The following is a 117,251-nucleotide window of genomic DNA, read 5'->3' on the forward strand; positions in this document are numbered from 1 at the left end:
CTGGTTGGGGTCGGGGGGGCAGGTGGTGGTGGTGGGGGGGGGGCCAGTTGGAGGGGGCAGGTGGCTCTGGTGGGGAGGGGAGGAGGCTGGTTGGGGTCGGGGGGGGCAGGTGGCTCGGGGCGGGTGGTTGTGGGGGCTGGCTGGGGTCGGGGGGGCCGGTTGGGGGGGCAGGGGGCTCCGGTGGGGGTGGGAGGGAGGCGGAGTGGGGGGGCGGGGGGGCCGGCAGGGGGCAGCCGTGGGATCCCGTGGGCGGGGCTCAGGCCCGGCGGCTCCTCCCGCCGCTGGGGGGCGCTGCCTGGCCCCGGTCTCCGCCCCCCCCGGCCCCCCCCCGCCGCGTGCCGCCGGCTCGGCGCTTCCGGGTCCGCTGCGCCGCCCGCAGGTACCGGGACCGGCCCGCGGGGCCGGGGGGGAGTGGGGGGGGCGCGGGGCCGGGGGGGGCACGAGTCGGGTGACCAGACAGCAAAGGGGGGGGGGGGGGTAACAGGAGCCCATATAAGGGAAAGACCCAAAATCGGGACACCTGGTCTCCCTACACACGAGGGACGGGGTGGGGGGAGCCGTGCCGGGGGTGGGAGTCGGGGTGGGGGTGTAACGGGGGGCGGGGGGCAGGGATGGGGGGCACCGGGGGCACCAGGCTGGCTCTGACCTTCTCCCCCCCCCCCCCGTTGGAGGATGCAGATGGTGGGGGGAACAGGGGTGGGGGGAGCTGTGCCGGGGTGGGGAGTCGGGGTGGGGGTGTAACGGGGGGCGGGGGGCAGGGATGGGGGGCACCGGGGGCACCAGGCTGGCTCTGACCTTCTCCCCCCCCCCGTTGGAGGATGCAGATGGTGGGGGGAACAGGGGTGGGGGGAGCTGTGCCGGGGTGGGGAGTCGGGGTGGGGGTGTAACGGGGGGCGGGGGGCAGGGATGGGGGGCACCAGGGGCACCAGGCTGGCTCTGACCTTCTCCCCCCCCCCCCGTTGGAGGATGCAGATGGTGGGGGGAACAGGGGTGGGGGGAGCTGTGCCGGGGTGGGAAGTCGGGGTGGGGGTGTAACAGGGGTGGGGGGCACCGGGAGCACCGTGCTGGCTCTGACCTTCTCCCCCCCCCGTTGCAGGATGCAGAGGTGGCCGGTGCTGCTCTTCCTGGCCTGGGCCTGTTTCCTCTTCTTCTCCGGCATCGGTCTCTTCACCAGCGGCTTCCTGCTCATGAGGATCGAGCTCACCAACCGCAGCTCCTGCTCGGACTTGCTGGCCGCCCCAGCCTGGGCCGGGCAGCAGGTCGCGCCCGGCACCTGCTGGATGCCCCAGCGCGTCCCCAAGGCCGTGCTGCTCATCATAGACGCCCTGACCTTCGAGTTCGCCCACTTCGACCCAGCTAAGGCGAGGCCCCGGCCCTACGAGAACAAGCTGGGCTTCCTGCACCAGCTGGCCGGCTCCCAGCCCCGCCATGCCCGGCTCTACCGCTTCCGAGCCGACCCGCCCACCACCACCATGCAGCGCATCAAGGGCATCACCACCGGCTCCCTGCCCACCTTCATCGACGTGGGCAGCAACTTCGCCTCCTACGCCATCGAGGAGGACAATCTGCTCGGCCAGCTGGTGCAGAACGGTGCGTGGGCCAGGCTCACCCTGGGGTTTGCTGGCCACGTGTGGCGGCAGGGGAGTGGGCCAGCCGGAGGAGGTAGCTGTGTGGGTCTGACCCGCTGGTGGTAGTCTGTAAACCCGAGTCCCTGCCCACTGCACAGAGCGTGGGAGGCTCTTACAGCTCCAGCCAGGGGCCCTTGGCACTGTAGCTTGAGCTGGAGCTCTTCGTGCTCTTAGCTCTCGATGCGCCCGGTCCGAGCGCTGCATGTTGGCCAACATGGTCGCGTAAGCCTGGCGTCTGCCCTGTACTGGGAGCAGAGAGAGGTTGGAAGCTGATCTCAGAGGGATGCAGGTTTGGAGCCAGGGCAGTCAGCCTAGATTCCGAGACAGGTGGAGGTTTGCACCTGGACAAGGTGGTTGGGAGAGCATCCCAGCAGCCGGAGTGTCGTGGTATGCTCCAAAACGGATGGGAAAGAGTTAAAATGGCTGCCCCCACACGACCCCCACAGGGTTGCTCCCATCTTGACCCTCGGGTGGATCTGAGAGGGCGAGGAGGGTCTGAGGTGTTTTCATTCACATCTCCCTGTCGGTATGTGTACCTGGGTGGAGTACAACGGGAGGGAGGAGTCAGTGTCTGGACTGGGGTGGTGGTGTGGTGCAGATGGCTGACCTGCCCATCCCTGTGCCAGGATCATATTAGGTCGCTATAGTGTTTTGCCTGGGCCTTCCCACATGTTGTGTAGAGAGAGAACTGTTGTTTCTACTGTATCTTGATTGTACTTGGTGCTGTAGGTGAAAAGACAGGCCCTTGCCCTGAGGGGCTGGCAGTCTGGATGTGACCTAACCCAGCATGGGATGGTGATACAGGTGTGGGAGAGAAGCGGAGGGGAGGGCCCAGAGAGTCAGGTCTGTGTTCTGTGCACCTTGTGGTAGTATCTCAGTGCCTGGGCCTGCGATGAGCTCACGTTATTGTCACGGAGCCACAGGATTGTTGCTATGGCCCCAGCTTTGGAACGATCTCTAGGAGGAACCATTCAGTGGGCCAGATCTCCTGGAGCTCTCACTCTTCCTGGCAAGCCACGCGGCTTCACTGCCTCCTGAGACTGGACCTCTGGGCCTGCAGCCCCCTGCTCCACTCTGTGAGCTCTGTTCAGTGAGTCCCACTGCTGCAGACTCTGGGAGAGACTTGTCCACTCCTCAGGGATTAAGGCACCTCGCCCAGCACTGACAGAGACCCTCACACAATGCATCCAGGACTCAGGTTTATCAGTCACCTGAACACAGCCTAGGAAGTCCTGAGGGTAGCCCAGAGGAATGTCAGTTAAAGCATTGTCCATTCTGGTCAACCCAGAGCCTAGCCAACCTGCAGAAAGCCCTTGGCTCAAGCTGTGTCTGACCCTCTTGCTGGCCTTCTTGGTCAAACTCCAGATGAGAGCCTCAACTCGGTCCAGCAGCCAGCCATTATCCCCAACCTCGCACCTTCCCAGTTCTTTGTTCTCCAGTTGGGGAAATGCTGCTCAGCCTTCCTAAGGAGAGACGGGGAAGTCCCTATCCCCCTGGGGCGTTGGGTGCTAGATGCCAACGTCCTGGCGACTGGATTTGCCGTTTTCTTCTCAGATCCTCTACAGATAGGAGACTAAGGCCCAGACCACTAGGCAACACCCACACCTGTGTCTCAGCCTCCCATGAGAACAAACAGTCCCCTTCCACCCACTGCGTCACAGTGCCGCGCATAGGGGAAACTGAGGTGTGCACAGGATTCATTGAAACGTTACAAAATATTCCTTCTCCGTCACACCTCTGAGCGGCTTTTCGGCTCTGTCTGTATGGGAGTGAGTGTTCTAGGTGAGAGGACAAGAGAAAAAGGGGGAGAGGTGGTAGGTAAAAGAGACGTACACGATGTATTTCCTTCCAGTGTCCTCTGCATATTCCCACTCATGGGATGCTCCGTCCTATGCAGCCTGAATGGTAAAATTCTACGAGCAATAGCCCTTTGGAGTGTCCAAGCACCTCCCTTCCCACTCTCCCCCGGGAACTCCAGACCTTCTCCGGCAAGGGTTTAAAGGTGGCACTCCACTGCCTCAGTTCCTTCAGCTGCGGCCAGCTGGACAGTTACGATGTTTCTGTGTGATCCCTTCGGATCCCTAGTAGACAGACAGTTTGTGTCAGTTGTTAACGTAAGTACGCAGAGTTACGTAGTTTATTTCGAGCTAGTTAGTTAAAGGATAACATGCCAGACCAGAAGGCTGAGAAGCCTGGATTCAAAAGACGTGTCTCGTGCCCGGCAGTATTCCCAGCATCAGATGCACATGCCTGATGGTTGGGGGAAGGGCATTCTCCCTCGAAATGTCTGACATGCTCAACATTGGGCACGAGGGCAAAGAAAGAGAGAAAACCGGTTCCAGGGAGTTTTATTGCGGGAAGCTCTGACGGTGGTGGCCGATTCTCCGAAACCAGCTCCACCTGTACCTTCAGCCAGTTCAGCAGGGAAGATGCGAGATTCAGCTACTATGTCAGGTGTCGGGCTCGGGATCCAAAAAAGGAGAAAAGTCTGGATCTGTGACAGACGCAGTCCCGTTTCAGAGAGACTCAGTTGCGGTTCTGAGGAAATATTTGCAGCCTTCTTCAGTGTCAGCCTCACTATAAAGAGCCAGTCCGAGAGAGAGAAGGCCTTACAGGGACAGAATCTCGTGGTGGAGCCAGGCTCTGGTTCAGGCTGTCAGTGCAGAGTTAGGAACCATACCTCTGTGGATCTGACCATATCAGATCCAGGGAAGAGAACTCTGGTGGGGGGCTGCTAACTAGCACGGCACCGCAGAGTGTTACTGTTCAAGCCGCAGTTCATCGGGCAGCTCCGTCTGTGGCTCTGTTGGCAGTTGAGCCAGGTATTGCATCTCAGGACACACCAGGTGTGTTGTTCGAACCAGCCAGGCTGACTGCTTCTCCGAGAGTCAGCAAAGAACAGGATCCAGACCACCTGTCCCTTCTCTTGACTGCAAGGGGAATGAGCCTTTAGCTGGGCTAGAAGAAAGCCTGTCATTCAAAGTACAAAGAATGTACTGTTAAATGCTCGAAAAAGTGTTACCGTCTTCAGTGGAAAAGGTTTTTTTATTGAGGATTTCCATGTACAATGTGGATCCTTCACAACCCCAATTCATTATATATTAAGAGCATCATTTGTTTCTTAAGAAGACACCTCCTTTCATTATCTTCAGTTAAGGTTCATCTCTCATCCATGTCCGCATATCATGTACCTGTAGAGGGAAAATCCATTTTTACTAATGATACCATTAAGAAGTTTTTAAAGGCCTTAATAATTTGTACCCTCCAGTACGAACTCCTTTGCCCTTCTGGGATCTGAATGTAATACAAGCACAAATGCAAGCCCTCCTTTTGAGCTCCGGGAAGCTGCTGGTTTTTATCTATCTGTAAAGCCAGTGGTTTCGATAGCAATCACTTCTGCCAGACACGGAAGTGGATTGCATGTGTTGATGGCTGAATTACCAGTCACTGGGTTTCATAAGGATAAAGTCCTTCGCACGCATCTTAAGTTTTCTCCAGGAATCATCTCCAGTTTTCACATGAGTGAATTGATCATGTTGCCAGTTCTGTCCCCCAAACCCCATACTCGTGATGGGGAAGCTAATGCCAGACGTTAGATGCAAGGAGAGTGTTAGCTTTTTATTCAGACAGGACTAAACCATTTCAGCAGTCTTCAAGGCTGTTTATAGCTTATGGACCAAAAAACAAGGGAAAAGCTGTCTCTCTCTAGCTGGCTCAGGTATTTATGCAGCTTGTACACTGAAGGGATTATCCATTCCTCATGGCATCAGAACTCATTCAACTAGATCAAAGGGAGCGTGCCTGGCTGCCTATAGACGTCCCTCTGAGTGAGATTTGCAGAGCAGCACCCTAGCGTTCTGCTCACACTGTCACTAAACCTTCTTTAGATTTGGAATCTAGGTCAGATGCCATGTTTGGCAGGCAGGCCTGCACTCCTTGTTGGACTAGGACTCTGGGCCTCACCCTCCTGGGGCAGGGTGCTGCTTATTGATCTAGCCCGTGGGTGGGAATGGGACGCGGGAAGGAAGAAACGAAGGTTACTCCCCTGTAACCAAGGTTCTTGGAGATGGACTCTGCATGTTCACACAGCTCTCCCTCCTCGCTGTTCCCCACTCCCTTGGGCTTGTGTGGGATGGAACGGAGGTAGGAGTTAAACCCTCGCCCTAGACGGTCCGGCATTCATTGAGGGGGTAGGGGCAAGAGAGGTGCGTGGACACTAGCTACTGCAGGTGGAATTTTACTGTTCAGGCTGCACTGGTCGGCACATCCCATGAGCGTGACTTGGCCGAGTCCACCTGGAAGAACCTCGGTGGCAGGAGAGTAACCGTCCTTGTTCAGTCATGTGAAACGGGGAGGCTGTTCCTGGTGCAGCCGCTGCAGAGAAGACGGCTCTTACACCCGTAGCGGGGAACCTGTGTGAGGATGCAGCGATGCCGCTGCCGTGGGAGGGGGGCTGGGGAGGTCCGTGAGATGATCATGGTCTTGAAGGCATGGTGCTGCAGCTAGAGAATCGCAGCTGTAGCATCTAACGCAAGAGCCTGGCCGTCAGGACTTGACAAGTGTTTGATGCACTTCCATCTCTTTGGCCCACTGGCTCTGTGACCGGTAAGGGAGGCAGTAAGTGCTACTGGGCTTGGTGGATTTCCGATGGGAACGGGGCTGAGATCTCCCTAACTCACTTCATACGGGCCTCTGAACAGCCAGCAGGTGATGCTAACTTTTGATCACTGAGCCCAGGGGGTGGGGGAGTGGCGCTGGCACTTTGTATCCCACTGCAGATCTAGCCAGACTCCTCAAGCAGCGTGGGTAAGGCTGGGACCCCCGTCCTTGATCCCTGTGCTAACTCCCATCCTGCTTTCCCAGGGAGGAGAGTGGTCTTCATGGGGGATGACACCTGGGACGGGCTCTTCCCCCAGAAGTTCTTCCGCTCGTATTTCTTCCCTTCGTTTAACGTGAAGGATCTTCACACGGTGGATGATGGGATCCTGCAGCATCTCTATAAGACTGGTGAGCTACCATTGCCTGGGGGCTGGGACCGCGTCCTCTCTGCAGCGCATTGTGCTGGGAGTCCAGCCGAGGTTGGGTGTTAGAACTGAAGGGTCGCTGTTGCCCAGCAGAGAACTATTCTGTGTCCCAGCTGGGTCAGGAACGCCGTGTCTGCACCTGATCGCAGCCACAGCCCACATAGCTTGCAATGCTGTCCCTGGATTCAGCAGCCCAGCTAGGCTGCTTTTCAGTCCCCAGGCTCTCTAAATGCCCCTCCTCCAATCCGAGGGAGTTAAGCATGCTGGGCCTTGCAATCCATAGCCTAGAACAGCCCGGTCTGCCCTGGGAATGCCACATGGGAGTGGGGACACAGAGCAGGCTGTGAACATTGTACCTGGCATTTAACCTTGAAGGGACCTTATGAAGCTGGTGCCTTCCTGGCTGTCATTGAAACGCCCGGACAGGCACGTGATGTTCAGGAATGGCCTGGGCATGCTGGGAGGCGGTGCTTGCTCGAGAAGGTTTGTGTTACCCCTGGTTTTTGTGTGTGTTTAGCTGGACTTTGTCCAAGGCCCAGTACTGGGGGGAAGGTGCCTTTTACAGTCTGTTCATAGACCTAAAGAAATGATTGTGGAGATGGTTTGTCATTGAGAACACAAGAAATCTGCCTTGCAGGTAGGGGGAAGCCACCTTGTGGGAGAGTTTTTGTCTCTTAAATTAAAATGCATCTCTTCCTATCTACAGATCAGAGATGCAACAGTCTGCAGTGAAGTATGTGTCCGTAGAGTGTACAGGAGGAGACAGCCTAGGGGCTGCTCTTACTGCAGTAACATCCCCAGTGTCTAGGCCTTTTGTGAACACACAGGAGAATGTAATCCCTGCCCTGTAGAGCTAGCAATATAAAAGAAGCAGCAGGCAGAATGACACACATTCAAGATAAAACATCAAAGCACCTATGGCTGAGGGCTGTAAGTTTGGGGAGCTGAGTTGTTCTTGGAACTGCCTTCATCGTGGTGTGCCTTGGTTTCACAGCTGTACAATGGGGTGATAGTACAAACCTCGGTGGGGTTGTGAGGCTCTTCTGCACCACACAAGGATTTGAGGGTGGGGCTCTGCCAAGCGAGCAGTCCAGGTTTGGGTCTTCATACCACATCCTTCCTTCCTTCAGCTTAGAAAAGAGATGACTGTGTGTGGGGGAGGGCATGGGGCGAGGGGTGGAATATGACAGTCGTCTGTAAAATGACTGGTGTGGAGAAAGTGAATCGGGATGTGTTATTTACCCCTTCACATAACACAAGAACCAGGAGTCACCCAATGAAATTAACAGGTTTAGCAGGTTTAAAACAAATATAAGGAATTCCTTCTTCTCACATCGCACAGTCAACTTGTGGAACTCCTTGCCAGGGGATGTTGTGAAGGGCAAAAATACAGCTGGGTTAAAAAAAGAACGAGAGAAGTTCCTGGAGGACAGGTCCATCACTGGCTATGAGCCAAGATGGTCAGGGATGCGACTCCATGTCTTGGGTGTCCCTAAACTTCTGACTGCCAGTTGCTGGGAGTGGATGACACGAATGGATCACTCAAAATTGCCCTGTTCTGTTCATTCCCTCTGCAGCACCTGGCACCAGCCACTGTCAGCAGACAGGATCCAGGGCTAGATGGACCATTGGTCTGACACAGCAGGGCCGTTATGTTCTCATACCTGTGGGTGTTCCCCGTGTTGTGGAAAGGGGAGAGTCAGGCTGATGGAAGGATGGCCCCAGGCTGGAGTTGCTGGCTGTCTGGCTAGCAGAAGGGGACAGCTCATGGTCTAATGTGCCCTCTCCCCTGTTCTGCAGTGGATGGTGGCGAGTGGGACCTGCTGATCGCTCATTTCCTGGGTGTGGATCATTGTGGGCACAAGCATGGACCTGACCATCCAGAAATGGCCAAGAAGCTCACCCAGATGAACGAGATGCTCAGGTGACTAGTGCTCTGGGGTGGGGGCTTGCGAGCTCACTCACCTGTGGCTTTGAGAACACAGCAGTGAAATGGCAGCATTAAAACGAGACTGCCCCGCTGTGGGGCCCTGAGGCTGTGTCCCTCCTACCCGGAGAGAGGGTCACAGTCAGCCACATGCTCTGACGCTGGCAGGGACTGAACCGGGTCGTGGAGAGCAGGGGCTGCCCCCAGACTTTGCCCAGAGAGGCTCTGATGGAGCATTAGGTCCTAACTGAACTTGCAGAAAATATCGCCCTTTGGGGCCCAGCTGAGCCTGTTTCTGCCTCCCTAGAGTGGAGACAGTGACCCCTGATGGTTGTGAGGCTCGAGGACAGTCTGAGGAGCACTTCCGGAGCCTTGGATAGAGTGCGCTAAGATTGTGCAAATGCTTGTGAGTCACGGAACAGCTGGAAGGGCTGGGGGTGAGTCACTAGAGCTCTGCCTGTGTGGGGTGTTCTAGCTGGAGCTGGCATGGCTGCTAGGCAGGGCTCTGAGCCGCGGGGCTGAGCCCACAGCCCCTAGGCAGGGCTCTGAGCCGCGGGGCTGAGCCCACAGCCCCTAGGCAGGGCTCTGAGCCGCAGGGCTGAGCCCACAGCCCCTAGGCAGGGCTCTGAGCCGCGGGGCTGAGCCCACAGCCCCTAGGCAGGGCTCTGAGCCGCGGGGCTGAGCCCACAGCCCCTAGGCAGGGCTCTGAGCCGCGGGGCTGAGCCCACAGCCCCTAGGCAGGGCTCTGAGCCGCGGGGCTGAGCCCACAGCCCCTAGGCAGGGCTCTGAGCCGCGGGGCTGAGCCCACAGCCCCTAGGCAGGGCTCTGAGCCGCGGGGCTGAGCCCACAGCCCCTAGGCAGGGCTCTGAGCCGCGGGGCTGAGCCCACAGCCCCTAGGCAGGGCTCTGAGCCGCGGGGCTGAGCCCACAGCCCCTAGGCAGGCTAAATACTTCCCCAGAGTGTCCAGCCTCCTTCCAGGCATGTTGCAATGAGCCAGAGGTTTGTGACGGAGCCTGGGCTCCACAGAGGATCAGCTTTAAGCCTGTTTCTGTGCGGAATGTCCTCCCAGGACTGAATTGTCACTGCCGTTCACATAGGATCTAGGCAGGAGTCTGCTCTCTCTGGGCTCTGCATAATATTTGCATTTCTAAGGAGCCACATCAGCATAGCATCTGGGCTGCCACCCTCTGTTGTGGGGAAGCAGCCAGTTCCCAGCACAGGAGCAGGCTTGTCATGGTTTTGCAGAGCTGCCTGGTCCTGCTTTGTTGTGCTCAGAACCCTGCCAGTGGTTCACCACCCCGGGGCTGCACCCAAGCATGGGTCAGTGCGGTGGGAGGTGACTGATGAGCCTTGTCTCTGTGGACAGGTCGCTGGTGGATCACCTGGGGAACGACACCCTGCTGCTGGTGGCCGGGGACCACGGAATGACGGAGACTGGGGACCACGGAGGAGACAGTGAGAAGGAGGTGAACGCGGCGCTCTTCGTGTACAGTAAAACGCCTCTCTTTGGAGCCCACCTTCCTGAGGTAATGGAGAACGAGGCCAGCGGGGCCCTGGCTGGGGGCCTGAGTCCTGCTGGGCACATACTTGGGATGGGGCCTGCAGGGGGAGTGAGCCCAGGGGTCCCAGGAGCAGGGAGACGTCCGGCCAGCAGCAAGGAAATATGACACGAATCCTTCCCAGACCCAAAAGCCTGTCTGTCCTGCCCAGCCCAGGGCTTGAGCGGATTCCGGGGGCTTCTCCTCATCTGTCTGGGCCCCCAGACAGGGGCTCTCCCCTCCAGGCGAAGATGAGATGGGTGGGCTGATGGGGCCTTCCAAGATTGTCTCCCCTACACGGATCCCCTCCCGGGTTCTTCGTCCCCTCTCTGCCTGCACCACCCGGCTGAGGGCAGAGAAGCCAAGCACGTCCAAATTAGCCCCCAGCTGTGCTAGGCCTGGGCCCTGCAGGAACAGCTAGGTCCTTCTCCACAGCAGGAATCCTCCCACCTTGGCAGGGTGCTGGGGAATGGTTGGGATGTGGCCACTGGGGTTTCTAGCTTCTTCACCCCCCTTGCCCTCTGGCTCCCAAGCAGGACCACCTTCACTGCCCCCCAACCCAGCGCTGGGGGTATGCATGGCAGGCCTGGTGGGATGTGGATGCAGATGGAGCCCCAAAGATGTGGGGTGGCAGGTGCAAAGTGCATCTGTGCCCTATGGCCCCCAGGTTGGCCTAACCCTGCCCAGAAGATCAGTGCGTGCTCATCTCTAGTCTATTGACCAAATGGGCTCCCTTTCCTTGTTCTCCTCCAGGAGCCGGAAACCATCCCACAGGTGAACCTGGTGCCCACGTTGGCCCTGCTGCTGGGCGTGCCCATTCCCTACAGTAACATCGGGGAGGTGATGGCTGAGCTGTTCTCGGGGGATGGCGGCGCTGCTTCAGCAGCACTCAGTCAGCTCTCAGCGTATCGTGTCAATGCCAGACAGGTAGGGGCAATCGGCACTGACCATACCTGGCTTCTCCCCATTCCACAGAGAGGCCCAGGATCACAGAGGCAGTGCCAGGACTGGTCCCTAGGAGGTCTGGCTCCCAGTCCTCTTGTGACCCCTTAGCCACATCTCTCGCTCTCCTCGAGAAGGTGGCCTTTTATAATCCTCCGCAGCCAGCTGGAGGGAATCTGCCAGCGCTGATCTTCCTTATTTGGGGTTAGAAATTGTTTGCTAATACAGGAGTGTTGCTAGGCCTGACCCAGCCACTCCCTCCCCCATTCCCCTGGTCTCACGGCATGCCCCCCTCCTGTTCACAGTCACATACAATCACCTACTCCCCTCGGGGAAGCATTGCTGTCGTTTCGGCCTGTCCTATTGCCGTGTGACGGAGCAGCACAGTGTCAGCAGCCAGACTCTGGGACCTGCTGGCAGCATCATGTGGAATGACACAAATTATAGAAAACTTCAGCGAGCCTCGGTCCTAAAAGAGCAGACTGAGGAGATCGCTGGTGTTAATTATTAATAGGGCTGTCGATTAATCACAGGTTTAATTGCACTGTGAAACAATAGAATGCCAATTGAAATATATTACATATTTTGGATGTTTTTCTACATTTTCAAATATATTGATTTCAAAGACAACACAGAATACAAAGTGTACACTGCTCGCTTTATATTATTATTTTGATTACAAATATTTGCACTGTAAAAAGACAAAAGAAACAGTATTTTTCAGTTCACCTCATACAAGTACTGTAGTGCAATCTCTTTATCATGAAAGTTGAACTTACAAATGTAGAATTATGTACAAAAACCCCCTGCCTTCAAAAACAAAACAATGTAAGACTTTAGAGTCTACAAGTCCAATCAGTCCTACTTCTTGTTCAGCCAATCGCTAAGAGAAACAAGTTTTGTTTACATTTACGGGCGATAATGCTGCCCTCTTCTTACTTACAATGTCACCTGAAAGTGAGAACAGGTGTTTGCTTGGCACTTCTGTAGCCGGCTTTGCAAGGTATTTGCATGCCAGATCTGCTAAACGTTCGTGTGCCCCTTCATGCTTTGGCCGCCATTCCAGAGGACATGCTTCCCTGCTGATGATGCTTGTTAAAAAAAAAAAAAAAAGTGTTAATTAAATTTGTGACTGAACTTCTTGGGAGAGAATTGTATGCCCCCTGCTCTGTTTTACCCACATTCTGCCATATATTTCGTGTCTTGGCAGTTTTGGATGATGACCCAGCACATGTTCGATTTCAGACCACTTTCCCTGCAGGTTTGACAAAATGCAAAGAAGGTACCAATGTGAAATTTCTAAAGATAGCTACAGCACTTGACCCAAGGCTGAAGAATCTGAAGTGCCTTCCAAAATCTGAGAGGGATGAGATGTGTAATATACTTTCAGAAGTCTTAAAAGAGCAACACTCTGATGCAGAAACTACAGAACCCGAAAATCAACCTTCTGCTGCTGGCACCTGACTCAGATGATGAAAATAAACCTGCGTCGGTCCGCACTGCTTTGGATTGTTATGGAGCAGAAACCGTCATAGGCATAGATTCACATCCTCTGGAAGGGTGGTTGAAGCATGAAGGGACATATGAATCTGGTGTGGATTGCACTCTCAGCAAATTTGCGGATGATACTAAACTGGGAGGAGTGGTAGATACGCTGGAGGGGAGGGATAGGATACAGAAGGACCTAGACCAATTGGAAGATTGGGCCAAAAGGAATCTGATGAGGTTCAATAAGGATAAGTGCAGGGTCCTGCACTTAGGACGGAAGAACCCAATGCACAGCTACAGACTAGGGACCGAATGGCTAGGCAGCAGTTCTGCAGAAAAGGACCTAGGGGTGACAGTGGACGAGAAGCTGGATATGAGTCAGCAGTGTGCCCTTGTTGCCAAGAAGGCCAATGGCATTTTGGGATGTATAAGTAGGGGCATAGCGAGCAGATCGAGGGACGTGATCGTTCCCCTCTATTCGACATTGGTGAGGCCTCATCTGGAGTACTGTGTCCAGTTTTGGGCCCCACACTTCAAGAAGGATGTGGATAAATTGGAGAGAGTCCAGCGAAGGGCAACGAAAATGATTAGGGGACTGGAACACATGAGTTATGAGGAGAGGCTGAGGGAGCTGGGATTGTTTAGCCTGCAGAAGAGAAGAATGAGGGGGGATTTGATAGCTGCTTTCAACTACCTGAAAGGGGGTTCCAAAGAGGATGGCTCTAGACTGTTCTCAGTGGTAGCAGATGACAGAACGAGGAGTAATGGTCTCAAGTTGCAGTGGGGGAGGTTTAGATTGGATATTAGGAAAAACTTTTTCACTAAGAGGGTGGTGAAACACTGGAATGCGTTACCTAGGGAGGTGGTAGAATCTCCTTCCTTAGAGGTTTTTAAGGTCAGGCTTGACAAAGCCCTGGCTGGGATGATTTAACTGGGAATTGGTCCTGCTTTGAGCAGGGGGTTGGACTAGATGACCTTCTGGGGTCCCTTCCAACCCTGATATTCTATGATTCTATGATTCTATGATAATCTTTACTGCATCTGGCACGTAAATATCGTGCGATGCTGGCTACAGCAGTGCCATGCGAGCGCCTGTTCTCACTTTCAGGTGACATTCTAAACACGAAGCAGGCAGTATTATCTCCCATGACTGTAAACAAACTTGTTTGAGTGATTGGCGGAACAAGAAGTAGGACTGATGGGACTTGTAGGCTCTAAAGTTTTACATTGTTTTGTTTTTGAATGCAGGGGTTTTTTGTACATAATTCTACATTTGTAAGTTCAACTTTCATGATAAAGAGACTGCACTACAGTGCTTGTAGGAGGTGAATTGAAAAATACTATCTCTTTTGTTTTTTACAGTGCAAATATTTGTAATATAAAACAAATCTAAATTGAGCACTGTACACTTCGTATTCTGTGTTGTGATTGAAATCAATATATTTGAAAATGTAGAAAACATCCAAAATATTTAAATGGTATTCTAGTATTAACAGCCCGATTAATCGCGATTAATTTTTTTAATTGTTTGACAGCCCTAATTGTTGTTAAAGCTTGGAATAACGGGGGACTTCCAGAAGACTGGAAGAGTGCTCCTGTTGTACCTATATCCAAAAAAGGCAAGAGAGATGACTCAGGGAACAGAGAGCCAGTTAGCCTGACGCCAATCTTATGCCAATAATGGAACAACCGATATCGGATTCAACTGACAGATTTACAGCAGGGATTTTTCAACCTTTTTTCATTTGCAGACCACTAAAAAATTACAAATGGAGGTGCGGACCCCTTTGGAAATCGTAGACATAGTCCCTGAACCCCTGGTTGAGAATCACTGATTTAAAGGATCAGAATATAGTAAACATTAATCAGCACGGTTTTTATGGAAAATCAGTCTTGTGAAACAAACCTGACGTCATTGTTTGATGAGATTACAAGTTTGGTTGATAAGGGTAACTGCACAGGTGTCATAGGCTGAGACTTTTAGAAGGCTTTTGACTTCAACCCCATATGATCTGATTTTTAAAAAAACGCTAGCGTGGAACAATATCAATAAAGCCCACGTTAAATGGAGTAAGAACCAGCTAACTGACAGATCTCAAAAATTAGTTGTCAGTGGGGAATTATCCTTGAATGTTGGGTGTTTCTAGTGCGGTTTCGCAGGGATCAGTTCTAGTGCTTTTCAACGTCTTCGTCAATGATCAGGAAGTAAATATAAAATTCCTGCTGATAAAACTTGTGGGTGACACACAGATTGGCAGAGAGGAAAGTAATGCGGCCAGACCAAGTACACGGAGCGATCTGGAGAACTGGGTGTACAGGGTCCATTCAAACAAAATGCATTTTCCTACAGCTGAATGCAAAGTTATACACTGAAATGAAGAGTGAGAGGTGAGTTCATTACAGTGCGTCAGTACCTGCATGGGGGACAATCCTAGGTACTAAAGGGCTCTGAAATCTAGCAGGGCAAGGCAGAGCGAAAACCAGTGGCTGAAAGGCGAAGCCAGACAAATTCAGATTCAAAATGAGGCACAGATGTTGAGCAGGAAGGCTGATTAATAGTTGGACCACACTGTCAAGTGGAGGGGTGGACTCTCCATCCCTTGGTGTCTTTGAACCAGACTGCAGGCCTGCCTGGAAGATGCTTTAGTCAAACACAAGTCACTGGGTGCACTCCTGGGGTAATGGTGAAATTCTCTGGCCTGTGTTACACGGAGACGGTCCAGTGGTCCCATCTCTCCACAGACTCTCTGAATCTCTGACTGTGGCTTAGGCAGCCCCTGTGTGTGCTGGCCACAGCCGGCGCTGGCCTGGGCAGAAGAGGGCAGGGCTGCTGCGGGTGGATTTCCCTTGGCAGGTGTTTGGGGACGCTCTGGACCAGCCCGTGTCTGAGGGACTGGGGGGGCAGCAGTGAGCGTCTCCATTGTGACCCTGGCCTTTCTCTGCAGGTGGACCGTTTCCTGCACTCCTACTCGCTGGCTGCCCAGGACCTGCCGGCCGAGCGGCTCCGGAACCTGCGGGAGCTTTTCTCTGCCGCACTGGAGGAGCATGACCGGCTGCTGGCCCAAGTGCAGGAGGGGCTGCCTGCATCCCCCGAGCTGGAGGCCAGGCTGGGGCGACTGGTTGGCCGCTTCCAGCGTTACCTGCGGGGGGCCCGGGCCGTGTGCACGGAGTCCTGGGCCCGCTTCCACCCGCTGCGCATGGTGGCTGGCTGCGCGCTCATCGCCGCCTCCTGTCTGCTCTGCTGTGTCGCCTTGGAGCTGGCGGCGGCCCTGGACTTCTCCTACCGAAGCCACCTCCTGTACCCGCTTCTCTGGGGCCTGGCAGTGGCGGCTCTGCTGGGGCTGGGCCACCTGCTCACCAAGGAGGGGCTGGACCTCATTCTGGTGTTGTCGTGGTCGGCTGCCGCCTCCCAGCTGACCTTCTTCTGGCACTGGTGGGGCCGCCGGCCCCGTCGAGCCCATTTGGCTGGTGTCCAGCCACCCGTGGCCAGCGCGGGCCTGTGGCAGAGATTGCGAGCGTGGCAGGGGCTGGTCCTCCCCATGGGCATCCTCTTCATCCGCTGCTGCGCCATGTTCTCGGACAGCTTCGTGGTGGCCGAGGCCCGGGTGGCCCCGTTCCTGCTCGCATCCCTGGCCATCCTGCTGGTGGGGAAGCTGCACTGGCATGGCCGGCTGACCGCTCCGGAAGCCCCCAAGCAACCTCCGGGCTTTGCCTTTTACCAGAAGGAGAGCTGGCAGCTTCTGTGCCTCCTGGCTGTGCTCCTGGCCTGCCTGCGCCTCTCAGGCCTTTTCCACCAGTGCCGCGAGGAGATCCCGCACTGCCAGCCCTCGCCCTTCCTGGCCCCGCTCTCCAGCCTGCAGAGCACTCAGGCCAAGAACCTCTTCTACCTCCTGTGCGTGGCCTCGCTGGCCGGGCTGGTCTACGCTGTGCGGCGCTGGCTGCAGCACTATGGGAACCTGAACAGCTCCAGCCCCCTGGTGCTCTTCGTGCGCTGGGCCTTCCCGCTGGTGGCCGTCTGGATCGCTTGCTACTGGGCCGTCACCTCGGGGGCGGAGGACACGCTGGGCAAGCTGCAGGAGCTGGTGCAGGTGGCACTGGTGGGCTTCCCACGGGCCGTCTACGGCCTGGCATCCCTGGGGCTCCTGCTGGTGCTGTGGACGCCAGTGACGGTGTTCGTGAGGGACAGCCGGGAGCCAGTGGGGCCCATTGTGACCCCTTATCAGGGGGCCCCCAGCTCCCAGGCTGACCTCCAGCACGTCATCCCTCAGATCTACAGGAGGATGCAGCAGTCTCTGAAGAGCCAGCTAGACAGGGGTCGCCGGAGGGCCACGGTGGCAGCCTACGGGCTGGGGAGCGTGTACTCAGCTGCCCTGGTCATAGTTCTTACCCTGGTGGGCTTCCTCCTGCTGCTCCTGCACAGTGAGAGGATGAGCCTCTCCTTCCTGCTCCTCTTCCTGGAGGCCTTTGTGCTGCTGCGGATCCATGTCTGTGTCGTGAGCCTCGCCGGGGACGCCGGTGAGCGGGGGGTGGCTGGGGCGGGTTCTCTCTTGTTTGGGGGGTCCCAGACTCTCCCACGTGCTGGTCCCAGGCCCCACTGCCCATCCTGGAGCCTGGGATGCACCGAGCCCTGTCTCGTGGCTGCGAGAGCCGCCGCAGGCCCAGGCAGCATGGGGGCTGGGCTCCGGGGGACCCCGCTCTGAGGTGCTGGTGACTGGGAGCCTGTGTTGTCAGCAGCTCTGGCTGAGTGGGAGGGAGAGAAGGCCTGAGGCTGGGGGTACAGCCCCTTGTGGTGTGATGGGGTCCCTTCTGTTGGGGGGGGGTTCTGCTCACTCTTCACACCTGGGCTAACTGCCCGGTGGGAGGGAGTTGAAGGGCTGCCTGGGGGGTGAAGGCCACACTGTTCCCCACACCCTTCTGGCGAGAAGATCCCCAGCCTGGTGCTTTGCCCAGGAGGGCACCTACAATCCTTAACCCGGGTGAAGAGGGCCAAGGTTCCCAGTGCTGGAGCCTGATTCATCCCTCCCCTTCTTGGGTGAGGGCAGGGAAAGGGCTAACGCCGGCCTTGTCTGAGCTGTGGGTCAGGCTGTCTCCAGAGGCCTGCCCCGTGATGCGGGTCTCTCTGTCCCTCTCAGAGCCCTTCATTGTCCCCTGGTATGCGGTCACCGCCTGGGTCTTTGCTGCTACCCAGTTCTTCTATTCCACGGGCCACCAGCCCATCTTCCCAGCCATCCACTGGAACGCAGCCTTCGTGGGTTTCCAGCAGGGCCACACCACCCACCTGCTGCCCGCTGTCCTGGTGGGGGCCAACACGTTCGCCTCCCACATCCTCTTTGCAGGTAAGTGAATTTCCTCTTGGGCCCGGCTGCTTTCACAGGCCTCCCGGCTCACTGCTGAGGGAGCCAGCCCCGTGGGAGCAGCCAGGTCCATGTGGTTCTCCAGCAGGTGGTCTGCAGACCCGCTAGTGAGCCACAGCCGAAATGCTCTCATGTGACTGATGAGCAGATTGAAGCTGGCATCCGAGGGGTTAACGGGCCCTGCTGGGCCCTGTGCAGGAGAGCAGTCCCCACCCCCGTAGCTGTGTGTGTCGCCCCCACGGGCTCCGGGACGCCTGGTAACTTCCTGTGCTTTTGTCCTTGAGGTAGTTGGCTGCCCTCTGCTCCTGCTCTGGCCCTTCGTCTGCGAGGCGCCCAACTCCCAGAGGAGGAAGCTGAAGAAGGAACTGCGGGAGGAGCTTCAGGAGGAGGAGGAGCCCATGATGGAGATGAGGCTGCGGGAGTCTCCGGAGAGGTTCTCGGCTGCTCTGCTGCAGCTGGGGCTCAAGTACCTCTTTGTGCTTGGCGTGCAGGTAGGGCACGTGACAGTGTGGACACCGAAGGGTTGTTAACGAGCCCCGCACTGTGGGGTGGGAACGGGACTCTTCCCTGAGCTCGGGGAGCACAGGGCCCCCAATAAGGAGACCTCAGCCGGGGCAGTGAGCGACAGCGGGTGGAGGCGGAATGGCAGCTGCGCTCGCCTGTGTTCGCTGCGGTGCCGCTGGTTCCTGGCCGTGCACGGGTCTCTGCGCTGGGGGCGTGTGAGCGGCTGCACAAACCCACCTGCCCGTCTCAGCCACGCCCCTTGGCTCCTGCTGATCAAAGCATGATTCTGTCCTGAAGTCTGGGGTTGCTGCAGCACCCGGCCCGTACCGTGGAGTCCCTGGGAGGCGGACGCGCGTCACTCGGCAGCCAGCGTGCTGAGCTCTCCTGGAAATCTGGCTGCGGATGCGCTCGGCTTCCAAGTAAAAAACGGGGTTTTTCACCCTGCTAGCATCACAGTCACGGGCTCTTTCCCGCTTCCGCGTGGCCCGTAGCAAAAAGTTCTGCGGGGCAGGGTTCGCCCTTGATACCACCTGTGCAGCCCTGCCACCTGCAGCGTGTTTGCCCAAGTGCCGCTGATGGGAACTGAGTCGGTGCTGATGACACTGACGCACAGGAAGGAAGGGACTCGAGCTCCTGCTCCCAGAGCTGGGCTAGCTCTGCAGGGCTCACCGGAGGGAAAAGCGGTAAAGACATTTCTGTCCCTACAGACGGCAGCTCGGACTCGGATGCACATGGGGTGGATTTGCTGAGTGAGGGGGGGGCCGTACTGACAGGCACTTTGAGGGACTGTTATGTTAATAGACGTTGGGACGCTGAGTCCAGGTTGCCCTCAGTCCTCTCCTGTCTGGTACTTGGGACTCATGCCGATCTCAGCGAGTGAGAGCGCTGCAATAGGTGGGTCCAGTGGGATGAGTTCAGGGTGGATTGTCAGCCAGACCCCCTGGCTGAGCTTGGGCCCATCCAGTCTCACCCTTTCGGAGTAATGAGTCGTAGATGGGGCAAGTTCCCCGAGTCAGCCTGAGTATTTCCTTGTGGCTGCTGGGTTCCTTGGAGCTAATGAGCACAAAATGGGTTTCCCTCTATTCCCCTCGGACCAACTCCCATGGTGCATTGGCCTTCTGCTAGGGTTAAGTGTTGGCTGCATCTTCACTGGAACGTGACACTGGTCTGTGCTACATCTCTGTCCCTTCGGGCTGTGAGTCTGGGGGTGCCCCCTAACAGCTCTGCCAGGTGGGGGGCGGGATTCGGGTGCAGGGTGGTGGTAGCTGCTGCTACTTCTAGCCGTAGACCCATCTCTGTGGGGTCAGCTCTTCGAGCCCGTCTCTGTTCCGGTGTCTTGAAGCCATGTCTCGGTAACTCCGCAGCTAGGGAAATCCTTTTCTGTGATACCCCCAAGGATGTTTTGGGTCTTGCAGTCTTTCTCTTACCCTCCACTCCCAAGTTTAACACCCTGTTTCCTGTATATTCTTCTGATGATCTGCTTTTCGCATGTCCAAACCATCTATGCCTGGACTCTCTCAGCTTTTCTGACGTTGGTCCCACCTTCCCACTTCCCTGACTGAGTTCATTCCGAACGCCGGCCATTCTTGTCGCTCCAAGCAGCCATCTTAATGTTCTCGTTTCCACTGTGGTCAAGATCTGCTCCTGTCTCTGCCTCATTGCCCAGCACTTGGAGCTGTGCAGAAGTGAATTGTACGTAATTATCATCTGGTAACTCTTACTTGTCAGTCTGACCAGCATTCTCCTATCACAGATCACTCCGCTTGCTTCGCTCCTTTAGTCCGCGCCTTTCCTGTTCTGCATATAATTCCCTTGTTGAGTTCACCGTTTTCCTGGATTGTCAAACTAGCGACTTGACCCTCCTCATCTGCTGAAAGCAGGCACCAGGGTGCCATGCTGCATGTTTTGTGTAAGTGCCTTGAGCACCAGCGTGAACAAGGAGGGGCTTAGTGCCGAGCCTGGGTGTGCTCTGACTCTTACTAGACATGGCTCAGTTTCTCTGCCTGGTCTTCTCGCAGTGGTAACAGCACTCGCATACATCCCGGACGAGCCTGATACGTCTTCGGTCTTTCGTTCTCCTCCACCCCCACACGACTTCTCTCGGAACGTGGTCGTAAGCCTTCCCAAGGTCCATGAACACTATGTGCAGGGCTTTCCTCTTTCCTCTGTGCTTTTGCACAAGCGCCCTTAATGCAGAGATAGCATCCGTCGTTAACTAGCCAGGCACAAACCCAAACTCTCTGTCACTGATGGTAGCGTCTTAAAAATGTGTTTTCTAAGCGCCCGCCCTGCAAATTCCCCCTGGATTGGAGGGGTCCAGCTGGGCTCTCTCCATCTCTTGCATCATCCCCAGCTATAAAGATTTTGCAGGCAGGTTCCAGTGGAGTAGCCCAGGGATAATGGAGGACACAGTTTGGCCCTGCATACACCTGGGACCTAGCTAACAGTTCTATTGGTGTGTGAGCTGATGTGGACTCCAGCTCCCTGTTTTGTAGCGTGGCTGGCCCTGCAGAGCTGGCAGGAGTGAACACTTATCCCTGGAGTGAGCAGGTCTGACTGACACCCCCCAGGTGAAGGGGCTGTATGTTGGGAAGGGGCTGCCTGTACCTCGTCCCTTTGCTGATGGTATCTGCCCTGTAAAGGCAAGGTTACATTGATGCTGGTTGAGTGCAGCCTGTGGTGTCCTGGAAAGTTGTAGAGGTCCTTCTGTGAGACTCCTTCCATGCTTGGTTATAGTTCTTCTCTTTGTGTATGGCTTATCATCCTAGCCACCCCCCACAGCCTGGGGGCCTGGTGTCTGCCCCCAGGGGATACTGGTCTGGCTCTCCCATCTCCCGCATTGAAATCCATGCGTTGTAGACACACCGCATGTCCCCAGCGGCTGCAGCCCCTTCAAAGGTGTGTGCACACAGTGTGTGCCCCATAAGCTGGGAGACGAGGGAAGAGAGTCCCTTTTGGGGTGTTAATTAACTTGCTTTCCCATGATGCTTGCTGCACCTGGCCCAGTGACCGGCCTGGCTTAATACCCTTTGCCATGGGCTGGGTGCAGTGTCTAAGGGTGATGTGTGACTCTGCATTCTCCCTGTTCTTCCCCGCAGCTCCTGGCCTGCGTCTGGGCAGCCATGATCCTCAGGCGGCATCTCATGGTCTGGAAGGTGTTTGCCCCAAAGTAAGTCCCAGGAGCTCCCCTCTGTCCTTGGGTCTGCCTCTTGTTCCTGGCAGCTTGACTAATAGCCATAGATTCCAAGGCCAGAAGGGTACACTGTGATCATGTGGCTAGAAGGGGGTGCTGCAGGTCAGGATTTGGGGGCATCGAAGGGCTGTGGAGTTAGCAAAGATCATGCAGCGAGATAAAGGGCGATTAATCACTGGAGCAGATCGGCAGGGCAGTAGGGATCCTCCCTCGCTTGGAGCTTGTAAGTCCAGGCTGAATGTTGTTCTGAAAGACGCACGCTGTTGGGCTGGAGTCAGGACCTGATGGGATACCCTGGCCCGTGCTAGGCAGGAGGCCCAAGATCTGGCTTTGGAATCTGTAACCCCACAGCCCCTCACCGTCAGGAGAGTCAGATTCAAAATAGAAACATAGATTTGCAAGAGCAGTCTATGCCAGTGGCATGGGGCGGGGGGGTGACGCTTGCAGGGGAGGACTGTGGTCCTGGCAGGGACGTTGGCCGCACTGCATGCACTGTGTCTGTCCTGCCTGCAGGTTCCTCTTTGAGGCTCTGGGCTTCATGGTGAGCAGCATCTGCCTCCTGCTGGGGATCTTCCTGGTGATGCGTGTAGACTGCACGGTCAGCGCCTGGTTCGAGCAGCTCCAGCCCAGGTAGCATCTGAGCAGCCGAGATGCAGGGAAGCCAACGCGGAGCATCGTCCCCTGAGGTGATGGCTGCGTCCCTGCCTCGCGAGGCCAGGCGGGACCCGGGAGCTGCCACCATGGACAGTAGCTGGGGATTATCCCCGTCTCCCTGCTGAGCGCTACAGGGCAGGGCCGGCTGGTCTCTGGCCTCACTCACTGTGTCATTGAACTCTGAGCTGAACTTCATTGCCTCCCGCCGGGTGGGTTTGGAGCCCAGGCCAGGCACGCTGGGCAGCAGCGAAGGGTCTGTTGGGGGAGGGGCCGAAAGCACAAAGCCTCAAGTGCCCTCCTGTAGCTGGATGAGGGAGGGGGTCTTACTGCCGTTTCCTTGACATCTCTTCTCACTGGGCAGAACGCACCGCAGGCCACTGCAGGGCTGTGTGCAGCCTTGGTGTTTGCTACCTCACCTGGAGCAGAGACGGGGCCTCATCTATTGAGGAGCTCCTGGGGTGTGTGGGCACCAGGGGAGTGACCTCCCTGTTCTCTGTCTGCCCGTGCATCTGCCTCCTCCCAGGCCCTGGCTCCCAAAGAGGGGAGTCTGGGCAGCGCATGTCCCTGGGCTCGGGCAGCAGCAGCTTCTCAGAAGAGGAACTGTCTGCTGCTGTGTGATGGGGATACCCCCTGCCTCACTGATCCTGGTCTTCCTCAGGGCTACGCATGTGAGTGCCGGACCCTGAAGTGTGTGTGCGTGACTGTGTGAGAAAGTGTATGTGTGTGAGACAGAGAGAGAGACTGGCCAGAGAAGCCTGCACAGCATGGTGCTTTCAGATGGTACCTGGGGCTGGGTTAGCAACAGTCTGTAGAAAGACTGTTTGAAACTGCTGGGGAAGGAGACAGCAAGGAGGGAGGGAGCTGTACCCAGGAATAAAATCCTCTCTGATCCAGGGCTTCAGCCTTTTCTGGTATCCAAACAGAGACCTCAGCTGTAGCAGCCAGGGCATGCCCTTGAATCTGCTGTGGAGCTCTGGCTGCTCCCAACCCCAACCTTGTGATTGAGTGACCCAAGCAGCGTGGCTGGTTCGTGAGCACAGCTGAACGACAGCCAGGTAGTGACAGGGCCTAGTAACAAGGTTCCTTGTTAAAGGAGGAAGGGAGAGCCAAGAACTGCAGGCCTAGCCACTGGCATGTGCTCATCGGTGGCCAGAGACCAGTGCTCCAAAGCTTTTGGGAGCAGATAACACCCCTGCAGGACTGACAGTTTAGCCCCTCAGACACACTGAGGCACCACCTGGGGTGGAGGCTGGGCCACATCTCACAAGCTTGGCAGGGAGGGGCCTGGCCATGTGTCTGGAAGATCTGTAAGAAAACCCCAAGTGCTGCAGGTGATGGTGGTCATGATTCAGAGCATGGTGCTTTTCGCAGTACTGACCTGGGTGCTCCAGCCCCGGGTGATGTCTCAAAGGAGCTGTCCCAACCTCACTGCTCCTATTTATGATCATGAGGTGGTATCCCTTCTCTGCAGGGGTTGGGGGGTTAACCATGGAGCTGGCTAAATTCCAGTGGGGACGGTCCCATTCCGTCTCCCTAAATTCCCCCTGCAGTTAGGGTGTTCTTCACTTCCTGCCCTAAGCCATTGTGGCATTACTTGGTGCTATTAAACCCTGCTGTCCACCCCTGGGTGGGTGAAGTGATCTGTACTGTGTGACTGCAGCTCTCGAGGGCAAAAGGAGCTAAGAAAGGTTTGCAGGGGGTCATTGATTTGGTTGCTTTTCGCTGCCCATCTCTTTCTGGTTTTGAACTAGTTGGGAAGAGCTGTACATGTCTGACTTCAATTCACTGTGCTATGTGGCTAGGGTAGTTCTGGACCCTTCCTAGTCTCCTGCCTCTGGGTCCTTTTAGGGCCTCCAAAGTTATCCTGGCTGGCTGAACTGCTACTGTTAGCCCCAAAGCACCCAGCTGGTCTGAAGGGGGCGTGTCTTGTGGGTGGGTTGGGTTCATCACTGTAATTCTGTGGGCCCTGTGTTTGCCCTCCCTTGGATAGTAGCTGAGCAGGTTGGTTCGCTAAGGTCACCTGTTATATAATGGTTCTCTGCTGTAGCTGCTAGTGCAGACCCTACTGAGTCCTGCTGGCCAGTTGGCAGGGATTGCCCCATGGGCATGTGACGTGCAGGTGCCATTAGAACGCCAGGCAACTCGCATTGCTGAAGCCAGGGAGTGACCCCCACCGTATCACCTGCATTGACATGATGCCCAGCCATGCAGCCTGGTCAGCAGCCGCTAGTCTGAACAGCCTTGCGGTCCAGTACAAATCTCTGTGGTCTTTAAAGCTGTATTCCTGTCCCAAAACATCCCTGTCACGACCCAGGATTCTGGGCTTTGCTTTCCCCTGCTCCCAAACGTCAGCCAACCTGCCTTTCTTCAGGAGCTTTCACGGTACTGCTCAGCACTTCGGTGCGTGTCCCTGGAGAGCTCTGCGCTTAGCAGCTAACAGCCTTCCCCTTCCGCCCAGTCAGCTCCGGATTATCCCCGTTTCGTAGATGAGGAACCTGAGGCACTTGGCTGTGGCGTGGCCATGGTCACACAATGCGTCTGTGGGCGAGCAGGAACGCAGCCCAGGAGTCCTAGCTCCGTGAAAATCACAAAACGCTGCCCCTTCTCACTATTTAACTCCCGCTGTGTCCCCTTCCAGCGCGGGGTGGGTCGGAAACTGATTTTGAATCTTTTATCTTTAAAATGTTTAAATCCCATTGTTCTTGTAGCGACAGGGTCGTCTCGTGAATCTGGGTACAGGCCTGGGAGCTGGGACTCCTGGTTTCTGATCTTCAGTCTGCCACAGATGGTGTGACCTTGGGCAAATCACTCTGCCTCAGTTTCTCCATCAGTGAAGTAGAAATAATCTAATTCCATAGAGACCCTGCACTGCGCTATCAGGGTGCACGTCTTCAGCGGGCTCATGGAATAGTTATATCATGAATGCCAAGGAGCCCCAGGTAGGATTCAGGACCTGTTATCCTGGTCGCTGTACCAAGGGAGACTAGGCTGCTGTCCCGAGGAACTGAGTCCAAGCAGCCAGATGACCCACCGGGGGCTATCGACACGCTTGCTATTTTGTATGTGTCTGTTACTAGTTCTGTAGTAGTTTTTCCAGCTGCCCTTGAACCTCGCCACTTAGCTGCCATTTCGGTTAACGTACCAGAGAGCCCCAGGGTCATGCTGCAGCACCTGTCCGCTGCGGGAAAATGAGTTAGAATCATAGAATATCAGGGTTGGAAGGGACCCCAGAAGGTCATCTAGTCCAACCTCCTGCTCGAAGCAGGACCAGTTCCCAGTTAAATCATCCCAGCCAGGGCTTTGTCAAGCCTGACCTTAAAAACCTCTAAGGAAGGAGATTCTACCACCTCCCTAGGTAACGCATTCCAGTGTTTCACCACCCTCTTAGTGAAAAAGTTTTTCCTAATATCCAATCTAAACCTCCCCCACTGCAACTTGAGACCATTACTCCTCGTTCTGTCATCTGCTACCATTGAGAACAGTCTAGAGCCATCCTCTTTGGAACCCCCCTTCAGGTAGTTGAAAGCAGCTATCAAATCCCCCCTCATTCTTCTCTTCTGCAGGCTAAACAATCCCAGCTCCCTCAGCCTCTCCTCATAAGTCATGTGTTCCAGACCCCTAATCATTTTTGTTGCCCTTCGCTGGACTCTCTCCAATTTATCCACATCCTTCTTGAAGTGTGGGGCCCAAAACTGGACACAGTACTCCAGATGAGGCCTCACCAATGTCGAATAGAGGGGAACGATCACGTCCCTCGATCTGCTCGCTGTGCCCCTACTTATACATCCCAAAATGCCATTGGCCTTCTTGGCAACAAGGGCACACTGCTGACTCATATCCAGCTTCTCGTCCACTGTCACCCCTAGGTCCTTTTCCACAGAACTGCTGCCTAGCCATTCGGTCCCTAGTCTGTAGCTGTGCATTGGGTTCTTCCGTCCTAAGTGCAGGACCCTGCACTTATCCTTATTGAACCTCATCAGATTTCAGATTTCTTTCATCAGATTTCTTTTGGCCCAATCCTCCAATTTGTCTCTGTATCCTATCCCTGCCCTCCAGCGTATCTGCCACTCTTCCCAGTTTAGTATCGTCCGCAAATTTGCTGAGAGTGCAATCCACACCATCCTCCAGATCATTTATGAAGATATTGAACAAAACCGGCCCCAGGACCGACCCTTGGGGTACTCCACTTGATACCGGCTGCCAACTAGACATGGAGCCATTGATCACTACCCGTTGAGCCCGACAATCTAGCCAGCTTTCTACCCACCTTATAGTGCATTCATCCAGCCCATACTTCCTTAACTTGCTGACAAGAATACTGTGGGAGACCGTGTCAAAAGCTTTGCTAAAGTCAAGAAACAATACATCCACTGCTTTCCCTTCATCCACAGAACCAGTAATCTCATCATAAAAGGCGATTAGATTAGTCAGGCATGACCTTCCCTTGGTGAATCCATGTTAATATTTAGTCAAGTGCTTGGAGAGCTTGGAAGCGTGATGTGCTGGTTGTTGCAGTGAATGGAAACTCGTGGTGCTTGTTAATTTAAAACTCTGAACTGCAGCGCTGAGGCTGCTGCTCGCTGGGCCCAGCCAGGGGATGAGGGTCCTAGGGGAGTTAGGGGTGTATTCGGTCTCTGAATTCAAGGGGTGCTACTGAGGAAGAAAATCCTGCCATCTGTTTCCTCTCTCAGCCTGTCAACACAGCACCTAAGCGCTGTTACAATTTCAGCATCCCAGTGAAACCTGGCCGGGGCCTGACACATTCTCCCCACTCCCTTCCAGGCAGGGGTGGGTGGACTCCGTGCAGAGAGGGGAGATTTGCATTGTTCCCGAAGCAGGGCCAGGCTGGAGTCCTCTGATGCCCCCTGAATGGGGATTTCAGTAGGTTATGACATGGGGCCAGGAGGGTCATCCATCATCTGCTCCTCAACCTTGTCCCTCCACCCTGTCTACTGCGGCACTGTGCAGAGACACTACCCATGGGATGCAGGCCTAGTCGATCATGGGCTCTGCAGATCAGGGCCAGTACCTAGAAATGGATCTGTCTGTGCAGGTGTAAAACTCCATTTTGGCCATGCACACCCCACCCAAGTGTTGGACAAGTGCAGTGTGTGCAGAGCTCCTGGCACGGGAGAGCCATAGACACATTTGTGTGTTTAGGTCTAATTTCTAAAGCCTGGGTGGGAAATCTCTATCAAACCTCCCCAAGAGGTGGGAGGTGGTCACAGACAGTGTTCTCAAGGCCTTGGTCCTGTCTGGTTTATTCCATAGCTTCACATGTCAGCTGTCAGCACCAGTCTATGATTAAGCCCGTTTCCTTTTACTCCTATTCATCCTATTTCTGTTTATCCTTCCTTGAAATGTTTTAAACCATTTGCCTCCCTTAGGGATGCCAACACCCTCTCAGTAGGTCCCTGGGCATTGCATTGCCTTTGCCCCCTGGGGAGGTTGTGTGGTCCAGCAGACAGCCCACAGCGCTGGGATTCAGGAGACCTGGTTTGAGTTCCTGGCTCTGCCATTGACTGACCACGTGGCTTTGGGGAAGCTGCTTCACCTTGAAGAAAAGGAGAACTTGTAGTCTCTAAGGTGCCACAAGTACTCCTTTTCTTTTTGCGAATACAGACTAACACGGCTGTTACTCTGAAACCTGCTTCACCTTGCTGTGCCTTAGGGACCCCATCTGGAAAATGGGGGAAACAGAGCCATTTATGTAGAGCACCTTGAGCGCTCAGGAGCAAAGTGCTCTAAAGATGCTGAGCACAACCGGGCATCTCTGTGGATCTGATTGTCACTTTTCTTTCCGCTGGAGCAACTCTGCCTGCAAGGGGGAAGTGGCTGGGGCGTCTCTGCCAGTGAGTAGAGATTTATAACAGAGCCTCGAGGGGGCAAACTGGCAGCAGTCCATCTAAAAGCATCACCTCTAGACAACTCCAGTCATGAGACAGAGTTGGTGAGTGCTCCTAACAGAGGAACGGGAAGTGGGAAGGCTGTGGTCTCTTTTCAGCTCTGGGACTGACTTGCTATGATCTTGGGCAAATTGTTTCACTTCTTGTGTCTCCGTTTGCCTAAACTTGGGATAATACTGAACTACCTGAGCAGGGGTATTGCCAGGCTGAGTTGTCTGTAAACTGCATTGAGATCCTCAGTGAAGGAGCTAGAAGCTACTTAATAAGGGTTCTTGTTTAATTATGTAATGGTGAGGTGGTGGGGACGATTTGCTTTGTGAGTTTGGATGCTGCTTCTCCGAACTAAATCCGAGTTGGGTAAGCCGTGACTGGTTTCTGAGCCCAGCTCGCCCGTTGTCCGCCAGCCTCCTGGCCGGGCGCACGGGCGGTGGAAGACTGGACGCGAGCAGGGGCCCGGAGGAGCTGGTCTGGTTCCGAGCTGCGGCAAGACGGCTGGTTGCAAATAAAGCGTGAGCTGCCCAATGGAGCGGGGCTCTGTCGGTGTGTGGGGCGGGGAGCGGCGCAGCCCCCTGCCAGCGGACGGGGGGCGAGGACGGGGGGCAGCCGGTGCACGGCAGCCGCTTGGCAAACTGGGGTGGGGGGGCAGCGCCGTGTGGCCCCGTTCGTAGCCGGGCACGAGCCCCCTCGGGGCGGCCGGGGCCGCCCTTAGCCCGGGCAGGGGCTCGGCGGGAGCAGGTCATTCGCAGCAAGCGGGGGCTCCAGGTGCGGCCTGGAGCCGGGGGGCCCCGCACGTGTAGCGCTCCAGCCTCCCCCGCCCCCCCCCAACGTGCTGCAAGCGGGGCGGGAACGGGGCTCGGCGCTGCACACACCGCAGCCAGGGGAGAGGCGGAGCCCGGCGCGCGCCCACCCAGCCCGCGTCACGCCCTCGAAGCCCGGGGGCGGGAGGGGGTTGGGCTCCCCTCGGCCACCGTACCTCGCCCCCGCCCGTGACAGCTCGCGCCGGAGCCACGTCAAATCGTCCGCTTCGCCGCTCCCTTAGCAACCGGCGCTTCCGGCCCCCTTCGCCAATCCCCGCTTCCGGCCCCGCGCGCGGGGGCCAATCCGCGGCTCGGGGGCGTGGCCGAGCGGGAGATGGCGCAGAGGCTCCATCCCCGCGGCCGGGCGCGCTCCGGCGAGCGGAGCCGGCCCCGCGGCTCGAAGCGGGCCCGGCGCGAGGCCCCCGCGGGGGCCGGCAGCCTGCGCGCGTGGACGGAGGAGAATGACGGGCTGGCCGGGGGCTGGCGGGTAGGCCCGGGGCGCGGGGGCCGGGGGCGGGCGGCGGGGCTCGGCCGGGGGCGGGCGGCGGGGCTCGGCCGGGGCGGGCGGCGGGGCTCGGCCGGCGGGGCGACCCTGACCGCGGCTTCCCTCCTTGCAGGCCAGCCGCTCCTCGGGCCCCGGGCGCGCGGCGCAGCAGGCGGCGCGGCGCTGCCGACTCGCCTTCGACTCGCTGCTCCGGAAGATCCAAGGTAGGCCCGGCCCCCGCCCCCGCCGCCCCGCCTCCCTCCCGGCCTGCCCCTGGGGGGGGGGGCGCCCCGACCCTGCCCCTGCCCCTGCCCCGCCGCTGAGCCCGGCCCCGGCCCCGCCGCCGCCCCGCGGGGCCCCGCCTCCCTCCCGGCCTGCCCCTGGGGGGGGGGGCGCCCCGACCCTGCCCCTGCCCCGCCGCTGAGCCCGGCCGGCCCCGGCCCCGCCGCCCCGCCTCCCTCCCGGCCTGCCCCTGGGGGGGGGGCGCCCCGACCCTGCCCCTGCCCCGCCGCTGAGCCCGGCCGGCCCCGGCCCCGCCGCCGCCCCGCCTCCCTCCCGGCCTGCCCCTGGGGGGGGGGGGCGCCCCGACCCTGCCCCGCCGCTGAGCCCGGCCCCCGCCCCCGCCGCCCCGCCTCCCTCCCGGCCTGCCCCTGGGGGGGGGGGGCGCCCCGACCCTGCCCCGCCGCTGAGCCCGGCCCCCGCCGCCCCGCGGGGCCCCGCCTTCCTCCCGGCCTGCCCCTGGGGTGGGGGCGCCCCGACCCTGCCCCTGCCCCGCCGCTGAGCCCGGCCGGCCCCGGCCCCGCCGCCGCCGCCCCGCGGGGCCTCGCCTCCCTCCTGGCCTGCCCCTGGGGGGGGGGGCGCCCCGACCCTGCCCCGCCGCTGAGCCCGGCCCCGGCCCCGCCGCCGCCCCGCGGGGCCCCGCCTCCCTCCCGGCCTGCCCCTGGGGGGGGGGCGCCCCGACCCTGCCCCGCCGCTGAGCCCGGCCCCGCCGCCGCCCCGCGGGGCCCCGCCTCCCTCCTGGCCTGCCCCTGGGGTGGGGGCGCCCCGACCCTGCCCCTGCCCCGCCGCTGAGCCCGGCCCCGGCCCCGGCCGGGGGGTGACACTGCCCTGGAGTCCGCGGCCCCGGCGCCTGGCCGCCCCGGCCGAGCGGGGGGCTGGTGGCCGCAGCCCCCCCGCCCAGGGAGCGCCCGCGGCCGGGTTTCCTGCGGAGTGCGTGCCCCTGGGAAGGAGCCAGGGGTCCTGGCGGACAGCAGAGCGGGTCGCTCTCGGCAGTAAGTCCCACGGCTGCCCCAGGGCCAGTGCCCCCCCACAGCGCCGCTGGCGAGGCGGTGTGGGAACGGCCACCCACCCCAGGGAGGCCCCGCCACCAGCGATGCTTTGCTAGAGTACCTGCAAGGGCTCTCATTTTTGTCCTGGAGCACCAAACCCCCCGGATACCTAACCAGCTGGGGAGGCATCGTCAGACAGCCTGACCCTTCCAGTAGCTGGGGGTAACCTGCGCCCTCAGACCTGCCTGATGCTGTCCCCGCTGTGCGATTCTAGGGCTGAGGTGGTGTATGGAGAACCAGAGCAGGAAGTGTCAATTGCTGGTGCAGGGCAGCCTGGTGAGATCTTCCATAGGGACTGCTGTTTGGTACACCCCTCATGCATCCAGCTAGCCTCTTGTTGCATTGGTCTCTAACTGCAGGGCTGCCGGCTGCTCTCCCCAGCCTCTCTCTGGAGCTTACTGTCCTCTACAACTCCCTGCTCTTTGCTGTTAGTGAGTCGGACGGCCTCGTCGAGGGAGAAGCAGAAAGACTCAACCATGGGCTCATTAGGGGTAAGGAAAATGTCCCATGTGTCTGAGAGGCAAGGTCGCTGGGTTGGCTGGAGCAAGGCCAGGGAGGGATGATGGATTGCTCTGGGCCGTCATATGAATAGCCTTGGCAGCTGTTTGAGGCTAGGGGTGAGTGAAGGTGGCAGCTGCAGTGTGCTGGAGTCTGGAGACTTGGGGCTTCAAAGGGGAACAGAAAAGCTTAAAAAACCCGAAGAGCCCGAGAGAGTAGCACAGCGAAAAGAGAAGTGTTACTAATTTACTTACAGTGATTTGGGATTGGGGGAACATAAGAGAAATGGGCTGAAATTCAGGGGAGGGACTCCGATAGCATTCAAGCGTGTTCCCTCTTGGCAGTCGTGAGTGTTTAGCAGGAGTCAGCAAAGCTAATGTGGCGGCTTTGACTCTGGGGGCTGGGTACAACAGATAGTTGATAATGTGAGCACCCTTAATTCCTCAGTGCCTGCATGGGAGAGCCCTTGTTCCTCTCTCTCCGTTTGAGGTTCTCTTCCTCCGACCGTAGCAAGTAGAAAGCTCTTCTGTGCCTCTCCTAGAGCCAATGGAGCTTGCACTGCTCCTGGCAGGGCCTCTCTTTTGCTAAGGCTCTGTCAGGCCGCTGGAACGGGATCAGTCCCCGAGCAGACTGACCCATGGTCCTGTGGCTGTTTTCCTCTTCTAGTGCTGGAGGCTTGCGGGGTGTCTGGGCAGGATCTCAGCACAGAGGAGCTCTGGCAGAAAGTGTTGCAGGATGTGACCACAGAAGAGCTGTGCGCACCTCTGCATCGACTAGGTGCTCTGCAGGGGGCGGTGTGGCTGGCAGCAAACTGCCTGGGGAGCGTCACTGGTCTCTTCCGGCTCCTGAGTGACACCAAGGTAACGCCATATGGCCTCTCTCCAGGTACTTGTACTGCACTTCTCCCCAGAGGATCAGTGCTGGGGCAGGGACCTAGCTGCTGACTGCCTGGCTGGTGTACGGAAGATTTGCTATACTGCACTGTGCCATGGGTCCCTCTCTTCTCGTATCCTGAATCACATAGTGGCCAGTACCTGATGCTTTAGAGGAAAGCTTAAATCCCGCCCCCCATGTAGCATCTGAGCACTAATGTGATGCTGCCCATACTGGAGGGGAAGGATTCCATTCTGCCCCTTGCAGGTATCACTTTGTACCCAGCAGCATGAATCTGGTTACCCATGTCACTCCTGTGAGCTGGCCAGGTGTGTATTCCACCCTGTCTGGGACGGTCTCAGACCTGCATGTGGAGATCAGAACCTGTGCACAACTAGTCCAAGTGCTAGGGGTCTGTGTTCGGACCAAGAGGATCTGAGTTTGATTTTCTGCTGTTACGGTGAGTTCTGAGTGGCTGTAGCATACGCTAGAGCAGTGTCTGTGCAGGCCTAAATGTGTGCCCAGAGGTCTGTGAGAGGGTGCCGAGTTGGTACAAATATTTGTCCTAAAACCATCCAGCATGAAGTGCTGTGTCAACGAAAGACCCGAGCCCATCAAGGCACTCCCCATTCAGCATGAATAATTCTCTCACTGGTACTAGAACTTTCTCCTAATGCCCGAAGCGCACTGAATGGCTCTCATGAGCCCACAGCAGAAGGGAGCTATTTAACACCCAACACAGTGAGATTCCTGGCAGGATCGCCAAACAAACTGGAAGGGAAGTTCATAAGCAGACCTGCAGCTTCTGTAGCGAGTGAGTTGCTGACTTATTCAGAGGTAACTGTCTCCTGCTGATTGGAAAGGCAGTGAGGGCTGTTCTTCCAGCAGAAGGGCTGTGTCAATAGGGGTGAGCTGTGGAGTCTGGGTATCACACACACAGGGCTCGTGGAACAAAGGATCTCTGGGATTCTCTCATGTTTTGAATGGATTGCACATGCATGCTGTTGAGCTAGGGGAAAGCACACTGAACTCATCCGGGGCAGGGAGGCAGGATACCAGACTAATGGGACCATTGGTCTCATCTAGTGCAGCAGGAGGTGGGAAGAAGCTTGCTGCTGCCAGAGCAAGTGAGAATAGCTGCAGGAAAGAGACTAGAGGGAGGCTGCTGTGGGGTGTGGTCCGGGCACATGGAGCTCGCAGTCTAACGGCTCAAGAGGCACGATACAGCCCCCCAGACCTGCTCTTTCTCTGGTCCCAGGGATTGGTGCCTCCAATGCTGAGTAATCCGCTGATGATCTCTGTCCCGTGCCTTTTGCAGGGCCCGCTGCCTTCTGCCCACGGAGGTGAGAATGAGCTCCTTGCACTTCTCAAGGCATGGAGTGTGCCTGTTGAGGGGGACACGTCGCCCCTCGTGGTGCAGAGCACCAAGGACTTGAAAGAGATACTATGGACCTCAGCTGCCTTCCTGCAAGGTATGGTTAGAGGGTGCCTTCTCCAGCCCCAGGAATGCTTCTGCTGGTCCTCCCCTTTCAGTGCCAGCCACCCTCCTGGCCCTACTGCCATCCGAGCCTGCCAGCACTGTGCCATCACCAGCTGGAGTTCCCTCAGCCATTCCCTTCCCTGGGGGTGGGTGCAGGAGCTGAGCGACCAGCCTTGCTCCAGAAGGAAATGTGTTTCCTGCCCTTCATGTTCTTATTTGAGTTAGCGTTGAACAATAAATGCCAATATCTTCTCAGATATGCATGTAAATTCCCTACTTCAGTTCCTGGCTCAGCCCTGCCCTGCAACATCACAAGGGCTCCCTGTGTCCCCTCGTGACTCACTCCCCGGCTCAGCCCTGCCCTGCGGTGTCATGGGGCCCTCCCCCCATCTACCCCTGTGACTCACTCCCTGTCTCAGCTCAGCCCTGCCCTGCAGCATCAAGGGCCGCCCCATATGCCTGCCCCCAGTGCCCCATTCTTCAGCCGTGCCGGGGATGAGAAAGGACCCCCTATCAGGCAGAAGGCTAGCAGGGGGCTCACGGTGAGTTCAGAATGGGTTACAATGCACCTGGGAGCCAGCTTTGCAGCTTCTTGGCTAAGTTTCACTGCAGTCTGATTGGAGCCTTGTCCTGCCCTGGTCAGGCCTCTCGCTTGCTCCCTGTCCTGACAGCCCTTGGAGCTCCCTAGGAGGTGAGTATCACACTGCTCAGAGGTGTCAAGTATCAGGGGGTCGCCGTGTTAGTCTGTATCCACAAAAACAAGGAGTCCGGTGGCACCTTAAAGACCTGAAAGCTTATGCCCAAATAAATCTGTTAGTCTTTTAAGGTGCCACCGGACTCCTCATTGGTACTGCTCAGAGAGTGCCCTTCCCACTGCTGACCCTGGGGGCAGCCAACTGATGGCAGTGCCTCTGTGCGTTAAACAGATAGGGAGAATTACATGTCCCAGCATGCCATGCGCCACTCTAAGCAGCCAGCTTATTTAATGCTGTGGCCTGTCCTCTCCACTGCCGCCGCACGCGCCCCCCCCCCCCCCACCACCCCAGGAGGATGCAGATGACTTTCCCTTTGTGTATTCCAAGTCCTAGCAGAGCAGAGGTAACCCTACTGGGCCCAAGGGCAGAGTTCCACCTGGTACCTGAAAGAGTCGGGAGGGAGGTTTGGGACGGCTAGCAAGGGAGGTAGTCGGTGCTGTCACACGTGGCACTGAATAAAACATGCCAGACTCCCAGCAGAGTCCATTCCCTGTGGAGCTCCTGGCCAGAGGCCCAGGAAACCCAGCACTGCTGGGGGGTTAGCATTATAGCTGGAAAATTCCCAGGTGGCTGTGCCCTCAGGAAGAGAGGAAGGGTGTGGGACAAATGTTAATTGGGAGGCAGTTTCAGGCAGGTGGGGTAGTGCCCAGGCAGGAGGGATGCCTAGCGTATGAGGGGTTGAATGCGTAAATAGATCACAATAAGTGACTGTCCCGAGGTGTGTTTCTGGGCAGTGGTCCAGACGCAAGTGGAGCCTTTGAGTTAGTGACTGAGAAAGGGGCAGGTCTGGAGACCAGAATCGGAATAATCCCACCGAGCTGTAGGCCTCAGCTCTCACCCCAAGCCCCAGCACAGTCCTGGCTGACCCTGCCTGCCTGCTCCCTAGTGGCATCTCGGCTAAGGCTCTGCAGGGGAATATGAATCCTCCTGGGATTGGTACGCCCCTGTCCAGCCTGTCTGGCTCTTGGCACAATGGCAGTGATGTTCCCATATCATGTGCATGGTGCTGCACGGGTCAGGGGAGGTCACAGTCCCATGGCAATGGCAGGGTATGCCACAGACGGGTATAACATGGTGTGAGTCATGGCACTGATTGGGGAGGGTCATTGAAGCAGGAAGGCTACATGGGACCAGATGGGAGGGGTGCAGGGAGTGCTGGTCACGGTGCCGTTCCAGGCCCGTGGGATAGCGTGAACAGCAGAGCCGAGAGCGGGTGAAGAAGATGGAGCGCAGAGAATGTTTTGTGTGTGTGTTTCAGGTTTGCAGGGCCTGGAGGCTGGAAATCTCCCTGCAGCCCTCTCCCTGCTCCAGGCAGCTGCATCCGGGTTCTGCTCCAAGAGGGTCCTGGCCCAGATCTACACCTGCATCGGCTGCTGCACTCAGCAAATGGTAACAAGCTGGCACCTGTCTCCCTGTAGCACGGGGCAGGGAGGGAACAAGGGCCAGTGCCTCCATCGCCCCAAGGAGAGTGACTGACGGGAGATGGACTGACAAGCAGAACAGCTCAAAGTGACCGAGTCTTGGGTGCTTGCATGGCCCTCATCACTGCAGAATCGGGTCCCTGCCCCATGGGTCTCTCATTTTGAAGGACAAACCTGTTCTGATTCTTCCTGCCCTGGGGAGCTGCATGGGGTGGGCTGCTTGTCACTGAGCGGGAAAGTGTGAGCCCATGGCTGAGGCAGTGCAGTCCAAGGAGTTGGAAAGCAGAGGGCGGAGAGTGGCACAGCAGGGCAGGGAGGGAGGCCCACACCACAGGGCAGTGTGGAAGCTTACAAAAACCCTGATCCTGAAAAGTGCTGAGCACCAGTGACGTCTCTGGTGCTGAGCCCAGGGGCAGCAGTGGGGCTGGAGGTGGGGGCAGAGTTGAGGAGATAGGATGTGACTTTGGAGAATCTGGTGCTTACTGCCCCAAATTCATCCTGGAGAGCCATCACTGCTCTTGGTGGGTGCAAGAACTGGGTCCTCACTGTGCCGTCTGGCCTGGCTGACGCCACTGGGACGTGTCCTGATCTGCAGAGGGGTGTGCAGCAAAGGGAGTGGCAGGGGTGGGGGAGGCGGAGGGAGGTGTTGCCTAACCAGGGATGTGTCCTAGATAGCAGGTCTGGCCGAGAAACTAGAGTGCCAGGTGGTTGGGCTTCGGTTTCCAGCCCCAGGAGGTGATTGCTGCCCTGCAGTGGGAAGGGTGCAGGTTAGCCAGCACTGCCTGGCCAGAGACCCTCCCCTAGCTCTCCATGCCCGGCTTGGCTGCTGCTCTGGGCCTCTCTGATTCCGGTCTCCCTGGTCTTTGGGGGCAGGGTGACCTCAGGCAGTGATCAGGTTTCCTGGAATGTTCTTTTCCAGGTGATATTCCAGCCATGTCAGCAGTGACTGATCATGCTGTGTGTGATTCTCTCCCGCCCCCAGGGCAAGCCTCAGACGGCTCTTCAGCACTTGAAGCGGGCGCTGCAGGTGGATTTCCAGTGCCTCTCTGCCCTGTCCCAGGCGGCGCTGGTATACCGCCAGCTGGGGGAGACGGACGCAGAGTTGGAGGCCCTGGCTCTGCTGTACAAGGTTTGTCTGTTCCCAAGGGGAAGCATCACAAGCCAGGTGGCTGCACTGATGTCTCTGGTCCAGCTGTGCCTGGGCAGAGCCTCCAGCACCCCCCACCTCCAACGTGAACTCTACCCCTGCGGCGGGGCAGGGTCAGTCAGGCCACTCACAGCCCAGTAGTGGCTGCTGCAGGCATCATCTCAGGCAAGCTGGGCCTTCAGCACCCCGGTTAGAAATGCAAGAGCCCTGCTGCTTGATGCACCCTGCTCATCAGGTGGACACTGGCCAGTATTGGGTAATCAAGGGTTGGGCTGTTGGACCAGCCGCAGGAGCAAGGTACACCTCACCGAGTGTATTAAATAGGAAGCTGATTGACGGGAGGTGACAGTTCAGTGCCCAGTGAGCACTCCTTTCAGTGGCAGGTGTGCAGTGGTGAGGGGGCACGTGTAGCGCGGGGGTCTCACTGGGCGCTTAGTAGACGATAAAAAATCAGGAGTTGGAAAATTAACTAAGTGCAAATGTGGGACTGAAGACATCTTTCCCGAGTTCCTGACAACACGGGACAGGGCTGACCAGGCCCACCGCCCTTCCGAGGGGAGAAACTGTTCTGTGCTGCTCCGGTAGCACGGATGTTTAATTCTCTCTGCTCTGCGTGGCTCTTAGAGATCCCCCGTCCTCTCCACGCTGCGGCGCTGGCATCTGTTCTCCACCCCAGAGGTGGCTGCAGTTCAGCGGGTGGGAGGTTGAGAGAAGCCCTTTAGGGGACGGTGCAGGAGCAGTGAGCGATATAGACTGGCTGGACTGGGATGTCTGTAGTTGGACTTGACTGCAGCTCCCTGGGAGTGCCAGCAGGGATCTACCATGTGGTCTGTTTCTTCCCCCCCCCCACCCGTGCAGGCTCTGGAGACCCCCGCTCAGGAGGCTGTCTCCATCGATCCTTGCTTTCTAATCCGAACGGAGCTCCTTGTTCACACCCCGGCCCTGGCATCCATGTTCAGCCGCAGCCACCCGTCGGAAGTGAAGTACCTGCTGGCGCAGCGATGCCTCCAGGCTGGCAGGTAAAGCACTCCCCACCCCCTGCTCACCTGGGACCCTCCCTTCTCTGGGCACCCAGGTAAACCCCCGTTCAGCATCACCCATGTGTCTGGGTGGTGATGGAGCAGCAGTTCCCCCCTGCAGGCTCTGCCCTCCGCACGGGGACCAGTACCACTGGCTAGAGTCAAGCAGGAGGCTGCCTGCACAGCTCTGCTGGAACTCATCAGTCCTGGGCCTGCTAGCTGCTGCTCTCCTTGGGGTCTTCCCTGTCCTCCAAGGACCAGGCTGCTCCCTGGCAGCCTGAGGTACCTCCTCATGTCGCTCTCTGTCGCAGGGTGGGTGAGGCAGTGGAGCATTACCTGGATCTTCTGGCTCTGCTGCAGGAGGGGCCGCAGCACCAGGTAAGCCTCTTGGGAAGGAATCCACATGGTGTGTTGGGGTGACTGGGTTCCCGTCCGAGGACTCCCTGGGATTCATCAGGGCAGCTCCCTCCATTCCTCCAGCTAGCGTCTCCTCTACCTGTCCCGGAATCTCTGCAGGGACAGAGCCCCCGCCCCTCTCTGGAGGGCACCCCGAGCCGCAGAGTAAAGGCTAACGGCCTGGCCTGGGGTTCGAGAGGTGGCATGGAATGGATCGTGTGGTGGGGAGCTCACCCACCCAGTACATGGGGGGGCCCCCATGTTTTCAAGCTGGACTCTAAATTTGGGTGTCGTTGCGGGTGCTGAGGGTGATGCTGTTGCTCTCGCTGCTCAGGTGCCCCTGCACGGCAGGTCAGCTCTGCCCAGGATCCCGGAGGTGTTCCTGGAAGCTGCGTCCGCCCTGGAGCAGCTCGGGAGGTACCAGGATGCCATAGCTGTGTGCGAGGAGATCATCAGTCGCACGGATGACCTGATCCCAGAGACGCTGCGGATCGAATTGGACTCCGGTGCTGGAGGGGAGGTGCCAGGGAGGGCCGGCTCCCCTTCACCTGGCATCCCGCCCCAGCAGAAAGAGAGCCTGCGCTGTATCGTGTGGAGGGCGGCTGCATATCTGCACCAGGGCCGGGCTTGGACCAAGCTGGGGGAGAGCAAGGAAGCCATAACACGGTTTACCAGGTGACTCCATCTGCCGGCAGGGCGAGTCCAGGTGGCAACCAAGGGCTCAGCTTGGAGCCTGATGGGGCGGTTGGCTGGCGTGAAGCAGAGTGCAGCTTGAGAGCCCTTCCCATGGGCAGGTAGCCTCCCTGCCTTGGAGGGGAGCCGTGGGGCCATTTGCAGACGGGGCCCGTGTGGCAGGGTGGGGGTGCAGGGGCCCCCCGTCCAGTGGCTCTGGGGCAGCGTAGAGCTCAGCAGTGTTGGCTGTGACACACAGACGTGGGGCTGGGGCCACACGTGGCTTTGACGTGACCTTCCCTTCCGGGAAACGGCACTGAAATGATTTTGACCTTTCCCCTGCAGGTGCCTTAATGTCCTCCTGAGAGTCCAGCTCGTGAGCGCAGGTACAGTACAGCCCAGCCCGCCCGCTGCGGTTCCTGCGTGGGAGGGACCAGCCTGGGGGCTGGCTAGTACCTGTCCGGGGCTCTGAACGTGGAAAGCGCCATGGTAACGCTCAGTAGCAATAGGGGGATTAAACGAGGCTCCATGCCCGGCAGGAAAGTACCTGTCTCCTTGCCCTGAGCCATGATCTGCTCTGGACCGCTGGCAGAGACTGGCTGATGGGACAGGGCTGGGGAAGCTCAGCTCAGCTCTGCCCTTTGCCTGTGTTCTCACACCACTCCCTAATGACCGTTCAACAGCTATGGATTGAGGAGACATGGGGAGAGTCCAGGTTCTAGGGAATGGATTTGGGCTTGGTCTTTAAGTGGCTTTTTCTGGAGAATTAGCAGGGTTATGAGATAATTGTGGCTTGGTCCTAATTTGCCTCCATCCCTGTAGGATTTGTGCAGAGAAGGGATCTTCAGTCAGGCTGATTGAAAACTTTAATGTCCTTTAGGGAGGTCCCCTGCACAGTCTCTTAGACAGGCCTCCCTGTGACCCCAGCCTCTTGCCCGTTAAGATTCACACTGGAAGCCTTTTTGCTGCACAGCGTTCAGCTGGGAGCCAGTGCTGCCCTCCCAGCAGAGCTTTCAAAGGGGTGGGGGAGTTGGAAATATTCACAGGCCAGCGCTGCCAACTTGGGGATATGGGGAGCGGTGCCCAGTGGACACCACAGCCATGTGTGGGGTGTTCTTTCCATGCCAGCCAGCATCCATAGCGGTGAGGAGATGGCAGAGGCCCTGCCCGAGGCAAAGGTGCTCCAGAAGATCAGGTTGCTAGCTCTCCTCGGACGAGGCTCCCAGTTCCAGGAGCTGGGTCGGGACAAAGAAGCTTTGATGAATTTCCAGCACAGTTTGCAAGTTTGCCCAGGTACCAGAGGCTTGTATTGCTGCGGGGCGGGGCTGGGGCTTCCACAGATGGTGATGCGCTCCCACTGGAAATTGGAACTGGTTTGACAATCCCCTGGGTTCCCTCCAAGCTGCAGTGCCATTCAGCAAGGCCGCCTCTAACCCAGCCAGACCAGGACTGGCTGAATACACCAGAGTGCCTTTGGTTTCTATGGCAAACTCTGTCCTGGTGAAAGGTGCTGGCCTGTCAGCCCTAGGGGGAATTTTGGGCCAGTGACCCAGCTGGGAAAGGCTTCCTGCCACATAGCTGTGCCCCTCCTGGCTCTCAGCCTCCTGGATGGTTCAGAAACCCCCACTGGACTCCTTCTAATCTGTTCAGTCCCCGGTGTTGGCTGAGGTCCCTCTGTGTGTTGCAGGTGACCCTGCTGCCACCTCTTACCTGCTGCAAGTTCTGTGGAAGCTGAACCGACGACAGGAAGCTGCTGCTCTCTGGCAGAAGGTCCACGCGGATGCTGCCCCAGCAGATGGACAGCAGGAAGCAGCGGGGAGGTGGGTAAGGTGCTTGGTGGCTGTGGCTGGTGCTAGGCCAAGGCTCTAGCTCCAGAACAGCGGGTTGAAGTAACCAAAGCGCTGTGTGGCACTAAGGCAGCTGGAATAGACTAAGGGCTTGCCCCACTCCTGGTTCTGGGCCTCAGCGCCTGTCTGGGCCACACCTGCACACGAGTCCTCCAGTGCTTGCAGGGCACAGGAGGTGGGGGCAGAGTTGAGCCCACTGCACAGCATCGGGGCAGTCATTTCCCAGCGAGACCCTTTGCAGACAAAGGGATGCTGCAGCCCATCCACCTGCTGTGTTCAGCTCTGACGTCTAGCAATGCTCACACGGGTGGCTCCAGACCATCGATGCCAGGCTGTGCCATTGGCCTCGATTGTTACTGCCCAGCTAACCCTCCCCTGAGAGCCCAGAGGAGCAGCTTGTTAGCCCTGGACTGACACCTGGGAACCGGCTGGCTCTAAGGGAACTTGAGGGCCAGGTCAGGGTGGATTTCCTGCAGCAGAGCATGGAGAGAGCCCCAAAACTTCCTGATTCCACCTCCACTCCGGGCTAATATGGGATCTGCTGCTTTCTTGTCTTTTTGCCCTGTTGGACTTGAAATCAGCAGGCGCATTTCAGGAGGGCGTGTCCATGGGCTGAGAGGAGGGAGTTGGCATGGAGCCCATAGGTAGGAAAAAGAGTCAGTCCCCAGGCGGGAGGGTCCAGCAGAGCATGGGATTCCTTGTAGAACAGGGAGTGGGGCCTGACAGCCAAAACCTTAGTGCCATCCCTGCTGGGGACCCTGAAGCTCAGCTTCGTTTCAAGCCGGATCCCAGTGATTTCAGATCCAGTTCTGCTGCTCGCTGTTCGAAAAGGAGCTTGGTAAATTGTGGTGGGAACAGAGAAAAGCCACAAGAAAGATAAAAGGGTTAGAAATCCTGCCTTATAGCAAGGCTCAGTCTGCTTAGCTTCACAAGGGGAAGGTTAAGGGGTGACTGGATCAGTCTATAAGAACCTACCTGGGGAGCAAATCTGTAATACTGGGTTCCTCAGTCTCGCAGAAAGAAGTCAAACACAGTTTGATCACCGGTCGTTGAAGCTAGACACAATCACACTGAAAAGCTGTCCCTTATTTCTAACTGAGGGGACATACCACTGGAGCAATTTACAAAGGGATGGGGGGGGGATTCCCCATCACTGGCACTTTTTAAATCAAGATCAGATGTTTCTTTTAAAAGCTCTGCTCTAGGAATTATCTGGGGGATGCTCTCTGGCCTGTGTTCTACAGGAGGTCAAGACTAGATCATAGTGGTTTCTTCTGTCCTTGGAATCTATGAACCCTGCAAATAACACCTCCTGTTTCGCTCGTCCATCCTCCGGAATCCCCACAGCCTGTACAGCCTTGTCCTCACTGGGAAAAGGGCTGTTTTTACCATGCGTTAAGATCCTACTGTTGACAGCCCAAGTTGTAATTCTAACCTGTTGCTGGTGGTGAACTCTACACTCCCCGGTATGGTTTATCTCCACCCACTAGCACAAGCTAAAACAATGGCTGCCTTGTCGGCACTAGGATTTTAACATGTTAAAAACACCTTTATTGTAGTGTGGCCATGGCCTGTGTCGCCAGCCCTGGCTAGGAGAGGATGGAGTATGATGAAGCCAGAATTACCCCTTGCCCCAGGGCTGCTGTCGGACCTGAAGCAGCTCCTGCCCTGGGGCTAAGGAGCTTGGACAAAGTGGTGTGGGATGAACCTGGTGCTAGGAATTTTCTCCTGCCCAGCACCTTCTCCGGAGGCAGCTCAGACTGGAATGCTGCTCTGGGTAGGTTCCAGTGCCTCGGGCAGGCTTCAGAAGCCAACTGTTGCTATCTCTGCACGTAGCTCACAGGGGTGTCTGTGATCCCAGCTGTTGTCACTCTCCCGCCAGCTGTCCTTTCTTATGGTACCCAAATAGGCCTTTCTCCCTAACCAGTTCCCTGGTCTCTTTCAGACCCTACCCGTTGTACCTGGTGTCGTGTCTAAAGCCGGTGAACCTCCCACATGATGAGTCTCTTGCGAGAAATCTGCAGGACTATCTGAGGACCAGTGGCCAGGATCCTTAGAGCCATCCCCGTCTCCCTCCCCACAGTCATGCAACGGCTAAAATCTCCTTCCCTGCAGAGGGCAGCAGGATGGCCTTAGGCTCTGGAGGCTTTCCCGGGACTCTGGCTTGCCCTTGGGCAGAAGAACTCTTCCTAGCCAAGGCACTGAAGCACAATGAAGCTATTTTTTGTAATAAAAAGGACATGGGAGCAGGCCAAGCCCCAGTGTGTTCAGCTTACACACTCTTCTAACCCTCTCCTGGACTGTATACATTAAGAGCGAAGCATTGTGTGCTTCAGGGTGCTTGCCCTGGCACTGTCGGGAATGGCAGGAGCCTCCTGCCTCCGTGTCCCCTCGCCATGGAGAGTGGGGCTGCCTGCGTGCTGGATCCATGGGGCCACGCCTACCGTAGGAGAAAAGGTGTGTTTTAAGATGTCACCTGGTGTAGACAGGGCAATCTGTATTTCTAACCCCTGTTCCCTGCTGGCAGTTACTCTCTTGTGTCCTGGCACCAGAGCCGTCACTACACATGGGCGTTCCTGGCACCAAGCTCCCCCACTGCCTTTCTGTCTGAGCCGAAGCAGCTTCCTCCAACTACGCTGCACCCAGGGGCTGTGGGGGGGGGAGCAGTTCCCAGGGTGAAGGCAGCTTAGAAATGTCTCAGCGGAGAGAGGCGGGGGCAGGGTATCCATGTTCTCTTCAGTGAATGTCACAATGGAGGTGGGAGCTTGTGGACCAGGGAGGCCAGGGCTGTGCTGGCTGGATTGTCAGGCCAGGGCAGGAGGGGGTCTGCTCAGATATGGCTCTGCATCGGCCCATGCTGGGCCTGGGCTGTGGGGAGAAGAGAGGTCAGACCTAGCTGCCCTGGGGGGCTCTTTAAGGGGGGTGGGGAAGGGTCTGGCATGGAGGAGAGGATCAGCTCCATGTGTAATCACAAGGCAGATGCTCTGTGTGCTTGGTGGGCTGATCTCCAGTATGGGGCAGGAGCTCTCCATGGCGCCATACGGGGTCTGTGTGGGGAGTTGTGGAGGAGATCTCTGCTTAGTGAGTTGAGAAGGCACAGGGCTGTAGGAGGGTGCCCCTAGCTGCAGGGTCTGAGTCTCCTGAGTCAGGGGGTCTCTGGGAGGGGGTATGCAGCCTGTCCAATCAGGAAAGGAGGAGGGAAGGGGTGGGGGTAGCTCAGTGGTTTGAGCATTGGCCTGCTGAACCCAGGGTTGTGAGTTCAATCCCTTAGGGGGGCATTTGGGATATGGGGCAAAAATTGGGGATTGGTCCTGCTTTGAGCAGGGGGTTGGACTAGATGACCTCCTGAGGTCCCTTCCAACCCTGATATTCTATGATTCTAAGTGCATAGGCTCCTAGCCAATCAAAGTCAAGCGCTGCAGCTTCATGACCACCTGTGGTGTGAGGGGGTGGATGTGTGACCATGGAGTGGGGGCTGGTCTGGCAGGCCCATCTGCTGCAGGATGGGCCTGGGGCACAGTTGTGAGAAGCAATGGGAATGAGCCACTGATTGAGCCTCTAAAGAAGGGAGTGACCCCCTAAGGGAGAGAGCTAGGGGGTGGGGAACTGCCCTGGGGGGAACCCTTCATAGAGTGAGGGAGTTGAGACACCCTCTCCCCACAAGCAGGGGACCCTCTGGGACATTCTCCCCCTCCATGCACATAGGGTGAGACTGACTGGGGAGATTCACTGCCCCCCCAACACACACAGGTCTCTGGGGCTAGTCCCCAATATCTTCCCTGTGCCCCTGGTTTTTCAACGCTTTGTCTTTTCTAATGTATAAGTGAGTAACATTTCTCATGTTTTTAAGGAAAAAGACACAATCTCGAGTAGTTTTAAATGTTCTCCTGCGAACGTTTTGCTTTTCTACCAAAGAAAAATCTAGAGAGGGACAGGGAAGTAATGAATCAATTCATTAATCTGAGGAGAACAAAGCTATAGAAGGCTAAAACTGACACCCTGAATAACTGATAGAACCAGCAACCGTCTGTCTAATCAATGAGAACTGCAGTAGAGTTCAATCAGTTCACCCCTGAAATGGAACTGAAAGGCAGTGGGAGGAAATAGTTTTTCACCAAAGCATAATTAGACTGCAGAACTCTGGGCCTCAGGCAATCAGCAAGGCTCAGACCTTGGTAAGATTCAGGGAGCGATGGTGCAGAGCAGGCAGGCGCTCAGCTCCCAAGGCCTCATCCGATGCTGCAGGGAAAGCTGGGGCTTGGCCTTAGGAAGGGGGCAGCAAACCTGCAGCTTGGCTCGCTGAGCCCCTCGCAGCTTGGCTCGCTGAGCCCCTCGCAGCTTGGCTCGCTGAGCCCCTCGCAGCTTGGCTCGCTGAGCCCCTCGCAGCTTGGCTCGCTGAGCCCCTCGCAGCTTGGCTCGCTGAGCCCCTCGCAGCTTGGCTCGCTGAGCCCCTCGCAGCTTGGCTCGGCTCCCAGTCCCATTTCTCTCCCCCGGGGCTGGGTGGTTCCAGTGCTTGCCACGGAAGGGAAATGAACAGTGGAGGATGCTGGGGAAGTTGTGGGTTCCCCCTGCACAAATGTGGGGATTCTGGGGGGAAGGAGCGGTGTCCCTGTCTGCGTAGGGTTTTTATAGGTTCCAGGGCCAGAAGAGACCCCTGTGGCCATCTGGTCTGACCTCCTGTATAACCCAGGCCTCTCAGACTGCCCTGAATTAATTAATTTGCTGTTTGAACTAGAGCAGATCTTTTAGGAAAACATCCCAGCTTGATTTGAAAATGGCCAGTGATGGAGAATCTGCCACACCCCTGGGTAAACTGCTCCAGGGGTTAATTACTATCACTGTTAACATTTTACACCTTATCCCCTGTTTGAATCTGTTGAAGCAGCACATGTGCACAGGCTGGGCACTCCTGCCTTAGCTGGCCTGTCTGTGGCCTGCACTGCTCTCCCTAGGGCCATGCTCTCTCTCCTCCTCAGGGGCTGGGATCTGCCTGGGGAGCCTTCCTGCTGCAGCAGACCCTCTGCACCTAGGGCAGTGCTAAACAGCTCCTCCAGGCCAGCAGCGAGCCAGCATGACCCTGGGGAGTTGACTGCAGCTGACGTGATGGGGGCTGTGCGTCTCTAGGGCACAGTGTGTGCTGGGCAGGGCTGAAGACCATCTGCTTCTCCACTGTCCACGTGCCAGGTAGCAGCTGTTCTGAGGGTCCAATCTTTGTCCTGCACGTTACGGCCAGTTCCTGCACATGCTGCCAACATGGTAAGGGAGGCTGTTACTACTAATGATCCAGTGCCCATCCTTCCCATACTGATAGGTTACTAGCGGGCTCCGTGACCATCTCTGTCCCCAGCCGGCTGCACGAATAAACTATATTCTCCTGCCGGCCCTTCTGGGCTCTGGAGAGCAGCAGGTGCTGAATTTGACTGGTGCCAACAGAGACCTGCGCGGGGCCTGGCAGACTGTTCCAGAACCGTGGCAGGTAGATGACATAGTACGGCACCCATGCTTTTTGGGCGGCTCATTGCGCTGGTTGCCTGCTTGCATTTTTCGCGGAGACATGGATGGTTTTGTTGCACAGGGTAAGGGTGTAACCTGGCACTTAGCTAGTGCAATAGTAGAGAAGCATTAATCTCCTTTCTGCCATTATATGGGGGTTAGCACAACCTGAGTTTTTAAAGCCCGTGTCATTGATGGCAACGTTGCTGAGGGTGGGGCCCATGGCATGTGTGTTAAACACACCGCTGCTCTGATGTTGTGGGATGCCTGTGCGTATCAGGGCTGGGAGCTGAAGGGAGATACCACTAGGATGTAGCCCCCAGAGGCTCCAATCAGAGTCAGGACCTCCTCAGGCCGGGCCCGGCACAAAGACTGAGGCAGACACGGCCCGAAGAGCTCATGAGTGAAGGAAGGGGACAGTGGGAGGAGAGAATGGGGGCTGTGCCGATGTTAGATGAGATTATGCGTGTGGCTGTGCTGGGTCTAGAGAGTAATAGCCAGATCTGGGGAGGTTCAGATTAGCTTTACATGGGCATGAGGCAGGGCCCAGTGCGGCTGTGGGTGGATTTTGAGAGTCCACACCAGCTGTATGTGGTAGCATCAAGCACTGCCCTGAGCTGACATGCACACCTGGACTTTGCTGCCCTCTCCTGACCACATGGTGGAATGTCAGTGCAGCATCTTTGGCCCAGGGCAGAGACTGCGGCGGGCGACTTGGGTGCTTGTTTATATCCAATTAGCTGAGAGCCTCCTGCCCTACAATCCGGGTTCCAGGTGGTCCTGCGCCCCACAAGAGCCGAGCCAACAGCTCCTGTGCCTGCCCGTGCCTCAGGCTCCTGGATGATGTGGCTCTGCTGTTCTGCCCTGGGAAGGGAGCGACAGCAGTCCCCGATCATCATTTATTTCTGCCCGTGCCCAGAGCTGTGCTATGTGCCTCCCAAAATGTGGGCTAGGAGCTGACATGGTAAAGGGGCCTAAAGCATAGGGCGGGGCGGGGGAGTGATGCCAGCTTGATGGCGAGAGCCGGGGGTGCTGTCTGGCTTTGTGCCTGAACGGATGGCCTCACCCCAGCCATTCCCCTCTCACTTAACAGATGAGTTTTCCATTAGCCCTGCCCCTTAGAAGGAAATATTTAAATAACGAAAATACATTTAAACCCCCTCCAGCCCATGGGTTGGCATTAAAGGGGCTGTGATGATAAACACATTTTGTTTCACACCAGTGCAGGATGATTTGTGTAATGAGAACGGCTACTGAATGCTGTGCCTGACGCCAGGGACTCTGTGCCCCATATATGCGCAATCCCAGTGGTTACCTGGGTTTTGCAGGCAGCAGTGAAAGGCCCATTACTTGTTTTGCTGGGCAGGGCTCACGTCACGGGCTGAAGAGCTGTGACTGCTGGTCAAATGAATGCATTTCTGCTGTGGAGACAGGCTTCCTCCAGAAGGGAAGATTAAGAGCCTGCCTGCTGCCCCTTTGGAAGGAGGCTCTCAGAAAACGGTAGGGTGCATTAGCAGATCTCTCAGCGCCTTGCTGAGTACTGTGCTGGGAGAAAAGTCAGTCCTTTTCTGGAGGAGGTGGGTTGGACGCTCACAGCCAGACCCAGGAGAGAAGCTGTGACTCTGTGTCCAGTTGGACCTGAGTTACTAGGAAAAGAAAAGGAAAAAACCTGATGGTGGCACTGATCCCTGTCGCTGTGCAGTGTGCTGGCTGAACGTGCAGCTTGTGGCGTGGCTCTTGCTGGGGGTGGGGAGGTGCACACAGGCCAGCGGTGGGGTCGCAGTGGTGGTACTGTCCTGCCAGAACAGAAACGCTCTCCATGCCACTCCTGGCCAGAGGGACAATGTCAGTTTTCGCCCTGCCGCTGGCAGGGTTCAGTCACTGGTGATGTCAGCAATGCCCCCTCAGCTCCCTGTGCCCTGGCTCGGGGAGCTGCAGCAGCAAAGGCAGGGTGGCTGCGTTTCCTGGGGGAGGAGGCTGACAGAATCAGCATTTGTTCGGGGCAGGAACAGCACAGTGTACATTAGACGTTGGCTGGCACAGCTCCACCAGCCCAGGTGTGGAGGGGTCTGATCTGGCCCAACAGGGACCCTAGTGCCAGGGCTGTCCTGGCAGTACTGCACTCTTGCCGGCTTAAGCTACAGCCGCACTCGGGTGCTCCACTGGCCTACTAAACCAGTACAGCCACGCTGGCAAAGCGCTCCTGGCGTAGATCGGGTCTGAGAGTGAGCATGGCAGAACACGCCCTTCAGTACCGACAGCTCATCGGCTCAGTCTCCAGATCACTGGCATTGATCCATTTCCTCGCCTTCCAAAAGGAAGGGCCCTCCTCCTGCCAGAATCTCTGTCCTGCAATGCTAAACTGTATTATACTGTTCCAGGACTAGTGTGAGGTGCTGGAACAGTTCTTATAGAGGGGGTGCTGAGCACCACAAACTGTAAACCCAGTATATAATGGAAACCCCTTCGAGCCAGGGGGTGCTGCAGCACCTCCCGCACCCCTAGTTCCAGCACCTAGGCTCTAGGGCGTGCTGCGTGCAACATACCCTACTTAAGCTCACAACATGTGTTACCCCAGAATTGAGGGGTGTTACTTCAGAATTTGACCAAGCTAATGGCAGCCGTATTGTGTGCATTCAGCCCCCATGAATTAATAAGCAGGGCTTCTGGAGGCAAGGTCAAATACTAGCTGCAGGCTTGCAGTTTCTGCTAATCAGAATCGGAGGTGGGGAGAAAAGAATCAACAAATTATGAGAGTGAAAGAAAATAAATGGATGGAGACCTTGAGTCTGGGCGCCCTTAATATAAAAGCTTATTATAGCTAAGATTGTTAGGAATGTTTTGTTGATAAGTAGTGGATTGAAGTTAGGAGAAGTGATGACCCAGTAGGGGGTCACTATGAGCTATATGTTTGTAAAAATTAGTTACAAAAAGATTAGATAATAGAGTGGTGGGGAAGTGACCGGCCATCGCTGACCTGCTGCTAATTACTTGATACCATCTCAGATTTTAGGTAATTATTTGGGATGTTCTAGACCTATTGCATATGTCTGTGTGTGCTTAAATCTAATAAATAGTAGTTTTAGATAAGAGCACGCTTACTTGTATTAATCTTTCATCAGCCGAAAGCTCTGTGTTCCCATTGATTTATTTCTGATACCACCTGGAATGAACCAGTTAACTTACCACTGCTTTGGGTTCTGAAAACCATGGGTAACACACCAATTGCTGGCAGTGCATTAAAGTGAGCACATCTCTGGTATATCTCTCTGGGGAGGAAGTGCTGTAGGCAGTCCATGTCTGGTACAAGAGTCTGACCTGCCAGTAGTAGCCCTGTAACCTATCATGTACAAGGAGTACATGACATGGTGTCAGAAGTAAATTAGGCCAGACAAGAACAGAAAGAGAGAGAACAAAGGTTGCAGGATCTCATCAACATACCACACTTCAGTGTCCCAGAGAACTTCACCTTTGATAGGCCTTCAGAATGGACAGTCTGGAAGCAGTATTTTGCAAGATTTTGCATTGCTACAAAACTCCGTAAAGAAACTGGAGATATTCAAGTATCTTCTTTAACTTATGCTATGCGGATGTAGGCAGACTATATCTTTATCTTTACTGAAGACAGTCACAAAGATGACTATGAAAGAGTTTTGGCTATGTTTGATACCTCAGAGAAATGTGGTTTATGAAAGAGCATTTTTTCACCAGGGAATTCAAGAGCCAAAAGAAAATGTTGAATGTTTTATAAGAGCTCTGCATCCATTGGCTGAAAACTATGATTTTGGGGACTACAAAACATGAAAATATCAGAGACAAGCTCGTTATTGGGTTAACAGACAAGAACCTCTTGCAGCATCTGTGATTAAAGACACAGTTAAATCTACCCACAGCTATACAGATAGCAAAGCTCTCTGAACTAGTCAAACAGCAGAACAAAAGGCAGGAGGCACCATGAAAAACTTGAAACTAGCTTAGAAGCTGTAAACATACCCAGCATGAGGGCTAGAAGTCATTACCATGAAATCCATGAGGCTATGAAGACATTCCAAGCAAACTCCAAAGCTTTTCAGAATAAATATACAAGATATGGAAAAATACATAGCCCAATAGATGTATGTTTAGCCAGAGGCATGTGGCGTAATAAATGCACAAAATATGGACATTATGCAGCTGTTTGCTGCACCAAGGCAGTCAGGGAGGTGACTAACATCACAGACAATCAAGAGCCATTGTTTCTGGGATCTATCACTTATGATGACACAGAGCCTGCCTGGAGAGTGAAGTTAAATATTCAGGGTGAGACTATTGACTTTAAAATTGACTCAGCAGACGATGTAAGTATCATCTCAAAAGGAACTTACAATCACCTTCAACCCCTCCCAGGGCTGAAATTACCTGACCCAGCTCTGACTAGCCCTGGAGGTATTCTGAACTGCATAAGAATGGCTATGCTGGGTCAGACCAAGAGTCCATCTTGCCCAGTATCCTGTCTTCCGACAGTGGCCAGGGCCAGGTGCCCCAGAGGGAATCAACAGAACAGGTAATCATCAAGTGATCCATCCCCTGTCACCCATTCCCAGCTTCTGGCAAACAGAGGCTAGGGATTCTATCCCTACCCATCCTGGCTAATAGCCATTGATGGACCTATCCTCCATGAATTTATCTAGTTCTTTTTTGAACCCTGTTATAGTCTTGGCGTTCACAACATCCTCTGGCAAGGAGTTCCACAGGCTGACTGTGCGTTGTGTGAAGAAATACTTCCTGTTGTTTGTTTTAAACCTGCTGCCTATTAATTTCATTTGGTGACCCCTAGCTCTTGTGTTATGAGGAGTAAATAACACTTCCTTATTTACTTTCTCTACGCCAGTCATGATTTTGTAGACCTCTATCATAACCCCCCTTAGTTATATTTTTTCCAAGCTGAAAAGCCCAAGTCAGGGAGATAAGACAGGCTATAAAAGTAAAAAACTCAATAATAATATTGGCTAGGTACATGTCACCTCAGGACGGGCTGCAGAGATGAAGTTTCTTGACACCTTAAATGACGGCTTCTTGGAGCAGCTAGTCTTAGAACCCACAAGAGGAGAGGCAATTCTTGATTTAGTCCTAAGTGGAGCACAGGATCAGGTCCAAGAGGTGAATAGAGCTGGACCGCTTGGTAGTAGTGACCATAATATAATTAAATGTAACATCCCTGTGGCGGGGAAAACATCATAGCGGCCCAACACAGTAGCATTTAATTTCAAAAAGGGGAACTATACAAAAATGAGGCTAGTTAAACAGAAATTAAAAAGGTACAGCACTAAAAGTGAAATCCCTGCAAGCTGCGTGGAAACTTTTTAATACACCATAATAGAGGCTCTACTTAAATGTACGCCTCAAATTAAAAAACATAGTAACAGAACGAAAAAAGAGTTACTGTGGCTAAACAACAAAGAAAAAGAAGCAGTGAGAGGCAAAAAGGCATCCTTTTAAAGGTGGAAGTTAAATCCTAGTGAAGAAAATAGAAAGGAACAAAAATTCTGGCAAATGAAGTATAAAAATATAATTAGGAAGGCCAAAAAAGAATTTGAAGAACAACTAGCCAAAGACTCAAAAAGTAATAGCAAATTTTTTTTTTAAGTACATCCGAAGCAGGAAGCCTGCTAAACAACCAGTGGGGCCACTGGACGGTTGAGATGCTAAAGGAGCACTCAAGGACGATACAGTCATTGCGGAGAAACTAATGTGATGCTAACTTGGTAGAAACTATAGTAAAGACCAGAATTATCAGACACGTACATGCACACGATTTGTTGGGGAAGAATCAACACGGCTTTTGTAATGGGAAATCACGCCTCACCAGTCTATTAGAATGTTTTGTGGGGGATCAGCAAGCGTGTGGATAAGGACGATTCAGTCGATATAGTGTACATGGAATTTTAGAAAGCCTTTGACAAAGCCCCTCACCAAAGGCTCTGAAGGAAACTATGTAGTCATGGGATAAGAGGGAAGGTTTTCTCCTGGATCAGTAATTGGTTAAAAGATAGGAAACATAAGATAGGACTAAATAATCACTTTTCACAATGGAGAGAGGTAAACAGCAGGATCCCCTGAGAAAGGATCTATAATGGGACCTGTGCTGTTTAATGTATTCATGAGTGATCTGGAAAAAGGAGCGAACAGTGAAATGGCAAAGTTTGCAGATAATACAAAATTATTCAAGATAGTCAAGTCCAAAGCAGACTGCGAAGAGTTACAAAGGGATCTCGCTAAACTGGGTGACTGGGCAACAAAATGGCAGATGAAATTCAGTGTTGGTAAATGCAAAAATCATGCATATTGGGAAACATAATCCCAACTATACATACAAAATTTTGAGGGTCTAAATTAGCTGTTACCACTCAAGAAAGAGATCTTGGAGTCGTCATCGATAATTCTCTGAAAACATCTCCTCGGTGAGAAGAAGCAGTTAAAAAGGCTAACAGAATGGCGCTATTAGGAAAGGGATACAAAGACAGACAATACCATAATGCTACTCTCTAAATCCATGGTGTGCCCACACCTTGAATATTGTGTGTAGTTCAGGTCAGCCCATCTTAGAAAGGCTGGAAAAGGTTCATAGAAGGGCAGTAAAGAAATCAAAAATATGGAGTAGAGGAGAGACTAAAAAGGAGAGAGTGGTTCAGGTTAGAAAAGAGATGATTAAAGGGGGATATATTAGAGGTCTATAAAACCATGACTGGTGTGGAGAAAGCGAATAAGGAAGTGCTTTATTTACCCTTTTCCACAATACTAAAACCAGAGGTCACCCGATAAAATTAATTGACAGCAGGTTTAATACAAACAAAAGGAAGTACTTTTTCACACAATTAACCTGTGGACTTCATTGTCATGAGTTGTTGTGAGGGCCAAAAGTATAATGAGTTCAAAAAAGAACTAGATAAGTTCCTGGAGGATAAATCCAACAATGGCTATTAGCCAAGATAGTCAGAGATGTAACTCCATGCTTGTAGCGACCCCTAAACCTCTGACTGCCAGATGACAGGGTGAATCTCTCAGAATTGCACTCCCCCTGAAGCTCTGATATAGGCCACTGTCGTAGACAGGCTACTGGGTTAGATGGACCATTGGTCTGACCCAGGGTGGATCTTATGGATCTCACAGAGGAGAGAGAAGTCCTCTGGATCCAGTCACTGAGGAAACCCTTTGTGAAGTGGTGGTGTTTTCATGAATGTTTGGATCCTGGTTCTTGTGAAACCAGCTAGCCCTGCAACAGACTAAACATTGGAGGGAAAACCTACTTTATAGGCAAGGTAATTATAGGAGAGGTAACTATTTATAAACGGAGACCCAGCTTTGCATTGTATGATTTAGTTTTGTGTTGTAACCAATTGTTTCCTTCATTTTCTCTCATTTCTAGTTAAATCTTTATCCTTTCTTAAATAAACCTACTTTTGTTTTATTGTGTGTGCTCACAAAGCTGTGAGTTACACAGGAGCAGTGGTTTAAGGCAGGGGTTCTCAAACTCCATTGCACCACAACCCCCTTCTGACAATACAAATTACTACACGACCCCAATGGGGGGACTGAAGCCTGAGCCTGCCCCAGCCCCACCGCCCCAGGTGAGGGGGCCAAAGCTCCAGCCTTGCCGTCCTGTGGCGGGGAGCCTGTAACCTGAACCCCACCACCCATGGCCAAAGCCCTTTGGTTTTGGCTTCAGCCACTGGTGGTGGGGCTCAGGCTTTGACTTCAGCCCTGGGCCCCAGCAAGTCTAAACCAGCCCTGGTGCCCCCATTAAAACAGGGTCACAACCCACAGTTTGAGAACTGGTGGTTTAAGGTGAAGGTAGCAAACAGGGCAGAGAATCGGGAATTACATGGTGTAGCCAGCGGCAGGGGCCGGATATCAATGGGGAGCGATTCGGTACTGGGGTGCACCGGCTGCTAACCTGCAGGGTGAGGACACGGCAGGCCTAGCCCAGAGTCGGTTGTTTGACTGGCCAGTAGAGTTAAAGAGCTGACACCCAGCCAAGCAGAGCCAAGACTTCCTCATGCAGGTCAGTCTAAGCGTGGATTTGCTGCAGGAAACTTTCCAGGCCTGGTCTCCCTGTGCTACCCTCTCGGATTGTCTAGCGCAGACCGTTCTCTGCCCCTTCGTGCAGCCTCACCTGCCACGTGGAACAGCCTCTACCTAGCAGTTTGCTTCATTCATTCTCCATCCTTTCAGATCCTACCTGAGCACAGACCACAGCACTAATCCCTTCTCCACGGCTCATAATTTCTCCTCCTCTCATTACTTAAGTTCTGTAAAGGATTGGGGGGGTGCAGTGGGCATGAAAGTGACTGCACACCGTAGACTTGTGTCACCACCAAAGCTGGGCCTCTGAGCCGTTTAACCAGAGTCCTTGTGCCCCAGGTCACAGCTGGCCATTTTGGATGAGCTCCAACTGGCAGACACTCATCAGGCTGCTGTACTGGCCCCAAACTTTGGGTCCCATGTACTCTCAGCTTGCTGGGGCAAGGCAGAATTTAAGCACTGTCTCTGGGCCGTTAGGCACACACATCAGGTGCAGATCCAGCATCTGACACCCCTCTTGGCGGTGGAGACCCCATAGTCCACATGCCTAGGTAGGCCTGACACTCCCAAGCAGCTGCTGCATGTTCTCATTGTTCTAACATTGCTGCTGAGCCCCCTGGTTGACTGTTTCCCCTTTCTGGACCCACGTGACAGTGTAAACAAGTAACTCTCAGGCTCTGCGAAGGAATTTCTAAACCCATGACACACTTTACTTTTAGATAGCACTGATCTATGGAAAGCAACAAATCTCCATGCAGATCCCTGCCTCAGTTTCCTCACTACTGCAAGTGTCCTTTGGGACTTGTCACTGTCTTTTCAGGGGATTCCTCCTGCTCAACTTTATTTCCATTGCATCTCCCAGCAGTCCCTACCTCTCCTAAAAATGGCTGATGAGAAAACCTCCCTTTATAGTTGCAATCCCCGTTGGCACACTGTGACCACCCGCTGTGACTTCCGGTCCCTCTGGTAATTCCAGGCCTGGTTACCAGCTCAGTAGAAGAGGTTTCCCCAGGTGGCAGCAGCTCATTGTCCTGCCAGGGCAGATTAGTCAATTGTTGACTGTCCCCTGAGCACAAGGAGGAGGACGCAAGTGTCCAAGGACAGACACCCGGCATGCCCAGCGTTCATGCAGCCTCCCTGGAATTCATCGCTCCACTCAGCGCGATGGCCAGCAGGTCACACGAGGCAGACCTGGATTGCAAAGCATGGCCTGAGATGTTTGCACCGTGTCCCCAGCCAGCGGCCGCTGGGCACCGAGGCCCCTGCTGAAACCCACTTCTCTCAGCACCATCCCAGCCTGGGGTGCAGGGGCTGGGGGTCCCTGCTGAGACTGGCTGCTCTCAGCTGGAGGAGGTGGGACTGGGAGGCCCTTTCTGAGCCCAGGGGCTCATTCACTGCCCGCCTCTGGCCCAAGGGGCAGAGAAACCAGCAGCAGCCCGGACCCCCCCACCCAGGGGTTAATATTGGTCTGTCAATCACCTTACTTCCCTTCCTGATTGGCTGAACCTGTCCAGGTTTTACCAGGTCTTAGGTACTGGTGGAGTCGTTACTAGGCAGGATAGCAATGTGGGCGGACCCTGCCTGCCCCGTTTTTCCATTGGCGTATTTTTGTGATTGGCCGTACGTTCCGTGTTGCCGGGTAGAGTCACCACTCTTCCTTGGGCACTGTGATTGGCGGACGAGGTGGCGGCTGGAGCTTTCTGATTGGCCAGGGCAATACGGTTTTTCCCACTGGCCGCTCTGCTGCCAGCCTAAATTTCTGATTGGCGGGCGCGGCTTGTTGCTAGGCAGAGTAGCCGGCGCCGGGCGGAGCTCCGCTTCCGATGAGTCGGCTGTGAGGCTCAGTCAGAGCGAAGCGCCCGGAGCCGCCGCCAGCCCGAGCCGAGCCCGCTGGGGAGACCCCGAGACCCGCCGCCGCCAGCCCCGCCCCGCCCCGCGCGCCATGGCCTCGGGAGCCGAGTAAGTGCGGAGGGGCCGGGCCCCGCCCCAGCCCCGCGGCCCGGCCCGGGCCCCCCCCCTCCCGCCGGGCCCCGCGGAGCCGGTAGGCCCCGGCCTGGGCCCGAGCGGCCGGGGAGCGCCGGGGGCCCGCCCCGCGCCGGGCCCGATCCTGCTGTGTCATGCGGGCCCCGAGGGGCGGAGCCGGGGCTGGGCCCGGCGAGTGGGGCCTCGGCCTCCCCGCCGCCGCCAGCCCGGCCCCGCCGCGCCCCGGCCGGACCCCGCGGAGGCGGCGGCTGGGTTCCTTCTTCCCGCGGCCGGCGCCTCGGCCCGGCCCTTGTGGGGCGGGTCGCAGCCGGGGGCGGGGAAGGCCGGGCCGGAGCTGGGCTGGTGTCCGCCTGCTGCCCGCCCGCGCACGCCCGAGCCTGGCTTCCCCGGCCGGTCGCGGCGCTTCCTGCTGCCCGGGAAATGCCGAGTCACGGGGCTCCAAGATGGTGGGAGCTTCGGCTCCTGCCCCGGCGGCCTCGCCTCCCCCTTCAGGCCTCCTGCGCGCTCCCTCGGGGGGGGGGGTCCCCTCCTCCTCCGACTGCGAGATCGGCCTCGGTGTGGCCATTAGTCCGGCGGGGGCGGGGGCGGGGGCTCGCTCTCGGCCTGCTGGGCAGCGTGTCCCCCCCACCCCCCACTGCTTCATTTTTCGCTTTGCCCTTTGGGGGCGGGGGGGGGTTTCCATTCATTGGCACGCACGCCTGAAGACACCATGAGGTCTCGGGTAGCGCAGCCCAGCGGTTCTCCACCTTTAGGGACAGCCGCACCCCTTTCGGGAGCCTGGTTTGCCTTGTGTACCCCCAAGTTTCGCCTCACTCAAAAGCTAGTGGCTTACAAAATCAGGCCTGCAAATACAAAAGCGTCGCAGCACGCTGTTCCTGAAAAATTGCTGACTTTCTCGTTTTACCAGGGAATTATAAAATCAATTGGAATATAAACTTTGTGCTTACGTTTCCCTGTCAAGTATACAGAGCAGTATAAACAAATCATTTTCTGTTTGAAATTTGAGTTTGTACTGCTTTTGCTCGTGCTTTTTAATGTAGCCTGTTGCAAAACTAGACGAATATCTAGATGAGTTGATGTACCCCCTGGAAGACCTCTGCGTACCCCCAGCGGTACACGTACCCCTGCTTGAGAACCCCTGGTGTAGCCCTCAGGACCCCACAGGACAGCAGTTGTGGGAAGGTTTTGTTTTTAGACTCCGTTAGGGCATAGAAGAAAATGGCAGATTCTTGGGAAGTTGATGGCCATCAGCACCTCCAACCAAAATACCGCAGATTAAAAAAATCATACTGATTGTCCTAAAAACAAATTCAGAGTAACCAGATAGATGGAAATGGGAGCTGCTGAGGGACTCAGTGTGAGAAGGCGTGGACATGTTCCTTTGGAGATGTGGTTATGCCATATGGTAACTGAGAGGAATCCTCCTTTTTCTTGTGCGGCATCTTGCTTCATATTGTTACACGCTGAGAATGGAGGTCCTCTTCCACTTTTCAGACATCAGTTGGGTGATAGCTGCACAGCCACTGTGCAATGTGCAGCCATCGAGATGAGCTGCCACAGAACTTAAAGGTGATCTTCAAAACAAAAGAGTATTAGCAACAAGCCATTCGCCAGGGTCAGAGGGGCATTCAGTGCCTTAGAAATCCATACCTTAACTCTTCGTTCTTTTTCAGGTCCCAAAGTCCAGACCTGCTGTGGATCAACAGCTCTGGCATGACACCAGATTGCTTTGTCCTGATGGGTCAGCTGCAGCAAGGATCTGCCATCGGTTTGGTGCCCATGGCAGAGTTCATGCTGGAACTGTTGATCTAAGATACACATTTTGACACTGAGTCACATCTGAGTGTGTCTTAAAATAAATCTGCTCCTGTTCTGCTTAGGAAAACTCTTCCCACCCTGTGATTACAAGACAAATCATTCTTTAACTGAATTAAATGATACTATTTTAATTACAGTTTCTGGGTTCCTGTTGGTGGCAGCTATCTTGCTGAGGTGATTCCTCTGATCACACCATGTGGGAGTCCAGTAACTGAGTAAACTAGTTCAGCTTGGCTTTTAAGATTGTTTATCTTTTAAATATATCATTGTTTAACCAATATTAGTAAATGGGAACTGACTATCTGGTAATGGGCTCTAATTGTGCTCTCCCAAATGACACCTCAGCAAGATGGCTGCCCTCAGCAGGCAGCTTTAAGGAAAAATTGTGTTCCTTATTGTTATAAATACCTGAGGAAAGCACTGCTTGAAGCACAGACATTCTGGCTCAATCTGTTACAAAACTGACCTCTCCCTAGGTATCTGTCAGTAGCAGGTCCACCTGAATCAGTGCTAAAGCCAGTTTAACTACTAGCGTAGAGGGGGCAAAACTCCTTTCAGATTCATGGCAGAAACATGAGTCTCAATCACATTTTCCATCGCAGATGCATATAACTTTGCCCATCTATGTTAGCAGTAGTTGTCAGCAGCAAGTTTCAGAATGGTAGCTGTGTTAGTCTGTATCAGCAAAAACAATGAGGAGTCCTTGTGACACCTTAGAGACTAACACATTTATTTGGGCAGAAGCTTTCGTGGGCTAAAACCCACTTCATCAGATGCATGGAATGAAAAATACAGTAAGCAGTATATATATATTACAGCACACGAAAAGATGGGAATTAAAATATATATATATACTGCTTACTGTATTTTTCACTCCATGCATCTGATGAAGTGGGGTTTAGCCCACAAAAGCTTCTGCCCAAATAAATTTTAGTCTCTGTGGTGCCACAAGGACTCCTCATTGTTTTTGTGTCAGCAGCAAATCAATTTCCTAATGTGGATGGGCCCTCGGAGACCCAAGCATAGTTTGTTCTTGCCTCCTGAGGATTATGTTGTCACAAGTATGCTAATCAGTAGTGTAGGTTCCTCTCTGTCCCTGCTCATTCATGCTGTGTGCCACAGTATATGGGCTTCAGGTTTCATCACAAGTTAAAGCATCAGGAGCTTTAACACAGGGAAATGATTAAGTGGCATGGACTGTAAAACTTGTTTTGTTGGCAGACAGGAGACTTGGAAAGTTTCCCTTATAAAGGAAGGAAAACAGTCTTTATGGATTGGGGCAGGAAAATACTGTGGGTGAGTGTTAGTGCTGGGATTTCTCATCTCAATTGGACCTCTGTACTGGGGAACATATCCTGACTTTTGGACTGTATTGAAGAGAGATTGAAACATGCTGTGAACTCTGCATTTTAATCTAAACCCCTCAAAAGTACAGTAAAACTTAACATTACATATCTGTCTTGTGGGTCAGCATAAAAACAAAAGAGGACTGATCAATTTTCCCTGGGCTCTCTGTAGTCTTAAGGACCTCGTCAAATTCCCTCTAATTCTCCTTTCCAGGCTAAGTAACTTCCATCTCTCATCTGTACCCCTCTGATACTTACTCTCATCTGTAACTACCATGTAACCCTCTAAACACCTTTGTTCCTTTCTCTGGAGCTGCTCATTGTCAGCAGTACCTCTAAGGTGAGGTGACTGAAACTGGCCCTGCTAGACTAGATGAGCATATGCCACTGTTTGGAATATGTCTTCTATTTGTAATGCCCTCAAGCCTCTCAGTGCTGTAAGTGCTGCAGTGCGCTGGACAGGCGGCTTTTTCTGTTCATTAGACCCAAGGTTCCCAAAGTTTTCTTATTGCGTACCCCCTTCCAGATTTACCAGCTGCAAGTTCAAAGTGCTACAGTGATCGGCGGTGAGGGCTCTGTATGTCACCGTATCTGTATTCTCATTGGTACATCTTGAAATAAATTAATTACCGTATTTTATATAACAAATTCCCACAGAGTTTTAAAGCTTCCTCTGAGTAGCTTATTATGAAATTGCAATAAATAAAATAATAAAATCCACCCTTACACAATTTCTCCTGTGTACACCAAGGTTACGTGTACCAGAGTTTGGGAACCCCGGCATTAGACTCTCTTTCCTCTGAGGATCCTGCAAGTTTGAAGCTCTTTAACAGACCTTTTGGCTCTTGTGAATTAACTTATATTTACCCAAGCTAGGTGTCACCGGCTGTTGTATTGCTTGTTCCCCCAGTGTGTTTAAATCCATCAGAAGTTTCTCACCATTTTCCATAGTTTTCTAATTCACAGAACAACTTGCTGATAGTTTCAACTCACTGTCCATTTCCTCCTCCATTTCACTAATAAATGTGCAAAGCTGAACCTACTGCCAGCCCCTAGGCTCACACTGCTAACCTCTCCACCCTCAGAGGCAGTAATTCACAATGCCATTTCCTGTTAATTCAACTTCTTAAGCTGGATGAGCGCAAGTCCATGGGGCTGGATGCTCTGCAGCCAAGAGTGCTAAAGGCCTTGGTAGATGTGATTGCAGAGCCATTGGCCATTATCTTTGAAAACTCATGGCGATCGGGGGACGTCCCAGATGACTGGAAAAAGGCTATTGTAGTGCCCATCTTTAAAAAAGAGAAGAAGGAGGGTCCGGGGAACTACAGGCCAGTCAGCCTCACTTCAGTCCCTGGAAAAATCAGGGTCCTCAAGGATTCAATTCTGAAGCACTTAGAGGAGAGGAAAGTGATCAGGAGCAGTCAGCATGGATTCACCAAGGGCAAGTCATGCCTGACTAACCTAATTGCCGTCTATGATGAGATAACTGGCTCTGTGGATGAAGGGAAAGCAGTGGACGTGTTGTTCCTTAACTTTAGCAAAGCTTTTGACACGGTCTCCCACAGTATTCTTGCCAGCAAGTTAAAGAAGTATGGGCTCGATGAATGGACTATAAGGTGGATAGAAAGTTGGCTAGATCATCGGGCTCAGCGGGTAGTGATCAAGGGCTCGATGTCTAGTTGGCAGCTGGTATCAAGCGGAGTGCCCCGAGGGTCGGTTCTGGGGCCAGTTTTGTTCAATATCTTCATTAACTATCTGGAGGATGGCGTGGATGGCACCCTCAGCAAGTTTGCAGATGACACTAAACTGGGAGGAGAGGTAGATACGCTGGAGGGTAGGGGTAGGATACAGAGGGCCCTAGACAAATTAGAAGATTGGTCCAAAAGAAATCTGAGGTTCAACAAGGACAAGTGCAGAGTCCTGCACTTAGGATGGAAGAATCCCATGCACTGCTACAGACTAGGGACCGAGTGGCTCGGCAGCAATTCTGCAGAAAGGACCTAGGGGTTAAAGTGGACAGGAAGCTGGATATGAGTCAACAGTGTGCCCTTGTTGCCAAGAAGGCCAATGGCATTTTGGGGTGTATAAGTAGGGGCATTGCCAGCAGATCGAGGGACGTGATCGTTCCCCTCTGTTCGGCATTGGTGAGGCCTCATCTGGAGTACTGTGTCCAGTTTTGGACCCCACACTACAAGAAGGATGTGGAAAAATTGGAAATAGTCCAGCAGAGGTCAACAAAAATGATTAGGGGGCTGGAGAACGTGACTTATGAGGAGAGGCTGAGGGAACTGGGATTATTTAGTCTGCAGAAGAAAAGAATGAGGAGGAATTTGATAGCTACTTTCAGCTACCTGAAAGGGGGTTCCAAAGAGGATGGATCTAGACTGTTCTCAGTGGTACCAGGTGACTGAACAAGGAGTAATGGCCTCAAGTTGCCTTGGGGGAGGTTTAGGTTGGATATTAGGAAACACTTTCACTAGGAGGGTGGTGAAACACTGGAATGGGTTAGCCAGGGCGGTGATGGACTCTTCTTCCTCAGAGGTTTTTACGGTCAGGCTTGACAAAGCCCTGGCTGGGATGATTTAGTTGGGGATTGGTCCTGCTTTGAGTAGGGGGTTGGACTAGATGATCTCTTGAGTTCCAACCCTGATATTATATCATTCTATGATTAAGTCATGTATGAAGAACCTTATCAAAAGATGGGTTTTGTCCAGTTGGTGTGATTTACATTTGAAACTCGTAATGAGTTTGGGAGGAATGATTATTGTTTTGTAGAATCTGTGCTGCCTTCACTTCCTGAGGTTATATGTTACTTTGCAAAACATTGTATTAGTCACTTCTTAGACTTGCCATCAGTTCCCTCAGTATCACAGCCAAGATGCTCTAGCTTCTGATGTCCAGGGTCTCCTTTGGCTTTAAAGCTGGGCCACTAAGTTAATGACTTTCCAATCTCCAAGAGTAGCGCTGTTTGTAAGGTCCTTGCATCTCCTTGTATATTCCTACTGTTTCACCAGAGGCTCCTATCTTGCCTGATGACTTACAGGTTTCGAGTTTCTTATATTGCTCTGTTACTTCCTCATGGTTGGATTTATGCTGGAAATGGCCCACCTTGATTATCATGCACATTGTAAGGAGAGTGGTCAGTTTGGATGAGCTGTTGCCAGCAGGAGAGTGAGTTTGTGTGTGTGTGGGGGGGGGGGGGGGGTGAGAGAACCTGGATTTGTGCTGGAAATGGCCCAACTTGATGATCACTTTAGATAAGCTATTACCAGCAGGAGAGTGGGGTGGGAGGAGGTATTGTTTCATGGTCTCTGTGTATATAATGTCTTCTGCAGTTTCCACGGTATGCATCCGATGAAGTGAGCTGTAGCTCACGAAAGCTCATGCTAAAATAAATTGGTTAGTCTCTAAGGTGCCACAAGTACTCCTTTTCTTTTTGAGTCCTTTAGAACTCTTCCAAGACTGTTTTGTTGGGCTTTGGTCGGAACCCATCAGTTCCTCCTCCAGTCACACCCACAGCCTTTCTGCTGCTTATGGGTTTTTAAATACTGCCTGCCTGGGTAATTGTACATAGCACTTTACTTGTATAGAACTCTATGTGGACATTCATTAATCCCTTTCCTCATGAGATAGGAAGAGAGAGCCCTATTCTACAGATGGGGAAAGGCAGATACAGAGATGAGTGACTTACCCAGGGCCACACAAGTCTATGGAAAGATGCATGCTTCCTGACTCAAGAGTTTGTGTTTTTCTTTAGGTCAGTACTGCCTCTCTGGTTATTCCGAATTTGCCTCTTAGCTGTAACTGGTTGTCTGTCACAGCATACTTGTGCTTAAGCTGGATTTCCAAACAGTTCCCAGATAAGGCAGCTGCCCTCTTGTTATTCCTGTGATCTCTTCTCTGAAGTGGCAGGGAAGGGGCAAGTGCTGCATAGTTGTCCGCTCAGCAAAAACTGTCATCACTACACTGAACTCACATTGCATGTACTACCACTTGTGTGCATGTCTGTAACATTTTTCTTAAAGATTCAGTGAACATGCAAAACAAAACAACTGATCATCCATAGGCAGCATTCCCCAGGAATGTTAATGAAGAACACTGCACCTGCTTGCTCTGCTCACCACCTCCCCAAGGCTTGCTCTCTGAAAACGGTTGTTTGTTGCCCCCAAAGGAGTTACATACAGCCTAATTGTGCAACCATCAGTGTTGTCCAATGGAACCCCTCTGCTCCCATCCTGTGTTAACACTGGCATATTACTAAGGATACAGCTAAGAGTTGCCTTTTTGTTGGAACCAAACCAACCTGCTCTTAATATTTATCACTCACGTATGGTATGTCTAAACTGTCCACTTGTGCCAGTCAGCTGTTAATAAGGGAGCCGTTAAAATGCTCTGCTGATGGTGTTCCAGAACAGCTTGCAACTTCTGCAAGCTCTTAAATGATCACTGAGCCAAAATCTTACTTTAAAAAACAACCTAAAACTTTTGCTTAGTATGTTAGATGTTGAAAATGTACCTTCTCAGCATTTTTTGCTCTTCAGTTTACTCAGTTTATTTTCATTGCCCAAACGATCAGTTTCATTTCTTGGTGTGTATTAGCATAAAGCTGCAATGTTCTGTGTTTGAATGCTGCAGGGAAATATTTACATCCAAACAAAACTGTTTTCATGGACACTTAAAACTAGGGGTGGGCAAACTTTTTGGCCCAAGGGCCACATCTGGGAATAGAAATTGTATGGTGGGCCATGAATGCTCACAGAATTGGGGGGGTGGGCTCTGGTTGTGGGGGGTTGGGGCCAGAAATAAGGAGTTCAGTGTGCGGGAGGGGGCTCCAGGCGGGGGAGTGGGATGATGGGGTGGGGTGAGGTGTGGGCTCCAGGCTGGGGATGAGGAGTGTAGGAGGGGGCTCTGGGCTGGGACTGAGGGGAGTGGAGGGCGGGAGTGGGATCAGGGCAGGGGGTTGGGGTGTGGGCTCTGGGGTGGGGATGAGGAATTTGGGGTGCAAGAGGGTGATGCAGGCTGGGATTGAGGGGGTTGGAGGGTGGGAGGGGGACCAGGGCTGGGATATGCAGTTGGGGCGTGGCTCGGGGGGCAGGCTCCACGCGGCACTTACCTCAAGTGGCTCCCGGAAGTAGCGGCATATCCTTTCTTTGCCGGAGGTGCGGCCAGGCAGCTCTGCACACTGCCCCGCCTGCAGGCACCACCCCTGCAGCTCCCATTGGCTGTGGTTCCTGGCCAATGGGAGCTGCGGGAGCAGCGCTTGGAGCAGGGGCTGCATGCAGAGCAGAGCCCCCTGGCTGCCCCGACATGTAGGAACCGGAGGAGTACCATGCCACTGCTTCCAGGAGCCACATGTAGCGGCCCCCGACCCTGCGCCCCAGCTGGAGCGCCAGAGCATGGCAAGCCCCAGACCCCACTCCCCAGCAGGAGCTCAGGGGGCCATCTTAAAACAGCTGGCAGGCTGTAGTTTGCCCACCCCTGCTTAAAACTATTCATCAACTTGATTAGGTTTGTTAGTTTTACCTGACAGACCTCAGTAGGCTAAACTCATTTGAATTGGGGAACTGTAACATTGTCCTGTAGCTGCTTGTGTGTAGTCTGGGATTTGTAATCAGAGAGAGTCCACCCTCCTGGCCCTTTCTGTGGGATTGATAAGACCACAATTTGCATATGAGTGCTGGTGATTGTCTTGATACTGTGTCTTTGTTTTTAGGCAAGAGACATTCCAGGAAGGAACATCTTGATGGTCCTGTTTTTCATAAATATCTTCATAGCTATTTTAGTTCAAAGCTACCAAATTAGCTAAAATCGCTTTCTTACAGAACATAATTCTGCCCTCTCACTTTGCTCTCCATGTAGAACTGAACCAGTTTCACTCAACAAGATAATTGTATTTTGTCTTTCAGACAGGTTTAGTTTGTAAAAGAAAAGGTAGCCAAGGAAGTTTTTAATGTGTGTGGACAATGGTGACCAAAGCAGGGTTTGCCCACAAAGGGAGGAGCAGTATTAAATAGAATAAATGGACACAAATCAGATGTCAAGAATTATAACATTCATAAACCAGTCGGAGAACACTTCAATCTCTCTGGTCATGCAATTACAGACATGAAGGTCGCTATCTTACAACAAAAAAACTTCAAATCCAGACTCCAGCGAGAAACTGCTGAATTGGAATTCATTTGCAAATTGGATACTATTAATTTAAGCTTAAATAGAGATTGGGAGTGGCTAAGTCATTATGCAAGGTAGCCTATTTCCCCTTGTTTTTTCCTAACCCCCTCCCCGACATTCTGGTTAAACTTGGATTTATGCTGGAAATGGCCCACCTTGATTATCATACACATTGTAAGGAGAGTGGTCAGTTTGGATGAGCTATTGCCAGCAGGAGAGTGAGTTTGTGGGTGGGGGGGAGGGGGGATTGGGGGGAGGGGGTGAGAGAACCTGGATTTGTGCTGGAAATGGCCCACCTTGATTATCATTGTAGGGAGAGTGGTCACTTTGGATAAGCTGTTACCAGCAGGAGAGTGAGTTTGAGTGTGTGTGTGTGTGTGTGTTTTTGTGGGGCGGGGGAGAAAACCTGGATTTGTGCTGGAAATGGCCCATATTGATTTTCATACACATTGTAAAGAGAGTGGTCACTTTGGATGGGCTATTACCAGCAGGAGAGTGAGTTTGGGGCGGGGGGCGGACGGTGAGAAAACCTGGATTTGTGCTGGCCCAACTTGATTATCATACACATTGTAAGGAGAGTAATCACTTTAGATAAGCTATTACCAGCAGGAGAGTGGGGTGGGAGGAGGTATTGTTTCATGGTCTCTGTGTATATAATGTCTTCTGCAGTTTCCACGGTATGCATCCGATGAAGTGAGCTGTAGCTCACGAAAGCTCATGCTCAAATAAATTGGTTAGTCTCTAAGGTGCCACAAGTACTCCTTTTCTTTTTGCGAATACAGACTAACACGGCTGTTACTCTGAAACCAGTATTATCCAGACTCAGCAGTTCTGTTTCTTTCCAGTTCTAAAGCGGACGACTTATCTACCGCAATTCTAAAGCAGAAGAACAGGCCCAATCGGTTAATTGTCGATGAAGCCATCAATGAGGACAACAGTGTCGTATCACTGTCCCAGGTATGTCTCAAGTAACGTTAAGAACAGTGTAGTTAATATGCAAACCTCCAGTGTCTTTCACCCTGAAACTCGGTAGTAGGCCATTGTTGAACATGCTATATGAATGTAAAGATTATATAGAAAGCCATGAGGAAACAGCAGATGGGCTGTGATGGGTGAAAATGGTTTCTTATGGATCTCTTGCTTGTAAGACTTCTGAGCAATTATCATGGTTCTCTAATGATGCTAGTATTCGAGCAGGAGGCCTTGCCCTTGCTCCAGGATAGGCAGTTGTGGGATCCCATATCTCTTCATGGCTCACTCAACACTACTGTTACCAAGATGAAGCACTTTGGGGTCAGGTTGTTGCTGTCTTCCAAACAGTTACATTCTGGCCTTGTCAAATGCATGGTCTAATTCTGTCACTGTTCACAGGCAAAAATGGATGAATTGCAGCTGTTCAGAGGAGACACAGTTCTGCTAAAAGGAAAGAAGAGGAGAGAAGCAGTCTGCATTGTCCTGTCAGATGATACCTGCTCAGATGAGAAGATTCGCATGAACAGGGTTGTTCGTAACAATCTGAGAGTGCGCCTTGGTGATGTGATCAGGTGGGGTCTGCTTTGCTAGCTTGATGCATCTTCCTGGATTTGTTTAGCTGGCTCTGAACTAATTCAGTCAGTAATGGAGATTGGGATTGTAGCAAGTGTTGAGTTACCTTTCAGGGTAGTTCTAAGAAGCAGTGCCTCTTAAAAGATAATGTCCTGTAGCTGGAATCTAAAATGCACTGCTAGCTATATGACTATTCCTAAGACCTGTGCAGGGGAACTATGTTCTGTGGACTACAAGAGGGGTTTTCAAAAGAGCTCAGGTGATTTAGGAACACAAGTTCCATCACTAAATCTCTTAGCTATCTTTGAAAATCCCACCCCACATCACAGATCTCTCTTCTCCTGAAATGTTCCGTTTGACTGTTGCATAGTTTAAGCTTATGTCTTTTCACAGTCTGATTATTAGTAGAAATGGTAATGGCCATTTCAGTGGAAAGGGATATTGTGTTTCCCCATAGTGTCTGTAGCTTAGTCATTGAACTTTTGCATGAGAAGCAGAAGTTGATACTGTTTGGAAAAGTAAAAGTGACTAATCTGTTTTCATAGTCAAAGCGGAGTGAAAAGTGAAACAATCAAATAGCATAAGCAATGAACGGTTAGAATATAAAGATCCTTTCCGTTTTAATCTGAGGGGTTAGCAACTCATGCAAACGTGTTGTGGGAGTCCTGTTGCTTGAGACTTCTAAAAAGCAGAGTGAGTTAGCACTCTAACATGCATCATAGGGAACAGCCTTGCATTGACTTGAGGGAGGTGAACTAGATTATTTAACCGAGGGAAAACCTGTAAATGGCTCTAAATCACAGCAATGTCCTTTTGTGTGCACAAGTTGTGGAGGGTCAGCTGCTGCTGCAACTGAGTTGGCTCCTAATCCAGCACTCCCCAAATGTTGTTGGGTGGGCATCTGAGGCTCCTGTTGCTTGCACAGGATTTTCAGGAGTGAGATCTAGTAGATTCTTCGGACTCTGCAAAATATATTTTTTGGTATCTTTGTAGAGGACTGAGGTGCTTTCTAATGGAGTACCCCAAAGTGGCAAGCTTTGAACAGCACATGGGAAAAGGTGAAATCTGAGCTGATCAGGCTGTGAAGCTATGATACTAGATTGAAAGTAAAGATGGGCTTGAGTAGAGTACATAGCTGATGTTTACAGCTGTAACAGTTACTTATGACAATTACTTATGACGTGACTGTTCTTCATAACCAAGTATCTTCTCTCCTAGATCATTCATCTCTTACCTCCTAAAATTTCAAATAATCTTTTCTAAATCCTCTGTCTCTCAGCAGCTAATCATCTCTCCTTTCGTCCATTTATCTCTACCTAGGTCTCTGTCCGGTGCCGCCTCTTGAGATTTCATTCCAAACCCACAATCACTTCACTTGGTCCCAGAGGCCAGAAATCGCTGAATCCTCCTTGGCCTCAGACTTGTCCTTGCTTATCTCCTTTGGCTGTAAATTTCCTGTTGCATTTCTTACTGTGGCCTTGCCTCTGCTGAAATCCTGATTCCTGTCTTTATCACACTTCCATTCTTAGTCTCTGAATTCCTCCTGCCTCTGGGCCACTTGGTCTCTTCCTTTACTCTTCAACTTAATTCCTTCTCTATAAAACATTAGCTAACATGGTATATAAAGGGCGCTGTGCAAAGCAAGACTTGAAAACACTCAGGTGAACAGTAGGACACACTCTAGGTGCAAGCTTCTTCTAAGTGAAATTGACACGTCTTTTGTCACTTGCTGATTCTAGTGAGATCTTAGTTTCACAACTGCTCAGTAGCTTTTGCCAAAGTGATTAGGAGCTGGAGCTCAGTTTTCTGGTGTTGCAGTCAGGAAGAGAGGGATTTTCTCTGCCCCCTTTACAGCCTTGCCAGCAGCAGCTGCTTGTTAAAATGAAAAGTAGCTGTTGAGTCTTCCAGCTGCCCAGAATGCACTAGGTAAGAACTGGGGAGGTGGACAGATACTTGTCCACTTCACTCTGCTGCTTGGGAAGGAGGCTCTGAGAGAACAAGGTTTGGGAGCAAGAGTGGGAAGTTGCTCTTTTCCAGCAGTCATAGTGGGAAGGGTGGAGAAGAACAGAGGAAAATGAGCAGAGTGAAGGACAAGCCATAGGGTGGGTGTCAGGGGAGCTCTTCACATACTCACAGAGCAGGGTGGATGCACCCTGGGGTTTTCATCCTGGCATTGGGAGTCCCTGTATTTTGTGCCTGCCTTTCCTTGCTTTGTGTATAAGAATGAAATGAGTTGTAGCTTACCGGAATCTGCTTGTGTTTCAGCATCCAGCCCTGCCCAGATGTGAAGTATGGCAAACGCATACATGTGTTACCGATTGATGACACAGTGGAAGGAATCACAGGGAATCTGTTTGAGGTCTACCTCAAACCATACTTCCTGGAAGCATATAGACCAATCAGAAAAGGTAATGACACCTACCCCTAAAATCAGGGGGAAAGGTGAAAGATTGTGACACACTTTGTAATGAGACAGACCATAAGGAGAAGAGCTCCAGAAACTTGCCTGGGTCTGTACATGGCATTAGGGTAGCTTGAGTCTGACTGGTGTCTTTGTGACTACGGGTATGTCTACACTGCAATTAGACACTCGCAGCAGGCCCATGCCAGCTGGCTCAGACTAAGGCACGGTTTAATTGCAGTGCAAACTTCTGGGGTTGGGCTGTAGGACCCTGCGAGGTGGGCTGCAGTCCGAACTCGAAAGTCTGTACTGCAATGAAACAGCCGGGCAGTCCGAGCCCTGGGTGCCTGAGTCAGCTGGCATGTTCCAGCTGTGGGGGTTTTTTGCAGTGTAGACGTACCTCCAGTCAGTGAAACAGCGAGATCTGAATCTCTTGGGAAGCTGGGCATTAGCAAACAGTAAGTGCTTCAGTCTGACCAAATCTAACGTTGTGCGTCGAAGACCAAAGATCACAGGTCAGACGTGCAGCATGGGGGGCTCTACCCTGGAAAGCAAGTAGTTGTGCAAAAGAATTGGCGTTCGTGGTGGATAATCATCTGAACATCAACTCCTGGTGCAGCGCTGGTCCAGAGGGTTAATGTGACCCTGGGATGGATAACAGGGAAGTTCCTTCATGGGGAACAGAAACTTGACAATAGATGGCTCTTCAATCTAGCAGACAAAGGCAGAACAAGAGCTAATGGCTGGAAGTTGAAGCCAAACAAATTCAGACTAGAAATAAGGTGCACATGTTTAACAGTGAGGGTAATTAACCATTGGAACAACTGACCGAGGGTTGTGGTGGATTCTCCACCACAAGCAATTTTTAAATCAAGATTGGATGTTTTTCTAAAAGCTCTGCTTTAGCTCAAATATGAATTAATTTAGGGAAGTCCTAGGGCTGATGTTATAAAGGAGGTCAGACTAGATCAGCGGTTCTCAACCTAGGTCGGGACCCCAATGGGGTCGCCAGGGCTGACGTTAGACTTCCTGTGCCCCAGGGCCAAAGCCGAAGCCTTCCCCCATCTAGGGCTGAAGCCCAAGGGCTTCAGCCCTAGGTGGCTGGGATCAGGTTACAGGCCCCCCACCTGGGTCTGAAGCCCTTGGGCTTTGCCCTCCGTCCAGGGTGGTGGGACTTGGGGTTTTCCCCTCCTCCACCCAGGGCAGCGGGATTGGGCAGGCTCAGGCTTCAGTCCTGGCTGCTGGGGTCATGTAGTAATTTTTGTTGTCAGCAGGGGGTTGTAGTGCAATGAAGTTAGAGAACCGCTGCACTAGATGATCACAGTGGTCCCGTCTCATCTTGTAATCAAGCCAAGGGATCAGAGAAGGGAATATGTCAAACTAAGGTATCTGGCCAGTCAGGTTTTCTCCCCTGTGGTAGGCACTACACAGAGCTAAGTGCCTTTTGTATGGGGAATTGTCCTGCTCTGGGATTCAGAACTTCCCACTTCCCCTGCCTACTTCTGGTGCTGCTGGCTAAGAGTCCCCCCTCCCCAGGCCAGTGCTGACAGCTTGGTGATGGGAGGGGAAGGCCGTCTAGATACCATACTATCTCTCAAACTCCCACGGAGTGAAGATGGGGAGAGGAAGGGAAAGTGAGAGGAGAGACAGGAGATGAGTGGATAGGCTGCACTCCCAGGTTTGAAATTTGAATTCTGGCAGTCACTTGTTTTGCACACAGGGAAAAAAAGTAAGGGAGAATTGGTTGGAATGACCTTCTTTTCCTCCCCTCTTCCTCTGCAAGTGTATGTCTACACTACGGAATAAGGTCGAATTTATAGAAGTCGTTTTTTTAGAAATCGGTTTTATATATTCAAGTGTGTGTGTCCCCACAGAAAATGCTCTAAGTGCATTAACTCGACGGAGTGCTTCCACAGTACCGAGGCTAGAGTCGACTTCCGGAGCGTTGCACTGTGGATAGCTATCCCACAGTTCCCGCAGTCTCCGCTGCCCATTGAAATTCTGGGTTGAGATCCCAATGCCTGATGGGGCTAAAACATTGTCGCGGGTGGTTCTGGGTACATATCGTCAGGCCCCCCTTCCCTCCCTCCCTCCCTCCGTAAAAGGAAGGGCAGACAATCGTTTTGCACCTTTTTTCCTGAATTACCTGTGCAGACGCCATACCACGGCAAGCATGCAGCCTGCTCAGGTAACCGTCACCGTATGTCTCGTGGGTGCTGGCAGACGCGGTACGGCATTGCTACACAGTAGCAGCAACCCATTGCTTTCTGGCAGCAGACGGTGCAATACGACTGGTAGCCATCCTCGTCGTGTCCGAGGTGCTCCTGGCCACATCGGCTGGGAGCGCCTGGGCAGACATGGGCGCAGGGACTAAATTTGGAGTGACTTGACCAGGTCATTCTCTTTAGTCCTGCAGTCAGTTCTATTGAACTGTCTTATGGTGAGCAGGCAGGCGATACGGATTGCTAGCAGTCGTACTGTACCATCTTCTGCCAGGCAGGCAAGAGATAAGGATGGCTAGCAGTCGTACTGGACCATCTTCTGCCGAGCAGCCATGAGATGTGGATGGCATGCAGTCCTTCTGCACCGTCTGCTGCCAGCCAAAGATGTAAAAGATAGATGGAGTGGATCAAAACAAGAAATAGACCAGACTTGTGTTGTACTCATTTGCTTCCCCCCCTCCCCTGTCTAGGGGACTCATTCCTCTAGGTCACACTGCAGTCACTCACAGAGAAGGTGCAGCGAGGTAAATCTAGCCATGTATCAATCAGAGGCCAGGCTAACCTCCTTGTTCCAATAAGAACAATAACTTAGGTGCACCATTTCTTATTGGAACCCTCCGTGAAGTCCTGCCTGAAATACTCCTTGATGTAAAGCCACCCCCTTTGTTGATTTTAGCTCCCTGAAGCCAACCCTGTAAGCCGTGTCCTCAGTCGCCCCTCCCTGCGTCAGAGCAACGGAAAACAATCGTGCATCTGAGTTGAGAGTGCTGTCCAGAGCGGTCACAATGGAGCACTCTGGGATAGCTCCCGGAGGCCAATACCTCGAATTGTGTCCACAGTACCCCAAATTCGACCCGGCAAGGCCGATTTAAGCGCTAATCCACTTGTCAGGGGTGGAGTAAGGAAATCGATTTTAAGAGCCCTTTAAGTCGAAATAAAGGGCTTCATCGTGTGGACGGGTGCAGGTTTTCATCGATTTAATGCTGCTAAATTCGACCTAAAGTCCTAGTGTAGACCAGGGCTTAGTTACTGTGCACTGAGGATGGGGCTCATTGAATTGGTTTCTTCTGGCCACTGCATTGTAGTTTTGGCGTTGGGCTTTCTCTCATCCCACTACTAGCTGGTCAGTTTGGCCGATTTCCTTTCTGGGTCTGATTCCCAGTATAGCACTCCCTTCCTCTCAGATCTGCAGTTCCTGTGCCACCTGTGGGAAGGCCAGGCGGCCTGTACTGGGGATCTGTAGTCACTCACTTTGAGAGCAAGCATGATGCTGTTTGCACCCTGACTTACGTGGTGTTGGTGAAGCCTCCCCCAGGAAGGCATTGGCAACTCTATAGTCCAGGTCTTACCTGTGCAGGTTATTTCACTATCTTCTGAGTGGAGAACTCTTCTCTCCTCACAGCTGTTGACATTATTCCTGATCAAAGTTTTGGAAACGTTAACCACACGAGAGGCGGTTTGACACGCTGACAGTTACAGTAAATGCCGTGTTTGGAATAAACACGGACAGCATTGGTAAATGGCAGCTACGGGCACCTCTTTTTATTACCAAGTACATGCAGTCTGTCCCATTGGGCCTCTCTGGTAGCATGAGGACTCTGACATTGTACATGCTCTGGTAACTGCAGGTCATTGAAATGTGATGGTTTTTCCAGGTGACATCTTCCTTGTGCGTGGAGGGATGCGTGCTGTGGAGTTCAAAGTGGTGGAGACAGACCCAAGCCCTTATTGTATAGTGGCTCCAGATACAGTGATCCACTGTGAAGGGGAGCCCATCAAACGAGAGGTAAGCTGAGCCCCAGCACCTGGTTTCTCCCACAGTACCCTTCTTGCAGAAGGGAATCTATTTCTGGGGTGTCTCTGTGTGCTTGCTGTGCAGATTTCACACTTCCCTTTGGAGCATCTAATATTAACCATTGTCATACAATGGTCTCTGTTCTGGAAGCTTAAATTCATAACTTTGCTAGACACTACAGATCACGGATTTAAAAAAGAGACCGGATTTATGGCTTAAGACAACAATCTGTAATCCACTAACCCTCTTGTTTTGTCCTATGACTGCAGAGGTGTAACAGACCACTTCATCTTGAATGGTCTCTTATAGCATGTGTCAATTACTTGTACTAAACGATTTGTTCCACCTTATGTTTAGCTATGACACTCTTTGGGCTTGTCTACACTTAAAATGCTGCACACTTCAGTGCAGACGCCGCCTATGCCAACGGGAGGGGTTCTCATGTCAGTGTAGGTAATCCATCTCCCCGAGAGGCAGTAGCTAGGTTGATAAGAGAATTGTCCTGTCGACCTAACACTGTCTACACCAGGGGTTAGGTCGGTTTAATTGTGTTGCTCACGGTTGTGGATTTTTCACACCCCTGAGCAACGCAGATATTCCAACTTAACTTCCTAGCATAGACCAGGCTTGAGTCCCTTTCCCAGACCTGAAGAAGATCTTTGTGTAAGCTCGAAAGCTTGTCTCATTTACCAACAGAGGTTGGTCCAATCAAAGATGTTACCTCACCTATCTTGTGGTCTGTTCCTGCAGTTCCTATGGTCTGTAGCAGATAATGTATATGATTTGGCTGACCAAACTCAACTCTTTTCCTGTCAGGAAAAGGAGTGGATGTGGACATTAGAAAAGACTTAGAAAAGTGTCTGGTTGTTTTTGTTTGTTCATTCTTTTGTTTTTTGGGTGCCCAATTTGGGATACCTAGAGGGGGCTGATTTTTGGAGAGCACTTCCTGCAAATCAGGCCACTATACGGTGTCTCGGGTTGGCCATTCTGCATTTAGGGTAGGAAACACTGAAGGTACTAGGCATATGGTCCCTACCTTTCATTAGGCACAAGTGCCTTTGAAGTCTCATGTTGGAGAATCTAGAGTGTGAGCCCATACAGCTGACAGTGTCTGCAGCCACTCACCTAGCTATCTGCTGGAAACCATTCACATTACTGTAAATAACTGCGGCTGAGTACAGATCTCTGAATAGCCACAAGACCTGGAATGCTGCCACTAACACTGTGGGGTTTGAATGTTACACTGACAGCATTAGCTAGAACTGGCTTTGAACTTTCTGCAGAGTTTGGTATCTTTACCTTCCATACTGTGTGTGAGTCAGTCCTAAAATAAGAGCCTCCTATGTGGTGTAACTGCCTGTTAGCCGAGGTGCTTTGAATGGCTTGACTGAAATGCATCTGCCTAATTCCTTAAACTATAGCTAATCCCTGACGTTGGGCTTCCCTGCCTAATTTCATCGCCAGGTTAGCAATACTAGAGGGTTGCATGCTTTGGTACTTATGCAGACCCAGATGGTGGGAGGGGCAGGAATACAGCCTTCATCCCTGAACTTAGAGCTTTTTTACAAGAAACTGCCACTAAGCCTACATTTGATTAACTTGTTTAAGCTACTTTGCTTTGTTTTATCAGTTTCATATCAGCTTCCCCTTGACAGTACCCATTTGCTGCTGCTTTTCTGACTGTCACCACAAGCAGTAAGGTTCTTCCCACTGGTGCGTAGACCGTTCCTGAAATTGGACATGTTCTTCAAGTGGCAGACAGAGACATGCCATTGAGTTGAGCGTTAGGTGTCACTTCACTCAGCCAGTAAACTGTGGATCTTCAACCAGGCCTTTAGCTTGTGCCAGAGCCACTCAGCTCTGAACTGTGCCAAGAGTGGAAACAGTCCCATAAATGGTCCTTGATGTCATGTAGGAACTTACTGTAAAGAGTTCAGTTTTGCTAGTTGGTGATATGCTCTTAGTGTTGTGACGCATCAGGTGCAATGATGCCAAGGCATTTGGATCCCACAGTGATGGACATGGCATAAGAGCTAGAATAGTCTTTGGGGCTAGCATCATAGTCTGTTGCTTGGTGCGAACCAACTCCCTCACAAGCCTGAAATGTATTGTATGTGGTAGGAGGCAAAGTACTGGCATGTGGATCTAATTCTGGGAAGGACATTGAAAGGGAAGAGAGACCCTGGCAGCATCCCTGCTCCCTTAACAGCTGCTAGGTGGTGGGAGGTATTTTGAAACCATTCAAATTTCACTTTTAAATTTGCTGGAGCTCCTGTGTAGCCACATCACGGGCTGTCAGTCAACGGTCTCCACTGCACAGTTAGGTAGGTTACTCAAGAAGCTAGGTTTGTGGTCATGCCATGATTATACCTTGAGATGAATACTGCTTAGCAGTGACATACCCTTTTCGCTCTCTGAAGGGAGTTACAAACATTGCCCCTCTCAGCACCTCACCATTTTACAGCTGAGGAGATTAATGCTGAGACGCTGTGACTGGCCCAAGGCCACAGGCAAATCCATTAGGACTGGTTCCCAGTTTTGTGCTACGGCCAGTGGCCTGTGCTCTTCTGTAATCCAGTTGGAGGAAAAGAAAAGTCCTGTGGGGATCCCCACTGCTTTCTCCAGTGCCTAAGGGCTCCCAGGTCCTGCTTGACTGAGGAGAGTGTTAAACTAAGTCTCTTGTTTCCCTTGTGCACTAATGACTTTCCCTGCTGGCAGGATGAGGAAGAGTCCCTGAATGAAGTGGGCTATGATGACATTGGAGGCTGCCGGAAGCAGCTGGCCCAGATCAAGGAGATGGTGGAGCTTCCGCTCAGACACCCTGCACTTTTCAAGGCCATAGGTGTGAAGGTAAGGGTCAACCTGCTAATCTCTGCAAGTGCCACATGAATGATCAGCCTAGCTCAGTGCTTGAAGCTCTGCTGGGATCTTCCTTCTTGGTCCAGCAAGAAGTTGGGAGTGTGCTTGGTGCCCGGGGGAAGTAACCCGTGACCTTTCTTGGTGACCTCAGGAGTCCCACTGCTAGCCTAGGTGTTCAGGCTACCACTCTGGTGGGTGCGGAATGAAAAGCTAGAAGCCATGGTCTATTGCACAGTGCTTGTCTGGAGAGACAGTGATGTGAAGAGCAGAGCCTCGCTTTGGAACAGCCCTGCCACCAGTTGGATAGTTCTAGTTTCCGTGTACTGCAGAAAGACGTTAGCAGCGTTGATAAGACTGATCGTTGCTGCCTGAACTTGCACCAGAGCTTTGGAGTGAATGCGCTGTTCAGATTCTCTTCAGGTTCATTAGGACCCTACATTGTCATTTAAAATTAATGTGCGAACAAAGGCCCTGCTCCTTTGAGTCAGCAGTGTGCCCTTGTTGCCAAGAAGGCCAATGGCATTTTGGGATGTATAAGTAGGGGCATAGCGAGCAGATCGAGGGACGTGATCGTTCCCCTCTATTCGACATTGGTGAGGCCTCATCTGGAGTACTGTGTCCAGTTTTGGGCCCCACACTTCAAGAAGGATGTGGATAAATTGGAGAGAGTCCAGCGAAGGGCAACAAAAATGATGAGGGGACTGGAACACATGAGTTATGAGGAGAGGCTGAGGGAGCTGGGATTGTTTAGCCTGCAGAAGAGAAGAATGAGGGGGGATTTGATAGCTGCTTTCAACTACCTGAAAGGGGGTTCCAAAGAGGATGGCTCTAGACTGTTCTCAATGGTAGCAGATGACAGAACGAGGAGTAATGGTCTCAAGTTGCAGTGGGGGAGGTTTAGATTGGATATTAGGAAAAACTTTTTCACTAAGAGGGTGGTGAAACACTGGAATGCGTTACCTAGGGAGGTGGTAGAATCTCCTTCCTTAGAGGTTTTTAAGGTCAGGCTTGACAAAGCCCTGGCTGGGATGATTTAATTGGGGATCGGTCCTGCTTCGAGCAGGGGGTTGGACTAGATGACCTTCTGGGGTTCCTTCCAACCCTGATATTCTATGATTCCTTGTCCCCAGCCTCCCCGTGGAATCCTGCTGTACGGCCCGCCTGGTACCGGCAAGACCCTGATTGCACGTGCAGTGGCTAACGAAACTGGAGCTTTCTTCTTTCTGATCAATGGTAAGTTGCATGAATTCCTTGTGCCCCAAATCCCTTTTAAGCACTCATTTGAAATGTGCATCTAGCTCATGGGGACAGAAGGCATCAATGCTGTTTGTAAACTACCCTCAGCTGAGTGGAGCCACCTTCTTTTTAAGTCTTTCCTGACCAGTTTCAAGCATGCCTCTGGGCCTTTTGCAGCCTATCCTTGTGAAAACCTCTCTAGTGTCAGCGTGGAGTAAACTATAGTCTCCTCATAGACCAGAAGAGTTGTAAAGATGTGTTCAGATCTAGGACCTAGATTCTTTCGTCTGCTGAGGGGGAGTGTGGAGGTTGTGGGTTGACACATCTGGTTAGAAAATACATCAGCGAAGAGTTTCAGCCTATGCCAGCATGTTTCATTCGTGAAGGGGTAATGCTACCGGCTGGTCTGTAGTGGAGAGCCCTCTATGGTCATTCTTGGCATGGGGAGCTCCCTACAAGTGGAGGAGGAGAGCTGTTCTTGCTTCACTTCATACCAGCTGGAAGGAGCTTTCCCAAGGGTAGTATGTGAGACTCACAATCTAACAACAGGATCAAAACTCCTTATTAACCCCTTCATGGGATTGCCAAAGGGCTGGGTCAGAATGACCTGGGGCGTATAGGATATAGCCAGCAATGGCCAGGTTACTATAATGTTTTTCTGTTTGCTCAGCCTTGTGCCGCACGTCATACTTAGTGTTTCGGGGACTGGGGATATGTGCTTAGAAACTGCTTTTTCTTTCGATTTTGGTCAGATTGCATCAGACTTTGACCTGGGAGGGTGAAAGCAGCCAAATGGACCACGCAGTATAAGAGTGACCAGTGTCTGGAGTTGGCAAGCTCAGCATCTTTAGAGTGACCCTAGTTTGCAGGGGCTGGAGGACATTGTGGGTAATGCGCTAGCTCTTCCTCTAGAGGCTTGAGCTCCCATTGCATCGCAGAGTAACTACATAGTAGGTAATGACTTTGTCTTTGAATGGGAGTACCCAAACTGCAGTAACAGAGGGTGCTCTAGGGCAGGATCTGGGTGCATCCACAGAGCTGCACAGGGGAAGCCTACATGAGTACTGGCTCTAGTCACGGCTGTCAGTTCCCCTCAGATCCTGTAAAGAACGTTCAGTCCTGGGGTTCCATTGCCACAATGGTGGGTGCAGTCAAAAAGAACTTTAATAGAGTGAGTCAGTAACACTTGTCATTGCCTGTTGTAGGAGATCTCTTATCCCCTCCCTGCCCTCCTCAGGGGGGTACTTTTCTTCCTTCTGGAATTCACATGCTTACAAAAGGTCTGTCCTTACTGAAGTCTCTTCAGACCGTCCGCAGAGGAGCTAGTCTGGAAAGCTGACTTGTATTACCCGTGTACTGCAAACCCCACAAACAAAAGGCAACTGTAGTATATGGCTCTCTCTGAATTCTTTACTGTGTAATTTGGTCGCGGCTCTTTCAAGTCCGAATTGATGCCCGCAATGTGCAGTGACCCGATGAGTCCTCAGGAAAGGAAGAGGCTGAGCAGAAGGGAAGACCGAAGGTGGCTCGGTCGTTCTAACTGGATGTAGGTAGCTGGTTTGGAGACTCTCCGGGCTGGTGTTAGAACGCAGCTTTGCTGCTGCTGTGGATTCTGGCCCTGGCCGTTCCCAGTTCTCTTTCGAAATGCACGTTCCTTTGCAGGTAGAAATGTAACTTTTGCTCTTAGCAATGAGCCGCTCAGTCACAGGTCCTGTTGGTTACTTGTTTCCCCAAACCCTGTCATCTTGCTGCTGTTTTCCAGGTCCTGAGATCATGAGCAAGTTGGCTGGTGAGTCTGAGAGCAATCTGAGGAAAGCTTTTGAGGAAGCTGAAAAAAATGCGCCTGCCATCATCTTCATCGATGAGCTGGATGCCATTGCTCCGAAGAGAGAGAAGGTAAACAAGGAGTCCCACTCCTGCGTTCCTACAGCCTGTTAGCACCAGGACTTGAGTGTAGATGCAGTGTAGATGCATCACGCTAGCCGAGTGCTTGGGTTTTGATCTGAGTTGGGAAGAATCCGAAGACTGGGGCTGGCACAGAACAGCAGGTTTCCTTCGAGCTTGAGGATTTCACTAACGTCAGGCAGTGTTGCTGACCTGCTTCTGTTGGGTCTCTTGCTAATCTGCTGTTTCGTCTCTCTGTAGACCCATGGAGAGGTGGAACGTCGCATAGTGTCGCAGCTGCTGACTCTTATGGATGGCCTGAAACAGAGAGCACATGTGATTGTTATGGCAGCTACCAACAGACCTAACAGCATTGACCCTGCACTCAGGCGATTCGGTAACTGAGTTTTGCTGCCTTTTTGTTGGCGCATCCAGTGCTTTGTTACAGGTGGTACTGGAGTGTTCCCCGGTTAGGGCTGTGACATGATTGATTAGACATTAGCATGTGCCCAATAACTTTGTAGGTCTGATTAACAACTTGCTGACTCATCTCTTCAGAGCTCATGGGAAACTCATTCCTGGCTTCCAGCATTTGGTATCACACTTCGTGCTGCAGGGTTATCAACAGCAGAAATTGCAAAATGCTGTAATGATAGCTAAGGCAAGCCTCTGTCTGAAGTAGCCATTTACTATTAAACAAAATTCCACTGGAAACCTTGAGGGTGCTTTAAAGACCATCTCTAGTAGCTGGTCACTTCAGACAGGTTCATCCCTTAACTTGTAGTAAGCTCCAAATTCTCGTACCTTAAATTTAGGTGTTGAGACCTGTCCAGTGAACTTTCAGAACTGTGTGCCAAGAGCGAGTGTCCAGTTTGCATGAGCAGTTTCCGCCAGGCTGCAGCTGCAGACTAGTGGGACTTGCATGGGCAAACGGCCAGTTAAACGCACAACTAGCTGTCTGAGTGCACCCGTTTGGTGATACTGTGCAGTTGTGGCATGTTTACATTTTTGCATGTGGCTATTAATTTTTATTGCAGTGGCGGCCGTCAGGGGCCGGGGCTCCTTCATGCTAGGCACTGGAACACCCTTCATACATAGCTTAGATACTACAGCGATAGGCGTTGCAGAAGGTTATGAGAGAGATTTAAACCTGCCTCTGAATATTGCAGTAGTCCCTACGGCTGTGCTGTGCACGCATGGGTAGAAATGGAAAAGGAGTCCTGCTGGTAAACAATGTGTTAATGCAGCAAAATGTATACAGCCGGAAACAAAGAATGTAAGCCAAATTTATGGGATGGGTGACTTCTATCCTCAGAAGCAGGGACTCTGAAAAAGTTTTGGGGGTGATGGTGAATAATCAGCTGAACATGAGCTCCCAGTGTGACTCTGGCCAAAAGAGCAAATGGGATCCTGGGATGTATCCACTGGGGAGTCTGGAGTAGGAGCAGAGAGGCAATTTTCCCACTGTATATGGCACTGGTGCGACTGCTGCCAGAATCCTGTGTCCTATCCTGGTGCCCACAGTTCAAGAAGGATGTTGGTAACTTGCAGAGGGTTCAGAGAAGAGCCACTAGAACGATTAAAGGCTTAGAAAACCTGCCTTATAGTGACAGACGCAGAGTCCAGTCTGTTGAGCTTAATAAAGAGAAGGTTATGGGGTGATTTGATTACAATCTAGAAGTATCTAATGGGGAACAAATATTTAATAAAGGGCTCTTCAGTCTAGCAGGGAAAGGTCTAACGTGATCCAGTGGGTGGAAGTTGAAGCTAGACAAATTCAGACTGGAAATAAGGGTGAGAGTAATTAACCATCGGAACAACTTACCCAGGGTTGTGGTGAAGTCTCCATCACTGACCATTTTAAATTCAAGATGGAATGTTTTTCTAAAAGTTCTAGGAATTACTGTGGGGCAGGTCTCTGGCCTGTGTCCTACAGGGGGTCAAACTAGATGATTGCATTGGTCCCTCCTGGCCTTGGAATCCACGTATCTGTGGTGCTGCTTCTTTCAGAAACAGAGCAGTGCTGGGGAGGGGGAGACTTACCTTCACAAAAGCGTAAATCACTCTAGAAGAATGACTGAACCAATCAATGCTCCTCAACATTTGGCAATCCTGACTTCTAATCAAATCAGTGCTCTCACTTGCCCTGACGGGCTGAATCTCTCCCTCACTCTCAGATCTCTCTTGGGTTTTTTAAAGCATCCATCACTGTAGTTCAAAGTACTGGGACCTCCTGGAACACATGTACAGTCCTCATTTTGCTTTTCAGTGGGACCACAGGCAGGGGAATGCTGTAATCAGAGCTTACCTACTTCCAGAGAATTCGGCAAAGTGTGTGTTTTGTGCTCCTCAGGTCGCTTTGACAGAGAGGTAGATATCGGTATCCCTGATGCCACCGGCCGCCTGGAGATTCTACAGATCCACACAAAGAATATGAAACTGGCTGACGATGTTGATCTGGAGCAGGTTGGTAGCATGCTTTCTGGGAAAGCCTTGGTTGTACCAGCACACCGGTGTTCTCATTAAGGAGTTACGTAATGGATGAATTGTTGCTGTTATGGTGATGTAATTTATCTATGCGATTGATAAGGCAGGAAACTGGATAAGCAGGGAACCTTTGGCCTTAATTCTACTCAGCCAGCTTGTGACCAAAAGTCACTGCCATGTGAAAGTGGCGTGGCTGCATAAGAATGTATGAACGGTCCGCATTGGGTCAGACCAATGGTCCATCTAGCCTGGTGTCCTGTTTCCAACTATGGCTGGTGCCAGGTGCTTCAGAGGGAATGAACAGAACAGAGCAATTACTGAGTGATCCATCCCCTGCCGTCCAGTCCCAGCACCTGGGCTTCGGGACACCAAGAGCATGGGGTGCATCCTTGACCATCTTGTCTAATAGTCATTGAAGGACCTATCATCCAGGAACTTATCTGATTCTTCTTTGAACTCACTTATACTTCTAGCCTTCCCAACATCCCCTAGCAATGAGTTCCCCAGGTTGACTGCGCGTTGTGTGAAGAATTATTTCCTTGTGATTGTTTTAAACCTACTGCCTTTTGATTTCATTAGGTGACCCCTAGTTCTTGTGTTATGTGAAGGAGTAAATAACACTTCCTTATCTACCTTCTCCACACCAGTCATGATTTTACTGATCTCTCTGGTATCCCCCCTTAGTCACACACCATTGATTTATATTGTGACGTTATGATATTTTTGTCTTATTATCTGACCTTTTTCTAATGGTTCCTAACATTCTGATGGCTGCTGCACACTGAGTGGATGTTTTCAGAGAACTATCCACAATGACTCCAAGATCTCTCAAGTGGTAACAGCTAATTTAGACCCCATTATTTTCTATGTAGAGTTGGGATTTTGTTCCCCAGTATGCATAAATTGCTTAGGCCAGTTGGAGGAGTGTTGTGCTACCATATCTTCAGACTCCTCATAAGACGGCCAACTCGGGAAGCCAAGGATTGAACGGACCACAGACTGAGTTATCTGAGTGTTTGGCAGTGGGCACGAGAAGTGGTGCAGTGCGCTTGCAGTGTCGGTCCTGTGGATAGAGGACACCTATCTCCAGGGCTGTCATTTTGCCCCCTTTCTGAATTAGTCCTAGCTCCAATCCCATATGAAACGTAGCTTCTCCCTGCCTGCTGGCTGGGGTGCTGTGTGCGCCTCCTGAACTTACAGCAAAGCACCAAGGTTCCTGTCCCCCAGAGGGTTACTGCATGTCTTGCTGGCTGTACTCTTGGGCAGAAAAGTGGGGCCCAAATTCTGCCAGTGTGACATGTTTGCGCATGTCCCGGCAAGTCACGGCTGATGCATTGCTTTCAGGTGGCCAATGAGACCCATGGCCATGTTGGTGCTGACTTGGCTGCCCTTTGCTCCGAAGCTGCTCTTCAGGCCATCAGGAAGAAGATGGATCTCATAGACCTGGAGGATGAAACCATTGATGCTGAAGTGATGAATTCACTGGCCGTGACCATGGATGACTTCAGGGTAATGCAGAAATGCTCAGTTTGCTGCTGGCACAAGTCTCTCTCTGGTCATTACTGTCTTAGAACAAGTGAACGTAGCATGTAATTCATGTGTTACCCTTTCTCTCCTGGTGCTAGTGGGCTCTGAGCCAGAGCAACCCCTCAGCTCTGCGGGAGACCGTGGTGGAGGTGCCGCAGGTTACCTGGGAAGATATTGGTGGTCTAGAAGATGTCAAGAGAGAACTCCAGGAGCTTGTGCAGGTGAGGGCTGGTGTGAGCAATTCCTGGCTGTCAGCTAAATTGCTTAATTAAAAAAATCTACTGAGAGATGCCAGTGTGGGCTGCAAATGGAGAGGGTTTACCTAAAAAGGGTTTCTGATCAACCTTAATCTCACAGGCCACCTCTTCCCAAATATTTTCACGTGGATTCGGATTTCCTCACACTTGACTGTAAACTTCATGCTGCTTCCTGTCAGTTTTAACAGTGTGGTGTGCACGGGAGGAGGGGAGGGGAGGGCTGTGCACATACTTTGGGGACAGACACTTTTCTGTCTTGTTCTAAGTTGCGTCTACACTGAGCTTTCTTGGCAGATCTTGTGTTGGGGTTAGCAGTGGTGGAAATGCTATTGTGGGTGGGCATTCTTGTGCTCTTGTGTCATGTAGATGGAGACCAAGAGTGGGGAAAATTGCTGAGGTCTCAGTGTAGCTAAGACCTTCGTATCCAAGAAACTAAATGCCAAAAGCAAGTGCTGGCTCTGCGCTGTCAGGGCGTGTGACGTGTTTGATCAAGGGCTTTCTACTATTGTGAAGCTTTTCCTACGAAGAGATGCTGGAAATGCTCTGCTCTATTAGCCCTGAGATGCCAGGATCAGGGCGGTCTTGTCATGCCCCTATCTTTGGCTGCAGATCACTGTCTGCAGGGCAGATGCTGAAGACCCATCACTGCCCTTTTATGAAATATAAATTGGAGACTCTTATCCTGTCGTGTTCTCTAGTTTTAAGCCATCCCAAGTTAGTGTTAACCAAAAGCTATCCCCTAGCCCTGGTGAACTGGTGGGACTGTCCAGTTTCTGGTGGACATCACTGTCTCAGGAGAGAGACCCTGGCTGAATGGGCCACAGAGACTGAGCTTCCATCTCTCCCCTCTAGCGCAGTCCCTGCAGGGCAGAGATGAAGCACACTGGCAGGAAGCTGGCCCTGCTGCTAACCAGGCAGTGCCTGGCCTGGGGATAAAGAGGCTCTTCGGGCCCCAGGACTGTTGATGAATGGCGTTAAACATTGTCTTGAAAACTGTGTTAGAATCTAGCAGTCCGAACCCTTCAAGTTCTGGAGCTTTAGCCTCTCAGCTGGCAGGGTCAAGGTGTGATCCGTTGGTCTGGCTCATTCACTGAGGGCTGATGCTAGATTTCTCCCTTCTCTAGTATCCTGTGGAGCACCCAGACAAATTCCTCAAATTCGGCATGACTCCATCCAAAGGGGTCCTGTTTTATGGGCCACCTGGCTGTGGTAAGACACTGCTGGCTAAAGCCATTGCCAATGAATGCCAGGCCAACTTCATTTCCATCAAGGGGCCAGAGCTTCTCACCATGTGGTTTGGGGAGTCAGAAGCCAACGTGCGTGAGATCTTTGACAAGGTAAGTAGCTTTGTTTCCTATTAAGGGTTTTAATGTTCTGTCCCATCTCCCCAGAGCATCACCTGTGCTGAGCTGGCCCCAGTGCTATCTTGATTTTGTCACATGGTCAGGTGTTGCCTCCTCGTGTCGTGAGCACACCCCATGTTTCTAACGTTAGAAAACTAATGACCCTTCCCAATAATGCGAGTCACATAGATGTAATAGACTTGCTCCTGCTACTCCCTGAGCCTGTTGGACGATAGATGCTCAGATATCCTGGCGATGGGTGCAGGGTAAGGACCAGAATAGAAGGGAAGCAGGGTTGTTCAAAGGTAATCCCCCACCCCCATAGAACTCTGTTACATGGGACGTCCCATTAGCTACTCTCAGCCTTCTAGAAACCTGCTGAAGGCTGGTTTGTCTGGCAGGCTCTTGTTTTCAAGGTCCTCGGTCTTGTCCAGCAATACACCCAGCTTAGGGAGGCCACCCACCTTCATGAGTGTCTCGTTCCTCAGTGGAAATGTGAGCCTCTGCCCGAGCTGCATGCTCGTCTTGGGAGTCTGCTTTCGAAGCATGTTGCCTGCTGTGGGAATGGGGAGTTGCAAGGGGAGTGAAATCTCATGTAGGAAGAGTGCCAGTCGAGCCAGAATACTTCCCAGCTTTTCTCTAGGCCTGGGAGTTTCCAACGTTCTGCTGGTTAACGTTGCTCCCAGTTCTTGGGGAAACACCTCCGTCTATTGAGCGTAAGTGTTTGTGATGTAAATCTGGGACAGCCAGAGAGCCGCTTGGCTAAGCTGCCCTGAGGTCCAGCAGCATTCCAGCACCTCTCGGTGTATGATGAGAGAGGGCTTTTATTTGTCTGCCAAAGGCCAGGAGATGCTTCAGGAGAATTCTAGTGTGATCCTGGCACTTGCTGTTAAGTGCACAAAGGAACTGTGTGTGTTTGCCTTGTGCAGGCCCGCCAAGCAGCACCCTGCGTGCTCTTCTTTGATGAGCTGGACTCCATTGCAAAGGCTCGAGGTGGGAACATCGGTGATGGTGGGGGCGCCGCGGACCGTGTCATTAATCAGATTCTGACAGAGATGGATGGCATGTCCACCAAGAAGAATGTCTTCATCATCGGTGCTACCAACAGGCCAGACATCATCGACCCGGCCATCCTGCGCCCTGGCCGCCTGGATCAGCTCATCTATATCCCCCTGCCTGATGAGAAGTCACGAATCGCCATCCTCAAGGCCAACCTGAGGAAGTCCCCCGTTGCCAAGGCAAGGCCTGAGCTCTTTGACCAAGGCTGTGGTGTTCCTGGGGTCTGGTGAAAATGGACCCCAAAGGAGCAAGGGGAACGGCAGAGAGGCCACCGCTGCTGTTAGCGCATGAGCTCCCGTCCCTGCTGCTGGGGGAGTTTGGAGTCTGCATGCCAGTGACTCCTTGGGTGTAAGGGGCAGCTCCCTAAAATACAGCCACCCTTCACGGGGCTACCCCCCAACACCTCTAAAGCCTGATTCATTGCGTTCTGGGAAGGGGACGAGCTCAGGTTGGTTCGGTTCTCCGTTGTGAACACGAAACGGGACAGGGAAATCAAGCGAGAGCCACAAAGGTTAATTGACGGAGCCCGTTTACTGAGCTCAGGCTGTGGGCAACGGGGCCGCAGGGCCTGCCTCAAGGAGGCAAACCAAACAGAGCAGCCCTGTCCAGGAGCGAAGGGCCCACGCTGGGCCAGTGCTGGGGTTCCCTAATACAGAGCATATCTTCCCTGTGGGCTACGGCTGGCTGGCGGGTGATAACTGAAATGGTGCATTGCTCTGAGCAGCTTGGGGGGCTTAAAATAAGGTTCTTGTGCCGTGTTTATCTCCGTGCCCTCTGGGGTATCACTGCTGCACTCTTTGCAAATGAGACCCTGGGCAGTCGCATGACCCGTGCCCTTCCTTACCCAAGGGCGGCATTTCCCTAGCACTCTGGCGCTGAGCTGGGCTTCCACGCTCCCCACGGTCCCCTGTGGCTTTGCAGTTCTGATGCTGTCACACCGTGAGCCAGTGGCTTCGGGGCTTTGCTGGCTGCAGCCTAATGTTGCTTCAGGCGATCCCCAGCACTGACGTCTGACCCCCGGAGCCATGCTGCATCCAGCTGCCTTTCCTGGTGGGGAGAGCTGTACTAAGGCACCTGGAGCTGCCTGCCCAGGTTCTGGTTGGGCACATGTGGGAGGGCGGGCCTGCCTTTGCTCAAAGCTGAGCTGTAGGGTCTTCCCGCTACTGGCCAATTCTAGGAGGGCAGCCTGTTGCCTCGAGGGCACATGACACCTTGGTATTAGCTGGCAGTGTAACATGTAAAGAATGGGCCGTCCTGATCCTCCCACAGGATGTGGACCTGGAGTTCCTGGCGAAGATGACCAACGGCTTTTCAGGAGCTGACCTGACCGAGATCTGCCAGCGTGCCTGCAAACTGGCCATTCGCGAGTCCATTGAGAACGAGATCAGGCGAGAGCGCGAGAGGCAGACCAACCCTTCTGCCATGGTGAGTGAGGCTGCGTCTCAGTGCCGCTAGAGAGAGATGGGATGTGGCTGTCTCCAGGCTGTTGGCACAGGTATCCCCAGGCACCCCAGAGAGGTGGGCATTCCCCAGCCACGGAGCAGGGCACTGAACGTGGTCACGTGAGGTGCCCTTCGCAGCAGGTGGGTTCTTGGCTCTTGGCAGCCCAAATGCTGGGCTGATGTGGGAGAGGGCCAGGCTTTCCCACTGCCAAGGGGACTCTTCCCTAGGGTGAGGTCACTTCTCTGCTGCAGTTTCCCCTTTCCAGTTGCTCCCGCTGGCTGTATCGGAGCATTACCCAAAGCAGAGCTCTTGGGTGCTTGGCTGGGGACAAAGTGCTGTTTTCAGTGGGAGCTTGGGTGCAGGGTGAGCTGTGGTTCTGTCTCTGCTCCGTTGCAGGAAGTGGAGGAGGACGACCCGGTTCCGGAGATCCGCAGGGATCACTTTGAGGAGGCCATGCGCTTTGCTCGCCGCTCTGTCAGTGACAACGACATCAGGAAATACGAGATGTTTGCACAGACTCTACAGCAAAGCCGCGGCTTCGGCAGCTTCAGGTAACTTGGGGGGCAGGGGCTAGCGGGTCGCTAATGATGAGCAGCTTCAGCTGTGTCCTAGTGTTTGGGGAACTGTGTTCTGTCTCCCCAACTCTCCGTTCCCCCAGCAGTGCCGGTCGGTCAATTCCTGTCAAAGCCACGTGCTGTTAAACAGCAGCTGGGCCCACCCCAGGGTGGGCTGCACTTGGGTGGCAGGCGCTTTGTAAAGCGCTGTGGGACTTTCTTGGAATGCCGGAGCTGTAGGTCTCAGTTTCTGCCTGCGTTTAAAAAAAAACAAAAACAACCAAACTTATCAGCAGTGTAAGCGGAGAGCACAATTTCCTCCGTTTGTCTCTGAGCCAGGGGACTGGTGTGGCGGGGAAGGCGGCGGCTTTTGGGTGGAGCTTGACTGGTGTTTCTCTGCTCTCCCTTCCCGAAATGCTCTGTGCAGATTCCCGTCCGGTAACCAGGGTGGCGCTGGCCCAAGCCAAGGCCCAGGCAGTGGCAGCGGGGGGAACGTGTACAGTGAAGACAATGACGACGATCTCTATGGTTAACCTGCGGACCAAACTCCAGACCAGGCCATGTTGTGCAGGGAAATTCCAGCGTTCAGTGAACTCTCGGCTTCTTCATTCCTCAGTCAGAACAGTGTAACTGCACGTCAGACTTTGTACAGGGGTGTCTGTTGCAAACACAATAAATTACAAACCGGTGTCGTTTGGGAGGCAGACAGTGAATTAACCAGGAGGGGAACTGACTTAATTTCTGAGAAATTTCTGTTCTAGTTTATGTGGCAGAATCAGCAGCTTTAGCAAAGGGTACAACGCTAGCCTGTATAAAAACCACAAAAATAATAAAAAAAACAAAAAAATTCCCATAAAATTCCAACCAGGCCACAGCCCTTCCTTTGTGTGACATGGCCGTGGCGTAGCCAGCTCTGTCACCTACAACTTCTGCGTCTGCCTCACTTCTCTGGCCTTTTCACCCCCCTTCCCTGTGCTTGGCTGGGAAGATCTAGCTGTGTTGACGCAGTGAATGTTTGGAAATAAACTTACCCACTCGCAAGCGGTTTCTAACCCAACCCCAGAGAACGTTGAGTAAAAGTGGCCCCTGGGGACCAGCAGGTGCTGAATGTTCCTTCTCAAAGTGGGTGTGAGGCTGCATCTCTCTTCCCAGCTGGGACCTGTGTTGGGTGCAGTGTTGTGGCTCATGTCCCTGTCTGTCCTGTGAGCTCCCATGGGCCAGCCTTTCTGAATGTCAGCCTGCTGGAGATGTGACTGCCTGCACCCCCAGTTAGCTGGCTGGGTGCGATGCATCCCACTGGGTGCTCAGGGGCTGGGAGTGCAGCACCTCCGGCCCGTGGACAGGAAATAAAGGAGGGTCATCTTCCTTGATGCCCCAAAGCAGCTCTCCTGCGTTTGTCAGGCTGCAGAGCAATTCGTACTCGCAGAGGGACCCGCCTTCCCCTTGGCCTGAAACCAAACCCAGCCAGGCCCTTCTATGGCCGGGGAAGGGTTTAGTTCTTTGTTGCCAACCTCGCTCTCATTGTTCCTCTTACCAGCCCACCAGGGCTGTCCTTTGGCTTGGGCGTCCTTCCCCTGCCTGGCTTGTCCTCCCCTCTTCCAGCAGCGCAATGAGATGGACAAGCCCTGTGTCCCCTGCTGCTTCCCTTTGCAGGGCCTTAGCTGGGGAAAGCACTGGCATGGCCTGCCCCTTACAGTGCATGCCATGGGGTGCACTCACTGCTCCCCCATCTGCACCAGAGGGCTGGCTGCGATAGAGCTGGAGAAGGGTGTGGCTCCTACTGGGCTCTGGGTCTTGAGTTCTTCACTACTGCGTGTGCAGAAAGCAGCCTCTGTTTCTCCACAACCCTGAGGCCGTGAGCTTGGACACTTGGTCTTTGCAGTTCTAGAGGAGAACCCGCCCTACGGTGCTGAAAAGCTACAGAGCCCAGGCGTAGCCCCCTGCCCTGTTCAGTCCCCTTGCCCCATGTATGCCCACGGTAGCGTTCATGGTTCAGGAGAGGTTTGCTAAGCAGCAGCCTGCACTGTTGGACACATGGTGCTGGAAGGTAGCTGGCTGTAAAGGAGGGGGGCTCGTCACACAGTTACCTGGCATGTTTGTGATGGGGAGGTGGGGGCAATGCAGGCTGAATTCAGAACCACTCCTGGCGTCATGAGTATGGGTGTAGGACAGCTGTGTTCCTGCACTTCCCCACACAGGTCCACCGTGTTCAGTGCTGGGCAGCAGGGGGGGGCCCCAACAATGAGCAGGTGCTGTGCCCAGCTAGCCTAAAGCAAGCTGGGGGAAGAGAAAGCGCTGTGATAATGGGCTCAGGAGCTGAAGGATGCAAACACCAAGGAGAAAGGATAGGGGCAGGGTGATGGTGTGGGTGTACTGGGGAGCAATGCAGGGCCAGTGAGAGCAAACGGAGCTAGAATAGCATGCTCCAGGTTGCAGGCTGGCAGTAAGAGTGATCAGGTTTGGGCTAGTTCCCAAGGCTGAGGTGGAAGCTCAGGGCATTTAAATTAGGACACAGATCTGTGGACCGGACTGCCAGGAACAATCCTGCACTGCCCCTGTCTGGCTGCTGGCACGGCCCCATTGACCTTTTCCCCAACCCAAGGAAGGGGGACAGGCCACGTGGCCCATATCCTAGCACGGATAGGGTGATCAATAACAACCCCCATGGATCTGTCAAAAACGAGGCATAGCCAAACCAAGCTATTGTCCTCCTCTGATGGGAACCAGCTACTTCATGGGGCGAAGCAGTAGACGTGAGACAGCTTTTGAGGTCTTTTGACACAGTCTGATCTGAGAGTCTCATAAGCAAACTAGGGAAATACAGTCCAGATGAAATTGCAATAAAATGGGTGTGTAACTGTTGAAAAGCTGTACTCAAAGAATCGTTCCCTGGGGGTGCTCTCAGACTTTGAGGAAGTAGCAAGTTGGGTCCTGGAGCGGTCTGTCCTGGCTCCAGAATTATCAATATTTTCATTAATGACAGGATGACGGCAGAGGGAATATGCTTACAAAATCAGTGGAGAACACCAAGCAGTGAGGGGTTGCAAGCACTTTGGAGGACAGGATTAGACTAAAATGAGCTTGATAAACTGAAGCAGGGGGTCTGAATTCGCTATAATAACAGTCAAGAAAAACAGGTGCAGAGTATGACAGTTTAAGGAAAAATCAAATGCAGAACTACAAAAACTGGCTAGGCAGTTGCACTGCAGCATGGGAGCTGGGGGTTACAGTAGCTCACAAATGGAGCCAGGGGCCAAAAGCGTGGAGCTGGGGTTAAGGCAAGAACAGTCAGTCAGGGTGTCATATGTAAGGCCTGGGAGGTCATGGTCCCACTCTCCTGGGCACTGGGGAGGGGAAGGGAGCAAGGGCACTGTGGGTTAGATATTAGGAAAAACTTCCAAATGCACAGGGTGGTTAAGCACTGGAACCGGCTGCTTAGGGAGCTTGTGGATACTCCATCATTGGAGGTTTTTAAAACCACGTCATAACACAAGAACTGGGGGGGGGGGGGGTGTCACCCAATGAAATTAGTAGGCAGCAGGTTTAAAACAAAAGGAAATACTTCTTAACACAATGCACAGTCAACCTGTGGAACTCCTTGCCAGAGGATGTTGTGAAGGCCAAGACTATAACAGGGTTCAAAAAAGAACTAGATAAATTCATGGAGGATAGGTCCATCAATGGCTATGAGCAAGGATGGGCAGGGATGGTGTCCCTAGCCTCTGATTGCCAGAAGCTGGGAATGAGTGATGGGATGGATCACTTGATGATACCCTGTTCTGTTCATTCCCTCTGGGGCACTGGCACTGTCAGAAGACAGGATACTGGGCTGGATGGACCTTTGGTCGGACCCAGTATGGCCAGTCTTATGTTCGAGACACACCCATCAGGGATGGGCTACATTTCCTTGGTCCTGTCTATGCAGGGGGGCTGAAGTAGATGGCCTCCTGAGGGCTGGCTGGCCCTACATTCTGTGGGGCTAGTCCAGCTGTACCGGGTTATCACTGAGGTCCTCCTCTGGGACAGCACCTTGGGTTGCCATTGCTGGGCTCACCGCAAGACCCCTTACGAAAGGTGGCTGTGATGGTGGGCGCTAAAGGAGCAGAGTTGGTGGAGAAGAGCTTTGTGTGAGCTAGAACACTCCTCTCTCTCTCTCACCAACACAAGTTGGTCCAATGAAAGATATAACCTCACCCACCCTGTCGCTACTATCCTGGGACCCATGTAGGTACAGCAACACTGCGTACTCATTAGAGAAGCCATCTGTAGGTCAGGCTTTAGGGCCTTCAGGGCTCCTGCCTGGCCAGCATCTGGTCCCGGAGGGAAACGTCCTTTGTAGTTCATCTTTGTCACGCTCCAGCAGCTTGGGACCGGAGTCTACTCCCATTCTAGGAACTGACATTACATACGTTGCAAACACCTTTCACAGGCTCCCAGCCCCAAGGCTACTGTGAGCCAGTCGGGGGTGAGAAGCAACATTGCCATGGACCAAAAATTGCCTCCTACAGCCAGTGACCAAGTGAGCTGGTTTTTATCACAGCAGAAGATGAAGCCAGGTTCCTCAATGCGCGGTATTGGGCCCAGTTTAGAGAGTGGAAAGAGGCAGGGAGCAAGCAAGATCTGTGGACGTGCCTCCCTAACCTCCGCAGCTCTCCCCTGCAGGACCGACCCAAGCTACACGCCGGGTAACTCACGGTCTTGAACTTCGTTTACCGCAGTAACATGTTGTAAGGTAAAATTGTAACCCTGCTGCTAGACATTACAGGAGCCTAAATTACCTTTCAGCTCCTGCTCCATGGGCAGCCGCAGACCAAAAACCTGCCACCGGGGGAGTGCACTAGATACGGGATGAACAGTACAGAAAACTGTATACAGTACTTTTATATAAATCAAAGGATGGCCAGGGAGACTCCAGCCTGCTCACTACTGCCCTGCGCTGCTCACCCCTGTCGGCACGAATGCTACTGTGAGGTACAACAAGACTCTGGGACTGAGGGAGTTGGGGGGTGAAGCTGATGTTCTTAGCTGGTCTTCCATCTCAGCTGGGGTCCCTGCCCTTGGCCAGACACAGCCTGCAGGTCAATGCCTGGCTGTGCGGCTGGGGAACCAGAAGGGCCTTGGCCCCCTCGAGCCCGGGACGCTGTTCTGAGAAGGACAGCTCAACAGAGATGGGGTCCAGCTCTCGAGGATGGGAAAGAGGATCGTTGGACAGAGACTGGCCAACCTAGTGTGCGGGGCTTTAAACTAGGTTTGATGATGGCAGCAAGAGACAAAAGCCCCCAGGTGAGTCCAGAACACGGAGAAGTGGGTGAGAGGGAGACAGAAACTCAGACACATCTTTGAGCTCGTACACTAAGTCAAGAAGTGTGGGGAATAAACAGGCCAAGAAATACTAGGGAATAATCACACTGACATAGTTGGCATCACAGAAACATAAGGGGGATAATTCACGACTGGAATATTGGTACAGAAGGGGACAGGCTGTTCCGGCAGGGAAAAGGGGCTGGAGGTCTTGGCTTAATCTCCCAGCTGTATTACACCTGCACTGAGGTTGGGATAGAAGGGGGAGGCAGACCTCTGAAAATCTCCGGTAAGGCGAGAAGAGAAAAATCCAGGCGGATGTCATGAAAGGGCTCTGCTATAAACAACCGCCCCAGGAAGAGGAGGTGGGTGGGGCTTTTTTTAAACAACTAACAAAAATCATCCCAAGCACAGGACTTGGTGGGGACGGGGCCCTTCAACTACCCCGGCATCTGTTGGGGAAACACCACAGAGCACAGATTATCCACCCCCTTCTTACAATGCACAGGAGCCAGAAGGTGGAAAAAGCCATCAGGGGAGAGGCTGGTCTAGATTGGATTCTGACACAGGGGGAGGAGCTGGTTGAGAATTTGAAGGTGAAAGGCAGCTTGGGTGACCATGATCATGAAATGAGGAGTTCATGGGTCTAAGGGCTTGTCTACACTTTAAAACGCTGGGCCACTGTAGGGCTCCAGGGTAGACACCACCTAGGCCCCAGGAGAGTTCTCCTGTCAGTGTGGGGTAATCTACCTCCCTGAATGCTTGGTAGAATAATTTTTCCATTGACCTCGCGCTGTCTACATGGGGACTAAGGTCAGCAACTGTGCCCCTCGGGGTGTGGATTTTTCACACCTCTGCCTTACATAGTTAAACCGACCTATGTCTTTTGTGTAGAGCAGGCCTCAGGAATGGTAGGAGGGAAAAGAGCAGAATACAGACAGTGGACTTCAGCAGACAGGGTAGGTAGGATCCCTCAGCAAGCAAGTCAAAAGGAAAAAAGATAAAGAAATGTAGCAGTTTTGCTTTTGAACCTTTAATAATGTCTCTAAAAAAAACCCCTATCCCAATGCATAGGAAAGCTAGGAAGTATGGCAAGAGGCTCCCCCCAGCCTAACCAGGAGAGCTTCACCAACTGACCCTCAATAAAATGACATACAAGTGGAAACTTGGTCAAGTTACAAAGGCAATAGGTATTAAAACAAGAGTGCAGACATCATTCTGGGCTGTATTAGCAAGAGTGTTGTAAGCAAGACAGGAGACGTAATTTTTCTGCTCTACCCTGTGCAGATTAGGCCTCAACTGGAGTCTTGTGTCCAGTTCTGGGCACCGCATTTCAGGAAGGATGTGGACAAACTGGAAAAAGTCCAGAGAAGAGCAACAAAAATGATGAAAGGTCTAGAAACCGTGACCTGTGAGGGAAGATTGAAAAAACTGGGCGTTTAGTCTGGAGAAGAGACGACTGAGGGGGACATAAATCTTCAAGTACATAAAACACAGTCATAAAGAGGAGGGTGATAAACTGGTCTTCTTAACCATGGAGGACAGAACAAGAAGCAACGGGCTCAAACTTCAGCAAGGGCGGTTTAGGTTGGCCATTAGGAAAAGTTTCCTAACTGTCAGGGTAGTTAAGAAGTGGAACAAATTAGCTAGGAAAGTTACAGATGCTCACTGGAGGTTTAAGAGCAGGTTGGACAAACACCTGTCAGGGACGGTCTAGATAACACTTAGTCCTGCTTCAGTGCAGGGGACTGGACTAGAGCCCTCTCAACATCCCTTCCTGTCCTACATGTCTATGGCACAGCCTCACAATACTGCGTGCAATCCTGCTCACCCCATCTCAACAGGATGGTGCAGAAGTTGATTGGGTTCAGAGACAGGCAACGAGAGCGAGTAGGGGCCTAGAAAAATGCCCATGGAGAAATTGAGAAGATTAATTTTTAGTTTGAGGCCAGATCAACACGACACTGCTGCCAGCATAGCCCTGTAGGACGGGGCGTGATCCCTGGCTGACAGCAGTGCGGGGAAAAATCCCTAGTGCAGATGCAGTTCGGTTAGCAAGACGGCACTGTCTCTGCTCTAGGTCGTTTCGTTTGGGTGTACGTGCAGTAAGCGAGCCTGGGGAGAGTGCCGCTGTGGCAGCCTAAGCTGCAGCCACATCAGGAGTGCTTTCCTGGTAACGTCCTGTACTGCCGTGCTGACCTGCGTCAGCGTCCCACAGAGAGCCATGGCTCAGACTGGGGGTCTTACGTACCTTTCCTCAAGGACACATCTAGAGGAAGCAGATCAGCAACGGCTGGCCTGCCTCTCACACAACAAAGCGGGAATTTGAAAACTGATCAAAGGACATTTTCCTACACATGTGACTAGACTGTGCCCCAAGAAGTCATAGACCAAGACTAGCAAGATCCCAAAAGAAATGCAGGATTTTTATCCACAAAGCTATCTAGAGTTTTAATGATTAATGTTAATTAGTGTTGGAAAGGCTATCCAACTTAACGCGCCAGGGTTTAAGTCAACCTCTAGTGATCACTTAGAAAACTACAACATGGGGGGTGGATTATCCCTCATTTGCTTACTGTGAGGCTTCTTGCCCCTTCTTCTGAAGCAGCTGCTCCAGTCCACTGTCAGAGACAGGGTACCCCACTACACGGGCACCAGAGCCAGTCCAGTCCGGCAAATCCTTTACTCCCACCCTTTTTCCTTCTGTGTTTAAGAACAGAGGAGACCTGGCCCTTGTGTCAGAGCGGCTGCTTTTCCCCCCGACTCCGTGCTGCTTGGGCAGAGACGCACGAGTTTCACTTTCTAGTTCTCTGGCTGTTAAAAATAAAACCAACCAACCTGGCAGCCCCGGGGCTAGTTTCCAGTCACATTTCTGGTTAGTGATCTTCAGTTCCTCTCCCCAGCCCCACCCACGGACAGAGGAGACCCCACACCAGTAATAAAAGCTCCAGCATCTTTAATTCAATCGAGAAAACATAGAAATATTTACAAGGACTCTCCCCCTTGCCCCGGTGGTTTGGGACGTTCTCTGCCGGGGCTCCCGGTTGTGAGTGCGGCTGTGAGCTCAGGAGCGTGACCATGGAGTGTGTCCTTCCGCCACCCTTGGGATACTTCCTGCTAAATAGGGACCCAAGTCTAGAGCGACCCCAGTGGAAAGGGGAGTGAGTTATGGAGCCCAGCAGTGGGAGCCGCAGGAAGTGGTTTAGAGGCCGAGTGCTGGCTTAGTGGCTGTGGCCGAGGAGGGGCTGCCGGTGGCGTGACGGACACTGGTGTGTGTGCGGGGGGGCGGAGGGAGATACATGGGCGTGCACAATACGTAGGAGAGGCCAGAGATTCAGGGGCTCTCCTGCACTGTTCTTTACAAGCCAGAGCCCAAGTCAGCTGGGATACTGTCAAATAAATACACAGTAAAACCCAGATCCTCTGGTCTCCAGGCCAGCGCTTCGTGGAGGCGGCTGACTAGCTGACGGAGTGGCCACGCTGCCGTCCCAGAGGCTCGGTCGAGCGCCCACGCGCTACACACGGCTACAGCCCGCACCGCTTGCTGCAGGTAAGAGGCAGCTTGCGGGCCCGGCAGAGCCTCTTGTAGCTCGGATCATAGTAGTCCCACTCCAGCCCTCCCAAGGCCTGGGAGCACCCCCGCCCCGCCAGCGCCCTCCTCACTGTCCGATGACACGACCCGCAGCGAGACACCTGCGGGACACACGGTGGAGATGCTGGAGAGGCAGGTGGGCGGCCACCCCCCCGGTTCTCACCCCCCCCGATCAGGCTGTAGGCAAAGGCTGGGCTCTGCCCAGCATCGACACTGGTAGTTACAGCCATGGTAGCGAGGACAAGCGTACAGGCAGCAAGAGGGTCACACCCTGCCCTGAGTGACGCAAGTTACATCGACTTAAGTGGTCAGTGAGACAAGCCCTTAGATGCTCCAGGCGACAGGATCCCTTTAAATCCAACACAGGCAGCCAAGGCACATTTAAGACTCAAAATCCCCATCGCCTCCCTTGCCCCAAAGTTGAGAGACTTCTGCCAAGCCCGACACTTGCTGGCACAGCTCGTGCTGGACTCCAGGCCCAGCCAGCGAGCGGGGATCATGGGGGAAGACAGCCCCAGCCCCAGCCCACCCCCAGGAGGCCTGACAGCACCCCCCCAGAGGGGGAAGATCTGAGCCTGCTAGCTCCCAGGCCAGCCCCTATCCCCACGAGCAGCTCACCGGCACTGGCTCCGAAGTCGCTGTCCATGCCCGGCCCCAGGGAGGCAGTGAAGTTGGCAGAGTTCAGCAGCGCTGTCCTATCATCCCCCTGCCGTACTCGAAAGGGACCGAGCCCACGGGAGTGGGGAAGGTGGGGTGGCTGGTGCGAGCTGTTCTCTGGGTTCTGGTGCGTCTCTGGGGGAACGTCCTCTTTGGGGTGACCTGCAGCAGGAGCGGGTGGGATGTAAGATACAGCTCTGGGGCCAGGACAGCGTGGCTGGGAAGTGAAGGCCCGTTGCCTTGAAGAGACCCAGCACCTCTCAGCTCTGGAGCAAGGGGCAGTGGTCCCTGTGGGGAGGTGCAGAATGCGCCCCATGCACCCCTCCATCCAGCAGCAGCTACAGGCATGTGCCCAGTCCAGCACCCCGGCTACAGCCAGCACCTCAGGGGGACACAGCCAGGACCCCAAGGGGGGTGTGTGGAAGATGCCAAGAGACAGTCCACCTGCCATCTCAGTACTGAGCAACCCACCTACAGGGGCCTGTGCGGATAGGGGGCAGGTCAGCAGCTGCCCTGTCTCCCCCTCATGACAGTGATCCTTGGGGGAGCAGGAAGGGGGTGGGCACAGACGAAGTCACCCACTTCCCATAACCCAAGAGCAATAGGACACTCCACAAAATGCAAAAGGGCACATTCAAAACAGATGAAGAAACGCTTTCCCCCCCACACACAACAGCCAGCTGGCCCGTGGTACTCATTGCCACAGGATGTCAGGGAGGCCAAGAGCTAGGTGCAGTTCAGAGAGGGAGCGGGCGTTAGGGTGACCAGATGTCCCGATTTTATAGGGACAGTCCTGATTTTTGGGTCTTTTTCTTATATGGGCTCCTATTATCTCCCACCCCCGTCCCGATTTTTCACACTTGCTGTCTGCTCACCCTAGCAGGCATTTACATGAACACAAGACTAGCCAGTGACTACTGCTGCACAGTGACTACTTAGACGGCAAACCCTTTGGGGCCAGGATCGCTGTTTGCACAGCACCTAGCGCCGCAGGGCCCTGGCCCACGACTGGGGTTTCTTGGGTGTTACAATAGTAAAACAAGAATGCTTAATGCTGGGAAGGGCTGGGAGCCTGGGGCTTCAGGGCTTGGCTGTCTGGGCTCGGGAGGAGACTCCCCTGGGGTCAGATTATCCCACTGCTGCTCCCGCAGGGGGTCTGGTGCCTTCCTCCAAAGCAGTTGGGGCTGCCACTGTCAAAGCAGGGCCCCTGAGCTAGACAGGCCCCAGGTCTGACCTGCGCCCACGTCCCTCACCAGAGCAACAGGCTGGTGTTCACCACCGGGGGCCCAGTTCTGCCCGCTCTCTTCTCTGTCCTGCCCATCCCAGCTTTAGCTGCTAAGCCTCCTCTCCTGCAGCCAGGGAAAGCGGAGCTTCAGGGTTGCCAGAGGGTCCACAAGGGGCCTGTCCCCTGCCCCCACCCCAGGCTCTGAGACAGGGGGGCTTACACCCCAAATGGCACTGGGGCTGTGTGACACAAGACTGCCCGGGGCCAGCCCACCCAGCGGGGTTAAAGGGAGCAGCGCTAGCTACATCCAGGGAACCAAAGGGAGCAGGGCTGGTACCCGACCGATGTGGGAGGCTGGGAACAGCTTCCTCAAGGATGGGGTGGGAGCTGGGCGCTCCACTGGGGTAGAGCTGAGACAGGGCCCAGGCAGCTCCCTGGGCTGTGGCCCCAGGAAGGGGAGTTGCAGACTAGACAGGAGCCAGGCTGTGCAATCACCGCTCCCCAGTGGTTACTTACCCCGGAGCCCGAGGTCGTGGCAGGGGTGTTGGGAGGCACTGGCAGGGGGCATGCATCTAGGTCCCTGACAGAGATGGTCCCTTGAGATGCCCCAGTCCAGCAGGGTTTCTAGGGGGCCTCCTCGAATTGCAGGGCAGAGCAGCCCCCGCACTGCAGCAGGGCAGCCTCCGGGAGCACCCAGCCAGCCCTTCCTCAGAGCAAGTCCCACAGCTGGGCCTGGGCCATGGCAGGCAATGGGGCTGCTGGGAGCAGATGCTGCCGTAGCTGGGGGGCTCTGGTCCCCCAGCTGCCTCTGCCGCCGTCTCCCCCATGGCGGGCGGGCAGCGGGCAGAGCAGGAGCTGCGGCAGGAGCAGGCAGTCGAGGAGGAAGAGCAGAACCACACAGGGGATGAGCAGGGCAATGAGCAAGCAGAGTATGGGCTGCAGGGCCCCCAGGAGCACAACGACCCCCTCCTGCCCTGGGCTGGGAGCAGCCCCCCCAGGGGCCAGCCTGCTGCAGGCCTGATTAAATCTGGCCAGGGAGGTGCAGGGGAGCAAATGACTGTGAGCTGGGAGGGGCTGGGAGTGGAGCCAGCTGCGCACGAGGGGGGCCGAGCACCTGCTCCTGGGGAGAGGGCAGCGGGCTGAGGACTGCAGCTGCCTGCATATTGTCAGCCCCTGGGAAGCAGGGACAGGCACCCGTATGTGTGGGGCGGTTCCTAGGTTAGGTCCCGCCTGCAGGGGTGAGCAGAGGGCAAAGTATCATCAACCCCCCCGGCGGCTGAGATCCCGGCCCCGTGGGGAGCCCTGGGGAAGGGGGACGCCCCTGTCCCAAGTGGCTGTACCACGGGAAGGTGAGCGCTCAGAGTTCTGTAGGGGAGAAAGGCACCATGCTTAACGCTGGCTGCTCCCGGGGCACACACAGGTTTGCCCTGCTCGCTGCCTGGAGCCCTGCTGCAGGCAGCTCTGCTCTGGCCTGAAAGTACCTTCAGTTCTTAAAGGGCTGGCCAGAGCCATCCCACTGCTTGGCTAGAGCTTCCCAGGGCATCCCCGGCCCCTGCGTGTGTGTGTGAGATAGAGGGGCAACAGGCTGGTCTGCAGAGCAACTGTGGGTTATGCCCACCAGCATAAGAACGGCCACACTGGGTCAGACCAATGGTCCATCCAGCCCAGGATCCTGTCTGCTGACGGTGGCCGGTGCTAGATGCTGCAGAGGAAATGAACAGAACAGGGCAATTATCTAGTGATCCATCCCCTGTTGCTCATTCCCAACTTCTGGCTGTCAGAGCATCCCTGACCATCTTGGCTAATAGCCACTGATGGACCTGTCCGCCATGAACTTATCTAGTTCTTTTATTAACCCAGTTATACTTTTGCCCTTCACAACATCCCCTGGCAAGGAGTTCCACAGGTTGACTGTGCGTTGTGTGAAGAAATACTTCCTGTTGTTTGTTTTAAACCTGCAGCCTGTTAATTTCATTGGGTGACCCCTGGTTCTTGTGTTAGGTGAAGGGGTAATTAACACTTCCCTAGTCACTTTCTTCACACTAGTCATAGACCTCTATCATATCCCCCCTTAGTCGTCTCTTTTCCAAGCTGTACAGTCCCAGTCTTATTAATCCCTTTTCATACAGAAGCTGTTCCATACTCCAATTTTTCTATATATCATTTTTGAGATGGGGCAACCAGACCTGTACCCAGTATTCCAGATGTGGGTGTACCATGAATTAATTTAGTGGCAACATGATATTTTCTGTCTTACTATCTAGCACTTCCCTAATTGTTCCTAACATTCTGTTCGCTTTTCTGATGGCCGCTGCACATCGAGTGGATGTTTTCAGAGAACTATCCACAGTGACTCCAAGATCTTTCTTGAGTGGTAACAGCTTATTTAGACCCTGTCATTTTCTATGTAGAGTTGGGATTTTTCTGATGCACATTACTTTGCATTTATCAACACTGAATTTCATCTGCCATTGTGTTTCCTAGTAACCCAGTTTTGTGAGGTCCCTTTGTAACTCCTCAAAGTCAGCTTTGGACTTAACTATCGTGAGTAACTTTGTATCATCTGCAGCCTATGCCAGTTGGCTGTTTACCCCCTTTTCCAGATCATTGATGAATATGTGAACAGCTCTGGTCCCTGTACAGAGCCCTGGGGATCTGTCCCCTTGCCTGTGAACAAATGATGCATAGACTGGGATCCTGCTCCAGGGCAGGCCAGCCCTCCCTGGCGGGCACAGGAAGAACTGGTGTTCAAAAGGTTAAAGCACCCAGCTCTCCCCAGGCCAAAGCATGGAGGGATTTGCACTCATCCCCCCAAATGATTCCTTCTGCCCCCGGGAACAGCCCAAGGGGTGGTGAAAGGTGCCACTGGGCTGTGAATTCTGGGCAGAGCTCATTGCTCATCTCATTAGGCACCAACCTAGCAGTAGGGCCAGCAAAACTGTAATGTAACTGAGGGGGAAACTGAGGCACATCCCCTTTGTGCAGCAGGCTGTTTAGTGAGATGCCCGCTCTGGTGCTTGGTGTCTGCCATTAGGCACTCAGCTCTCCCAGGGGCAGCCAAGGTGGCAGAGGCAGAGAGCCTGGCATGGGGAGGGCTCCGCCAAGACCCTTGCAGGCTTCTAGTTGTTCTCCTTAGTACGTAGCCCCTGGGTGCACAGACACAGCCATGCCCTGCACACTGCCCCAGTGCCAAGAGCAGGACCCAGGAGTTCTGACTCCCAGCCAAGAGGCACCCTGGCTCTCAGCTGGCTGAACCCCCTTTGTTCCAGCAGGGGAGGGTGGCAGAGAGCTGGGGGCAGCTGGACCGTGCTGCATTGGAAAGGCCTGACTGTGAGAGGGGCTGGTCCCCACTGGTGGGTGCTCAGCACTTCCGAGTCCAGCCCTAAGGGACACCCTCGCCATTAGCCATGTGCTTTGCAGTAACAGCTAGAGGCCCCCCTCAGGAGTCCAGCCCCCAAAAGTGACCACCCAGCCCCTGCCCCATGGCACTTACCCTCCATCTCAGCTTTTGGCACTCGGCGGCCAAGAGGGCATCCAAACCCTTCCTCTCTGCCCCGAGTGCCAATGGTTGGTGGCCGTGCTGGAGGCCTGGCCCAGGTGATGGTCGCTATCGTGGCTAGGGCTGAGCAAGCCCCTATTTGCCTTGCGGTGTCTGTCAGGGGATGAGAGCGGGGGTAGAAAACCCCAGAGCAAGGACTGCAGGGAAACACTTTATTGCCATTTTCCAACACAAAGCACGGGGGAAGCCACCAACCTGCAGGCCGAAGCCAGTTTCACCAGCACAGAGTAGCCACAGAGCCCCCTCCACCCTGAGGGAGTACTTCCCACCCCCCCCCCCCACACACACACTAGGCACAGAGCCAGCTCCAAGAGCCCCTTCCCCCCACAAAAGCCTCCAGGGCCAGGGGCACTGCTGCACCTAAAGCCCAGGGGTCCTGAGCAGGGCCAGGGGCCAGACTGGCAGTGAGCAGGTCTGGAGGGATGCAAAGCACGGCCCCTGGCTGCCTGTGGTGGGCAATGCCCTGGCACAGGGCTGGATTACAGCCTGCGAGCCGGCCCCTGAGCATCAGGCCAGTGCAGTGGTAGTGAGGGACCAGCAGATTGCCTGCAGCAAGGGGCGGCTGTCGAGAAGGGCTGGGGGGGAGGCAGGCCTGGGCTGGGGCAGCGGGGGAGACCGGGCCAGCTGGCAGGGCCGTGGAGGGGACGGATACTGGAGAGGCGAGGCCAGGGGCTGCTGCAGCGGCGGGGGTGGCTGGGACAGGACTGGGAGCAGCCCCGTGCACTCAGGATGCACGGGAAGGGCTTGTTGGCGCTGCTCCGCCTGGGGGCGCAACTGCGGAGATGGGGCCTGCCAGTGCTGCCTTGGCCAGGCTGGGAGCAGGACCAAGGGGGTGGACTGGCGGCGCAGCAGAGGGGCCTGCGGCCAGTGGGTGGGGGAGGACGGGAGCTGGAGAGATGGGGGCTGCAGTGGAGGGGTGTGCCAGGGCTGCAGGGGGAGGGATGGGAGCTGGAGGGGTGGGGCCTGCGGGTGAGACACTGGCTCAGTGGGGCACCAGGGAGGTGGGGCCTGCGGGCAATGCAGTGAAAGTACCTGCTGGGGCCCCGCTGGCTGGGACAGGGGCAGGAGGGGTGGGGCTGGCTGGCGGTGGGAGGGCGGCGTGGGTGGGATGGAAGCGAGTGGGCATGGGGTCTCCAGGATCTGCTTTTGCCAGCTGAGCACAGGATCAAGGTAACCGCCTGGCCCGTCGCTCCCCTGGGGTGGTGCCAAGGGCTGCATGCCAGCGTGAAGGGCTTCCCCTCGCGGCTTCTTCAGCAGCCGCAGGACGGGGTGCTCCGGGTCCTTCCTCTTCAGGCCGGCTGACATGGTACCATCGGGGGAGGCTGGGAGGGTGGGGGGCGCCTCTAAGCAGGGCACTGGGGTGCTGCTCATTCTCACGGGGTCACCCTCCAGGCCTGCGGATGAGAAGCAGAGACCGGAGTGAGGATCCAGAGCAGGACCTAGCGATCTACGCTGGAAAGCAAGTGCCGCACGGGCACAGGCTGGCTGCGTTTCGACAACACATGCAGGTCCCAGGCAGGGTCAGGCCCCACCAAGCCGGGTGCCCCCTGGGAACACAGCCCCTGTCCCACAGGGTTCACAGCTTCACCCGTGGTGAGGGCAGCTAGGCTGGTGGGAAGCCCCTACCCCCAGCCTACAGCCCCATCTCGCTCGTCTTCCCACGGCAAGGCTGAGCCCCTTCCATGAAGTAGTCGGAGAGCGTCAAGGTGTGAAGGCAATCCCCCACGCCCAGGGAAAGGTGGATTTAGGGAGACTTGTCCAGCGCCAGCTCATCCTGCCAGCGACGGGAGGGCAGGAGCCACGTGACACTGGCTGGTTTTCCTGCTGCCAGGATAGCTCTATACACAGAGGCCTGGCGACCTCCTAGCACTGGCTGGGAGTCAGGATGCTGCAGCCTGATGCCCCATGCCAGCGGGAACTGCCCGTTACTGCCAATGGCCAGTGGGCCAATCTCTGGCCCGCAGGAGACTCCAGTCGCCAGGAGATAAGAGCAGGGGTCCATGCTTTGCCATGGCTACTGCATCTTGGGACCTGGGTGAGGGGAGTCACCTGAGTAACTCTGCTCTGTGAAGGGTTTAAAGCCCTATGGAAATAGGAGGGAGATCCCCCCACCTGAGGGAGGCCAGGCCTGGCTCTGCAGCAGGACAGGATCCTCTGGCTGGGCACTCAGGCCAGTGCTGGCAGAAGGGGCCCTAGCACTCAGGTGCATCTGTTTTTGGACACCTGAGAAGTCAGATCCCTGGGGGTCTCGAGCTGGGCAGCCGAAGCCAGTGGCCATTTCTGGACAGCACTGGCCTGAGTGGCCCGACAGTCACAGGCAGAGGTAGGAGCAGGAGCTCAGCCTGCCGTGTCCAGTCCCTTGCTGGGACAAGGCCCCCTGCCCTTCTACAGCCACTTGGCGAAGCCCCAGTTAAGTCAGGGGCCTCCCTCCCAGCTGTCTGCTTTGGCCAGTGCCCCATTAAAAGCCAGGGCCAGACTAGAGGTGGGGTTTTCAGGTGCAATTCCCCATGCTGATTTTGCTGGGGTGTCCTGCCCCTCGGAGCAGCCAGTCTCGCAGGTGAGATTTGATGGGGCACCTGAGCAGACAGTCACAAGAACTGCCTCAGAGCAAGGCCCTGGGCCGGGCCTGGCTTCCCCTGCTACTCCACAGGGGCCCCGGCACAGCCAGCTGCAGGGCCCCCTTGCTGAGATCTTCGCCTCGGGCTGGCTTGGGAAGATGTTGGGAGCCTGGTGTCAGTCAGTGCTCGTGGGACTGTCTGGGCTTGGGACGTACACGGCCAGAGACAACTGAAGAGAACACCAGGCAGCCACCCCGCCCCAACCAGCCACCCCAGTGCCAGCCATCTGTCCACCCATCCCTCCACATATTAATGCCAGGACATAAAGGGCTTGTCTCCATTGAGAAATACATACAGATTAAGGGTGGGTGCAAATTTAAAGCAGAAGAGCTATTCTGGATTAGCCTCTCATGTGGGCACTCTTATCCTGAATTGAGTGCTTTATTCCAAGTTTGGCTTTGGAAGTGGATTAAGCTAACTTGTGATAAAGCACTCAATTCGGAATAAGAGCGTCCACACAGGCAGCTAATCCAGAATAGCTCCCCGTGTAGACAAACCCGAGGGCGCTTAATGGAGATCAAACAGTACAGCACCTGCTAGAAACATCTCCTGGTCTTCTGCTTCTCCACTGTCAGACTCCTCCTCCGTGAGAGAGCCGGCACTGCCCAGGCCCGTCGAGCCGGCACTGCCCTCGCAGCGTGGGGAGTGGCTGGGGTGCTCCCAGTCACACATCGGCTTGGTGACCTGGCTCCCAAGGATGGCGTGCAGCTCCGGACACAACGGGCAGCGGCCCCGCCCCGCCCTGCCCCGGCGGTCGAAGTACTGCTTCATCATGGCATTGGCCTTCATACAGCACTGCCGGGGCGATCGCCTGACTCCCGCTCCCACGAGCCCCCGGGACATCTCCCGGGCCAGCCGCAGGCCGTGCGCCGCCCGGCCTGCTACGCCCTTCCAGACTGAGAGCAGGCTCCTCATCTCCGCCTCCGACCACCCTGGGCCCGCGCCGTTTCGGGAAGCGGAGAGGGGGAGAGGTCAGTAACAAGCAGGTGGCTCAGCCAGGTGTGTTAATGCTGCTGGCCCAGCCCCCCAGCTCCACCCATGGCCAGAACCAGCAGCCACCTAGGAAGACGCAATTCCTCCCCAGCCCCATCTGTTAGCGGCTGGCTATGCTCCGACACAGACGGAGTCACCTGGACACTCTCACTGGACCTTGTGGCGGAGAGTTCCCCAGGTAAGGTGTGCAGCTGCTGACGATCTGCCTGCTCCCTGCCCCAGGTGGGTTCTGTAACACTTTGGTCTAGCTCTGGTTGGGCTTAGAGTGCAGGAGCTGGCCTGGGATAGACAGGTCAGACTCAATGATCCCTGCCTTAACCTGTAGGACTGTCTCCTCTCAGGACAGCCTCAGGCTCTCCTAGCCTCCAATTCTCCTGGCCCAGCTGACCCCAGCCCCCTCCTTCTCTAGAGGCAGGGAGAGCAGAACGGAGCGGGCGCCCCACTGACCCATGGGATGGCATTGCTAGAGTATGGATATCTGCGAAGGACGGGCTGTAGACTAGGGAGGGGCTCCCTGTTTGCACGAGCAGCCTCGCCCTGCGGGGTGGCCGGTGCCAGGGCACAGTGGATGGGGACAACAGGAGTACCCCCTCTAGGCGTCACCTGCTGCAGGCTGTCCTGGGAAGCAGGGGTTTCAGGTCCCAGGCCCTATATTCCAGCTACACCCCAGGAGGAAGCAAAGCAGCCCTGCCGAGGCAGGGTCAGCACCAAGAACCCAGCCGTGCGTGGATGCTGGCTGAGCGGGGCCGTGCCAGGTCCAGAGCAAAGCTGACCTACTCTCCCGGGGACAGAGAGGGCTCCAGGAGGGCCCTTCGCTGAGCCAGCTGAGGATGCCAGAAACTCACTCCATGGGGTATCCTGGCCTCTGGCACCCAGGGCGCTGGTCTGCAGCGCACGGGGCTCCCTGCGTCAGGCACCTCTAGCCCCACGGGTGGCCGCGTCAGTCATTGCGGCCGAAGCAGGGTTTCCAGCACTGTACTGGAGACCCTCCTCCCCCGGCCAGCCTAACGAGGCAAATTACCACCCACCTCCACACGTGTAGTTGGAGTCCCGCTGGGGCCACCCAGGGAGGATAGAATCCAGGACCTGCTGCAGGCTGGTGGCCAGGGTACTGCCCCGCTTCCTAGCGCCCGCCCAGCCTCGGAACCAGGGCATCTGCAAGGGGCAGAATTTCCGAGTTACTGCCCGGGTAACGGAGGGCAGATCCCCTGCTCAAGGGGAGCCTCACCAAGTCAGTGATCTCGTCTCCTCCGCCTGGCTGGAATCGCTTAATGGCTGCAGGTGGAAGCTAGACCAATTTGGACTGGAACAAGGTGTACATTTTTGACAGTGAGGGTCGTTAACCATTGGAACCAAGGGTCCTGCTGGATTCTCCATCACTGAGGAGTTTCAAATCACGATTGGATTTTTTCCCCTCACAACACAAGCGCCGGGGACAGCCCTGCGTTACGCAGCTGGCCTCTCCTGGGGTTTAATGGCCTCTGCTTGGTGAGGGAGAGGGGACAACATCACCGACTCCCTGTCTCGTCTGGCAGCCCCAGCAGTGGCCCAGGACCGTGCATTGCCAGGCCCGGCACAGACAGCCCCTGCCCCCGGGAGCTCAGCAGACACTGTGGAGGGTGACCAGGGAGAAGGGTGGCCAGCCAAGAGCCAGCTCAGGAACCCGCTTTCCCCTGAGAGCCACAGGCCTTCTGTGGCTTGGAACAGCAGAGACGGGGCCCTGGACGGTGGGCTGGCCAGCAGAGCAGGGTCAGCTGCCAACGCAGGGCCAGTTTAATGCTGAGGGCTGGAGGAGAAGGACAGGAGACAGCCCAGGTGTTATGGCCCTGCTCCCCAGGGGTACCCTGCTGCCTGGCACCCATTGATTTCAATACCTCCATGGGTCTGAGCCCGAGGCATCACCTCCCTAGCATGCAGCTGCCCTGGGAACCACAGTACCAGCCCCCGCTCTCCCCAAAGCGCCGGCTCTGGCCTGCAGGCAAAGAGACATGGCATCACGGGTGCCCGTCTGAGACAGCTGCTAGGATGGACAAGCCAGTGGCCTAGCTAAGCCGTGCCCCTTCCCCTGCAGCCAGTACCACCCATTCCCATGGGATGGTCGGGGGGGGGGGGGGGGCGCACCTGGCCCAATGCCCTGCAGCCCTTCCCAGGGGGGCTAGGCCCCAGACTTACCCTGGAGCTGGGTTCCAGCAGGTTGTCCCCACGCAAGCCCGAGATGGGGAGAAAAGCCACAGTTGCTGGGTTCTTGCCCAGCTGGCGGAGGCAAGCGCTCACTGCCTGGGTGATCTCCTGGTAGCGCTGGCGGCTGTAGGGAGGCTGCGTGGCATCCATCTTGTTCACACAGACGACGAGCTGCTTGGCCGGCAGGTTGCAGGCCAGGAGGACCAGCTGGTTTGGGACAGCACAGCCGGCCTCACGCGGTCCCCCGGCCGCAGGCACCAGCAGCATGGCAGCGCCGGCCTGGGGGAGGCGAGAGCTGGTTAACGCCTGGGCGTGAGAGACGCGATGCACACGAAGCCAGGGAGCCACAGCCACGAGCGCTGGGGCCATGCACCGTAAGCGCTGCCATCCAGGGCACAGAGCAGTCCACGCCCACGGGAGCCCGGCGCCCGGTCTCGTGCTGGGTGCGTGGCTCACGCCCACTGGGTCCGGGTGCTCTATCCAGCGCTGGGTGGGGCCACGGGGCAGGCGTAGAGATTCCAATGCAGGGCAGGATGCAGATACCCTCTTTGGGGTGGGATGGGGGCAAGGGGTTAGGGGCACAGTGATGGGGGGCAAACCTCCTCTTCCCCCAGAGAAGAGGAAAGGGAGGAAGGAGACAGGAGCAGGCAGCAGAGAAGCCAAGGACAGACAGCCATGGCCTGACGATGCACCCTGCACATCAGCCCTGAATATTTAGTTACTGCTAGGGCCATGTGCCTGTGACCCCCCTGGGGGAGAATTAAAGGGCAGCAGCAGAATTAACGCCAGCCAAGAGAGGCTGGCCAGACAAAGGGCACCACAGCTGAACCTGCCCGTTGGGCTGTCCAAGGTACCCGGGTGGCCACAGCACGGCGTCTGACTGAACCCTGCCCGAAGTGCCGATAACCAGCACATGGACATGGGTTAAAGCGGGTTAGTGGAAGGAAATCTTTAGAGCAAGATCCAGAGCTTCTGAGGCCGGAAGAGACGGTTAAATCTTCCCGTCCAGCCTCCTGCCGGAGACCCAGCCTTGACTCAGCCTCCAAGTGATGGATAACCACACCCCTCGCCCCCGCAGCCCGGGGTGAGTTTCTACCCTGCGTCAGCATCTAGCCAGCGGATCCTGGGTTTGTCAGCGAGCTCCCCACCAACCAGGGCCACAGCCATTCTGGTAATGCACCCCCCAGCCTGGCACTTACCTGAGCACTGCCTGGAAATCGGTTACTGGGCAGCCCCCCGGGCTCCGGGGAATCAACAATGACGACCTTGTACTTTGGGGTCTTGACATGCTGCAGGAGGTGACTGGAGGCTGCGCCCTGCTGCTGCTCTGTGCTCAGCCTGTCCAGCACCCGGGCATGCGTGGGGGGGCTCTTCCTGGTCTGCACGGGGAGGGACGCTGGTTACAGTTCTCGTACGAGCCAGCAACAGCCACCTATGTTTAGGCAAGGTACCCACAGAGCAACCAGCTGAGGCAAACCTCAGCCTCCCTCCGTCCCCCTGCCCAGCATCCCCCCCTGCATGCAGCAGACATGCCACCCATGGTGTCTTGGTGCCAGGAGCCTATGGGAACGGGGGCCTTGCGAGTGTCCCAGAGACCGGGGCAGCAGCTTTTTGCCTGACACACCTGGCACAATCGTGAGGTTCTCTCAGCTACGGGACAGCGAGCTCACGCCGGGGCAGCCTGGCTGAGGAACGCACATGGGCCTGGGAGTCGGTGGTTCTAATCCTGCTTCTGCCACCAGCTGCTGCCCTTGGGAAAGGCCTTGGGCAGCGCTTACTTTGTAACAAAAGAGGTGCCAGGACTCAAGCAATTGTTTTACATTCAAAACTGATGCAGCAAGCCGAGAGGTGCTTAAAGGCTAGTCTTGGGACTGAATTCCCAGGGGCGGGCCCCGCTTTGGGGCATGCAATTTGAGACACTAGGGCTCAATTCTCAAGTGTGGACTGCAGAGTCACGCCCCCAGGGGCTCAGCCAGGTCTGTGGCACCCAGAACTACTGATCTGCCCTGGAGGAGATGGGCTGGGGCAGCAGAGCACCGTGGAAGTGCTGAGGGGAAACACTGGGCTCCCGTGGCTATTCGCGGCTTTGCCGGGCGGGGGCCGGGCAGGGTGCTCCAGCACCAGTTGTTCGGGTTTGTTACACTGGAAAGCTAAGCCCGGTGTCCCTGGAAACCTGCCTGGGTGACTGGGGAGCTGCTGGTCCAGTGGTCCTGACACGGCTCTCGGGCTGAGACTAGCTGCTACATTGGAAGGGCTGCAATTGTGTGTTAGACAAGGTCTTCCGAGAAGCTCGTCCTGGGGGTGAGGGCTGAGAAATCCTCACTAGGCAGGACTGTGTCCTCCAGCTGCCCTGAGAAGAGACCCCAGCCACCCCACGGTCACTCCGAGCCCATCTGCTCTGCCAGCTGGGGGGGCCTGCGGAAATGCTTCTCTTTGAAGTGGAGACGGAGGCTGACTTTGCCTGCCCAGGCAGCGGTGAGGGGCCTAACCCCGGCCCCGCTCTTGGTGGGTCCCCCGTAGAACGGGCATTGGCCGAGGGACCTCGCGGACAGTCTCGTCGCAGAGCTTCCTCCCCATGCCGTCCAGCCCAGGCTCTGGTAGCGAGTGGTGGGGGACAGGGCTGAAGGGCACCCGTCCGCCCTGCAGACGGCCCCTAGCCCCGGTTACCTCTCTCTGGGGTTTCTCCCGACTCTTCCAGCTTTCGCCCCCTTTGCGGAGCAGGTGTCTGGTCATGGTGGATTTCCCAGAGGCCTCTGGGCCGAGCACCAGGATCTGGAGCCGAGCCTGGCTCATGAGGCCACGGTGCAGCGACTGCAGGAGAAGCGAGGGAGAGTCAGGAGCTGTCTGCACCCGCAGGGCGAGCCGCCAGCGGAGAGACCCTGTAAGCCAAGGCCGAGCTCAGCCTCTCTGGGCAAGCCCTGGATTACGCCGGGGCAGGGCAGCGACGCGTGGGCTGGGCCAGCGACACACAGGGGCTGGCTGCTCGGAGACCTGCAGTGCCAAGGCCATCAGAGAGGTACCAGCGGGTCACATGCTGCAGAGCTCGCAGTATACACCGGGGTGCCATGCATCACCCCGTTCCTCCCAGGAGCCCCCCCTCCCAGCCCCCTATTAGTTCAGGGACTCCCCAATACTCCCCCTGATATGGAGTCAGTGTGCCCCCCATTTCCCTCCCATACCAGGCTCATGCCAGCAGCTGTCTGCACCCCTATTATCAGTCCCCCCCCAGACCCAGGATTCTGTGTGCACCCCCATTCTCACCTTTCTGTGTGCACCCCCAAACTCACCTCACAACCCCCTTTCCCCCCATACCAGCCTCTCCCAGCCAGGGTAGGGTGTGCACAGGGCATTCCCCCACCCTGGGGGGGAGACGCAGCACTCTGCTGGGAGGATGGGCCCCCTATTGTTATCCTGAGAGGTGCTAATGGGTGCCATCAGCCAGTCTGAGCTACAGACAATGGCCCAGGCAGCTAAAGGTCTTGTGGGCTCAACAGATGGAGGGGACTCCCTGCGCCCCCCAGATCAGCAGGGCTCTGGCCATGGAAGCCTGGAACATTTCCTGACACTTCAGTATTGACTGGACACAGCAAGTGACCAAATTGCAGCCCAGGACAAGGCGCTCACAAGCGCAGCCGATGAGCCCCAGTCCCGGCAGAGAACCACCCCTAAACCCGCTCTCTCCAACCCCCTGCCCCTCACTGGGGAGATGCTGGGAGAGCAGAAGCCCGCTCACGCCCCAGGAGAATCACCCCAGCCAATACAGACTGGGGCCAGAGGACCAGCCAGCTGGGGGCAGGGAATCCAGGCTGATCTCCCCCATCCCATCCCACTGGCCTCTCCTCCTGCAACCTCAGTCCAGCCTAGCCAGCGTTACACTCTCATGGAGCCACTGCCCGGCACCCCCCGAGACATACTCGGCGCCATGTGGGCCTGGAGCCGTCATGGGTCCAACCCCTCGTGTGGAGCCAGCATCAGGCACCCCTAAAAGGGCTGCTTCCCCTTCCCCCTCCAGGGGAGCTTTTAAACCAGTCAGGGATCAGGCAGCACCAGCCCTGCATTTCAGCCCAGGCCTGGCTCCCAGGGCCCCCCACCCAGCCAGCTGCCCTTACCTCTGTCCCAGCACTGACTCCAGACACAGCTACCTGCAGCCTGCCCCACCCTGCCCGCCACCTGGCTCTTTAAAGAGTCTGGCTCCCAAGGGACTCCGCCCACAGAGTTAGCCGCACCCACACCCGTGTAGCAGAGCCCTAGATGGCCAAAGCATTGCCCCATCCATGCCCCCTGCCTGGGCAGCGGGGCCAGGGGGTGTCAGGATGCCAGGTGCTCACATGGAGTATCCCCTTTACACCAGCCCCCCTTCCCAGGGCCCCTCGATCCTGTGCTCCTCATGTGTCCCTGGCCCGCCCGGCTCACCCCATGCCCAGCAGGATTCCGAGCTGAGGGACAGCGGGACTCATGGGGGTGTGGTTCCCTGGCACCCTGAGAATGGCCAGCCCCCTTGCTGAGCCGGGGGCTCCCCGGGGTTTCAGATGGGTTTTAAGCCTTTACTCTCAGGCCTTCTCTGTGTGGGAAAGTGGCACCAGTTTGACTGATGGAGTGAAAGTGGAGCAAACCCCATGTGGACACTCTGATTTAGGTTTCAGAGGGGTTGGGACAGACCAGTTTCAACCTGTTCCTAATTGATTTCAGCTAGACATCCTGGAGAGGCAGGGACAGCTGCACAGGGCTCCTTCTTCCCCCCAGGATGGGTTGCTGAGCCCCACCCCCCCAGGAGCAGCAGGGCTCCCCAGTTCTTCCTCCCAGGAGCTGGACTGTCGCTGCTGGGGTGGGGCTGCTAGGGGCTCCCAGAGCAGTCGGGCTTGGTGTTATCACTCCATTGAGATTCACTGGGCGCTCCTCCCTGCTCGGGCTGTCTGCAGAGTTGAGCAGCGTCGCTGCATCAGTCACTTGGGGCAGCTCCCCCTCTTACAGCAATGGGCTCAGGCTCTCTGCAGACTCAGACAGTGTTGTTGCATTGGTCACACTCAGGACAGCTGCCCTGTCTCACAGCAATGGGCTCAGGCTCTCTACGGGCTCAGGCTCTCTGCAGACTCAGACAGTGTTGTTGCATTGGTCACTCAGGGCAGCTCCCCCCTCTCAGGGTGATGGGCTCAGGCTCTCTGCAGACTCAGGCAGTATCGCTGTGTTGGTCACACTCAGGACAGCTGCTCTGTCTCACAGCAATGGGCTCAGGCTCTCTACGGGCTCAGGCTCTCTGCAGACACAGTGGCCCTGCTGTGTCAGTTATACTCAGGGAAGCTCTCCCCTCTCACAGCAATGGGCTCAGGCTCTCTGCAGACTCAGCGGCCCTGCTGTGTCAGTTATACTCAGGGAAGCTCTCCCCTCTCACAGCAATGGGCTCAGGCTCTCTGCAGACTCAGCGGCCCTGCTGTGTCAGTTATACTCAGGGAAGCTCTCCCCTCTCATTGCAATGGGCTCAGTCTCTCTGCAGACTCAGGAAGTGTTGCTGTGTTGGTTACACTTGAAGCAATTTCCCTCTCCCACAGTGATGGGCTCAGACTGTCTGCAGACTCACGCAGCACCCCTGTGTCAGTTCCCCCCTCTCAGGGGAATGTACTCAGGCTCCCTGCAGACTCATGAAGCATTGCTGTGTTGGTTATGCTCAGGGCAGCTCCCCCCTCATAGCAGTGGGCTCAGGCTCTCTGCAGACTCTAGCAGTGCCACTGTGTCAGTTACATTTGGAGCAGCGCTCCCCTCTCAGGGCGATGGGCTCAGGCTCTCTGCAGACTCGGGCCGTGTCTCTGTGTCAGTTACATTCGGGGTGGTGCCCCCATCTGAGGGCGCTGGGCTCAGGCTCTCTGCAGACTCTGGCAGTGTCTCTGTGTCAGTTACACTCGGGGCGGTGCCCCCCTCTCAGGGCAATGGGCTCAGGCTCTCTGCAGACTCAGGCAGTGTCTCTGTGTCAGTTACACTTGGGGCGGTGCCCCCTTCTCAGGGCGATGGGCTCAGGCTCCCTGCAGACTCTGGCAGTGTCTCTGTGTCAGTTACACTCAGGGTGGTGCCCCCCTCTCAGGGCGATGGGCTCAGGCTCTCTGCAGACTCAGGCCGTGTCTCTGTGTCAGTTACACTCGGGGCGGTGCCCCCTCTCAGGGCGATGGCTCAGGCTCTCTGCAGACTCAGGCCGTGTCTCTGTGTCAGTTACACTGGGGGCGGTGCCCCCCTCTCAGGGCGATGGGCTCAGGCTCTCTGCAGACTCTGGCAGTGTCTCTGTGTCAGTTACACTCAGGGCGGTGCCCCCCTCTCAGGGCGATGGCTCAGGCTTCCTGCAGACTCAGGCCATATCTCTGTGTCAGTTACACTCAGGGCGGTGCCCCCCTCTCAGGGCGATGGGCTCAGGCTCTCTGCAGACTCAGGCAGTGTCTCTGTGTCAGTTACACTCGGGGTGGTGCCCCCCTCTCAGGGCGATGGGCTCAGGCTCTCTGCAGACTCAGGCCGTGTCTCTGTGTCAGTTACACTCGGGGCAGTGCCCCCTCTCAGGGCGATGGGCTCAGGCTCTCTGCAGACTCATGCAGTGTCTCTGTGTCAGTTACACTCGGGGCGGTGCCCCCCTCTGAGGGTGATGGGCTCAGGCTCTCTGCAGACTCAGGCCGTGTCTCTGTGTCAGTTACACTCAGGGCGGTGCCCCCCTCTCAGGGCGATGGGCTCAGGCTCTCTGCAGACTCAGGCAGTGTCTCTGTGTCAGTTACACTCGGGGTGGTGCCCCCCTCTCAGGGCGATGGGCTCAGGCTCTCTGCAGACTCAGGCCGTGTCTCTGTGTCAGTTACACTCGGGGTGGTGCCCCCCTCTCAGGGCGATGGGCTCAGGCTCTCTGCAGACTCAGGCGTGTCTCTGTGTCAGTTACACTCGGGGCGGTGCCCCCCTCTGAGGGTGATGGGCTCAGGCTCTCTGCAGACTCAGGCCGTGTCTCTGTGTCAGTTACACTCGGGGCGGTGCCCCCCTCTGAGGGTGATGGGCTCAGGCTCTCTGCAGACTCGGGCCATGTCTCTGTGTCAGTTACACTCGGGGCGGTGCCCCCTCTCAGAGCGATGGCTCAGGCTTCCTGCAGACTCAGGCGGACGCGGGCTATGTGGGCCATGCTTGGGCTCTTTTTCAAGGTTTTCCTCACACCCCCAAGGGCTAGAAACGCACTTACTAAAATGGAGGCTAAGCCTCTGCGTTAACCTTGTGACTTCAGCAGCCAGGCCCTGGGTACAGGCCTAGAGCGCCCAGGCCTTAACCCCTCCCAGAGCACGGTAGCGTCGCTGCTCAGAGGGAGCGTGGGTGGATGGACGTGTCAGGCCAGCCTCACCCCGGGGATAAGCCCTGGCTACACCAAGGAGCTGGGCCCTGGTGTAGCCACGCTCTGCTCCCATGAGAGGTGATTGCGGCTTTCAAACCATCTCTTTCCCTGCATTCGCCACCAGAGGGCAGCCGAACCCCGGGGGAAACCCTGGGGATGGGTCTCTGAGAGCTGGAGCTGACTAGCTTGGCCTTCCCCTCGCCCCGATCTCACTCCTATGGGGCATGGGACCGTACCCAGCTAGCAGGGCTCTCATGGGGCAGGAGGATGGCAGGGGGCGGCCGGCAGCTCCACAGACCCAAAGGGCACAGATGACCTGGAATGGCACAGGAGACGTTTCCTGCCTGCCAGGAGCATCCTGGCGGGTGGTGAAGCCCTTTATCTGGAGGGTCTTTACCCCCCAAAGCCCGTGACATGCTCCAGCCTACAAACAGTGTAGAACAGCTGCAATAGCTAGATGGGGCGGGGGGGGGGGGAGAGGAGTGTCCATGCTTGTGAGCGCGGCTAATGCAGAGGGATCTGGTGCAGCCGGGTCGTCATCGGGAGGATGCTGCTCACCGTAGTTGGACCGGGGTCGTGCCCCTCAGCACAGGGATGCTGCCTGAGTCTGCAATGAGCACGGGGTGCAGATATGAGCTGTGTGCAGGCAGATGGGGGGCCATAGCTGGTGCTTTTCACAGCAGCTCTTGCCTCAGTGAGTTCTATGATTGCAGACAGCTGGGACAGATGGGATAACTGGCTCTGTGGATGAGGGGAAAGCAGGAGACGTGTTATTCCTTAACTTTAGCAAAGCTTTTGATACAGTCTCTCACAGTATTCTTGCCAGCAAGTTAAAGAAGTATGGGCTGGATGAATGGACGATAAGGTGGATAGGAAGCTGGCTAGATCAATGGGTGGTGATCAATGGCTCCATGTCTAGTTGGCAGCCGGTATCAAGTGGAATACCCCAAGGGTCGGTCCTCGGGCCGGTTTTGTTCAATATCTTCATAAATGATCTGGAGGATGGTGTGGGTTGCACTCTCAGCAAATTTGCAGATGACACTAAACTGGGAGGAGAGGTAGATATGCTGGAGGGTAGGGATAGGATACAGAGGGACCTAGACAAATTGGAGGATTGGGCCAAACGAAATCTGATGAGGTTCAACAAGGACAAGTGCAGAGTCCTGCACTTAGGATGGAAGAATCCCATGCACTGCTACAGACTAGGGACCAAATGGCTAGGCAGCAGTTCCGCAGTAAAGGACCTAGGGGTTACAGTGGACGAGAAGCTGGATAGGAGTCAACAGTGTGCCCTTGTTGCCAAGAAGGCCAATGGCATTTTGGGATGTATAAGTAGGGGCATAGCGAGCAGATCGAGGGACGTGATCATTCCCCTCTGTTCGACATTGGTGAGGCCTCATCTGGAGTACTGTGTCCAGTTTTGGGCC

At 54.4% G+C, this 117,251-nt stretch overlaps 3 protein-coding genes across 6 annotated transcripts; all 3 read left to right on the plus strand.

The window, feature by feature from the left end:
- Positions 1-325: 325 nt before the first annotated feature.
- On the plus strand, positions 326-23,872 carry PIGO (phosphatidylinositol glycan anchor biosynthesis class O). Of its 4 annotated transcripts, none has more exons than XM_073343320.1 (11): positions 326-379; positions 1,097-1,590; positions 6,492-6,635; positions 8,453-8,576; positions 9,946-10,105; positions 10,871-11,044; positions 15,493-17,062; positions 17,680-17,883; positions 18,190-18,392; positions 21,504-21,574; positions 22,112-23,872. In XM_073343320.1, the coding sequence occupies exons 2-11, from the start codon at positions 1,098-1,100 to the stop codon at positions 22,230-22,232; spliced, it is 3,264 nt and encodes a 1,087-aa protein (XP_073199421.1). In that variant the 5' UTR covers positions 326-379; position 1,097; the 3' UTR covers positions 22,233-23,872. The 4 variants fall into 4 exon arrangements, with proteins under 4 accessions (XP_073199421.1, XP_073199422.1, XP_073199423.1 ...); XM_073343321.1 differs by having other exon boundaries at positions 18,186-18,392; positions 22,112-22,209; XM_073343322.1 differs by having other exon boundaries at positions 17,760-17,883; positions 22,112-22,209.
- Positions 23,873-28,904: 5,032 nt separating this feature from the next.
- Positions 28,905-44,731, plus strand: FANCG (FA complementation group G). The gene is made up of 14 exons (XM_073343324.1): positions 28,905-29,442; positions 29,573-29,663; positions 31,127-31,258; positions 31,932-32,125; positions 33,457-33,610; positions 35,632-35,762; positions 36,777-36,923; positions 37,800-37,960; positions 38,272-38,338; positions 38,691-39,031; positions 39,374-39,414; positions 40,157-40,321; positions 40,716-40,848; positions 42,821-44,731. The coding sequence occupies exons 1-14, from the start codon at positions 29,290-29,292 to the stop codon at positions 42,930-42,932; spliced, it is 2,022 nt and encodes a 673-aa protein (XP_073199425.1). The 5' UTR covers positions 28,905-29,289; the 3' UTR covers positions 42,933-44,731.
- Positions 44,732-56,234: 11,503 nt separating this feature from the next.
- On the plus strand, positions 56,235-89,076 carry VCP (valosin containing protein). Its single transcript, XM_073343325.1, has 17 exons — positions 56,235-56,388; positions 66,593-66,704; positions 67,119-67,291; positions 69,558-69,700; positions 73,571-73,701; positions 76,429-76,560; positions 77,700-77,802; positions 79,568-79,701; positions 79,951-80,086; positions 82,043-82,155; positions 83,521-83,685; positions 83,802-83,924; positions 85,085-85,297; positions 86,233-86,541; positions 87,632-87,787; positions 88,202-88,356; positions 88,787-89,076. The coding sequence occupies exons 1-17, from the start codon at positions 56,372-56,374 to the stop codon at positions 88,890-88,892; spliced, it is 2,421 nt and encodes an 806-aa protein (XP_073199426.1). The 5' UTR covers positions 56,235-56,371; the 3' UTR covers positions 88,893-89,076.
- The last annotated feature ends 28,175 nt before the right edge of the window (positions 89,077-117,251 follow it).

This window comes from Lepidochelys kempii, chromosome 5 (genome assembly GCF_965140265.1).
Source record: "Lepidochelys kempii isolate rLepKem1 chromosome 5, rLepKem1.hap2, whole genome shotgun sequence".
In the NCBI taxonomy this organism is placed as follows: Eukaryota; Metazoa; Chordata; order Testudines; family Cheloniidae; genus Lepidochelys; species Lepidochelys kempii.

Excerpts from the sequence above, each read along its gene's own strand:
- VCP (XM_073343325.1), top strand. Across the intron at positions 76,561-77,699 it reads TCAAGGCCATAGGTGTGAAG|CCTCCCCGTGGAATCCTGCT; the intron begins GTAAGGGTCAAC and ends CCTTGTCCCCAG. Across the intron at positions 77,803-79,567 it reads TTTCTTCTTTCTGATCAATG|GTCCTGAGATCATGAGCAAG; the intron begins GTAAGTTGCATG and ends GCTGTTTTCCAG.
- PIGO (XM_073343320.1), top strand. The coding sequence starts at position 1,098 with ATGCAGAGGTGGCCGGTGCTGCTCTTCCTGGCCTGGGCCTGTTTCCTC. Across the intron at positions 18,393-21,503 it reads TCTTTGTGCTTGGCGTGCAG|CTCCTGGCCTGCGTCTGGGC; the intron begins GTAGGGCACGTG and ends TCTTCCCCGCAG. Across the intron at positions 21,575-22,111 it reads TGGAAGGTGTTTGCCCCAAA|GTTCCTCTTTGAGGCTCTGG; the intron begins GTAAGTCCCAGG and ends TCCTGCCTGCAG.
- FANCG (XM_073343324.1), top strand. The coding sequence starts at position 29,290 with ATGGCGCAGAGGCTCCATCCCCGCGGCCGGGCGCGCTCCGGCGAGCGG. Across the intron at positions 32,126-33,456 it reads GGCTCCTGAGTGACACCAAG|GGCCCGCTGCCTTCTGCCCA; the intron begins GTAACGCCATAT and ends TGCCTTTTGCAG. Across the intron at positions 39,032-39,373 it reads GCCATAACACGGTTTACCAG|GTGCCTTAATGTCCTCCTGA; the intron begins GTGACTCCATCT and ends TTTCCCCTGCAG.